A 129,412-nucleotide genomic window follows, 5' to 3' on the forward strand; every position below is an offset into this window, starting at 1 on the left:
GTAAGGATTCAGTGGGCACCGCTACCATTTAATCCACTCCTTTAACAGACCAGATCTACCCTCCCTCACCCCATCGCCTCCCCATTCCTGCCTACCCCTTGGGTATAAGAACATAACAAGAGCCCTGCTGGATCAGGCCAAAAGCACATCTAGTCCAGCTTCCTGTATCTCACAGTGGCCCACCAAATACCCCAGGGAGCATACAAGACAACAGACACAATCTGCGTCCAGGTGCCCTCCCCTGCATCTGGCAATCAGAGGCAGCCTGCCTCTAAAACCAAGAGCTTGCACATACCTACCTCGTACTATGACTTGTAACCCGTAATGAACCTTTCCTCCAGAAATTTGTCCAATCCCCTCTTAAAGGCATCCAGGCAAGATGCCATCACTACTTCCTTTAGCAAAGAGTTCCACAAACTGATTACATGCTGGGTACATAAGAACATAAGAACAGCCCCACTGGAACAGGCCATAGGCCCATCTAGGCCAGCTTCCTCACAGCAGCCCACCAAATGCCCCAGGGAGCACACCAGATAACAAAAGACCTGCATCCTAGTGCCCTCCCTTGCATCTGGCATTCTGATACATAGTCCATTTCTAAAATCAGGAGGTTGCACATAAACATCATGGCTTCTAACCCATAATGGATTTTTCCTCCAGAAACTTGTCCAGTCCCCTTTTAAAGGCATCCAGGCCAGATGCCGTTACCACATTGTGTGGTAAGGAGTTCCACAGACTGACCACACGCTGAGTAAAGAAATATTTTCTTTTGTCTGTCCTAACCCTCCCAACACTCAATTTGAGTGGATGTCCCCTGGTTCGGGTGTTACGTGAGAGCGTAAAGACCATCTCTCTATCCACTTTATCCTTCCCATGTATAATTTTGTATGTCTCAATCATGTCCCCCCTCAGGAACCTCTTTTCTAGGCTGAAGAGGCACAAACGCCATAGCCTTTCCTCATAAGGAAGATGCCCTAACCCAGTAATCATCTTAGTTGCTCTCTTTTGCACCTTTTCCATTTCCACTATGTCCTTTTTGAGATGTGGCGACCAGAACTGGACACAATGCTCCAGGTGTGGCCTTACCATCAATTTGTACAATGGCAATATAATATTAGCTGTTTTGTTCTCAATACCTTTTCTAATGATCCCAAGCATAGAACTGGCCTTCTTTACTGCTGCTGCACATTGGGTCGACACTTTCATCGACCTGTCCACCACCACCCCAAGATCTCTCTCCTGATCTGTCACAGACAGCTCAGAACCCATCAGCCTATATCTAAAGTTTTGATTTTTTTGCCCCAACGTGCATGACTTTACACTTACTTACATTGAAACACATCTGCCATTTTGCTGCCCATTCTGCCAGTTTGGAGAGATCCTTCTGGAGCTCCTCACAATCACTTCTGGTCTTCACCACTCGGAAAAGTTTGGTGTTGTCTGCAAACTTAGCCACCTCACTGCTCAACCCTGTCTCCAGGTCATTTATGAAGAGGTTGAAAAGCACCGGTCCCAGGACAGATCCTTGGGGCACACCACTTTTCACCTCTCTCCATTGTGAAAATTGCCCATTGACACCCACTCTCTGTTTCCTGGTCTTCAACCAGCTCTCAATCCAGGAGAGGACCTGCCCTCTAATTCCCTGAATGTGGAGTTTTTTCAGTAGCCTTTGGTGAGTGTTAAGAAATATTTTCTTCTGTCTGTCCTAACTTTCCCAGCACTCAACTTTCATGGATGTCCCCTGGTTCTGGTGTTATGTGAGAGGGAAAAGAGCATCTCTCTATCCACTCTGTCCATCCCCTGCATGATTTTGTATGTCTCAGTCATGACCCCCCCCCCCCACACACACACACACACTTCTTTTCTAGACTGAAGAGGCCCAAACGCTGTAGCCTTTCCTCGTAGGGAAGGTGCCCCAGCCCAGTAATCATTTTGGTTGCTCTCTTTTCCATCTCACTATATCCTTTTGGAGATGTGGCAACCAGAACTGGATGCAATACTCCAAGTGTGGCCTTACCATCGATTTGTACAACAGCATTACAATATTAGGTGTCTTATTCTCAACGCCTTTCCTAATGATCCCAAGGATGGAATTAGCCCTCTTCACTGCCGCCGCACATTGGGTTGACACTTTCATCAAGCTGTCCGCAAGGACCCCAAGATCTCTCTCCTGAACTGTGTCAGACAGCTCAGAACCCATTAGCCTATATGTAACGTAGCACTGCCACTGGTATTTAGAGATCAGAAGTTGGCCTGGCCAGATAAGCTACCTGTTAGGCATGGACCTTTGGCTGGCCCCTGGCACCACCCTTGTGCAGCAGAATGATGGTAGAGTTGCAATTTGATAGAACAGCTGCTCTATATGATCAGTGATATGATATGATCAGTGCTGGTTCAAGACCTCCCAGTAGCTAATGTGGCATTCCAAGCACCATTCCTTACAAGGTGGTGCATCTATAGATCAATTGATCTAACTATTTAGCAAAAGGTGATATAAAAATATTACTTATGCCCCAATCCTATTCTTTGCCCTTCTGCCCTCTCTCATCGTATCATGGCATCAACACACTCCCAAGATACAGCCCAAGTCTCCTTGGTGCAGTTGCATTGGCAAGGGGGGAGCTGTTAAATAAGTTTTTTTTCCAATAGATAGATAGATAGATAGATAGATAGATAGATAGATAGATAGATAGATAGATAGATGCAATAAGAATGTGGTTGCCATTGTGCTAGAACAATTACTTGCCACTAGAGGGCACTATTGACATATATTAAAACCCAAAGAGCTTGGACAGGAGCACAAACACACAAGGAATTAACTCCACATTTAATGCAATAAAGATGTTAACGCTCAGTCTTGTTTAACTGCAGAGCTTGCAGGCATAGCGAACACTGAAGCTCTCTTCAAATCTAAAAATAGCAATGTCACACTGCATAATTGCTCATGACTAATCTTCTGTTTTGTAACGGTTTCTGTTCTATCCAAGTTAAACGGGCACAGTTTTTCAGCAAGACTGAAAATACAGTGGCTGCATTATGTTGTTAAATGCCTTTGGGTGGGCTATGTGATAGATAATGAGAATCCAGTCATTTTATTTGGTACAGGCCTACAACAGAAAAATAAGCCTTCCTTAGATGATTCTGAGTCCCCAAGAACGATTCATAGCTGGTGGTACAATATAAGAATCACAGGGTCTTGAACAGGAAATGTTGGGCATGTACCTAGAATTCCTGGGCAAGTAAATTCGGTGAGCAGCATTGTCCATGATGTAGGGCACCCATTTTCAACCACTGTGCCGTGGCACACTGGTGTGCCGCGAATAGTCCCCAGGTGTGCTACGCAAATTTAGGAGAGGGTCATTTATCAATATGACCATTGGGGGATGTGAGCCCCCATTGACAGCACAGTGTGCCTTATCAATTGTCAAAAAGCTGATGGTGTGCCTTGACCATTTTGGTGCCTTGCCAGTGTGCCACAAGATGAAAACGGCTGCAAATCACTGATGTAGGGTATGTACGCATAGCCATAGTGAAAATTTCTAATGGAAGATACTCTCCCTTATATCATTGGGGGGAGAGCTCCAGGAATCTCCCTACTCCTTTTCTACCCTTTTCTGCTTGCTTTGAACAGCTTTCATGGTCCAGAGAGGCTACTGCTCAAATAATAGGAATCATCTTTGGGCAACCTGCCTACTCATGGAAGTGAGTGAGAGTTCTAGCAAAGTGGCACAAAATTGGGAAGGATTGCAAATGCTTTAGGATACACTAAACATTTTGAATTATCTCTGACTAGAATGCTGGGAAACGAGCAATAACATTACATTCAGTGGAGCAAAGGGGGGAACCAGATGTACAAATATAAAATAGGCCTAGAAAGGCCATACATTAAGGAACCAGAGATGGCTGATCACAACTCAGAGATTCCCCCTGCACTCCTGACTCAGAAGTTAGGAGAAATGGCTTATCCCACTCATTTCTCCACCACCAGCACAATAATCTTTTCACCATTCCTCTTCTGCATACTCAGCAGCACAAGCCCAGCTCAAGACCTCCTGGTGTCCGAGCCAGCATGACAAATTCTGCTCCTCTCTTTCCTGATGACATGCCAGCCTGTGCTCCTCCCACCCTCCAATGCTCTCGCTCAGCACTCTCCTCTCTTCCACATTTCCTCTTCCTCTCTGCCCCCCCTTCCTTTCCCAATTGAGGGAATGGAAGGAGAAGGAGCAGTAGAAGCAAGTAGGCTGATAGAGATGGGCACCTCACTCCAATCTGCTGCCTGAGGCGACTGCTTCAGTTGGCCTCATGGATGGGCTAGCCCTGCGGTTGCCTACAGGCAAGAGCAGGTAAGCAGGGGAGCTAACAAAAGGGCTTGGGAGGATACAGGAGAAATAACCAAAACCCAACTCATCCAATTCTGTGGCAGCAATAATGGTAAAGATTTAAACTTCTCTCTTGTTGTCTGGCAATCCTCTAGAGCAGTGGTTCTCAAACTTCCCGGGAGATTTACTCCCAGGGTAAGTCTTTTCTGGGGCAGGGGCAGCAAAGCGATCCCCAGGATCACGCCCCTGTGGGGGGCTATTTTTTAACAAACCATATGTGCTCCCAGGGTCCAGGGGAGTGTGGGGAGCCCTGCAGAGTGCTTGCAGGGCTCCCTGCATCTTCCAAACAGTGAAAGTTCCAAGCGTAATTAAACCGAAAGTGGAATTTCCGGTTTTGTCATGCTTGGAACTTTCACTGTTTAGAAGCTGTGGGGAACCCTGCAAGTGTTCTGCAGGGCTCCCCACACACCCTTGAACCTGGGAGCACGTATGGTTTGTTAAAAAATAGCCCCCCCCTCTCCCCGCAGGGGCGCAATCCTAGGGATCGCTTTGCTGCTTTCCCCCTGCCCCCGCCCCTTTAAGGGAACGGAGCATTGTTACACAAGCTGGTGGGTCGCGACCCACCAGTTTGAGAACCACTGCTCTAGAGCAGTGTTTCCCAAACTGGTGGGTCGTGACCCACCAGTGGGTCATGAGCCAATTTTTGGTGGGTTATGAAAAGTTTTTGAAACATTAAGAAGTCATTTGCAAGCACCCTTGTCCAGTCTGCAAAAGAAAATTGCTAGCTGGAATTCTAACCTGTGGTGGTATGACATCTTCTTCATACCTCCAAATTAAAATGTCACATTTTCCAATTTTCTCTAGTAATTGGTGTGCTGTAGATCACATATGAACCCAGTTTCAGGCTTTTGTTTGACCTGGAAGTCTCTAACTGCACATCTTGTTCTCCAGTTCCACCTTATGGGTAACCTGGGCTGACTGTAAAGGTTTGGGGGAACAGTCCTTGAATTCCATTTCTAGGGAGATTCTAGCAAATGTCTACACACACTCTACATGTAAAGTCTCTAGCAGCCTCCAGGGCACAAACCCCAACTATCAGTAATTAATAATTGATTATTAGTAGTATTAACACATAAAATATTTATTTCTAGATTTCTTTTCTTTCTTTATTCTACTGCAGTGTTTCTCAAATTGTAGGTCGGGACCTACTAGGTGGGTCACGAGCCAATTTCAGGTAGGTCCCCATTCATTTCAATGTGTATTTTATTTTTAATATATTAAACTTGATGCTACCATGGTATGTGATTGCGTTTGGGGAAATGTTACAGGTCTGTACTTTTAACAGACTACTATGTACTGTATACCAAGTATACTATGTATACTTGTATACTATGTATACTGTATACCAAGTAATACTACGTACTGTATACTGTACTGTATACTATGAACATACCAAGATCCAGGTCTACAGAGCTTGCGTCCTGAGTACACTTCTGTACTGCAGCGAGTCATGGACTCTTCGCTCACAACAGGAGAGGAAACTGAGCGCTTTCCACATGTGCTGCCTCCGACGCATCCTCGGCATCACCTGGCAGGACAAAGTTCCAAACAACACAGTCCTGGAACGTGCTGGAATCCCTAGCATGTATGCACTACTGAAACAGAGACGCCTGCGTTGGCTTGGTCATGTCGTGAGAATGGATGATGGGCGGATTCCAAAGGATCTCCTCTATGGAGAACTCGTGCAAGGAAAGCACCCTACAGGTAGACCACAGCTGCGATACAAGGACATCTGCAAGAGGGATCTGAAGGCCTTAGGAGTGGACCTCAACAGGTGGGAAACCCTGGCCTCTGAGCGGCCCACTTGGAGGCAGGCTGTGCAGCATGGCCTTTCCCAGTTTGAAGAGACACTTGGCCAACAGTCTGAGGCAAAGAGACAAAGAAGGAAGGCCCATAGCCAGGGAGACAGACCAGGGACAGACTGCACTTGCTCCCGGTGTGGAAGGGATTGTCACTCCCGAATCGGCCTTTTCAGCCACACTAGACGCTGTTCCAGAACCACCATTCAGAGCGTGATACCATAGTCTTTCGAGACTGAAGGTTGCCAACATGTATGTACTGTATATGCTTTTAACAATGACAGTCAATCAGGCTAACTTCCAGCTAAGTGTGGATAGGACTGCAGCCTTGGGATGCTTGGGAATTCTTTTAAACAGATCAGCAACTACTTGGGAGGGTTAGGAGGGCTCTTCTTTATTTTAAATACATTTTTAACATTTATACTTACTGTAAACTTTTAATTTACTCAGTTAATTGATTGATTGATTGATTTGATCTGATTTGGTCATATGGGGGAGTGTTAAAATTTTCTAACTTGATGATGTAACTTCCAGCCATGACATTGATTGATTGATTTGATCTGATTTGGTCATATGGGGGAGTGTTAAAATTTTCTAACTTGATGATGTAACTTCCGGCCATGACATCACTTCTGGTGGGTCCCATCATCATGCTAAAAAGTGGGTCCTAGTGCTCAAAAGTTTGAGAACCACTGCTCTATAGCAATGTGAACAAAAAGCAACATTCCAAGGCTGCTGCACCAAAAGGTGATACACATAAATCACAAAGATGATTTGTGAAATGTGTATTAAACAGAATGCTATTTCCAGAACTGGGGAAGTGAACATGCTGCTGAAGACATGAAGCTGGTTCATACTGAGTCAGGCTATTGGACTATCAATTCTGATTGACAGCAGAGTTTCAAATGGGGGACTTCCACAGCCCTACCTGGAGAGGGCAGAGGTAGAACCTGGACTTTTTGAATGGAATGGAAGGTCCAGTCTCTACTACTGGGCTACAACCATACTCACACTAGGAATAACTTCATTGAGTTGTCATATTGGCACTCCACCTCACCCGTATTGTCCCTCACCAAAGGCTACTGAAAATACTCCACAGTCAGGGAATTAAAGGGCAGGTCCTCTTCTGGATTGAGACCTGGTTGAAGACCAGGAAACAGAGAGTGGGTGTCAATGGGCAATTTTCACAATGGAGAAAGGTGAAAAGCGGTGTGCCCCAAGGATCTGTCCTAGGACTGGTGCTTTTCAACCACTTCATAAATGACCTAGAGCTGGGACACCTTCCTTATGAGGAAAGGCTACGGCGTTTGGGCCTCTTCAGCCTAGAAAAGAGGTGCCTAAGGGGGGACATGTTTGAGACATACAAAATTATGCATGGGAAGGATAAAGTGAAATAGAGAGATACTCTTTACACTCTCACATAACACCAGAACCAGGGGACATCCACTCAAATTGAGTGTTGGGAGGGTTAGGACAGACAAAGGAAATATTTCTTTACTCAGCGTGTGGTTGGTCTGTGGAACTCTTTGCCACAGGATGTGGTAACGGCATCTGGCCTGGATGCCTTTAAAAGGGGACTGGACAAGTTTCTGGAGGAAAAATCCATTATGGGTTACAAGCCATAATGTATATGTGCAACCACCTGATTTTAGAAATGGGTTATGTCAGAATGCCAGATGCAAGGGAGGACACAAGCATGCAGGTCTCTTGTTATCTGGTGTGTTCCCTGGGGCATTTGGTGGGCCGCTGTGAGATATAGGAAGCTGGACTAGATGCGCCTATGGACTGATTCAGTGGGGCTGTTTTTCAGTGCAATCTGCAAAGCTCAAAAATGGCATTGTAGCTTCACAACAATCCAGTACAGGAGGTTAGGCTGTGAGTCAAGAATTTGCCCAGGGTTCCATTGGTTTCACAGCTCAACATTAGTCATTGTCTATAGAACACTTTCCATAACATTCTAGCCATTGTACACCCTGTTTTCTACCAGAACATGTCCTTGTTCATGAGCAGTTTTTGTCTCATATGACATCTTTCTATCACCAAATGTCTTCTTGAGGAGCTTAGCAACTACGAAGAAGGCAATGTCCATGGTAAGGGTCATTCAGGGTTTAGACCTAGGAAAGTGTGCGTAGGCTTTCAGCCTGAGAAAATTCTGCATAATGTTGAAGAGAGAGAGAGAGAGAGAGAGAGAGAGAGAGAGAGGTTTTTTGTGCTTCTCTCACAATAGTAGAATCAGAGTCAGCTAGTAAAACCAATTGGCAATGTAGAATGGATAAAGGAGCAACTTCTTCACACAGTGTATAATTAGTCTGTTGGCTTAATCACTATGAGTTATAGTGATGACTGCTAGCTTGGATGACTTTACAAGGGATTTGTAAAGGGGTTTATGGATAACAGGTCTATCAATAGCTACTAGTCATGATGACAATGTGCTGCCTCCAGGTTCTGTGGCAGGATGCCTGTGAATACCAGCTGCAGGGGAACAATGGTGGGAGAGAAGAATGCCTTTCTCTCTTGCTTGTGGTTTTTGCAAAGGTTGCTGGTGGGCCACTATGGGAAAGAGAGTACTGGACTAGATGGGCCTTTAGCTTGATCCAGTTGGACTTTTCTTATATTCTGAAGAGGCCAAACAAGAGCCAAGCCCCGTAGGCATTTTGGGAACTACTGTGTAATATTTTTTAAAATCTCATATGTTGAGAACAGCATTTCAGGTCCTACAAATTAATGTCCTCTTTGTCTTTATGTAACAGAGTTATGCATTATATTTTTAAGTCTTATGTAAGTATAATCCTGGCAAATAGTAACATTTTGAAAAATCAGAAGCTGGAATTTAAACGCATCCCCAGGCAGAATGGTAAACGCTGGTAATGATTACCTAGTGTTTACTGTTTATTTTTAAGTTGCTTAAGTTAAGTTGCTCTTAAGTTGCTCTTTAAAAAAAAAGTAAACTAGGCAATTGTAGTGATGGCTACTTCACTAAAACCAAAAGTTGGACAGAAAAGACTGGGTCAGGCCATGCTCAGCATTCTGTTTCTAACCACAGCCAAAGAGATGCCTTTGGGTAGATCTTAATGAAGTGTTCCTGCCTTGGATGAAAATTAATCTTGCTATTCCCACTCACCCACTCTCCAATGTGCACCTTGTTGTATGAAGGGAACTGATGTTGTTTCCTTCTTGAGGGATTTCTGCAGATAATCAAATTCATGAGAAGGCCTCAAGGACCTTCCAGGTGTGACCAGAAGTGTCCTATAGTCATGTCCAGGAGGTATTCTGAGGCCTGGTGAGGCCGCACTGCCTTCCCACACCCCAGAAGTCCTCCTGGAGGTGTTCAGAAGGTACATCTGGTTGTATCCTTCATGCCTTCCCCAGACAGAGTCAGCACCCAATGACTCAAATGTTCAAGCAGCTTCCTCATGAGGAAGCCATGGTGTAGGCTTCCTCATGAGGAAGCTGCTTGAACCATTCACTAAAGAGGCTATACTATTTCTCCAAACGATATTCTTGAAATGTTCCCATCTGTTGAATGCATTTGCATCGGCCGGGCCTGGAAGAGATTCCTCAAGTGCTCGTGCAAATTCCTCCACTTTCCTCTGATCCCGGATCTTGCTGGTATCAATGCGAGGTCTTCCTTCCTTTTTCGTGTGATACAGTCGCTTTGCTTGCAGTTTTACTCTGCTGCACACCAGGGAGTGGTCAGTGTCGCAGGCAGCACCGTGATAACTGCGTGTGATCTTGATGCTGGGAAGGCTGGAGCGTCTGGAGAGAATCAGGTCGAGCTGGTGCCAGTGCTTTGATCTTGGTGTCTCCAAGAGACTCTATGTTGGAGCTTTGTGTTGAAGAACGTCTTGCTGACGCAGAGACTGTGATGACAGCAAAACTCTAGCAGGCGTTGGCCATTTTCATTCATCTTCCCAGTGCCGAACCGACCTAAGCAAGTGGGCCACGAACTGTGATCAGCACCAACTCTAGCATTGAAATCGCCGAGGATGAACAATAGCTCTTTTACAGGGATCTTCTTGATAGTGGTGGCCAGGTCATCGTAGAATTTGTCTTTGGCTTCTGCTGGAGACAACAGAGTCGGTGAATAAGCACTGATGAGTGTGACAGGTCCTGCTGATGACTGGAGCTGCAGGAACAAAATTCTTTCACTTCCCACAGTAGGTGGGATGATGGATTCCAGCAGGGTATTTCTGACCGCAAAGCCAAGGCCATGTTCCCTGGTTTCGTTTGGTGGTTTTCCCTGCCAGAAAAATGAGAACACCGCCTTGTCCATATTCGGCAAGAAGACCAACAAGACGGCAGACTGGTTTGAAGCCCACTCTGAGGAGTTGACACCAGTCATTGAGGAAAAGAGGAGAGCTCAAGCAGCATACAAGGCCTGTCCCAGTGAGCGCAACCTACAGGTCCTCCAAGCTGCTCGCAGCAAAGTCCAGCAGGCTGCCAGGAGATGTGCTAACGACTACTGACTCCAGCTCTGTTCCCAGATACAGATAGCAGCTGACACGGGCAACATCAAGGGGATGTATGATGGTATCAAGCAGGCCCTAGGTCCAACACAGAAGAAAATTGCCCCTCTGAAGTCTGCAGCAGGCGAGGTCATCCAGGATCGGGCGCAGCAGATGGAACGCTGGGTGCAGCACTACTCTGAGCTATATTCCAGAGAAAATGTAGTCACCAAAGAAGCGCTGAACAACATTGAGTGCCTGCCTGTGTTGGAGGAGCTTGACAGTGAACCAACCCTAGAAGAACTTCACGTGGCCCTGGACTCCCTTGCCTTTGGCAAGGCACCTGGAAAAGACAGCATCCCTGCTGAAGTCCTAAAGTGCTGCAAAGAGATCATCGTCACTGAGCTGCATGAAATCCTCTGTCTTTGCTGGAGAGAAGGTGGAGTACCTCAAGACATGAGGGATGCAAACATCATCACGCTGTACAAGAACAAAGGCGACAGGGGTGACTGCAACAACTACCGCGGCATCTCTCTCCTTAGCGTTGTAGGAAAGCTGTTTGCCCGAGTTGCACTAAAGAGGCTCCAGGTACTTGCAGAGAGCGTCTATCCAGAATCGCAGTGTGGATTCCAAGCCAACAGGTCCACCACTGATATGGTATTCTCCCTTAGACAACTGCAGGAGAAATGCAGGGAACAACGACAGCCACTCTTTATAGCCTTCATAGATCTCACAAAGGCTTTTGACCTGGTCAGCAGGGATGGCCTCTTCAAGATTCTCCCCAAGATTGGATGTCCACCCAGGCTCCTCAGCATCATCAGATCTTTCCACAAGGACATGAAAGGCACTGTTGTCTTCGATGGCTCCACATCAGACCCCTTTGACATCCGAAGCGGAGTGAAGCAGGGCTGTGTTCTTGCACCAACCTTGTTTGGGATTTTCTTCGCTATCCTGCTGAAGCATGCCTTTGGAACTGCAACAGAAGGCATCTATCTTCGGACCAGATCAGACGAAAAGCTCTTCAACCTCTCCAAACTGAGAGCAAAGTCCAAAGTTCAGCTGAAATGTCTGTGTGACTTCCTCTTTGCCGACGATGCAGCTGTCACTACCCACTCTGCCAAAGATCTCCAGCAGCTCATGGATCATTTTAGCAAGGCCTGCCAAGATTTTGGACTGACGATCAGCCTGAAGAAAACACAGGTCATGGTTCAGGATGTGGACTCACCTCCCTGCATTACAATCTCTGAGCATGAACTGGAGGTTGTCCATGACTTTGTGTACCTTGGCTCAACGATCTCCGACACTCTTTCTCTCGATACTGAGCTAAACAAATGCATCGGTAAAGCAGCTACCATGTTTTCCAGACTCACAAAGAGAGTCTGATCCAACAAGAAGCTGACAGAACATACCAAGATCCAGGTCTACAGAGCTTGCGTCCTGAGTACACTTCTGTACTGCAGCGGGTCATGGACTCTTTGCTCACAACAGGAGAGGAAACTGAACGCATTCCACATGCGCTGCCTCCGACGCATCCTCGGCATCACCTGGCAGGACAAAGTTCCAAACAACACAGTCCTGGAACGAGCTGGAATCCCTAGCATGTATGCACTGCTGAAACAGAGACGCCTGCGTTGGCTTGGCCATGTTGTGAGAATGGATGATGGCCGGATCCCAAAGGATCTCCTCTATGGAGAACTCGTGCAAGGAAAGCGCCCTACAGGTAGACCACAGCTGCGATACAAGGACATCTGCAAGAGGGATCTGAAGGCCTTAGGAGTGGACCTCAACAGGTGGGAAACCCTGGCCTCTGAGTGGCCCGCTTGGAGGCAGGCTGTGCAGCATGGCCTTTCCCAGTTTGAAGAGACACTTGGCCAACAGTCTGAGGCAAAGAGGCAAAGAAGGAAGGCCCACAGCCAGGGAGACAGACCAGGGACACACTACACTTGCTCCCAGTGTGGAAGGGATTGTCACTCCCGAATCGGCCTTTTCAGCCACACTAGACGCTGTGCCAGAACCACTATCCAGAGTGCGATACCATAGTCTTCCGAGACTGAAGGTTGCCAACAACCATATCTCCAAAACTAGACGTGATAGGGCAAAACGATTTTTGGAATCAGCACTCCAAATATACCCAGGAATTGGTGTAACATTTAAGGAAGCAAAATGTGTGTTGGCCTGTGTTACCAGTGCACACAGGAAGAGACATTTAGGAGGAAATGGTCCTTTGGAACCATGCAACTTTCAAAGCTCATAATCAGCACCTTGAATTAAGCCTGGAAACATTGATGAATTGCATTGGCAGAAATGCAGTTTGCAAGGAACAGAGGTAATGACAGCCCAGCAAGCCTTGGTTGCCTGCTTTCACATCAACTGAAATGCCCAAACACTTTTCATGGACTGCCATGCAAAGAGCACATTACAGTATTCCAAGTGATCAGTGCATGGATTACTGTAGTTAGGTCAGACTTCTCCAGGAAAGGTCAGCTCTGGCAAATCAGCCCAAACTGATGACAGGTGCTCCTAAACACCAAGGCCAAAGCAGTGTGCCCCAAGGATCTGTCCTGGGACCGGTGTTTTTCAACCTCTTCATAAATGACCTGGAGACAGGGTTCAGCAGTGAGGTTGCAAAGTTTGCAGATGACACCAAACTTTTCCGAGTGGTGAAGACCAGAAGTGATTGTAAGGAGCTCCAGAAGGATCTCTCCAGACTGGCAGAATGGGCAACAAAATGGCAGATGCACTTCAATGTCAGTAAGTGTAAAGTCATGCACATTGGGGCAAAAAATCAAAACTTTAGATATAGGCTGATGGGTTCTGAGCTGTCTGTGACAGATCAGGAGAGAGATCTTGGGGTGGTGGTGGACAGGTCGATGAAAGTGTTGACCCAATGTGCGGCGGCAGTGAAGAAGGCCAATTCTATGCTTGGGATCATTAGGAAAGGTATTGAGAACAAAACGGCTAATATTATAATGCCGTTGTACAAATTGATGGTAAGGCCACACCTGGAGTATTGTGTCCAGTTCTGGTCACCGCATCTCAAAAAAGACATAGTGGAAATGGAAAAGGTGCAAAAGAGAGCGACTAAGATGATTACGGGGCTGGGGCACCTTCCTTATGAGGAAAGGCTATGGCGTTTGGGCCTCTTCAGCCTAGAAAAGAGACGCTTGAGGGGGGACATGATTGAGACATACAAAATTATGCAGGGGATGGACAGAGTGGATAGGGAGATGCTCTTTACACTCTCACATAACACCAGAACCAGGGGACATCCACTAAAATTGAGTGTTGGGAGAGTTAGAACAGACAAAAGAAAATATTTCATTACTCAGCGTGTGGTTGGTTTGTGGAACTCTTTGCCACAGGATGTGGTGATGGCGACTGGCCTGGACGCCTTTAAAAGGGGATTGGACAAGTTTCTTGAGGAGAAATCCATTACGGGGTACAAGCCACAATGTGTATGCGCAACCTCCTGATTTTTGAAATGGGCTATGTCAGAATGCCAGACGCAAGGGAGGGCACCAGGATGAGGTCTCTTGTTATCTGGTGTGCTCCCTGGGGCACTTGGTGGGCTGCTGTGAGATACAGGAAGCTGGACTAGACGGGCCTAAGAGAATTCAAGGCTGTTAACAATGTGAAAAACATAAAATCCATACAATTCAGTTAATATTAAACACATAAATCTGAAAAACAATTAAAACACATCCAGGATCACTATTAAAATATTAAAAACACCAACCCCTTGTATGTTAAAAGCCTTCCTAAATAAGCCTTCCTAAAGAAGGTTGTGAGGCCCTGCCAAAAGGTCTCCAGAGAGGGAGCCATTCTTAATTACAGGGGAAGGGAATTTCATAAGTGAGGCACCACCACCAAGAAGGCCCTATTTCTAGCTGCTACCCCACCCCCACCATTACCGGTGGTGGCACTGTCAGAAGGGACTCCTCAGATGACCTGAAAGGATGCGTATGATTATATGGATGAAGGTGGTCCCTCAAATACCCTGAGCTACAATGGGCTTTAAAAGTCAAAATTAACACTTTGGATTCAGCCCAGAAATGAACAGGCAGCGAGTGAAGCTGTGAAAGCAGCTCCCCAACTAAGTCGAACTGCAATCAGATTCCTCATATAGCCCAACTTGCCTTCTCCTCTCGCTATACTGATCTTAGCCCACCTCACTGCACCAGGGCAGCTCCACACATCCTCTGGAGCAGTGTGAAAATCTCACTGCAACAGTGGAGCTGAACTGTGAATGAAGCTGTCAGGTACTGAATTTTGCATGGCTACTGTCATAAAGTCATTTTCATGAGCTAGTTACTTAGAGACAGAAACCTCTGTATCCATTACCCAGAGTCCCTTGAGACCTGGTTCATTGATCCAAGGATGACATGCCATCAATAATTTATTCACTGTGAATAGTCTTGTTTTAGTTTTGACATAAATCCGTTTTTTCATGTTATGCAGCTACTTGCATAACCCAACTCCTTTCCACTTAAAGCAAATTTCCCTATAATGCCATTATTTCAGTTAATATTTTTTAAGACTTTAAACCTGCCATACAACAAGGGATGTTTTACTCTGCATTTTGATTTGATTAATTTTTTTAAATCTGGAATGTGTCTTATAAGGATTACTTTAATGTAAACCTCACAACACTCTTGTATGAGACAGCCAGAGACATGGCAGGGAAGGTGCATAAGGTGGTCAAAACCAAATTCACAGGCCTTTCACCAGGTGTCCCTGTCATCAGAGGTGCAGTCATCATTATTCCCAATATAGTGCTCTATATCGCAGCTCAAGCACTGAGGCTGAGAGTTTGCCAGAGGCCATCATATGAATTCACAGCAGATGTGAGCTTCAAATGGGGCAAGCCCTGATTTGCCATTAAAGTTCTTTAGTCACTGTGCTACAACAGCTTTCTACTTGGAAAATGATATCAACTCACACTGCATTTCCTGCTAGTTTCATGAGTGGGACATGGGAATAAAAGTGAGAGTCCATATACTTTGTGGCCCAGGGCAGTGGGGGCCTGTCACTTCAAGTAAGGATGGGTAAAATGTATGCTCTGCACGCAGAAAGTCACAGGTTCAATCCCTAGCATCACCAGTTAAAGGATCTTGGTAGCAGGTGAAGGCCTCTGAGAAGCAGAAGAACTATTGCCAGCATCAAGTAGTGGGCTGCAGGGAGCAGCAAACACTCAGGGTGCCTTTCATGGTAAGTCTATTGCCTCCCTCTAGCTCACCACAGACAGAGCCACTCTGATCTGCTTTCTAACGGTAAATGGGAAGTGGATCAGATGGCAATGATGGCAATGACCCAGCCTGCTACCTCCTCGCATCGTTCCTTCCTCATGCATCTCCTTTGAACAAAGCAGGAAGTGTGGGACACACTGAGAGTGGTCCCACAGTGCACCTGCTTTGTTTAAAGAGACCTCACAAGGAAAGAGTGGGGTAAGATAATTAATAATTAATAAATAATATTATTATTATTAACTGTTAATAATAATAAATAAGAAGTAGAAGCTAAAGAAGTGGATCACAGTTGCTGCCGCCACCACCACCATATGTGCCCCCCCAAAATGCACAGAAGGCAGCAATCCTCTTCCCTAGCCACTCGTGCTTTCCTCATTTGGTCCCTTTAAACAAAACAGGACGTGCAGGACATGCTGAATGTTCTTCACTTCCTGACAGCTGCATAGCTGCAGGAGAGTGGTGCAGTAAGTATTGCAGGCACTACAATACACTACAAAAGTGGCCCCTCTCACTTGCCATTGCTGTCTAGAATGGCTTTGCTGATTAGTGGGAGGGGCTGCTTACACAGCACATTGCAGCACCTGCAATACTTACTGCGCCACTACCCCTATAGTAACACTACAGCCTTCTTATTTGTTTAAAACACTGGTTCCTAAACTATGGTCTATGGATTCTGAGAAGTGGATCACAAGGTCCCAGGAAAAAAAAATCATCTTCAATCACTTCCACTATCTTGCTGGGTAAGCATTCCCTCACTAGAGACTGTCCGCAGCTAGGACTGAAGTGCTGATGGTGGGTGGTCCGATCTCTACCCTCTCTGGTAGTCTGTAGGGCAGTGCTCACTTGGGAGATGCTTCCCCATGGATCAGTAGAGAGGGTGGAGATACTGAAGGCTGCAGCTGTGAGTGGCCTGTTCTCCATCCCCTCTGGTGGCTCGTGAGGAAAATGCTTCCCCACAGACCACCAGAGAAGACGGAAACCAGGCCACCCACAGTTGGCATTGCATGTGGTCCACAATGATTCCAATTTTTGCCTCAGTGGTCTGTGAGCTCCTAAAGGTTGGGAACCACTGGTTTAAAAGGACTGCACAAGGAAAAAGGCATGGGGGGGGGAGGCAGATCTTAATTCAAGGCCCTGGGTGCAAGAAGACCAAGCTATGCTAGTACTTCTCTCCCCATATAGGTAGTGGTGTACCTATGGTATTAGACACCTGGAGTGGGCCGTTTGAAGCCATCAATAGGTCTGGTCTCCACCTCATGATCCCTTGGTGGAGGGCAGGTCGACCCTTTGGTTTGAGCGGCTGCTAGATTTGGCTTCCACCAGGATATCCAGAATGGTCACTCAGAATTGTAGGTAGACCTGGAATCCACCTCAAGATCCTTGGGGGAGGCCAGGCTTACTGACTAGTCAGTCCTGCTTTTGACACTCAGGGCGAAGTGCCCCACCCCACCCCGATATGCTACTGATCCTATCATAACTCTTTAGTGGTCAAACAAATACATAAATGGGTTCTTGTTTTGCCAAAATGTTTTAGGCACTGAACATAAGGAGGTCAAGAACATAAGACATAAGGAGATCAAGTGATTTACTTGCCTGAAGTTATGATTAGGATTTGTTGCATTGTAGTCTTTGTGATGTTGACTCAACCTAAATCTAACCTGTGGGCAAAATACATCACATGGTGCATTCCTGCTTAACTGGAGCAAAACAAAACAAAAAATGGTCACAATCCTATTTGGCAAAACTATAATTAAAAATTATGTAACTAAAAATATGGTTCTGTACACTAAATTATGATCGTTCATAGTACTAACATTTTTCTTTCCACACAGATCCTGTTGTATGGTGCTGGTGGCAACAAAGATCTGGCAGTGATTGGCTAACTAGTGTGACCGTTCAGAATGTTCAGTTCCTCAGGGAATTAAACAGTCTGTAGTTCACCTCCTGTGAGGGAAGGAAAATTGGTTAGCATTATAACTTTCTTTGTAACTGGTTTTTTTTTGGCTTGGCCTTGGGTCTTCACAGGGTCCTGGTTACTTGAAGAACCGCCTTCACCTGAATGTATCTGTCCATGCACTTCATTCTTTTTTGGAGACCTTGCTCCAGGTCCCATTTCTTACACTGCAATCCTACACAGGTGTACTCAGAAGTCCTATTGCGTTCAGTGGGATTTGCCTCCAGGATAGTGTGTATAGGACTGCAGCCATAGGGCCCAAGCCTATCCAACTTTCCAGCACCGGTACAGCCACAATGCAGCCTCAAGGGAACAAATGTTCCCATACCTTGAGGTCTCTGTGACTGCCTTCCTGCCACAGGATGCAGTGTACGCCCCATTGGCACAGCTACAACAGCACTGGGAAATTGGATTGGGGCCATAGTGAGGTACAGTAAGAGGGAATGAGGAGCAGGGCTTTCTCAACAGTGCAACCAGGCTGTGGAACTATCTCCCTAGGAAGACCTGAATGGCAGTTTCTTGAGTTTTTAGATACCTCATCAAGTGCTCCCTGTTTAGACTAGCCTTTTGCAATAAACCCCTTCTTTTGCCATTTAAAAAAAAAGTTTTAGTATTGGTATTTGATATGATTTTTAGTATTTTAATGATGCTTTATAAACTTTTTATTGATTATTGTCATTTTGGTTTTAGTGAATGCTGTGTAAGTCATTCTGGTAGCCAAGGGAGAAGTTTTTTTTTTTTTAATTAAATAAATATAAATTGGCCACACTACTACTACTACTACTACTACTACTACTACTACTACTACTACTATTACTACCATACACTAAAAAACACTAGCTTTGTGAATACAGTCACTGATCCTGACAGGTCTCTTTCTCTACTTATTCTAGCTCAAATTTTTGTGGATTAGAGAGACCTCCCCATTGGGAACATATTTATTTTTCACATTTTTATTCCGTCCTTCCTCCAAGGAGCAGAGCGTGATGTACATAGTTCATTCCCTCCCCATTGGGAGGGAATCCCTCCCCATTGGGAACATATTTATTTTTCACATTTTTATTCCGTCCTTCCTCCAAGGAGCAGAGCGTGATGTACATAGTTCATTCCCTCCTTTTGTCCTCACAACAATCCTGTGAGGTAGGTGAGGCTAAGACATAGTGACTGGCCTAAGGTCACCCAGGAAGCTTCATGGCTGAGTGGGGGGGGGGGGTTATATCACTTATATGTATATCACTGTACAGGCAGACATGACATTCATATGCACATAAATGAGTGCAAAAGAGACAAAAAATAGTGAGGCCAAAAGAACACAAAATGCAAACAGTGGTTGTAAGTCAATGACATTTGTATGCAGCCCCCAAATGAATCTCAAGAAAAAAACCGTGCCAGGATCCACCCATCACAGCAATCACTGCTGCTGCTATAAAGCTATCTTTTTAGCTGTGTGCTATTTTAATCCAACACCCCTAGGGGGTGAAAGCCCACAGTCAGTAGTAAGGCTTACCTGAATAGAATGGAATTTTTGGAAAGTTGACTTCAGCAGTTTCACTATGGATCCTCCCTCCCTGCAAAGTTTTATTTTGGGTTTCCTGAGGCGGAGGAAGGGGTTGCTTTTGAAAATTTAATGGCAGCAGCAATCTTCAGACCCACTGGTGTGCTGGAAGGTTGCTATGCCTTTTACAGTGCAATCTCATGCATATGCAATTGATGTGCTTCTTTCTTTAAAAGGCTTTTATTCAAATAGTTAGCAACATTTTCAGACTTCAATTGTTCATCCTGTTCAAAACTTGCCACTGCTTAGTTTGACCACCATGCAGGCTTAGTAATGGATATATGTTACTGATTACTGAATATGGATATACTGTATTGAAAACATTTTGTAAAACTTTTGTTTTCATTTCTCAAATATAGATCCTTCCACGTGAGAGCCAGGATGGGGTCACAGTTCTGGAGTTGGAATCAGACCTGGGAAATCCAGGTGCAAATCCCCACTCAGCCATGAAGTTTCCCAGGGTGAATTTCGGCCAGTCACTCTCAGCCTCACCTACCTCACAGGGTTGTTGTGAGAACAGAAAGAGGAAAGGAGTTCCACAGACCAGTGACATGCTATGTAAAGAAATATTTTGTCTGTCCTAACTCTCCTGACACTCAGTTTTAGTGGATGTCCCCTGGTTCCTTACTATTGCTTATAAGAGCAGGTTTGATTCAATAAAATCTTGGTCAGGCGCATTAGGCTCTCATGCCACAGCGCTGTGCCCCTTTTAAAGGCATCCAGGCCAGAACACCATCCTCACTTCCTGTGGCAAGGAGTTCCACAGAACAATCACACACTGGGTAAAGAAATATTTTCTTTTGTCTGTCCCAACTCTCCCCACACTCTGTTTTGGTGGATGTTCCCTGGTTCCTTATAACAGGTTTGATTCAATAAAATCTTGGCCAGGCACATTAGGCTCTCACACCACAGCGTTGTGCCCCTTTTCAAGCCATCCAGGCCGGGTGCCATTCCCACATCCTGTGGCAAGGAGTTCCACGGACTAATGGCATGTTGATGAGCCTATCCATGCCTACTCAGAAGCAAGCCCCCATTATAGTCAATGGGGCTTACTCCCACTTAGGCTTAGGCTTGCAGCCTAAGTGTCATGTTGTTCAGTGGTGCCAGGAAAGTATGTGGTATGTATATGATTGTGGTATGTATAGATTCCACTGAGGAGCCATCATGATGTGAGGGAACGGCTGCTCCTACAACTGCGGGATGATCAGCACCAAGGCTGAGCCAGCCAGGCTTTCCACACTGGCTGAGAAGTGCCCTGTCCAAGGCGGGAGGCACCTCCCTTGAGAGGGGCTGAGGGAGTGGGCTGAGGGGCTGCAACGCCTCGCCCCAGGCAGGCTCCTGCCACCTCCCATCAGTCATCACTGAGGGCTTTCCTCCCTGTGAGGCGCTCCCCGCCCCCCACCTGCAGAGGGAGGGGCCCTATGAGGCGCTCCCCGCCCTAGCCTGCGGGGAGGGGCCGTAGAAGGCTGGGGAAGAGCCGGTCCCACGTGACCGCTCCCGACCAATGGAGTAGCGACCTCTGGGCTCCGCCCAGGGGGCGGCTTCGGGAGCGAGGGCCGCCTTCTTCCCTTTCCTCTTCCTCCTGTGTGGAGTCGGGAAGGGGGCGGGGGAAGGAGTGCGAGCGAAGGAGTAGCTGCGCGGGGTCTGAGGGAGGGAACCGACTAGGGGCCGCCTGTGCGGCGGAGGAAGAGGGAGCGGAGAAAGAGGGAGCGGAGAGGCCACGGGGCGCTGCCACTGTCCCGCGGGAGGCTGCGAGTCCCCGGCCTGGCGGGCCCCCAGCCGCCCCAGCAGGCGGCCATGCCGAACAAGAACAAGAAGGAGAAAGTGAGCGGCCAGGTCAGGCGTGAGGGCCGGGAAGGGCGGGCCTGGGGGGGGCTGGAGAGCCACTGGGGGCTGGTTGCCATGGAGTCCTGAGGGGGTGGGGTGCCAAAAAGCCCCCGCTCCTCCACGCCCGCCAGTCAGTGTGTGAGTGGTGTGTCTGTGGAACTCCCTGCCTCAGGATGCGGGAGTGGCACTTGGCCAGGATGCCCTTAAGAGGGGATGGACTGTGGAACTCCTTGCCACAGGATATGGTGATGGGGTCTGATTTCTGGAGGAAAAGCCCCATTGCAGGGTAAGTGGTTCCTTTGCCCAGCGTTTAATTGCTCTGTGGAACTCCTTGCCACAGGATGTGGTGATGGTGCATGGCCTGATTACCTTTAAAAAGGGATTGGACAGATTTCTGGAGGAAAAGTCCATCCCGTTTGCAAGCCATGATGGGTATGTGCAACTTTCTGGTTTTAGAAGTGGGCTACCTCAGAATGCCAGGTGCAAGGTAGGGCACCAGGATCCAGGTCTCTTGTTGTCTTGTGTGCTCCCTGAGGCATCTAGTGGGCTACTGTGAGATACAGGAAGCTGGGCTAAATGGGCCTTTGACCTGATCCAGCCAGGTTCTTCTTGTGTCCTTATGAATGACTCCTTCCCATCTGCTGCTCTTCAGCTAGTGTGAGGTCCCCTCCCTTCTTAGCAGCCCATTATCCCCCCCCCCAAGCATCCCTGGGTGGGTGACTCCAAACCAGGTTCAGAGTCCTATGTGCATGGGAGTAAACCTTCTTTAATTTACTTGCTTCAAATAAACAAATATAGTAATGTTTTTCAACCAGTGGTACGGGTACCACCAGTGGTACTTGAGGTGGTGTCTGTTGGTACTCACAGGGCCCCTGGACACCTGATGCCTGGCTACAAACCGGGAATGTGATGCAACAGACAGTGTTAAGAGGCTCACCTCAGCAGGCAGAGCTCCAAAGTGTAAAAAAAAAAAAAGCCATCCCTTCCACTTTGAGCCTCTTACTGGTGTTTGCTGTGTCATGTCTGGCCTCCCAACCCAGAAGTAACTGGCAATGATGTCATCACCAGTTACTGCCAGTGGTACTTTGAATAGGTGGACCATGTGAAGTGGTCAAGTGGTCATGTGAAGGTTTGGCGCAGGACAAACCTTGAGAAACACTGAGGTATAGGATTGTGTTGGCTGCTTCTTAACACCTCCCAGTAGTTTAGATTTTGGACTCTGAGATTGAAACTATTGACAGTGTTACAGTGGCACCTTAAAAGACCTCCCAGATCTAATGTGACACAAATTCCAAAGCTGCTGCACCAGCAGCAGAAACAGCAGCTCAAGTGGCAGATCTTAAGGATGTGCACTCTGGAAGTTGTTAACTCTAAGTTGTTTTGGGCGGTGTCTCGGTGTTTTGGGGTAAAGAGTGGTGGGTTAGTATTGGGAGGTGGTGTAAGCATGTGGGTGCTGTAAGAGGGAGGGAGGGTGTTTTAAGATTTCATGCCTCAGGCTGAGGTGAAAGGCAACCAGCTGGTATGATTGAGGTGGGTGCCTTTGTGCCTGAAGCAAAGAATTCTCAAACTCACTTTTGTGACTTTCAGGATTTGACTCCATTATGTATATTTATTTTTAAGTATCAGTAAGCATTCAAAATAAAATTTAAAGTTTTATATGTCAACTTCCTATCAGATAGGAGATCACATTTATTTGCCTGCTGGTTTATGAGTTGAGATGGTTGTGTTAAGGTCTGAACTCTTAAGTAAGGCTGTAGTCCTATGTGCTTGGAAGTAAACCCTCTTTAACTTGCTTCAAGTAAACAAGTATAGGATTGGACTGGCTGCTTATTTAGGATCACAGCCTTGGCAGCCTAACAGAGTAAATTCATCAAAGACCTGAGCGCTGCTAAGCTCCAACACAGATGCCAAAAAATGCAAACAGTGGAATGAAAGTCTCCACTTAACAGCTCCCAGTAGTTTTGAATTCCTTGCTGCATCTCCACATCTGTTCAGAATTTTAATATTGCACTGTGTTTTGTTCCTTTTATATATTAAGATATTGTTCTAGCCAGCAACAAAGGTTTATAACAGGCCAAACAAATTCCAAGGCAGACACATCTTGCAAATATCTTATTTTGGAAGGCAAAGTAGTCCAGGTGCAGTTTGATGGCCTCTAGCTTTAGTCCTGGTTTATTTTTTACATTGAGAATGCATTCTGTGTCAGAATGATCATAGCATGATATTGCAAGCCATGAGGTTCACACTTTGGTCCTGCTTGTAAGTTCTGCACAAATCTAGCCATTAGAGTGAGCCTTGATCATGCATCCCCTTTCCACTGCATGTAAAGCCTTCTACAAACCAGTAGGCCTTATGTGTAGAGCTGATGTAAAGTAGGTCTTTATAATACTGGAAGTGATATCATGAATCAACTGTTTGGACCATGCTACCACTTAATTCCCTGGGCTTCACCTGATGTGATCACTCCGCCTTGTACAGTAATTCCTGGACAAATATCCTTCAAACCCCTGTCCACTTCCAGTGTCTCTGTCCAGCTTCCTAAACAATTTTTACAATTAGGCAGCATTTCCTTATTGCCATAATATGCTGTAGCCTTAGTTCATTGCTGCATGTCTCTGTTTCCTTCTATTTGACAACTTCCTTCGATATTTTGAAACTATGGCATGTTTCCATTGACTTAAAACATTTTTTTTCCTGTTGTTCTCCCTAAATATAAGTGCCCAATTAGATTTTCAATTTCCCATGGCTGCTGAGAGCATGCAAAAACCTAGTATCACTCTGTCATAATATGTCTGTATTGCCTTCTGTTTTGACTTAAGAAAGGGGTTCTGTAACAAAAATTGCACTTTATTTTATTTCTGCTTGAATTTCATTTCTTGCTTGCATTTCTTTGTACATTTCAGGAACCTCCAAAAGCAGGCAAAAGTGGGAAAAGTAGCAAGGATGTACAAGATAACCTGGAAGTTGAGGTAAATGTTACAAAATCAGTTTCTGAAGGATAGCAAAATATTTATGCTGATCTATAACATTTGAATTTTTTAACCCCTATACACCTTTGTCAGTTTTAAAGTCTCTGTTGAAATTTGGCAAATTTCAATAGAGAAGTGTCTCAGTGGCCATATCTTGTTAGTGGTAATGTTAAGTATTCAAAGTTGAATAAAATGTTTGTTCCTTAGCAATTTCCACTTCAGTGAAAGTCTTTAGTACAGTGGTTAAAAAATTCAGTGGGGAACTGGGTAATTCTGTTTTTAAAGGCCACTTTGGCCATGAGCATGTTAGATGTTGGATGTGTTGACAGTCAGAATGATGTAGTAGTGGTTTGGAAGTTGGACCCAAGATCTAGAAGATCCAGGTTGAAATACCCTCTCGTCCATTAAGCTGCCTGGGTGACCTGGGCCAGTTACTATTTGTCAGCCTCACCTACTTCACAGGGTTGTTGTGAGGATAAAAGGAGAAGAACTATGACACTAAGAACATAAGAACAAAAGAACAACCCCACTGGATCGAAGACTGATATAAACATGTGAAATAAATAGGAGCTGCTATCTTTCAGCAACCTCTCCTTTCAAATTTGAAATATAGGTGTTGGCTTTATCTCATATTGCGGTATAGTGGGTAGCTTTACCTCATAAGAATGTTGTAAGAATTTTCAGTCACCTGTATGAAATATTTTGAGTGCTTGGGAAAAGTGCTGTATAAAAACAATTGACAAGCTGCCTTTTGCCTTCTTTGGAAACTCTTCATTGCTGAGATTTTGGTTCTTTCAGTTGTTCACATGCTCTAAACTTTGTTTTTGCCTTGCTGCTATCACTTAATCATTGTGTCTTATAAGGGTTTACATTTTTGGAGACCTTTATGACTGAAAAACTGTTTAGGCTGCAATCCTATGCATACTTTCCTGGGAATAAAACCCTTCTGGATACAGTGGGACTTACCTCAAAGGAAACATTCATAATATTGCACTGTTAAAGTTTCATATAAAATTTATCCTACCATTCTGCCAAGCATTTTTAGCTCATTTCTTTAATTAAAAAATTGATTCTCCCCTGAGAATTGTACATCTTCCTTGTCCTAAACAAGAGGATAAGGAACCATGTCTGTCTGTGTGTATGTATATATGTAAATTGTTTTGAGAATTTGTCAAGGAAAGAGACCTGAGAGAAACCAGGCTGAGGGGTGTGTGTCTAGCGGTTAGTGTGCATGCACTATTCTTGCTCCCTGCTTTCCCTTTACAGAACCAGCAGTTGAACGGAGGAGAGCCATGGTAGTTTTTAAATACTGTCACCATTCTAGGCTACAGAGACCAGGCAGAGAGGGCTCATCTGGGGAAAAACCCTCTTAGGAGACCACTAGACACCCAAGGGTTCTTATAAAAATCAGAACTACAGTAATGTCTGCAGGATGAGAGATGTGATCACACACTGAATTAACTTTGAACATGGACTAGGCAGATAGTCAAAATATGTATTGGCAACCTTCAGTCTCGAAAGACTATGGTATCGCGCTCTGAAAGGTGGTTCTGGCACAGCGTCTAGTGTGGCTGAAAAGGCCAATCCGGGAGTGACAATCCCTTCCACACCGGGAGCAAGTGCAGTCTGTCCCTGGTCTGTCTCCCTGGCTATGGGCCTTCCTTCTTTGCCTCTTAGCCTCAGACTGTTGGCAAAGTGTCTCTTCAAACTGGGAAAGGCCATGCTGCACAGCCTGCCTCCAAGCGGGCCGCTCAGAGGCCAGGGTTTCCCACTTGTTGAGGTCCATCCCTAAGGCCTTCAGATCCCTCTTGCAGATGTCCTTGTATCGCAGCTGTGGTCTACCTGTAGGGCGCTTTCCTTGCACGAGTTCTCCATAGAGGAGATCCTTTGGGATCCGGCCATCATCCATTCTCACGACATGACCAAGCCAACGCAGGCGTCTCTGTTTCAGCAGTGAATACATGCTAGGGATTCCAGCACGTTCCAGGACTGTGTTGTTTGGAACTTTGTCCTGCCAGGTGATGCCGAGGATGCGTCGGAGGCAGCGCATGTGGAAAGCGCTCAGTTTCCTCTCCTGTTGTGGGCGAAGAGTCCATGACTCGCTGCAGTACAGAAGTGTACTCAGGACGCAAGCTCTGTAGACCTGGATCTTGGTATGTTCCGTCAGCTTCTTGTTGGACCAGACTCTCTTTGTGAGTCTGGAAAACGTGGTAGCTGCTTTACCGATGCGCCTGTTTAGCTCGGCATCGAGAGAATGAGTCAAAATACAGGTAGTTTATTAAAAGAAGGACCCCAGTATATAGCACATGGCTGGCAAATAATGGAATTTTGAAAAAAGATAAAGGCTATTCTAAACCTACATAGGAGCTCATGTGGAGTTAAGTGTCCCAACATAATGCCCTGTCTTTTCTCTTTATCACAGAACTTTTTTCTTGAAAAGTGATATATAAATAGTATTAAACAGTGACTCAGTTGTTACCTTTACTTTTGTTACTTTGAGGGTTTTAAAGAACAATTTCTGCTGCAGCTGCATTAGCTTTCTTTTCTTGATTTTTTTCCATTCTCGAAAGCATTGAGAATTTTAAATTTCCTTTAGAATAGAGACTGCTTAATAAAATGTTTGTATTTTTATCTACTGTAGTTGTGCTCTAAGTGTTCATGATACTTGTATAGCAAAGACATAGACTCTTCAATATTACCATTACTCAAGGGTTAATAAACAAGCAGATCGGTTTTAAGAAATGGCAAAGGAAGGTGATAGTTCTGCTACTTGTATAGCATTAGTTGGTACTAAGTCAGAGCTGTTCCTCAACTTGTTGAGCAGAGTTTTGTCTTTTTAAAAAAGCATAAACAATCTCTTAAAAAATTTCAAAGCTACATTACCAATGCTAATGCTAGAGGTTAATAGGGAGGGCACCAGGATGAGGTCTCTTGTTATCTGGTGTGCTCCCTGGGGCATTTGGTGGGCCGCTGTGAGATACAGGAAGCTGGACTAGATGGGCCTATGGCCTGATTCAGTGGGGCTGTTCTTATGTTCTTATGTAATAGCTCTGGCAGGGTTTTGATGTAATGGTGTGTGCCAACTGTGTTCTGCTCCTAATTTTTAGTACAATTAGCACCTCAGAAACTGAAATTAATTGTTGGTCCGTTCAGAAGCAACTTGGTGTAACAAGATAGATGATATACTTGTGAATGAGGCTCAGAGTGTATAACTATTTCTGCACAGCCATACTCCCAGGTGAATAGTACATGGCTGGATCAGCTGCTAACTCTGCCTGTTGGACCACATGGTGTTTCTGTTGCAGCTATAGGTGAATTCATGTGAGCATTGGGTTGGCCTTAGGGTTAGACTTGTGCTCTATTTCAGCTATCAATTGAATCTCTGTCAAAACTGCATATAAAGGAGATTTTTAAAGAGATGTTAGCTCAGCAGCAAGATTGTAGTTCAGCCTACAAGATTCTAAGAGTAAAACATGTTCCACTGTTAAACTGTCATGAAAGATGAACATGCCCAGCTTGACAGTGTTTACTTTGCACTTCCTTTGCAGTGTTTACCAGCAAGAAACTTTAAACTTAGAGGGGGGTACATTGCTTCATTTCTCTTTTTATTCTGCACCATCTTTGTTATACTTGCTATTGATTTACAAAGGAAAGGTGCAGTACAGACACAAATTCTCCTCTGTTACTGGGGTAGAGTAGGATGAGAAAGGCAGTGTTGACAGAGATGTGAATGAACATATGCTGTGGTTAGCATCCACAGGAGATAGTGCTCGGTTGCTAAAAATCATATGAACCTGAATACTCAACTGTTCCAGCTCATTATCTGTTGTAAACATTTTTAATCAGGATATCTATTCTGAGTATATTGCGAAGAGGAAAATCATCAGCATGCTGGGCACATGGTCTTTAGTATTAGACTATGATTTGTTGGAAAACATAAAGTGCACTTTCTGAACTGCTGTTGATAATTAAAGATAATGCATAAAGACTTCAGAATTCCTAAAAAGTGAATATTCTGTATGATCAGAGTTCTTTCAGCACAGTTTCTAGTGGCAAAGGAACACTGGAGCTCCTAGAAACCATGCACTTGGAAGCTCCCCAGTCAATAGCATTGGCGCAGTTGACACATGCACTTGTATGATGAAGCATTGATACAAGTGAATGGCCTAAAGGCTCAGCATAGCAACTGCCTTCAATCAGCTTCCCTTAATATCATTTAGTTCTTAGAATTCATTCTAGTCTATTGGAGCATATATCCATTCAATGTTTATTGTAATGTGTGGAACATGGAAAGAAGTGTACTTATTTTAAAAGCAGCAGGTAGCAAAATGGATGGTTCTGTCCCATGCCCAGTTTACCCCAACTTTTCTGGTTCTTACCTAGCTCCCAATAGAACTTGTCTCAAAGTTCTGGCTAAGTTTTGAAAATACTATACAATTTTAGACGTTTGTGTCTGGAAATGTACTAGCATATGTTGTTTTTTTTCCAAGTGCTTGTGAAAAAAATACCAGATTGTAAAGACTAGAGGCTGTCCTCTATTGGGAGAACAGGGAGAACACAAATGGCAACATCCCACAAATACTTTATTTATAGGTGCCTATATGAACTGTACTACTTTATTTGAATTCAGGATGCTAATTACTTTTGTATTATGTCAATTGGCAATATATCACCCATTTTACTAATGCAGCACACCACTTATCTTAGGGACAAAACAGAATTGATTCATAGCAGGAGGAGATTGGTCGCTGCCAAAAATAGTGGTTTCTTGTCATTGCTGGCACTCCCCAGCACCAGTAACACTTAGTAAAACCAAATCAGTTGCATCACCATACTGTCATTTTTGTTATCCCAGAAAGAAGCACCTTATTAAATGGAGTGGGTAAACTTGCAGCCCATAAATATTGATTCATGTATTTTGTGATGCTCTGTTGTAGGGGATAACATGGCACAGGAGAGACATAGAATGGCAGGTCTTGATGGTGCACTATTCAGTCTCATTCTAACCCATAGAATTGTCTCAAAATTATTTCATAGGGCAGTTTTCCAGTGGAAAATTTGTAGGATGTTTTGGGGGCTGTTGGGCATTATACAATTGAACAGCAAAGACAGGAGCAGATAAGCCAGATAAAAACTAGACTAAAACATGCTAAAGAGCATGGTGCATAAAAACACTTCATTTTGTGCTGAAAATATAAATTGGTACCTGGCAAGATACCTGGCAAATGACTTTAAGGAGAATGATTAAACAGTGGAGTGTCATAAGAGAAAAAGACCTATCTTGGGCTACCACTAGCTTGCCTGGGATGGTTATCACAAATGCATTGCCTATCTTGAAATCACAGTTGTGGATATCATTATTGGCTTCCCTACAATTATTTGTTACAGGGTTTTAAGAATACAGTGGGTTTTTTTAACCCCTTCCCATAGGAGCAAGATATAGAATACTTTGTCATTTTGGAGGGTGGTGATGAAGTCTGAGTTGTCAGAGAAATATAGAGAATTAGAAACGCAAGTGTTTAGAAATTCAAAATTTCTCAATATGTTCTGACAGATTGTGTGTGGGAATGCTTAGTAATAGAGGAGAAATGGAAAATTGTATCCTTCTGTATATGTAAAAAATTATCCCTGCACAATGTTTAGGAATTGAATTATAAGCCTTATAAGTCCTGATGGCTCTTTAGGAGTGTTTTTTAACAGCTCTCTGCTGGAGTGTTCTAAACTAATGTCTGTAAAACTTATCAGAAAAGATTATTTCAGCTGTCAAGCTTACAGAGATTTAAACTTTACATGAATGTATAGATGTAAACCTTTAAGGAAGTAGAAGCATGGGAAAAGGAGACAGAATATTTTTAAAAGAGCTGAAACATCTGTGGTAAGGGGTATTGTAAACCTTTAAGGATTCATAGAACTCTTAATGCAAGCTGCTGCAGTATGTTCTTTTGTATACTCATGCCTGGCACTGTATGGAGTAAGGGAAGTGCAAACTAGGCTATAAACAGTTGGAAATGGTTCCTGCCAACATTGCAGCACTTTTCCAGTTGCCATGGTCATGGAAATTGCTTTGACTGTGTCCTTGTGCTGCTTGGCTCACACTTCCGTTTATCTTTATGATATGCAGTATATATATATATATGAGTAATTGAGAAGAGGCCCCAACTGCGTGCTTGGAGAAAAAGCCAACATATCTTTATAGATATTTTATAAGAATGTGGATACAAAAATTGTTTAAACATTTAATACCATGTACAGCATAAATGGCTTTATTGAGAGTAATAATTTCTATATTTGGCTTCATTAATATGACAGTATTGATTTTAATACACTGGTTGCAGCAGTGAATTGCCCAGGTTGCTGTTCTATAGAAAATCAGTTAGACATGTATCGTGCGAGTTTGGTATTTCAGATTGCAGTGCAAGGTGCATGTAAAAAGCACTGAAACTGAAATCTCACAAGCTAGTGTAACTTCATGCTGAAATGAAGATGATCCCACAATAGGAGGGTTGAATTTTGTGAATAATTTTATACTTGTTGCACTCTAATTTCAAAACAAGACCAGGTAGCTTGTCCTCCAGCTGGAAACAGAGTTGTAGGCTTGTTTGCTGGTGAAGATAATTAACCTACAAATTATAAGATTTCCTTTCAGCAGAATATAGATGTTACAATTATACTAAGATATAGATGATATGTTTGACTCTACATTTAATCCATTTTGAAAAATGCAGCCATTCCAATATAATGACAAAAATAGAGGGTAGTTGAGTGTTGTGGGTTTGTTTTTTTATTTTTTGTGGGTTTTTATTTTACTTATTTATAAATTTAAATAAAATTTATAAATTTATTTTTATAAATTTATAAATAAATTTATTTTTTACTTCTGCAAGTCAGCCACAATTTGTACCTTTCTCCAAAGTCTGTATGGCTTGCTGGACCATATGGATGGTAAAGGAATGTATTTGGCAACTTTATGTCTGCTGTCATACATATATTTTATAAATGCTGAAGAGGAAATTAAGCATTGAAAGGAACCTTAAGAAGTTTGTTACTCAGAACTCCATGGTGGTTTCTAATAATTTTGTCAAACAGACATTGACTTTAGAAAGGAAAAAGATGCAAAATAGAAGCTTCATAAAGCAAAACTTGCAGCTTTTCTAGATCAGGATGATCACTGACACAGTATGTTTCTCAAGGATGTTTTCTTCCTTCATCTTGTGGGAGTGTGTGTAGCAGTGACTGCAATTTATAGTAAAACTTACTGAGTCTGTCTCCTGTCTTTATACACTTGTCCCCTTTTAGGTTTTTCAATGTTAAACATACATTGGTGACAAAAATGTACCCTTGACAGTATGCACTGGTGGCCCTGGAAGCAGAAATTACCACTTCCTGTTTATATTCTGTTTAAAGTCTAATTAAGTCTTTTCCTTTTTCTTTAAACAGCTCACAAGCAAAAAATCAAACAATTTACCACCTACAGCACAGTTAACTAAAATCAAAGTACCTCCTTCACAGCCTGTAGTGAAGAAAGAAAAACGACAGAGTTCGTCAAGGTTTAATATTAGCAATAACAGAGAACTCCAAAAGCTGCCAGCTTTGAAAGGTACTGTATTTGTTATCTATCTTTCAGTGATCCTTGTCATAGAAACATGCTGGTAACTGCAAAGAGAACAACTTTTTGCAATGTTAGACTGTGTTTCACGGTCTCGTTAGACAGGCATAGCAGAGCTTCTGACTCTTCTCCCTGAGAGCAAATTTTCACAGTGCAACACAGAACAATTCATGAACTCCATCTGTTTCAAAGGGGGCTTGTCAAGCTGTGCCTAGAACTGTTTGGGTGGGGGAGAAAAGCCAGAGGCCCTCTCACACATACAGCTTTCCAGATGGCTCACTGGATTGTGACCTTAGGGCAAGCAGAACATTACATTCCAAAATATATACGAGTACAATAATATGCTGCTGCTGCAGTGATTGTTGGTGACAGTATTAGTTAACAGTGTTTTGGGGTGTCTCATCTAGAATCCTCTGGGAAAGTGCCTGCTGAGTCAAGACTTTGAACTTTGGTTTAGTGATGAGACTAAAGACCATTTTTGGAAAGTTATGCAAGATGAAATAAGTTTGAGCTTGAGTTCTTCTGCAGCTGAAGGTGGCAAGAGCCCAGCCGTGCTCATGGGGTTGGATCCTGTCCTGAGCAGGTGAAACAATACTTACTCAAGGATCTTTCTCGCCCTTTTCCCCCACAGCAGTCCTCTGAAAAGCCTCTCTTGAAGATCCACGGGGATGGGGGGTAACGATGTAAGCACCTTCTGGATGTATCTTCTTCCTCTGCAACTCCATTTGCCCTATTTCCCTTCTTAAGAATCCCATAATCGTCAGGAGAAATTTTTCTAGGGTTTCAGGGGACCTCTGTGTCGAAGAAGTGGGGAAGATTCTTTTTGCACAAACTTTAGTCTGAGTTTTTTATTTCTAGAGAGTATTTATTTCTAGGTGACTCAGCTATCACCCAGGGCACCTTAGCAGAGGTGTTGTGCTTGCTTCTTATGCATTATGCAAAACTAATTCTTTTCATAAATTCTAAGTAGTTTAATGGTAATATTTTAGGATATGTAAGGTAGTTCTTTAATATGACAGAGTACTTGTTCAGTAATAGATTCATACTTGTAAATGCAGTCCAATGCTTCTTAAAGTTATTCTTGAGAGGTTTAGAACTCATATCCAACAGTTCATGAGCAGGCCTCCAGTATGGCACTACAATTTAGCAGGTCGTGTAAATTCTTTGACCACACTAGTAACAAATCTTATAGATGTTTCTACAGATTTGTGTTGCAAAAGTGTATTGATTTATATTGAATTATTGAATAATTGAATTCAGTTATATTGAATTATTTATTTATGTTTATATTATTTATTATTAAATAAATAAATATTTATTATTTATATTGAATTATTGCAACTTTCTCCAACGTGTTCTAGAACTGTTTGGAAAACTCTCATTTTCACTTGGAGAATACTGCCCCCCCTGCTCATTGAATGCAGCTTCCAGTTTTCCCTGAGAAAAGGGATATATGCTTAAACTGATTTAAGAACTGGTGCATATACAACAACAGGCATTTCCTAGCTGCAGTTAAATATGAAATGGTCCTGTGGGACTATATATCCTAGTTTGGCAAAGGCAGACAGTGCAGATTTTGTCATTATAATTGTAACTGAGTTTTATTAGATAAAACTCATAATTAGATTTGGAATCATTTGTATTAAATAGAATGCTGAATTTCTTTGGGCTTATATTTGGGGGGGTGGTTGATATGTGCTTTTCTTGAGTTATGTTAATTTTTGAATCTCCAAGTTTATATTTAAGGGATGAGGGATGAATGTAGTTGTACTATGGGAAGACTTTGTCATTCGCAATTTCATGCATAGAATATGATTCCTAAGAATCTTTGTATGCTCACTTCACTTAATGGTTGGTGAGGTATGTTTGAAACGTGCAAGTATTGTTTGCAGTGTGTAAAAGCTTAAGTGTTCTGGGCCAGGGGCTTCTTTGCCTTACGTGGCTGCCCTAACCTTATAGTGTTTTTTTGTTTCTCCTAACATACCTTATGTTTGCTACTAATGCTTTTTGTATGTTTTTATCACTTCTTTAAAAGTCTTGCAAAAGTACTGTATTTAGGAAAAATGTATAAAAACATTAGAAATAAAAACTACTTCTTCTGCAGTGTTCATGTCGCTGTGAGAACTGAAGTTGGGACTCATTCCACACTCTGGTTCTGGGGAGGCTTATTTAAATTGATTGGATAGATATGCATGGATAGAGAGAACCCATGAGGACACAAAATGGAATCTTTAAAAGAAACCATGTACGACAACAAACTTCTGTTCTTATAGTGATGTGAACAATAATAGTCAATTGCAAAAATAAGTATTTTTAATAGTTAACATCTTCCTGAGGGAAAAGCATTTAGGTATGCATATTTATGCTACTGTAAAAACCATACCTATTTCTGATTTGTGCTATTGGCTGTATTTGGAGGCTATTTTTTCTTTTCCCATATTTTCTTTTTGTCTAAAAGTCCTGGGGCAGCTAACAGTAAAATATTTAAACACAGAATCACTTTAAAATAGATTAATAGATTAGATGACTCAGGTGATACTCATGCAATACAACCGAGAAAAAGTGGACTTGGAAGCAAATCCTACTCTCAGCCCAATCCTATTAAGCCACTGCTGGAATGTGCAATGTGTGTTACAGTGGTCACAAAGCACAGCTTGCCATTCTGCAGCTGCCTGCCAGCAGTTTTGGGGGAAGCCCCAAAGCTGGTAAGTCAGCACAGGAGGTGGGGAGCGGGAGTGGAGGGAGTGGCGAGGGGGTGCCTAGCCTGGAAAAGGGATGGTATTGACATATGACCTGGGTCCATTTGTACTTGGGCCAGCAAAATCGATGCCATAGGTACAGTTAGCGCCAGGATTGCAGTGAAGACCCTGGGGCAAAGGAACAAATTACCTCAGGAGGCCTTTGTGGCTTGCAAACTATTCCCATGCAAAATAGTGTGCGTGCCACACTGATGTTGCTGCATCAGCACCAAGGGATTACATAGGATTGGGCTGCAAGTTCAATCTGACTTACCCCTGAGTTAGTGTGCATAGGTCTGCAGCATTAAAAGGGATGCAAGTGGGAGTGGCAGGAGCAGGGAATCCAGTTTTTGGTTCTGCTTTTAGAGCCCATTCAAATATGGTAAACCTTTCTTACACAATGCAAGAATTTTGAATGGTGAATTCATTTGTTTGTTGTGTGTAAGTTGCCCCATATAGAAGGAACAGATTATGACTAAATTCAGCTATTGAGAATTTTTTGCTTGGTTCTGATTTTAAAAGCTTATACTGGTGGGATATTGTCTGGAATATACCTTTGTGCTGTGCTGCATTGAAATTTACTAATTGCGCAGTCCCTCTGTCTCTACGTTCTGCAGATCCTGCACATGTCCTTTTTTTGTATAAACGTGAGGTCTGATATACAAATTGTTTTAAGATTTCTAATTTTTTGGTATTAAAAGCATGGTTTATGGTTAATTTCATTTAAGCAGTTCAAAGCAAGCAGTTGGTGACTTATGCAGTCACTTTCATGATGTTGGAACTGTTTTAAAAAAAAAGAAACTTTGCCTCATGTTCTTGATTAAACCACTTCTTGATAACTGTAAATATAAGAAAATTGTTGAGTGCATAGTGCTTGTCACCTAGTGGGTATAGCTTCCACTTCAGGAGTAACTTTAGTTAACTAATCATATTTTGCCAAGAATAGATAGATGCCTTAGGGTTATTGAATGGCTTCCTGTGGAAAAACTAGCTGTAGAGACTAGGTAAACAGCTTTTACTGGGCGGGGGATATTAAAATGATGGCTATACAGAAATAGTGGTGTAGTTACTGTTCATCAATGTCCAAGCTTTTTGGCAGATACAGGACTACCATCTTCAAGTTTATGTGTTCATTCAGAACTGAGAAATAGACTTTCTCCTGCATTGTAACTATGTTCTCTCATTGCGCAAGAAGATATTCATACCATGTCTGCCAAAAACCTTGGATCCTGATGGACAGCAACTACACCATTGTTGTAAAGATCATTTTAATATCCTTCCCCCCACTCACAGTAAAAGCTATTTTCCTGCTCTCCTAAGCTAGTCTTTCCACAGAAAGCCAACAATCTTGCCACAGACCACAGCTACCTATTCTTGGCAAAATATGACCAATCTCCCATCTCTGCATGCTTTCTTAATGTTGTTCAGCTTTGGTTTTAGAAGCAGAGCTGGAATATCTTGAATAAACTTTGGAGGGTCAAGGGGAAATAGTAAAATAAAGCAAAATATATGAGTATATCTAAAACATAAGTACCAAGGTCAGATTGCTGCTCCTATTTGCAAAGTACTTTTAAAGTAATCCTTAGGTTGTTTTGCAAAAAATCTCGGAGTTGGGTCAACAATATTTCCATTTTTCATCTGAGGAATGGATGCAAACTCTGCCAAGGCTGTGCTGTTTCTGGTAGAATTGAATCAAAGTATTAAACCAAATCCAAAATGTCATTTGGCCCGTTAATGTCAAGAAAAAGTACAACCTCTGATTGTGTGTGTTACACTGATATAGTCATCAGATGTTAATGTGTCTGTCATACAAGTTTTAAACTTCATGGGAGTTTTTTCATAAAATTTTATCTTGCCCTTTTGACTTCAGGCTTTGAAAAATGGATTCATCTTTCATAGAAGTTTGTTTCAAGGTATGAGTTGGTTAACAAATTGTCAGTTATGTCTATGGGTTTAACAGCTTCTGTTGACTGTATTAGCCTCTGCAATATGGGTTAACCATGGAGTGTTACTTGGAGTTCTCTGTTGTGTTTGGGCTGGAATAGTATGCATGAGTGATAGTATGTTTAGCACTGTTTTGCTGGAGTGCCTGCAGTGCATGTTGTTCAATTGCGCTTTGAGTTTTGGGGTAGGAATATTTGAGGAGACGTGACAGCAAAACAGATTTGTGATTACAGAATGTGGTATGTTTTTTAAAGCTGTTGCTGTGCATGAAGCAATGAGGAGGTTTGCCAAGATTTCTCGCTACTAACAACAAGTTGAATGCAAACATATGGGGGACCACCTAAAATTCGATCCAGATTCCATGAAACTTGTGATTTTAAAATAAAATTCTTAAAACCATTTGACTTGATCACAGGTGGATTTTATCAGATTTATTTTGAAACCTAGCTAACTGTGCACTGTACTGATTTTCAAGAGTACAGTTACTTTGCCTGTTTAAGAAAGCCAAAAAAATGTTGATGTATGTCTTCCATAAATGCAAGGGGCGAAAAAAGTTAATGGTGGAGGATATAGTGAAACATTAATAATGTAGATTCTTAGAAAGATGATTTTGTCAGTTTCTTCTCTCTGTGGAATAAAGATGAACAAAAGCACACATTAATTACAGTATACCAGTGACTTTCAACCTTATTTGTCTCACGGCACACTGATAAGGTACTAAAATAGTCAAGGCACACCATTAGTTTTTGGACAATTGACAAGGCACACCATGCTGTTGGTGGAGGGCTTATATCCCCCAATGGCCCTAATAATAAATGACCCTCCCCCAAACTCCCACAGTGCACCTGCAGACCATTCATGGCACACCAGTGTGCAATGGCACAGTGGTTGAAAATGGCTGCAGTATACAGTAGTGCAGGGGTGTCAGACTCATTTCATACAGTGGACCAAATAGCATTCATGATGCCTGCTGAGGGCCGGAAGTGATGTCATTAGGCAGGAAGTGATGTCATTAAGCAGGTCAAAACCAGAAATAAGCACCTTGTTCTTGTGTAGAAACTTATTAGTTGCAAATGACAGAAGGGAAAATACATAAATCTTAATCATATTTCAAGATATGGGAGAGCCCAATTAACATGCAGGCCACCCTTTCAGCAGTGACACCTCAGCATTGCTTAGCAACTGAGAGACTGAAGGCCGGATAAAAAGTTTCGAGCCACATCAGGCCCCTGGGCCTTATGTTTGTCACCCTACAGTAATGCCTTTATTTCCAACAAGCCTATGAATAGTTCTATAGAAAGTCTCATGGTCAACAGAACGTAGAAAATGTTAATTTGGGTAAAGTATTCAAAGCCATTGTGTTTATCTTTAGAGGTGAAATCTTTAGGGGTGAAAGGAACAACAAAGTAATTGGCGTATCCTGATTGAAAAGGCTGTGTGTCATAGTCTTGGGAGTACATTTGTGTGAGTCTTTTTGGATGAATTGGAAATGACTTGTTCAGGTCTGCAAGCCCCACCCAATCCTGTGCTGCTTCTCCACAAGTCTGTGCTTAAACCCTCACTGGCTACATTGCAATTTAAAGCTGGGAAAGTGAAGAAAAACAGAGGACCCACCTAGACTCTGTGTACTTGTGCTATAATGAGATGAGGGGATTTCTGTCTGAATTTTATTGAAATATTTCTGCCCATGCCCTATAGTATTTTGTCTGAAATTCTCACCTTGGATTTTATAGAACTACTGTCTGTGTAGGTCACCAGCTGGAGAGGAGTTGTGTTGGTTTTTCTGTAATAAAAAGTGTCCAGAGCATTGGATGGAGCTGAGTGTCTTAGGTTGTGATATGGAAGGTAGTAAACCAATTTCCCATGGCAGTTCAGAACAGTACGTTGAGGCTGATACTAGTGTGGGTTGTTTAAACTGGAGGACACCACATGCACTTTTTTGCCTTGAAAAGTTGAACATTTCTGCTGCTCCTGGCTACATCTGTTAAAGAAGCGATGTCAAACATAAGACCCGCAGGACGGTTAAGCCCACCCCAGCAGATCTTTATCCACCCCCATTGTAATTGGTCTCTCTGATCGCTACCCTTTCAGCAGTGCTGCTTCTGCCAAGGTATTCGTTTACAGAGCACCTCTCGGCTGCTGAGCTGCAAAGTGATGCTGTGGCAGAAGAGATGCTGCTGAGAGAGCAGCCTGTGTGATAATTGGGTCTCCCATTGTGATAATTGGGCTCTCTTGTAACTTGAAAATATTATCAAGATTTGTGCACGTTTTCTTCTGTCATTTGCAGCTAACTAGTTTCTTGTGAGAACAAAGTGCTTATTTCTGGCCATCTGCTTAATGACATCACTTTCAGTTTAATGATGTCATTTCTGGCTCTCAACAGGCACCATGAATACCACTTGGCCCACTATATTAAATGAGTTTGATACCTCTGTGTTAACACCTTATTCTAGCTAAGGTAAGACCTGGGTTTTAAAAGGCATCCCACAAATACTCAACCTAGTGCACTACTTTGATACTTACCAAAGGTGTATACTGTGACAAAATCATCTTTATCAGCTCTGTATTTTTAAAAAAAATGAGGAGAAATTGTATTTTTCTGTAAGAACTACCAGGCTTAGATGGGACGCTGGGTGCAGCACTACTCTGAGCTATATTCCTGAGAAAATGCAGTAACCAAGGAAGCACTGAACAACATCGAGTGCCTGCACGTGTTGGAGGAGCTTGACAGTGAACCAACCCTAGCAGAACTTCACGTGGCCCTGGACTCCCTCGCCTCTGGCAAGGCACCTGGAAAAGACAGCATCCCTGCTGAAGTCCTAAAGTGCTGCAAAGAGGTCATCGCCACTGAGCTGCATGAAATCCACTGCCTCGCAGTGCGGATTCTGAACCAACAGGTCCACCACCGATATGGTATTCTCCCATAGACAGCTGCAGGAGAAATGCAGGGAACAACGACAGCCACTCTTTATAGCCTTCATAGATCTCACAAAGGCTTTCGACCTGGTCAGCAGGGACGGCCTCTTCAAGATTCTCCCCAAGATTGGATGTCCACCCAGGCTCCTCAGCATCATCAGGTCTTTCCATGAGGATATGAAGGGCACTGTAGTCTTTGATGGCTCCACATCAGACCCCTTTGACATCCGAAGCAGAGTGAAGCAGGGCTGTGTTCTTGCGCCAACCTTGTTTGGGATTTTCTTTGCTGTCCTTCTGAAGCAGGCCTTTGGAACTGCAACAGAAGGCATCCATCTCCGGACCAGATCAGACAGAAAGCTCTTCAGCCTCTCCAGACTGAGAGCAAAGTCCAGCTGAAATGTCTTTGTGACTTCCTCTTTGCCGACGATGCAGCTGTCACTACCCACTCTGCCAAAGATCTCCAGCAGCTCATGGATTGTTTTAGCAAGGCCTGCCAAGACTTTGGACTGACAATCAGCCTGAAGAAAGCACAGGTCATGGTTCAGGATGTGGACTCACCTCCCTGCATTACAATCTCTGCGCATGAGCTGGAGGTTGTCCATGACTTTGTGTACCTTGGCTCAACGATCTCCGACACTTTTTCTGGATACCAAGCTAAACAAACACATCGGTAAAGCAGCTACCACATTTTCCAGACTCACAAAGAGAGTCTGGTCCAACAAGAAGCTGACGGAACATACCAAGATCCAGGTCTACAGAGCTTGCGTCTTGAGTATACTTCTGTACTGCAGCGGGTCATGGACTCTTTGCTCACAACAGGAGAGGAAACTGAACGCATTCCACATGCGCTGCCTCCGACGCATCCTCGGCATCACCTGGCAGGACAAAGTTCCAAACAACACAGTCCTGGAACGAGCTGGAATCCCCTTCATGTATGCACTGCTGAAGCAGTTGCCTGCGTTGGCTTGGTCATGTCGTGTGAATTGGCGGTGGTCGGATCCCAAAGGATCTCCTCTATGGAGAACTCGTGCAAGGAAAGTGCCCTACAGGTAGACCACAGCTGCGATACAAGGACATCTGCAAGAGGGATCTGAAGGCCTTAGGAGTGGACCTCAACAGGTGGGAAACCCTGGCCTCTGAGCGGCCCACTTGGAGGCAGGCTGTGCAGCATGGCCTTTCCCAGTTTGAAGAGACACTTTGCCAACAGACTGAGGCAAAGAGCCAAAGAAGGAAGACCCATAGCCAGGGAGATAGACCAGGGACACACTGTGCTTGCTCCCAGTGTGGAAGGGATTGTCACTCCTGAATCGGCCTTTTCAACCATACTAGATGCTGTGCCAGAACCACCATTCAGAGTGCTATACCATAGTCTTTCGAGACTGAAGGTTGCCATCAACAACCAGGCTAGTACATGCTTTTACAGAGCAAGTGTATATAGGAGTGCTTAAATATTTTGTGCCTCTTTTTGAATACTGCCAGATGTGAAAGAGAGCAAAGCAGTTCACAGATCCTATCTAAATTGAGTGATTATTCAGGAGGTTTTGCACTGGATTGCAACTATAGTGAAAATGTGTAGCAGAATTTTTTTTTAACCATTGGTCACAACAAAAATCATGGATGCACAAGCAAGTGTAATTGGACAAAATTATATTATAGCGCAGGGGTACCCAACCCCCGGCTCAGGGGCCACTTGCCACTTGAGGACTACCAATCTGGCCCACAGGTAGCCCCCAGTCTCCAATGGGCTTCTGGCCCTCTGGAGACTTGCTGGAGCCCATGCTGGCCTGATGCAACTGTTCTCAATGTGAGGGCAACTCTTTGACCTCTCACATGAGCTGTGGGGCAAAGGCTTCCTCCACTACTGCTGTTTCATATCTGTTGTGCAGCAGAGGCAGTGAAGGAAAGGCTGCTCTTGCTTTGTATAGGGCCTTTTATAGGCCTTGAGCTATTGCAAGACCTTTATTCATTCATATAAGTTCCATCTCTAATATATTTATTTATGTAAATATATGTAAGTTTATTCAAATTTGAAATGTAAATTCTTTTTTTCCCCAGCCCCTGTCACAGTGTCAGAGATGATGTGACCCTCCTGCTAAAAAGTTTGGACAGCCCTGTTATAGCATAATAAAATGTTTAATGAGGAATTTCCCTCTCTGTCTCTAGTTACCTTCTAATTAGTATCTCAAGTCATAGATTTACAGTGGCAATCATTCAGTTTCAGAAATTGGCTGATCTGTGCAACATTGTCCTACTAAGCCAATAGAAACAATTTCCTAATAAGCCGGGGAAATTCACAGGAACAAGGTCATATGTTTAATATTGCTTGTTTGCCTAATGTATTAATGTAACCTAAGTTTTTATGGTTTCTGATATCCTATTTCATCTGTTACTTAGAAGCATTAATTTGGTTATTAGTTTCTTTTTTTACATCATTAAAAATGTTTCTAACACACTTGATTTCTCTGCACACTTGTGCAAATCTGTCCTGTTACTAGGCTAAAGTTTGTATAGTCTCACCATTTGGGTATTGTTTCATTTGCTGTTCAAATGTTGTTAATTATGCCAATTAATTGTCTGCTGTTGCTCAACTTTTGTTGATAGCAGGCAGAATGATTTTAATTGAACAATTCTTGCCCTAAGAGGGAGGGGAATCTTCCTTGATTGTATTCTTTGATTCTAGGCTTCCTGTGGCAGTTACTCAGAAGTATATTTCCTCCATGTTTTTGTTTTGATTTTTGAAAAGCACCTGTGGCTCATACAATCCAAATCCTGAATCAATAGCTGCTGAATTTTGCAACCTGTGTAAATTATGCAAACTGAAAACATTTGTATTTTTGCATAATTCTGTCTTTGATAGTCACAGGGAGCCGCAAGGAGTTATGTAGGGCACTGAAACCTCCACCCACACACTAGGCTCTTATTCATCTACCCTGACTTGTGAGATCTCGACAGGCCTACATAATTTTAAGCATTTCTTCACAACCACTAGGGTTAGGAACTTGCTGCTTTGCTAAAAAAAAATGTTTCCTGTGCTTGCTGCATACTCTGTGCTGCATATAACTTTGCTGCATAGACAGCTCAGCTTTCAATTTTTGTGTAGGTGGTATGCTCAGAATTGGGGTGCACCCCACTCCTTAGACACAACCACAGTGCAATTTTATTTAGTAAAATGATCCAAATTACTAAGCATTGGCATACCAACTCAGCAGTTCAATATCAGGAGTGGCAAAACAAAATATGAATGATGTTTAGTTTCAAAGGCTGTAGAGCAAGGCTTAGTGTAAGAACAGCTCTGCTGGATCAGACCAAGGGTCCATCTAGTTCAGCTTCCTATATCTCACAATAGCCCACCAGATGCCTCAAGGATCACTCAAGACAAGAAGAGACCTGTATCCTGTTGGCATCCTTTGCATCTGGCATTTGGAGATGGTTTACCTCTAAAACTCAGTGGTTGCATGTAATTGTCATGGCTTGTAACCTGTGATGGAGTTTTCCTCCATAAATCTGTCCAATCCCCTTTTGAAAACATCTAGGTCTTCAGGTGCTGTCACCACAAATGGTGGCAAGATTAATTACACACTGGCTAAAGAAATATTTCCTTATTCCTGACTCTCCTGCCAATCAATTTTAGTGAATGAAGTTCAGGAAAAGAGTTTGCTCTTTCAACTCTATTATCCAGTGCATAATTTTATATGTCTCTGTCATGTCCCCATTCAAGCACCTTCTTTATAGGCTGAAGAGCTGCAAGTGCTGTAGTCTTTCTCTAGTAATAATTTTTGTCACTCTTTTCAGCACCTTGAAAAATTTCAGGCAAGAATTTACTGTAGAAGTAAGTTAGGTGTTTGGACACCTAAACACTTGCTTTTTAAACATTTGCTTAGTAAGTGTTGCCATCTATTCACAATACAACCAAGAAATCTAAAAACCAAGCAGAAACCTGGAGACTGGCTGGCCCTGCCATCACACCATGTTTGACTACCTGTGAGTTTGGGTGCATTTGTGAATGCATATATACTAAGGTGGCATATTTTTTAAAATGCATAATGCAATCAAGCCAAATTTAGTTGCAGTTCTCACCCTTTCCAGATTGTGGCATAGTCTCTGATTCATCAGGCCTTTGGAATTTTATGATTTTCTGGTGTAGATCTATGGGGGATTTTTGCTGCTGTTCATGGATTTTAGGGAGTTTATTATATGTAGTAGTTTTTGCTCTGTTTTAAAAATGTATATTTGTTTGAATTCTTTGTTAATTTGTGGATATTAATAGAAATGTTGCATATTTTAAAGATTTTAAATCATGTAATATGAATTCAAGAGACAGCCCTCAATACAGTGGTGATCAAAGATCCTGTTTTGTGGATTATTCTGTAAATAATATTTATTTGTGAGCAGCCTTAAGTGCCCTTTGCTGGGATAGAAAGGCAGGATATAAATTCTATAAATAAATAAATGAGTAGGATAGTTATGCTTTCTTATAGATAAGGTGTGAGAACCACTGTTCTAAATGATAGTTCTGCCTCCCTGTGCCTGCTTACCAGTGGTTCACAAATGTTTTTGACTAGCAGGTTCCTTGACCTAATGGGCTATTACGGCTACAATCCTATACAATGTATAGGGCATCGTGTTTTTCACGAGGATTCCGCAGCTCCCCTGGCTGGTTTCTGCTGCTCACCGGGGAGCCCCGGCTCACATTTTGAGAACCACTTAATAAAGAGAGAGTGAGTGTATGTGTGTGGGAGACAGAACTCCTCTGACATAAGAACAGCCCCACTGGATCAGGACATAGGCCCATCTAGTCTAGCTTTCTGTATCTCGCAGCGGCCCACCAAATGCCCCAGGGAGCACACCAGATAACAAGAGACCTCATCCTGGTGCCCTCCCTTGCATCTGCCATTCTGACATAACCCATTTCTAAAATCAGGAGGTTGCACATTCGCATCATGGCTTGTAACCTGTAATGGATTTTTCCTCCAGAAACTTGTCCAATCCCCTTTTAAAGACATCCAGGCCAGATGCCATCACCACATCCTGTGGCAAGGAGTTCCACAGACCAACCACATGAAAAGAGATGCACAGTTCCACAGACCTAGAAAAGAGACGCCTGAGGGGGGACATGATTGAGACATACAAAATTATGCAGGGGATGGACAGAGTGGATAGGGAGATGCTCTTTACACTCTCACATAATACCAGAACCAGGGGACATCCAATAAAATTGAGTGTTGGGCGGGTTAGGACTGACAAAAGAAAATATTTCTTTACTCAGCGTGTGGTCGGTCTGTGGAACTCCTTGCCACAGGATGTGGTGCTGGCGTCTAGCCTAGACGCCTTTAAAAGGGGATTGGACAAGTTTCTGGAGGAAAAATCCATTATGGGGTACAAGCCATGATGTGTATGCGCAACCTCCTGATTTTAGAAACGGGTTATGTCAGAATGCCAGATGCAAGGGAGGGCACCAGGGTGAGGTCTCTTGTTATCTGGTGTGCTCCCTGGGGCATTTGGTGGGCCGCTGTGAGATACAGGAAGCTGGACTAGATGGGCCTATGGCATGATCCAGTGGGGCTGTTCTTATGTTCTTACATGCTGAGTTAAGAAATATTTTCTTTTGTCTGTTCTAACTCTCCCAACACTCAATTTTAGTGGATGTCCCCTGGTTCTGGTGTTATGTGAGAGTGTAAAGAGCATCTCTCTATCCACTCTGTCCATCCCCTGCATAATTTTGTATGTCTCAATCATGTCCCACCTCAGGCACCTCTTTTCCAGGCTGAAGAGGCCCAAACGCCGTAGCCTTTCCTCATAAGGAAGGTGCCCCAGCCCAGTAATCATCTTAGTTGCTCTCTTTTGCACCTTTTCCATTTCCACTATGTCCTTTTTGAGATGTGGCGACCAGAACTGGACACAATACTCCAGGTGTGCCTTTACCATCGTTTTGTACAAAGGCATTATAATATTAGTCACTTTGTTCTCAATACCTTTTCTAATGATCCCAAGCATAGAATTGGCCTTCTTCACGGCTGCCGCACATTGGGTCGACACTTTCATCGACCTGTCCACCACCACCCCAAGATCTCTCTCCTGATCTGTCACAGACAGCTCAGAACCCATCAGCCTATATGTAAAGTTTTGATTTTTTTGCCCCAATGTGCATGACCTTACACTTACTGACATTGAAGTGCATCTGCCATTTTGCTGCCCATTATGCCAGTCTGGAGAGGTCCTTCTGGAGCTCCTCACAATCACTTCTGGTCTTCACCACTCGGAAAAGTTTGGTGTTGCCTGCAAACTTTGCAACCTCACTACTCAACCCTGTCTCCAGGTCATTTATGAAGAGGTTGAAAAGCACCGGTCCCAGGACATATCCTTGGGGCACACCGCTTTTCACTTCTCTCCATTGTGAAAATGGCGCATTGACACCCACTCTTTGTTTCCTGGTCTTCAACCAGTTCTCAATCCATGAGAGGACCTGTCCTCTTTTCCCTGACTGTGGAGTTTTTTAGTAGCCTTTGTTGAGTGACCGTGTCCAACACCTTCTGAAAGTCCAGATATATAATGTCCACGGGTTCTCCCACATCCACATGCCTGTTGACCTTTTCAAAGAATTCTTAAAGGTTCATGAGGCAAGACTTACCATTACAGAAGCCATGCTGATTCTCCCTCAGCAAGGCCTGTTCATCTATGTGTTTTGAGATCCTATCTTTGATGAGGCATTCCACCATCTTACCTGGTATAGATGTTAGGCTGACCAGCCTATAGTTTCCTGGGTCCCCCCTCTTTCCCTTTTTAAAGATAGGCGTGACATTTGCTATCCTCCAATCTTCTAGCACCGTGGCAGTTTTGAGGGACAAGTTGCATATTTTAGTCAAGAGATCAGCAACTTCATTCTTCAATGAAGTTGTCTTGCCAGACTTGTCAGCTGTTCTCACTGTATGTTACAATTCCAATTCAGAGAGTTAGTAGTTATGTAGTTTAGATGTGGATATGCTCAAAAGAACAAAGGATAAGTGTTAAAACACTTGTGGCAAAAAAAAAAAAACTTTGATCCCAACAGAATTGTGTTCTGTTCATGGAACTGGACTTTCTTGCCTCCCTTCTGTACCCCTGAAAAAAATCTGCTCTGGGAAGTTGGAGGATGATCTGAAATAAGATGGCATATGGTTGGGGGGGGGGGCAGTTGCAACAGGAAAGGGGACTGAAAAAAATAATACAATTTAGGATCCATGCTGGAGAGTCTTGTGGTACTTTAAAAACCAATAAGTGATTGTGCCATGAATTGTGAAGATTTTGGAAAAGTATCTCAATAATGTCCTCCCTCTTGAACCAGCAGCAGGTGCATGTTTTCTAGTATTCCCAGAACTTAGTGTAGCACATAAGTAATGTGATTGGCTGCCACAAGAAGCGATGGCTGCTGGCCTAGATGGCATTAGAAGGAAGTTAGGCACATGTGTTAAAGATCAGCAGCTGTTGGTCATGGTCTTCCACATCATCAAGGATGTTTATATACCACTTTTCAACAAAAAAAGTTTACAAAGCGGTTTACAGAGAAAGTCAAGTGTTAAGTGGAACCCCTATGTTAGGAACCTGTGTGCCTCAATGCCAGTTGCTGGAGAGCTTTATTAACCTGTTTGTGGACTTCCCTGATAGCTTCTCAGTTATAGTGCACAAGAGATAAACGGAAGAGGTGTGGGGTAATGCTGCATCTCTTCTGTGACCCAAGTACAGTGATGGGGTTCTCTATTATGAATCCTTGGAAAGTAAGGGACCACCTAGTCTGTATTTTAATTAGCACAGCTGGAGAAGCGTATCTGTTATCAAAGATTAAAGTGGTATGTATATGGTGTATATTAGTGGAGTTAGGTACAATCAGACTTCCTTGTAAGGGGTTCGTGCTAGCACATGGAGTCCTTTTCCAGCTCTGCATTGCATCTGTGTTGCAACTTCATCTCTGGGCACTTGGTGAGGTCACCATATCGCCAAACTTCCAGTTGCCAAGCTCCATGTTGTGCAGAGCTTTGCTTTGAGTTGCACAGCCATTCAGTTTAGGGGGAACGTTGCCTACAGTCAGGAAAGAATAGTTACAAGGGCTAGTCTAACAATAGTATCTCTAGGGTAATAACTTCAGAGGGTTACTTGTCAGTAATGAAACTGAGCACCATGTTACGTGATACACTTGATAAAGTTGCCGGACTTAATAAGAAACACAGGCCTACTTCTCATTCTCAGATTTTCTGCAGTATGAAACCAGATTTTAGCAATTATGTCAAGTCTGTCCCTCCCTTCAGGCCTCTGCCAAACACATCTTTTTCTTCTAGTTACTGCTAAGGCCGCCCCAACTTTTCCTTTTCCTTGTTTTGCCCTCTTATCATGCAGAGCCCCAAGGGTACATTGCCCCCCATTTTATACTTCCCTTCCTTTTCTCCTTCTCCCAGCAACCTTGTCTTTACTGGGCCCTCTTTCCCACCCCATTTTAGGTGGCTGCTCTACTACTGCTGCGCAGCTTCTCCTTTCTCCTGTTCCCCACTCCCACTCTTCCACCTTTGTCTGTCATTTGTAAAATAGAGAACAGGATATTGAAAGGGAGAAATGGAGATGTGGTCAGGTAGAACAAGCGTGTGTATGCCTTTTCAGCAGAGGGCAACTGGGACTGGCATGGGCAGTTGGCAGCAGTGGTGGCTTTTTTGCCACTGGGTAAGTGTTGGGGACAGGTAAGGTAGAAGACAACAACATTTTTGCAACAGACTTGTGTCCATTGTCAGCTCCTGTCACTGGAGGTGGTCATAATCGAGGCAAGAGCTTTTTATAACCTCACATAATTACCTTAAAGGTAATCACCCACTGTAAACTGCCACTGTGCTTATCTTGTATACTTTTAAGCTGCTTACAGCTACAACCTTATTTCTTTACCTCACATTTACTCTGCTGTTTCAGTGGTTTTTATTCCCGTATACATTCACTCATTCTGTCAACTGCAGCTTTTTTAATGCATCTGAGAAAGTGGATGCTGTGAAAACCTGTGCTGATATTAAATGTGTTAAATCTTTTATGACATCTCAAGACTCTTTTATTAGATTGATCAGTCACTAATGTGTGGTTTTGATATATATGCAACCAACTATTGTCCTTGATAATAGTTTAGAACTGTGGTAACTGGAATGTATCAGGGGTTGGAGTTGGGAGAACTAAGGGCTGAGTCCTGAAACTGGCAGCACCCAGGGCTCCACTGGTGCCAAAATGGTGACTGCAGGATTCTTTGGGCACCACAGGTACCAACAGGGTCTCCTCAAGGGGAGGGAGCATTTGCTCCCTTTCCAGGCAGACAGCAGCTGGCGGCAATGGGTATCCTCAGCTCTGCACCCATGTTTTAACGGGCACAGAGTCGAGGAGGCCTGTGTTGGGCTTCCCGTTTTGCATGGCAGTTCAGGATGCTGCTGCTGTCTCCACCCCCTCAAGGTCCCAATCCTTCCCTTCCCCACCCAGTTCTGCCGCCCTCCCCACCTCTAAAAGCCACTCTGCTGTCCATCAATCCTGCTTATCTCTGCCAGTGGCATGGCATCCTCTTCATGGTGCTGAGGTTCAGCACCAGCACTCCTTGCAAGGTGGTGTGAACTTGCTTTACAGCATGTTTGCAATGCCCAGAGCCCGTGTGGAGACTCCGCACCAGCTTCAGGTTTGGCCTGTAAGCAATTTGAGCCTCTGAATAGAGAAATCGGAAGAACTGCCTGTACTGAACAAACTAAAGGTATATTTAGGTATATATTCTGTAAATAAACAAATGTTTGCATTTGAGTGTCTTTACATTGTGCTACAACGAAGAGACAGAATTGGGATGCTTCTAGTGTTCCTTCCATCTTGTTGCCCATCAGTCTTCCTCCTTGAGCTGACCAAAGTGATCAGCAATGGCATTGGAGGTTCTGTTAATGCTGTGGAACGTCCATGCCAGGGCCTCCGAGACATAAGAACATAAGAACAGCCCCACTGGATCAGGCCATAGGCCCATCTAGTCCAGCTTCCTGTATCTCACAGCGGCCCACCAAATGCCCCAGGGAGCACACCAGATAACAAGAGACCTCATACTGGTGCCCTCCCTTGCATCTGGCTTTCTGACATAACCCATTTCTAAAATCAGGAGGTTGCGCATACACATCATGGCTTGTACCCCATAATGGATTTTTCCTCCAGAAACTTGTCCAATCCCCTTTTAAAGGCGTCTAGGCTAGACGAAAGCCCCACATCCTGTGGCAAGGAGTTCCACAGATCGACCACACGCTGAGTTAAGAAATATTTTCTTTTGTCTGTCCTAACCCGCCCAACACTCAATTTTATTGGATGTCCCCTGGTTCTGGTATTATGTGAGAGTGTAAAGAGCATCTCCCTATCCACTCTGTCCATCCCCTGCATAATTTTGTATGTCTCAATCATGTCCCCCCTCAGGCATCTCTCTTCTAGGCTGAAGAGGCCCAAATGCCGTAGCCTTTCCTCATAAGGAAGGTGCCCCAGCCCCGTAATCATCTTAGTCGCTCTCTTTTGCACCTTTTCCATTTCCACTATGTCTTTTTTGAGATGCGGCGACCAGAACTGGACACAATACTCCAGGTGTGGCCTTACCATAGATTTGTACAACGGCATTATAATACTAGCCGTTTTGTTCTCAATACCCTTCCTAATGATCCCAAGCATAGAATTGGCCTTCTTCACTGCCGCCGCACATTGGGTCGACACTTTCATCGACCTGTCCACCACCACCCCAAGATCTCTCTCCTGATCTGTCACAGACAGCTCAGAACCCATTAGCCTATATGTGTGAAGTTTTGATTTTTTGCCCCAATGTGCATGACTTCACACTTACTTACATTGAAACGCATCTGCCATTTTGCTGCCCATTCTGCCAGTCTGGAGAGATCCTTCTGGAGCTCCTCACAATCACTTTTGGTCTTTACCACTTGGAAAAGTTTGGTGTCTTCTGCAGACTTAGCCACCTCACTACTCAACCCTGTCTCCAGGTCATTTATGAAGAGGTTGAAAAGCACCGGTCCCAGGACAGATCCTTGGAGCACACCGCTTTTCGCCTCTCTCCATTGTGAGCTACATGTTAGCTATTTAAATTCAATTCTGGAACTTAAAATTGCTGTCCAGGAGCATCCATGCTTTCATTGTGATCTGTCACAGAAGTTGTGTTTGATCCTTCAAGTAATGGCCAGTATGGTGATATGAATGTTTGTAGCTTTAAAATGTGTGGTCTCAAATTTTCAAGGAAATTTTGCTGCTTGGGTATCAGAAGTACATGGAGGAGTGTTAAATGTTTATTTTCTACTCTGTATGCTAAGAGGAAGTACAAGGAAGGGTGGGGTTGACATATAGCAATAACACGAAAAGCATGCTTATGACTTACACTAGGTGTGCATTATAAACACTTAATATTTCAATCAAACATTACTGAAATAGAAAATGATAGTGCATCTAGTTATAGATCTTTGCTACAGAACACACTTGTATTCATTTTCCTTAAAATCATTATATTTTTTTCAAAGGGTATATAAGTCAAAGTTTTCTGATCTCTTTGCCACGTTAGACTTTACTCTGAAGATTACTGCTTGTTCTTTTAAATGCAGTGGTCTAAGCATTCATTTACTAATGATGAATGGAGGTACCAGGGACCTGAGAAATGTGTATGCTTAATGCACAGTGACAGTCACACAGAACGCTCTTTTCATTTGCAGTTTTTAAGAGTCATTTTAAGTTGTTGGAGCTAGCCAATCAGCATTCTCCTTTCCGCTGACATCACTAACTAGCCAGTTCCCTCCAGCTGCAGAGAGCTTCAGTTTCTTTTTTTTTTAAACTAAAATGGAGGCTGGTTTCTTGCCTTAAGGAGTACACTGCTTTCCCTGCTGAAGCCTAGATGTTGACATGTAATAAAACTGGCAGCAGGATGGTGGTGGAGGCAGCTAATTCGAATGGGCCATTCCAGCCTGTGGCCCTTCTACATATTCGAGGTGAGTTGTTTTGTGTTTGAATGAATTGTAACCCTCTACAGCTAGCTAATAAAAGGCTATTGTGATTCTCCGGTAAAGAAAGCAGGAAGTCCTTTGTAGCAGAATCCATTTTTGTTCTGATGCAGATTTATTAAAGTTGAGAGATGTAGACAGTAGAGTTGCATTAAATCTTAAAAGATTTAAGGATCAAAAGGGCTGCTTGCATTGTTAAACAGGTTTTGCTGCTTTCTTCCCTAATTTTCCCATCCCCCCTCTCAAGCTGTGCTGATGTCAAAGGATGTGAACACCCCAGAAAGGTGTTTCAAGGGGGGAAAAAGAGAGGCAGGGCACTTAAGTTGCATTGCTGTTTTTTTTAAGAACTGCAGCTTCTTATAGAATTTGTACAGTGAAGTATTTTTCTATAGTTCAATGCGGGTGGCTTTGTAGTTACTGTTTATATTGTAGTCACACAGGGAAGTGACTATAGGGATACCTTTCATTGTGTTATCAAAAATTCTTTATTTAGAAAGCGTTCAGGGAAATTATGGAAAATTCGGAGCTGACATACTTACATTGCTGTCTGTTAACAGTGATTTTAGGGTGCATAAATATTATACAGTACAGATATTCGAGAGTTTTAGAGATCTGTAGAGTATTATCAATTTCTTAATTTTCTTAAGCCACTTGCTTGATTTCAAACTGTTATGAGATTCTTTGGTGATGGCTTTTGATTATTCAGATGTGATCAGAAGCGGATTCTTTGTCACTCTATCATCCTAATATACTTTGTTGGAGAGTGGATCCCCATTCTGTTTTTACCAGCAGGGTGCAATAAACATAAGTGGGTATTCTCATTTAACTACCTACCACCTGCATTTTTGATGCAATATGAATTACTTGGTAGAGGATGATTTGTTGAAACAACTGAATCGAAGTCATGATGGTAGCAATTTCTACATAAATCTTATAAGGTGAAATCTTGCTTCTTTTTTAAACTGCAGTGCAATTCTATGCAAATTTACTTGAAATTAAACCCCACTGAAGTCCATGGAGCTTACTCTCAGTTGCATGTGCATTGAATTTTGAACCTCCAGTACAAAATCCTATATTATCAAAATAAATAATGCTAAAGAAAAACAGATTTGTCCTGCATTTGGTGGTCAGGTTTTAACTTGCATGCTTTTATTGATATAGGAGGGATTTATATAAGTGGTGTTCTTCTAACTAGAGTGCATTATCTTATGGTAGCAACAAGAAGAAATTCTTTTTTGAAGAAATACCTTGTTCACAACCTCCAATTTAAATAGAAAAATCCTGGGTGCCTCTAAAAAAACCTTTTATTCTTTGAACATGATCAGAAACTGATTGTGTTACTCAGTTATCCCAATGTATTTTGTTGTAGGTGTTATCCCATTTCTTTTCTATTTTTACTAGAATAGTAAATAATAATTTTTATCCTTTTATACCATTTTACTAGAAATTAGCAACACAAAATGTACTGTTCATTTTTAAAAATGCTATATCCAAGCATTATGGTTGGGCATACTTACACCGCTTCTACTGTGTTCAGTGAAAACTGAAATCTAGGAGTTTCTAAAGTTAAACTTACCAAGTTTTGAGAGGCTGGCTAACTGTTGGTCATCCACTTAAATTTTTGTGGGCTTGGTCTAAGGGAACAGCTGGCATTTACAAGTTTTAGTATCAGAGCATGTGCAGCCAACTAGAACGCTGGCTTATTTAAACAAAAATAGATGTAGGTATTGGAAATATATTTACATTCCTGATTAACACAAAAAAAGTTACTTTATCATACTTTATTTTTGAGTATAATATGAAATATGTATTATATGCCCAGCTCTATATAATTAAAAAATTCCTGGCATAGGTTTACAGTCTGTCTCTGTACATTCTCCATGTGTGGAATACTGTGTGAGTTCTGTACTTCCATAGAACTTTGCGGGATAACTGACAACTACAACTGTGCAGTCTTGGTCTTAGCAGGAATGAGGCCTCATGTGAACAAAGTAGCTCTTGTCCTGCCACATTTAGGTTAATCAGTGTTGCATTAACTAGCAAAATGGCCATTAATGAATGGGTTGTGTGGAATAAGGGCTTGTATATTGCAGTGGCAGGGATGCTTGGGCATGTAATCCAGACATATATTAAACTCCCATATGGAATCCCTGATAGTAGGATCCAAGCCATTCAGGGTGGAGAATGGAAGGAAGACAGATTTTGGTTTTTTCAAAATATTGTCCCCAAAGCAAACACTCTTTTCTCATGGGAGTGAATAACTACCAGTTATATACACTTCAAAGGTAAAGAAGTATGTTTTGGTTGCTGCTCTGTGTTTCCTGGTAGCAAACATACAGCATAAAGCATCCATGTGAACTGAAAAGTGATAGTATACAGAAAAAGTAGACTTTGGCAAGATACAAATTCCACTTGAATCCAGCTATGTTGCTTTGACATCCATTCATTGTAATGGTAATTCTGTATCTTCATTGGAAATACGTCATACTGTAGGAACCCTGGATTATAAAATTGGGCGTCCTGGATTATAAAATTGGGCATCCTCTGCTTTAGGTCTGAGGGCACTAATTATGCATGGTGATATCTATGTGTTAGTGTTATGCACACAGTCTGAAGTAGCCGTAGCATGTCCTTCTAAAAAGGTGCCTTATGAAATGGGAAACCAACCAAATTCAACCAATTTAATGTTTTGTATGCATCTCTTCCTCCAACCTCAATAGTATTTTAGCCTCACACCAACCTCATGAGGGTTCATCTGACAACTGTGTTCTATTCCATGCACTGTATGTTTTGACTACAAGTGCTTTCTTGACTTGAGAGGAGCAGTATAGATAGTTTTGGCCTCCTACCAGCCCTACAGACATTTCACAAATTCACTCCATTGTCTTTCCATCAAAAAGAGTACACCTATACAAAAGTCACAAAATAAGGCAGGATGGACCATAATGTGATGGAGTTGAAAATAATTATCATATTGTGATCAGTCTATAGGCTACTTGGTTTTTGCAAATGAAGCTGCCTGGCTTTGATCTTGATCTTTTGAATGCACAGTCTGTTTTTATAAGTATTGTTGTGGCCAGTTGTCACCTGAGATTCTTTTATTTTAATATCATGGGAAGAGGTCATGTCTTATTCCTATCCAAGTGCCTTCATTACAACCGAATCTGCTAAGCTCTTGGCGTAATGACACCCATCCCCAGCATTGCTAAGCCCAAGTGTTCAAAAATAATAATTAAAAGAAAGGAAAGTTTTCTAAAAGTGAGACTAGTTTGGTTCTTTTCACTTCTGTTTCTGAGTCATGTGAACCTTCACCAGATAAAAAAGAAATAGTAACCTAATAATACTTCATGCACATTTTTTGTTAGTTGCATATAGCCATACTTGCTGCATTTAGAACTCTGGTAACTTCCATGTTACTCCTATTTATTTGAACTTGTGCTGTGTTTGATTTGGCTCCTGCTACTGTGTGTAGATTGCTCTCAAGGAATCTGTTCCTAAAGATTATGCTTAGGACTTTGCTGAGTGCAGTATTACCTGCACAGATTATCTTAGAAAAAATAAGAGGCAGAGCTAGAAATTGCTTCAAAACTCTTTATTGTGCCTGGGCCCATCACAGTATACTTTATCAAATTCTTAAGTGACAAATATCTTTGTGTATGATCTCTTGTGAAAAGTGATATATAAATTGAAGTATAATTAAGGAGAAATTGTTCTCTGCTTTTTGCATCCTTTGCAAACCAACCAATTACAGGGCCAACCTTGTTATACACTGATTTTTTTATACATGGATTTGACTCAACACGAATGGCCACTGCAAATGAGAACGAATGTGCTGATCTCTGGAGAAGGGGAAAAATGCATCCCTTTAAAATTACAGTTTAGAAACTGCTTTTCTTACTGTTGTAGAGAGACAGGTTGCAGTCCTAACCACACTTTCCTGAGAGTAACCCATTGAACAAAATAGGACTTACTTCTGAGTAGACCTGGTTAGGATTGTGCCCTCAGTCATGCAAGTGATCATTTCATTCTTCAGCTGAGCCAGGCAAAGGCAGGAGGTCTTTTGCATTTCTAATTGCTGACTACCTCTCTGCAACAGTAAGAAAAGCTGTTTTTAAACCACAATTGTAAAGGCACACACTTTTTTATTTTTTAAACTCCTTTTATCTAACACATTTTATGGTATCAGCAGGGAGTCCCAGAAGCAAACCCCTGCGGATATCAAGGTAAGACATTATTCCAATAGGAGCAATGGAGGGGCCAGAAACCTGAAGTGGGTCTTTAAATCTTTTTTCACTGATTTTTTTTTTATCCATGGATTATTTTAATCCACTGGGGTTCTGGTGGAGTGGAACTCCAGTGGATAACGAGGGACAACCTGTACTTCCTTTCACCACTGTTCAGGTAACCAGCTACATATGTATCTCTTGTGGTTACCACATAGCTAGATTTTTATGTACCTCTGTTAATAGGCATAATTTCAGATTTATTAGATCTGCAATTATTAAACATTTAAATTGCAAACCACCATACTGGTTTGCTTGTTTGTTGACCCCTGTGATCACTTACATTTACAGCCATTGTAAAGGATTTTGCTGGCTGGCTTTTCTAATGTAGTGGGTAGCATCCAGTGTGTCAGAGGAAGAGTCCTTTTTGCTGAAGCAAGGAAATTCTGGTTGCTATCCAATGACCCCAATGCCAATCGATTATAGTGTTTAGAATTTTGGACTTGAACCAGCAAGATCTGGGTTCAAATACCCATTCAGCCATGATGTTTACTGGAGCCAGTCTTGTATGATATAATAACCTTAAAGAGACGTATACACTGCTCTTTGCTTTTTGGTAGATGCACAGTATATAAATGTGAATATTTAATTAAATAACTTCTTGCCCATGGGGACTGCCATTTCTGTATCCTGTGAGCACTCTATGTAGTGGTTGAGAGATTAGACCATCTCTCGCATTGTGCAGTGGCATCACTAGGGTTCCAGTGTGTATTGGAATCACAGAAGATCTGTCAAGGAGGTAGGGTGTGGTGTCAGCAGTGGCCCCTTTAAGGGTAGTGCCTGGGATTTCAGCAGAGGATGTACTGCACAGCTGCAGCCACTTGAAGGCAATAGCGCCCTCAGGCATAAAAGCACCTGATGAAGGGAGAGTTTGGTGTGGGCAGTAGAAGGAGGAAAGCTTTAGGAAGGAGACTGGATTAAAGGATTAATGGCTAGTGGGCTACTGGAACTGATGACAGATTGGTGAATGGACTGTGAAGACTGCTGGAGACACTGAGTTTAGCTGCCACACTCAAGACCTGTGGAGGACCAGCACGCTGCTGTAGTGGCGGGAGGAGCTGCTGTCAGGAGAGGGGAGGAAGGAGAACCTCTGCAGGTGGAACAGGCTAGCTACCCTGGTTGTGGGGTCCAGTAGTGCTGCAGGGCAAAACTACAGTCATTCTTGGGGAAAGGAGAGCTAATTAGCTCAAAGTGGGCATAATTCTCCAGGTGGAGCTTGAACTGGGAATCTGGCAAAACAGCTTCACCCGGTGCGGGATGCGAGCGTGTCACCCCCCCATACAGTGGGCGGAGAAACACCCCAGGTGGTGGGCATGGTGATGTACCATCACTCCCCCCCACTGGTGTTTTGGCGGTACCTTTTGATAGAACAAAGATGGAACACAGTCTGCATGAAATTACGCATTGATTGGTATATAACATGATGGTATTATTCCTCCAAACTGTGATTTTAGTGATTTTGATCACTAGGGGTGTTACACCCCCCCCCAGGGTGTCAACTTACTAACACCTTATTGCAGCAGTTCTCAAACCTTTAGCACTGGGACCCACTTTTTAGAATGGCAATCTGTCCAAGACCCACCAGAAGTGATTTCATGATGAAAGTGACATCAACAGGCAAATTAAAATTAATAAGTATAAATAATTAAAGTAAAAAAAATAATTAAATAAGCAGAAGCCAGGCCTGGTCCACCAAGTGAATTTCCTCTGTAGCCTGCCTGCAATAACACCCCCCTCCAAAATCAGTAAGGTTTTCAGCCCTACCCAGTGCCCAGTTCAGTTTAAGAACTTCTGTTTAAACCAGATCACTGTCAGGATCCACCTGGCTTTGAAGTCTCAAGAAAGTTCACCTTATCAGCTGAAGCCTGTCTTGATCCTTTTTAGTGTGGGGGGGGGGGGGGAGGCTGCCTTCTGGAGCATTTGTTGAGTTCCAGTTCCATCAGATCAGGACCATTCTAGTGGCTTCACATTCCCCTTTGCCTGGCCTGACCACCAGTCAAGGCACATTTGCTTACTTACCGTGAGGCTTAGTTTCGCTTTACATAGGGCTCAATACATTCGTCTGCTTAGAGGGAGGGACATTTTTGCGGGCTGCTTTCATTGTATCAGAACGATTCTGGTTTATTGGATTCTTCTCAGCCTGCCCTTTCCGACGGGTTAAGGCAAGTTCGCTTACTCACGAGTAAACGCACGATACGGGTCAGTTTCACTTTCCTTAGGGCCCCATGCATTTTTGGTTCTCTGGTTTTTTGGCCTATTCTTTTGATAGAAAGGAGATATTTCATTCTGGTTTTATGCGTTTCATTCTGCTGGAAATTCCACATTCAGCAGTATATAACACGATGGTATTACTCCTAACCATCGCGATTTTAGCTTGTCACCCCCCAAGTACGCATCACGCCTCCTGCGCACGTCGCCCAGTGCGACCGGCACCACCCACACCCTCTAGCAACGCCACTGGCATTGTAGCTGCTGGTTGGAACAGCTGCCATGCAGAAGTCTTTAAAACAGCTTCCCACATGATGGCCATGTTCTGAGAATCTGCCGAGACCAACAAGTCTCAAAAGTACAAGCAACAATTTCTGCCTGCTAATTAGGAATGTTTTTGCCACATACATTTGTGATAGACTTTGAGAAAGCCACATTAAAAGCACAATAAAGAATAGAATCTTTTCTTGCTATAGAAATAGTAAAATGAGAGAGCACCACAAAGCTCTGAAGAATTAGAAGAAAACAGACAGGCTACGCATTTTTTATGCAACAAAATATCAGTTTGGTTATAATTGGAACCAGTTCTGTTTATCAGTTTGGAGTGAGTAAATTAAAATCTGTACTTGTTGGATTCACCAGGCCCTGATACTGTGTATTGCAATGCTAATTCTATGAAATTACATTTTGTTCTGTTTTGTTTAATTGCACCTCCATTTACTAGTAAAATAGCATTTACCATTGTCTTCTGCAAGATTTTTGATGGGAATTGCCTGTCTGGGTGATTGAGCTGTTTATTCAGAATGCTCATCCTCTGCCCTCTGTGACTGTTGTGCCAATTATTATACAGACAGAATGAATTATTTGCCGCTAAATCTGGGACGTGCAAGTTTGATATTTAGTATGCCCTGCATTGGTTTCTGTACCTTCAGTGGATATTGCCCAGTGATACACAAGTGTGCCTATAGGTAGGGAAGTGACTGCATGGGTTGGATCTGTGTCTATCTTAATTTGTTGAAAATCAGTAAGAAGAAATAATCATGTTTGTTTGCTCTGGTAATCAATTTGTGGTTTTATTAGGTCTTCTGAAAAAGATGACCTTTTCAGGTCCTCAGCAGGTTAGCACTAAAATTGTAACTTTTCATTTCTGGAGAAGGTGTCTGAGGATGTATCTCAGATGTTACACTCAAATTAACCTTGGTTTAACCCTGAGGTATTCAATCTGTGCGTTGGGGCTCCCTAGGGAGGTGTGGCTAGCCCCCTGGGGTGTTGTGAGGCATCTTGGGGAGAGAGCTGGCCACAGCTGCAATGCTCTGCTCAGTTTAGCTGCATGTGCTGCCTCCCTACTTACTGCTTTTCTGTGTTTGTGAACAAGGTGGGTGGGGAGGGTGTGTTGAACATGGTGGGGGGAGGTGGGAGAGAAGGTTGTCTGGGCAGTGGCAGAGATACTGTATCATCAGCACAGGGTGAGCTCCTGGCAGGCTTCAAACTGACAAGAAAGCCTGACCTAGGGAGAGCTCAACCAGTCCTCGCTTGGGAAGGAGGGAGCCCAGCCTGCTCTTAGTGGGGTTGTGTGTGTCCAAATGCCACAGCCTGCATTCTGCCATCTTGCCTGGGGGGAATAGGGGTGGCATCTGCATGTTGGGGTGTGATCATGCCCCCATCTATTTTGGGGGTGAGTTGTAAACTTGCTCAGTGTGGCTGCAGTCCTATCCACACTTTCCTGGGAGTAAGCCCCATTGACTCAAATGGGACTTACTACTGAGTAGACCTGCATAGGCTTGGGGTCTGTGTCAGCTTAACCAAGGATCTTCACCTTTCTCTTTTTCCTCCCCCTTCAAAAAAGAACAAAAAAGCTACTCTTGATCAGTCAAGCTGTCTACAAAAATTGATTAAAAAATAAAAATACCCATTCCTTTTCAGCCATCCCCCTTTTCCTTCCTGCCTCCTTTTGGGGGGGGGGGGTTACTTCCCATGTTGGCTGCTATTATAAGATGAAAGGCACAGTCCTTTGATTTGTACTGAGTATTGATTTATGCTGGAGATATTTTTCCTGTCTATCTTCTTGTTACTGATAACCCCTTCTATAACCCCTGATACCATACTATGAAAAAAAAACTGCAAGACTTGACAGGCATTTGCAAGAAAGCTGACTTGTTGAGTACACCAGGAAGCTAGATCATCATTCTCCCTGAGAACTTCAGTTTGACAACTGCCCTGTGTGATGGTCATTTCATGTGTTACTGATTTTATGTAGTCAAAGTAAAGGTACTCAGTGTAGTCCAAAACATGTTTTGCAGAATATAAGAAATTAATTTTCTATAATCTGCAATTTTTGGATTGTGAGCCCTTTTGGGAAAGGGAGCCATTAGTTAACATAAGAACAGCCCCACTGGATCAGGCCATAGGCCCATCTAGTCCAGCTTCCTGTATCTCACAGCGGCCCACCAAATGCCCCAGGGAGCACACCAGATAACAAGAGACCTCATACTGGTGCCCTCCCCTGCATCTGGCATTCTGACATAACCCATTTCTAAAATCAGGAGGTTGCGCATACACATCATGGCTTGTAACCCATAATGGATTTTTCCTCCAGAAACTTGTCCAGTCCCCTTTTAAAGGCGTCTAGGCTAGACGCCAGCAACACATCCTGTGGCAAGGAGTTCCACAGATCGACCACACGCTGAGTAAAGAAATATTTTCTTTTGTCTGTCCTAACCCGCCCAACACTCAATTTTAGTGGATGTCCCCTGGTTCTGGTATTATGTAAGAGTGTAAAGACCATCTCCCTATCCACTCTGTCCATTCTCTGCATAATTTTGTATGTCTCAATCATGTCCCCCTTCAAGCGTCTTTTTTCTAGGCTGAAGAGGCCCAAACGCCGTAGCCTTTCCTCATAAGGAAGGTGCCCCAGCCCCGTAATCATCTTAGTCGCTCTCTTTTGCACCTTTTCCATTTCCACTATGTCTTTTTTGAGATGCGGCGACCAGAACTGGACACAATACTCCAGGTGTGGCCTTACCATAGATTTGTACAACGGCATTATAATACTAGCCGTTTTGTTCTCAATACCCTTCCTAATGATCCCAAGCATAGAATTGGCCACCTTCACTGCCGCCGCACATTGGGTCGACACTTTCATCGACCTGTCCACCACCACCCCAAGATCTCTCTCCTGATCTGTCACAGACAGCTCAGAACCCATCAGCCTATATCTAAAGTTTTGATTTTTTGCCCCAATGTGCATGACTTTACACTTACTGACATTGAAGCGCATCTGCCATTTTGCTGCCCATTCTGCCAGTCTGGAGAGATCCTTCTGGAGCTCCTCACAATCACTTCTGGTCTTTACCACTCGGAAAAGTTTGGTGTCGTCTGCAAACTTAGCCACTTCACTGCTCAACCCTGTCTCCAGGTCATTTATGAAGAGGTTGAAAAGCACCGGTCCCAGGACAGATCCTTGGAGCACACCACTTTTCACCTCTCTCCATTGTGAAAATTGCCCATTGACACCCACTCTCTGCTTCCTGGCCTCCAACCAGTTCTCAATCCACGAGAGGACCTGTCCTCTAATTCCCTGACTGTGGAGTTTTTTCAGTAGCCTTTGGTGAGGGACCGTGTCAAACGCCTTCTGAAAGTCCAGATATATAATGTCCACGGGTTCTCCTTCATCCACATGCCTGTTGACCTTTTCAAAGAATTCTATAAGGTTCGTGAGGCAAGACTTACCCTTACAGAAGCCATGCTGACTCTCCCTCAGCAAGGCCTGTTCATCTATGTGTTTTGAGATCCTATTTTTGATGAGGCATTCCACCATCTTACCTGGTATGGATGTTAGGCTGACCGGCCTATAGTTTCCCGGGTCCCCCCTCTTTCCCTTTTTAAAAATAGGTGTGAATTTTGCTATCCTCCAATCTTCTGGCACCATGGCCGTTTTGAGGGACAAGTTGCATACCTTAGTCAAGAGATCTGCAACTTCATTCTTCAATTCCTTAATAACCCTTGGGTGGATGCCATCAGAGCCCGGTGACTTATTGATCTTTAATTTATCAATGAGGTCTGAAACATCTTCTCTTTTAACCTCTATCTGACTTAACTCCTCGGTCAGGAGGGGCCGTTCGGGTAGCGGTATCTGCCCGAGGTCTTCTGCCATGAAGGCAGATGCAAAGAACTCATTTAATTTCTCTGCCATCTCTAAGTCTCCTTTTATCTCCCCTTTCCCTCCCTCACCATCCAGAGGGCCAACCGCTTCTCTGGCGGGTTTCCTGCTTCTAACATATTTGAAGAAGCTTTTTATTCCCCTTAATGTTGCTGGCCATGCGTTCCTCATAGTATCTCTTGGCCTCCCATATCACCTTCTTACATTTCTTTTGCCACAGTTTATGTTCCTTTTTATTCTCCTCATTAGGGCAAGACTTCCATTTACGGAAGGAAGCTTCCTTGCCCTTCACAGCCTCTCTAACTTGGCTGGTTAGCCATGAGGGCACCCTCCTGGATTTAGTGGAACCCTTCTTTCTTTGCGGTATACACCTCTGCTGGGTCTCTTACTGTTGTTTTAAGCAGCCACCATGCACTCTGGAGAGATTGGACTCTTTTTACCCTCCCTTTCAACCTCCTTCTAACCAGCCTCCTCATTTGAGGGAAGTCTGCCCGTCGGAAGTCAAGGGTTTTTGTTAGAGATGTGCCTGGTATTCTTCCCCCAACGTGCATGTCAAAACGGATCGCAGCATGATCACTGTTCCCCAATGGCTCAGTAACGTTTACATCTCTAACCAGGTCCTGTGTACTGCACAATATTAAATCCAGAGTCACCTGTCCTCTGGTGGGCTCCGTGACTAGCTGATCTAAGCCACAGTCACTTAGCACGTCAAGAAATCCGGTTTCCTTATCATGACCAAAACACAAATTGACCCAGTCAATATGAGGATAATTGAAGTCCCCCATGATTACAACCCTGTCCCTCCTTGTCACCTCCCTGATCTGTTTCCTCATTTCAAGGTCCCCATCCGATTTCTGGTCTGGAGGACGATAGCACGCCCCCAGTATTACATCGCTGCACAAGCCTGGTAATTTAACCCACAGAGATTCTACGGTGGAGTCGGACCCACCTTCAATCTCTACTTTGCTGGATTCTATCCCTTCCTTAACATAAACGGCCACCCCACCTCCAACATGCCCCTGCCTGTCCCTCCTGTAGAGTTTATAGCCTGGGATTGCAGTATCCCACTGATTCTCCGCATTCCACCAGGTTTCCGTTATGCCCACTATGTCAATGTTTTCCCTAGTCACCAGACATTCCAGTTCTCCCACCTTTGCTCGTAGACTTCGGGCATTCGCATAAAAGCATTTATACACGGAATGCCCCAGGATGCGCTGCTTATTGGCTCCTTTGTCCCTGCATCCTCTCATTGTGCCAAACCGTCTATCACATCCCATCACCCTACCTTTCCCAATTTCTTCTCCTACTCTGCCTTTGTCTTGTTGTTCTCTAACCTCCCCATCCTCATCCCATAGGGATGAGGCGTCCCGAACAGGATGCCCCTCGGCTCCTGTCGGCCTTCCCCCAGGGATCAGTTTAAAAGCTGCTCTGCCACCTTTTTAATGTTATGCGCCAGCAGTCTGGTTCCATTCTGGTTCAAGTGGAGCCCGTCCCTCTTGTACAGGCCCCGCTTGTCCCAAAAAGTTCCCCAGTGCCTAACGAATCTAAACCCCTCCTCCCTACACCACCATTTTCTCATCCACGCATTGAGACCCCTGATCTCCGCCTGCCTAGCTGGCCCTGTGCATGGAACAGGTAGCACTTCAGAGAACGTTACCTTTGAGGTCCTGGCTTTCAGCTTCCTGCCTAAAAGCCTAAATTTGGCCTCCAGGACCTCCCAGCTACACTTGCCCACGTCGTTGGTGCCGACATGCACCACAGCCGCTACCACTCCCCCAGCACTGTCTACTAGCCTGTCTAGATGAGAAGTGATGTCCGCAACCTTCGCACCAGGCAGGCAAGTCACCATGCGGTCCTCACATCCATCGCAAACCCCCCTCTCTATGTTTCTAATAAACGAATCCCCCACTACAAGAAGCCCCAGACCCCCCTCCCACCGAGGAGTATCCCGAGTGCGCTCGGATACGGGCCCATCCCCTGGAGAAGGGGTCCCCCCTAGGGGATTGTTTCCCTCCTCTCCAGGATGACGTCCTCCAGTCCCGAGACTTCCCACCCGGGCAGCCGAGGAGCTGCACGCCTGAAGTTGGGACGAAGCCTGATCGTCCCTGGAAGTCTCCCCACGGTCCTCCTCTGCCTGCCTGCGCTTCTCCAGGTCAGCCACCAAGGCTTCAAGGGAGCGGACGCGTTCCCTGAGAGCCTGGAGCTCCTTGCACCGAGGACACACCCATGACTTATGCCCCAGAGGCATATAATCATACATGTGGCACTCGATGCAGAACAATGGATAGCCTCCACCCTGCTGCTGGCTGTCTGACTGCATAGCTTTTTTGTTGTTGTTGTTGTTTTATTTAGGGGTCCTTTTAAAAACCGTACACTGGATAGCAGCCCTTTTCTCAAGGGAAGAGGAAGGGCAGTGTATGGGGCCTTGGCCTCCTCGCCCTGCTGCTGAACTCGCCCAGATGCTAAACTCTCGTGCCTTACCTGGCACTTAGTTCCCGAGGCACTTGGTTCCCAGAGGCCACACGCGTCTGCAGAGTTGTTTGATTTTTCTCTGTAAATTTGATTTTTCAAAGTTGTTTGATTTTTCTCTGTAAACCACATTGTGAACTTTTTGTTGAAAAGTGGTATATAAATACAGTGGTGCCTCACATAACAAAATTAATTCGTTCCGCGAGTCCTTTCGTTATGCGAGTTTTTTGTTTTGCGAAGCGCGTTTTCCCATAGGAATGCATTCAAATTTAATTAATGCGTTCCTATGGGCAAAAAAAGTCAGAACAAAGTCAAATTTGGTTTACAAAGTGTTTATTAAGTGCTCTTTAAAGACATACTGTATTTTTCGCTCCATGTAAAGTCAACAGCAGTCAACAGTGGCATTAAGAACCATTATCACTGTCATTAACAAATGGAGAGACTTAAAGGTTTGAGTACTCTAGTTTTCTGGAAACCCCAAGAACTCATCATCGCTAGAGTCAGAATTTATGAAGCTCATTTGCTCACAGTCACTGACATCACTTTCTTCGCTGTCTTCCTCCCCCTTCCTTAGGGTGAATGTGAGCATAAACTGGCATGAAGATCCCCCGCTCCCTAGGGTGAATGTGAGCATAAACTGGCATGAAGATCCCCCGCTCCCTAGGGTGGACGGGATCATAAACTGACATGAAGATCCCCCGCTCCCTAGGGTGGACGGGATCATAAACTGACATGAAGATCCTCCCCTTACTACGGTGGATGGGATCATAAACTGACATGAAGATCCCCCGCTCCCTAGGGTGGACAGGATCATAAACTGACATGAAGATCCCCCGCTCCCTAGGGTGGACGGGATCATAAACTGACATGAAGATCCCCCGCTCCCTAGGGTGGACGGGATCATAAACTGACATGAAGATCCCCCGCTCCCTAGGGTGGACGGGATCATAAACTGGCATGAAGATCCCCCGCTCCCTAGGGTGGACGGGATCATAAACTGGCATGAAGATCCCCCGCTCCCTAGGGTGGACGGGATCATAAACTGGCATGAAGATTCCCCGCTCCCTAGGGTGGACGGGATCATAAACTGGCATGAAGATCCCCCGCTCCCTAGGGTGGACGGGATCATAAACTGGCATGAAGATCCCCCGCTCCCTAGGGTGGACGGGATCATAAACTGGCATGAAGATCCCCCGCTCCCTAGGGTGGACGGGATCATAAACTGGCATGAAGATCCTCCCCCTTCCTTAGGGTGAATGTGAGCATAAACTGGCATGAAGATCCCCCCCTTAAAACAAACCAAAAAAAAAAAATTGTCTTGCGAAGCACGGGTCATAAAAATTCGTTGTGCGAGTCACCAAAAATCGCAAAACGCTTTCGTTCTGCGAGTTTTTCGGTGCGCGAGGCATTTGTTATGCAAGGCACCACTGTACTGTTAAAAACAATAATTTGTAAGTAAATATTAACCCAATTTTTAAATGTTCAAAAGACAGTAAAGGAAACCATTTTGGAGGAAAAGTATTTATGGGCAATCTTTATTTTTTATAGACATATGCCATCAACTCAGTCATCAGCATAGTGTCCAGTTGTGGTGTTATACATTCTCCAATACTGTGCCCCATGTCTTATTTCTAGAATTATTAAATGGAATGGCAATGTATTTATCATATGAAGAATTTAATAGACATAACTTTTTCAAGTGGATCAGTCCCAGTGATCTTTTATCAGAGAACTAGATTTCTAGCATCCCATAGCCCTAACCATATGAAAGAGAAATGGCCTTTTGAATTTTGTACATTTTATGGTTTCCAGGGTGACATGATGCCATAGACACATCTTGAAGCAATATTGTTGCAATTTAGCATAACTATAAAAATCTTGGTTTTCCATAAGTAATCCCATGTTACATTCTTAATAGTTGCTCTTCCATTTTCCTCAATTCTTATTATACAGTTATCTGGTAGTAGCAAAACATGATAAAGCAAAATGGCCTAATTTTACACATTGTACTCCATACATTCTCGTATGAGTTTTTCAAAATCATGTTTTCGTCATCTCCAAGTTTCAAATTACTTGGGCTACTTTTTAATTAATTTGAAGATAATATGGAGAAGGTACCTTTTGTCTTCCAGATAGAGCATTACGCCATTTCTCTTAAATATTATTTAGACAATGGCATTAATATGTTTAATGTCTAATGTTGCATTTCAACCAGTGGAATGCTTTTATGTTGGTGTACATTAATATAGAACTACTCCAGTTCCAGTTGTGTACCACTAAAAAGCAAGCTTCAGCCCCTTCCACATGTGAAGAGCAGTGCCAAGAGGCTCTACATAGATTGTATTGTGTAACCCTCCTTCCCCATGCAACTCTTGCTGCTATGTCATATATTTTGCAGTGCATTTAGCCATTACAAATTAGAAGCCCTCCTGCGTTTCACTTATGCTCATATATCAGCTGATCATCAAGGCTCCCCTGTGCTATAGCGCTTATTCTAGAGAGTACATGTCCATTGTATGCATAAAATTGAGATGGAAAAATTGTGTTAGCTTTATTAGGAATGCCTGGATGTGCTGCATTACCCTTGTCACCAAAGAGGTGACATAAGAACAGCCCCACTGGATCAGGCCATAGGCCCATCTAGTCCAGCTTCCTGTATCTCACAGCAGCCCACCAAATGCCCCAGGGAGCACACCAGATAACAAGAGACCTGCATCCTGGTGTCCTCCCTTGCATCTGGCATTCTGACATAGCCCATTTCTAAAATCAGGAGGTTGCTTGTAACCCATAATGGAGTTTTCCTCCAGAAACTTGTCCAATCCCCTTTTAATGGCATCCAGGCCAGATGCCGTCACCACATCCTGTGGCAAGGAGTTCCACAGACCAACCACTCGCTGAGTAAAGAAATATTACCTTCCCTTTCAACCCCCTTCTAACCAGCCCCCTCATTTGAGGGAAGTCCGCCTGTTGGAAGTCAAGGGTTTTTGTGAGAGATTTGCCCGGTATTCTTCCCCCGACGTGCATGTCAAAACATCACAGCATGATCACTGTTACCCAGTGGCTCCGTAACATTATGGCTCTGTTATGCGCCAGCAGTCTGGTTCCATTCTGGTTCAGGTGAAGCCCATCCCTCTGGTACAGGCCCCGCTTGTCCCAAAACATTCCCCAGTGCCTAACAAATCTGAACCCCTCCTCCCTACAACATTTTCTCATCCATGCATTGAGACCCCTGATCTCCACCTGCCTAGCTGGCCCTGCACATGGAACAGGAACACTTCAGAGAACGCTACCTTTTGAGGTCCTGGCTTTCAGCTTCCTTCCCAATAGCCTAAATTTGGCCTCCAGGACCTCCCGGCTACACTTGCCCACGTTGTTGGTGCCGACATGCACCACAACCACGACCTCCTCCCCAGCACTGTCTACCAGCCTGTCTAGACAAGAAGTGATGTCCACAACCTTTGCACCAGGCAGGCAAGTTGCCATGCGGTCCTCACATCTGTCACAAAACCCCCTCTCTATGTTTCTAATAATTGAATCCCCCACTACAAGAAGCCCCCAACCCCCCCTCCCGCCGAGGAGTATCCTGAGTGCGTTTGGATACAGTCCCGGCACCTGGAGAAGGGGTCCCCCCTAGGGGATTGTTTCCCTCCTCTCCAGGATGATGTCCTCCAGCCCCGGGACTTCCCACCCAGGCAGCTGAGGAGCTGCATGCCTGAAGTTGGGACGAAGCCTGATCATCCCTGGAAGTCCCCCCATGGTCCTTCTAAACCTGCCTCTGCTTCTCCAGGTCAACCACCAAGGCTTCAAGGGATCGGACGCATTCCCTGAGTCCCTGGAGCTCCTTCCACCGAGGACACACCCATGACTTATGCCCCAGAGGCATATAGTCATACATGTTGCACTCGATGCAAAACACTGGATAGCCCCCACCCTGCTGCTGGCTGTCTGACTGCATAGCCTCTTTATTTTGTTTGTTTTTGTTTAGGGGTACTTAAAAACCCTACACTGGTTAGCAGCCCTCTTCTCAAGGGAAGAGAAAGGGTGGTATGTGGGCCCTGGCTTTCTTGCCCTGCTGCTGAACTCGCACAGAGGCTAAACCCACGGTGCCTTACCTGGCACTTTGTTCCCTAGGCACTTGGTTTCCCGCTTCCTTCTCCACTTATTCAGCTGAGACCAACCGCCATTTGTCTTCTGCCCTTCCAGAATCATCTCCTACAAGTATAATTCTGCAATATGAAATTTTGTTACTTGAGTTAATAAAATAATTGCACCTCGCAGTCAGTCTCTAATATTTGGTGATACCAGTACCAAGTCAGATTATTTGTAAGGATTCTTGGGCTAGCTGCTTGAATTGACCTAAATCTGTCCTTATATGGCTGTGTCTTGGAGCTGCTTCTGTAATGCTGCAGTACTAAGGCTTTCAACTAAAAATTCCTTAGCTATTGCTCCAAATGATTTGGAGATGGAACTACTTGTCAGTACAATTCTTGCCCTTTACCATATCCCACAGCTGAGTAGGATGTAAGAGCCATTGGAAATACTGTTATAAGAGGGAACCTCATTAAAAGAACTTAGAGAGATGCAATTAGTAAATAATTTTTAAATAATTGCCTGATGTCTTTTTATTGCATGAAGTTAAGAGATGGCTTCATGCAACACCTGTGAGGCTCTTCCACTCAGATGGATAGGATGAGTGCAAGCAATGGTATGTGCTCTGTGTTTCTCTCAATCATCATTCTCCTGTTGCTGCCACTGCCTTCTTTGCTAGCTCTTGGGGAGGGGGTGTGTGCAGCAGGCTGTGGCTTGATTGTTATATATATACCAATCAAAGCAAAGGGCTGTGTGCCTAACTTGGCTGGTGGAAAGAAAAGGAAGGAAGGAGACTCCATGCAGGCAGTAATCTCTCCCTGGCAAGGTGGAGGTGAGAAAGCCAAGCAGGCAGGAGAGGAAGGAATGCAGGTGGGAAATAATAATAATAATAATAATAATAATAAACTTTATTTCTATCCCGCCCTTTTCCCTAAAGGGACCCAGGGCGGCTGCATCTTGGTTTTCCTTGTTACTTTCTCAGTCATCAGTAGTTACTCCCAGGCTCACTTCAACCCTCCCCCTACATCAGTGGTTGCCAGTGTGAGTCCCACACAGAAAAGTGGAGGCATGTTACGAGTTTATTGAATGCATTATTTCAAAAATTGCCTATAGATAGAGCCAAATGAACCTTTTGTGGGTTTTTTTAGCAAGGGAGCTCTGGAGTTTGTGCAGCTGTAGAGAAAGCATTCTCAACCAAACAAATGTCAGATATTAGGAGAAAACACAGAAGTGCCACCTGTACTGATCTTCTCAGAAGGTGAGGCAGGCTGATATGGAAGAAGGTAGCCTGCCAAGTATTCTTGTCTCAAGCCATCTCAGGATTTAAAGGTCGAAACGAGCACCTTGTACCTGAAATACCTCTGGTAACACCTGAAGATGACGCTGCAGCAGTGAAGACTTTTCAAAGACAGCCCCATGTAGAGCGCATTGCATTAATCCAGACATGATGTCACCAAGGTATATGTCGCCATAGCCTGATCTCACTTAACTGAAGATGGGTGAAAACATTTTTTACTAATGAAAGCTTAACATCCCAGTTCAAAGACCAGTCCAAAAACATCCCACAACCATGAGCCTCAGCCTGATCTTTCAAAGGGCATTTGAGCATTTTAGTGAATTGTACATAAGCCCCCACTGGATCAGGCCAAAGGCCCATCTAGTCCAGCTTCCTGTGTCTCACAGTGGCCCACCAAATGCTCCAGGGAACACCCTAGACCAGAGGTCTTTAAACTTTTCAGCCGAAGGGCCGCATCAAATATCTGGCATGGTATCGAGAGTGGGGAAAAAATTAAATATAAAATTTAAATAAATTAGAGATGGAACTTAGATGAATGACTGAAATGAATGAATGGGTTCAGATGTCCAGGATTTCTCCAGGCACGAACACAGCCCAAGAACTGAAGCACACACAGTGGTTAAATGGACCCCCATTCCCCCACCCCACAAGCACAACTCTGGTTGTGTTTGGTCAACTGGGGCTCTTGGGATCAGAGGCTGGCTACAGGCTGCATAGAGGCACTTTGTAGGCTGCATCTGGCCCCCGGGCCAGGGTTTGGAGACCTCTGCCCTAGGTAACAGACACAACCTGCATCCTGGTGCCCTCCCCTGTGTCTGGCAATCAGAGGCAGCCTACCTATACCTTGCACATACCTACCATGACTTGTAACCTGTGATGAACCTTTCCTCCAGAAATTTGTCCAATCCCCTCTTAAAGGCATCTAGGTAAGATGCCGTCACTACTTCCTGTGGCAAGGAGTTCACAGACTAATTACATGCTGGATAAAGAAATATTTTCTTTTGTGTCTCCTAACTCTCCCAACACTCAACTTTAGTGGATGTCGCCTGGTTCTGGTTTTATGTGAAAGGGAAAAATGAAGCCCTATTCTAGGCTTTCCCAAATTAGGTGTTGCAACAAGTCCCCAGGGGCATTGCAGGAGGCCGAGCCACTTGGCAGCACGATCATGGAACAGAGACTCTGCTCCGCATGCTGTGCGTCATTTCGTTGGGTTTTTTGAACCGTCCCGCCCACCCTTACTGCATTTATGCCAATTTTAGGATCCTCTGCAGTTGCCAAACAGCCTGCCATTTTGAGTTGACTGTGCACTGCATTCACATAACGTATATTGCCGCCTCATGTGATAAAACTAAACACATCTAGTGACCAGCCAGTCAGACCCACAACTTTATGCAGTGCCAGATTTAAAATAAAAAATAGGAGGTATTACTTTTGTGCCAGCCCTCGTATTAGCACTCAAAATGTGAAATGAACCTTACCTCATTATAGAATGCAGTGCTTCAGCACAGAGCATGCCAAGCCACAATTGGGGTCGGAATGTCTGCTTGTCAGTGTTTCAGTCCCCTTTACGCACTTGAATGAGACATGGAATGCAGAGGTGTAGTACTTGTATCTGTGCCTTGAGAGTGCAAACTTCAGTTATGTGTGCTGGACTTGCTTAGAGGGTTATAAAAATAGTTAAGCTAATCCCACATCCCTATATACTTGGAGCATGGCGCACACTAGTCCAAGATCACTTAAATATTTGAAACAAAGTGCTGGCTGGCTTCTTTTTTTGTAATATTTACAAATCACATGTAGACTCAGTTGATGTGTGAAATAATAGTAGTAATTATACTCTCTACAATGTGATCATCTTGTGGTTCAATTTATTTTTTGTTTAGATTTGTCAGAAAAATTCATATTGTAGACACTGGCAAATTTTGGCATAAATAGGTACAAGCTTTTAGCTTCTGCCTGAAAAATGTTCAAGACCAAGTATTTTAATGGTCTTGTAAAGGGGAACTAAAAGGCCATGTGCAGCACATGGTACAATTCTCTGAAAGCTGCTACAGTTAGATTCATGAAGTGGTTTCCACTTCTATGAGGAGCCATATATGATCACCACTGCAATGTACTGATGTCTTTATATATATATTGTTAGAACTGCTGCTTGTGCAGACAAATTTGTTCTCCTGCTCAGTCTAAATAGGTATGATAGCATTATCTATCACCCAAATATTCCTACAGCTCAAGTGAGAATGTGGGAAGGTTGTGAGAATTCACTTATTGAACAATATTAGTCATAGGTTAAGTCTGGCTTGTGTCAGTTAGTCCTTTTATTATTATTATTATTATTATTATTATTATTATTATTATTATTATTATTATTATTTATATACCGCTTTTCAACAGAAAGTTCACAAAGCGGTTTACAGAGAAAATCAAACATACAACTAATGGCTCTCTGTCCCAAAAGGGCTCACAATCTAAAAAGATGCGAAAGAACACCAGCAGACAGCCACTAGAAAAGACACTGCTGGGGTGAGGAGGGCCAGTTACTCTCCCCCTGCTAAAAAGAGGAGCACCCACTTGAGAAAGTGCCTCTCACCCAGTTAGCAGGGGTAATTCCTATATGTATTTTTTGAAAAAAACAAAACAAAAAAAATAGCCTTGTGCAGTTTTTGTGCAATACCTGGAGGCAGAAAATGAAGTGTGTCTGTGTATACAACCACTCTGGCTTCAGTTAAGTGTGTCTTATGCTGTCTGGAAGGAGACTACCCATATACCTAAGGTGAATTGCCCTAAGTCCCATTACTAGCAGCATCCTATTAATGAACCTGAGTAAAGCTTTCAAGGGTAGAGGTAGGAAATAAAATATTTTTTCATTTGCAACGTTTTTCAGTGCTTTATTAGGCTTGTGTGGAAAGAGGTCAATTTCTGTTTCTTTTTGAAGTTGGTTATTTTTGCTAGAGTCTAGACCAGGGGTGCCCAAACCCCGGCCCTGGGGCCACTTGCGGCCCTTGAGGCCTCTCAATGCGGCCCTCAGAGAGCCCCCAGTCTCCAATGAGCCTCTGGCCCTCCGGAGATTTGTTGGAGCCCACACTGGCCCAACACAACTGCTCTCAGCGTGAGGGCAACTGTTTGACTTCTCGCATGAGCTGTGGGATGAGGGCTCCCTCCACTGCTTGTTGTTTCACGTCTGTGATGCAGTAGCAGCAGCAAAGGAAAGGCTAGTCTTGCTTTGTGCAAGGCTTTTTATAGGTCTTGAGCTATTGCAAGACCTTCATTCATATAAGTTAATCTTTAATATATTCATTTATGTAAATTTATTCAAATTTTAAATGTAAATTAATTATTTCCCCCATCCCAGGCCCCTGACACAGTATCAGAGAGACGATGTGGCCCTCCTACCAAAAACTTTGGACACCCCTGGTCTAGACATATATTGGTTTCATTATTTTTCTTTAAGCTATGCCTGGAGAAAGAAGGGTGCTCTATTTCAGGAATAGACAGACGCTGAGCTTCCAAGAGCTACTATGCCTGAGTCTTGGGATCCACCAACACAAACCGTTTAGACTTGGGGAGGTGGAGCCTATTGCAAAAATGGCAAATTTGTGCTATAACCTTCACTTCTTATTGCTTTACTTCATGTAAACGTATATATGTGAGTGCACAATCAGTAGTGCACTCAGCTCAGTATTTCATCTATTACAAATGAGACTGGGCTGTGATTAGACTGGATTCTTGGGAACCGGGGAAGATACAAGAAAAAAAGGAAAACTCAGGAACTCTTGTCAGTGCTATCAGTTGCTTTGGAATGATCTGCTCATGCTCTGTTGTATGTTTTGTCTAGTTAGCAGCACATAGATATGCTTGCTAGGGTTGATCAGACTAAAAGTCTTATAATCTTAAGATGCTCTTTTAAAGGCAGAGACCTTGAGTTTCATTTTTTCTAAATGGAAAAGACAGTTATGAAGCTGTTCTTCAGGGAACAACATACTTCTAATACAGTATGGCTTTGGGAGACTGGCTGGTGTTCATTAGTGATTATCTTCCTACCTGACACTTTTCAGGTATTGAATAAAATGTCAGATTTTTCTATTACTTTTTAAACATGCTTTAGAGTTAAGGGCTTAAATCTGGGTTTTGTACACTTTATTTCTTCCCCTAATTAAATCAACTTTTCCACCTATTGTATTTCTGATTATCTGAACTGTCACTTTTAAAATGTTATACAGGTCCAGCCTATTTATACACGGATTTGACTCAACACAAATGGCCCCTGCAAATGAGAAGGAATGTGCTGATCCCTGGAGAAGGGGAAAATGCATCCCTTTAAAATCAGTTTAAAAAACTGAACAGTCCTTTCACAATAGCCTTGTTAATGAGAGAGAGTGAGGGCAGCTGGCTGACAATCGATCAATCCTTCTCTCTCCAGTGAACCCTTCCTTTCTCCCTGAGCAGTGAAAGAAAGGTGATCATTTTGCATTGGTGAAGGGAGCGGCTGAGTGAAGCGCCTTTGTAAGCTCTTGGAGGAAGACTGATTGATGATTGTCTGCTTAATGACTCGTAACTTACATCGCAAAAGTCAGCAAGGCTGTTTTTAAATCACTGGAGCAAAGAAACTTTGTTTTTAAAATTGATTTGTTATAGTGCATTTTTGGAACCCAAGCAAATAATTAATCTCAACAGGTACAAGATTTGTCCTTTACATTATATTCATTTCTAGTATTTTCACATGGAGTGTTTGGTGACAGTGTGTCTCTGTAGAGCAGCTTTCAAATATTTGGAAGCTCTCCTTCATAAAAAGTTTGTTTCTCAAAATAACCATTTTTATTGCCTCAAAGTCATCTTGTTTCTTAATGAATATGGTGAGAAGCTGCCTAATGTCAGGTCTTCAAATAGGAGCAACAACTGCTGCCCCCCCCCCAATTGTGTGGAATTTATATTTATTTTATTGTATTGGCAACCTTCAGTCTCGAAAGACTATGGTATCGCGCTCTGAAAGGTGGTTCTGGCACAGCGTCTAGTGTGGCTGAAAAGGCCAATCCGGGAGTGACAATCCCTTCCACACCGGGAGCAAGTGCAGTCTGTCCCTGGTCTGTCTCCCTGGCTATGGGCCTTCCTTCTTAGTTGTCGATCCGCTTGTCGGTTTTCACCCTAAACCCCACGCACCCCATGAGGTTAACGGACCGTGGCGAGGCAACACCTTACTGGCTGGGGACTGCCCAGCTTAAGGCGGGCGGTAGCTGCCCAATGAGATGCAATTATCTCTCCCACCGTCGGAAGCAGCCCCTGGCGTCATGCTCTACGCCAGTGGAGCAAAGACTTATAACCGGTAAACTGCTGCTTCCCGTGTTGTGCCGACGCCGTATGGCGAAGTTGAAGTGTCCTCTCCAGTGCGCGAAGCCTGGGTAAAGAAGGTATGGAGGATAGGCTGTTACCCATGCAGCAAATCCCCCCTCTCCACGTCGCTGGAATAAGGTAGAGGCTAAATATATGATGAATAAAATATAGTGCTAATCCAATTTTCACCTGGGGCATATTTTTATGAAAACTTGCAAAGAACCATAAAAGTTAGTCAGTGTCCATATTGCTTCTTGTATGGTCCTAGGAAATGGTTAACTTACTTTAGAATAAATTGCATCTCAAACTATGTATGCTCAAGGTCACTTAACAAGAATTAGGGCACAATCCTAACCAGGTTTACTCAGAATAAGTCCAATTTTGTTCAGTGGGGCTTTCTCTCAGAAAAGTGTAGTTAGGATTACAGCCTGAGTCTCTTTGCACAGTTAAGCCAGCCTTGTGTTCACACTATCACTGTGGTAAAGATAAGGTGACATATAGAATGGCGATTGTAATTCATGTTAGTGACTGAATATAAAATCAGTGTGGTGATTATTTGAAGAAATGATATTAGACCCTGTGGGATTTTCTGGCTGACTTAGGATCAACAATGACTTATATTATTATTATTATTAACAGTATTTATATACCGCTTTTCAACTAAAAGTTCACAAAGCGGTTTACAGAGAAAAATCAAATAACTAAATGGCTCCCTGTCCTGAAAGGGCTCACAATCTAAAAAGATGCAAATGAATACCAGCAGACAGCCACTAGAACAGACAGTGCTGGGGTGAGGTGGGCCAGTTACTCTCCCCCTGCTAAAAAAAAGGAGCACCCACTTGAAAAAGTGCCTCTTAACCAATTAGCAGGGGTTGGCATTAAATATTTCCTAATTAATGACAAAACCTTTTTGTAGTAGAGTTTAACCTACAGTGAACTAAAATCTGAACCAGGTCTAGTTGGTAACGTTTCATTTATTGCGTTCCATGTGCTCTTATTTGGTTATTTGTCATCTCAACCTTTCTGTGGACTTTCAGACCAAATTCTGTATATGATGTGTGAAAGCTGATTTTTAATTGGAATTGACAAAAGATGGGAAAAGAATATTTCCACAAAAAGAAAATTTATAAGAAGCAAAGTCATTTCTTCCACTAATGCGGGAGAACCCGTGGACATTATATATCTGGACTTTCAGAAGGCGTTTGACACGGTCCCTCACCAAAGGCTACTGAAAAAACTCCACAATCAGGGAATTAGAGGACAGGTCCTCTCGTGGATTGAGAACTGGTTGGAGACCAGGAAGCAGAGAGTGGGTGTCAATGGGCAATTTTCACAATGGAGAGAGGTGAAAAGCGGTGTGCTCCAAGGATCTGTCCTGGGACCGGTGCTTTTCAACCTCTTCATAAATGACCTGGAGACAGGGTTGAGCAGTGAAGTGGCTAAGTTTGCAGACGACACCAAACTTTTCCGAGTGGTAAAGACCAGAAGTGATTGTGAGGAGCTCCAGAAGGATCTCTCCAGACTGGCAGAATGGGCAGCAAAATGGCAGATGCGCTTCAATGTCAGTAAGTGTAAAGTCATGCACATTGGGGCAAAAAATCAAAACTTTAGATATAGGCTGATGGGTTCTGAGCTGTCTGTGACAGATCAGGAGAGAGATCTTGGGGTGGTGGTGGACAGGTCGATGAAAGTGTCGACCCAATGTGCGGCGGCAGTGAAGGCGGCCAATTCTATGCTTGGGATCATTAGGAAGGGTATTGAGAACAACACGGCTAGTATTATAATGCCGTTGTACAAATCTATGGTAAGGCCACACCTGGAGTATTGTGTCCAGTTCTGGTCGCCGCATCTCAAAAAAGACATAGTGGAAATGGAAAAGGTGCAAAAGAGAGCGACTAAGATGATTACGGGGCTGGGGCACCTTCCTTATGAGGAAAGGCTACGGCATTTGGGCCTCTTCAGCCTAGAAAAGAGACGTCTGAGGGGGGACATGATTGAGACATACAAAATTATGCAGGGGATGGACAGAGTGGATAGGGAGATGCTCTTTACACTCTCACATAATACCAGAACCAGGGGACATCCACTAAAATTGAGTGTTGGGCGGGTTAGGACAGACAAAAGAAAATATTTCTTTACTCAGCGTGTGGTCGATCTGTGGAACTCCTTGCCACAGGATGTGGTGCTGGCGTCTAGCCTAGACGCCTTTAAAAGGGGACTGGACAAGTTTCTGGAGGAAAAATCCATTACGGGGTACAAGCCATGATGTGTATGCGCAACCTCCCGATTTTAGAAATGGGTTATGTCAGAATGCCAGATGCAAGGGAGGGCACCAGGAAGAGGTCTCTTGTTATCTGGTGTGCTCCCTGGGGCATTTGGTGGGCCGCTGTGAGATACAGGAAGCTGGACTAGATGGGCCTATGGCCTGATCCACTGGGGCTGTTCTTATGTTCTTATGTTCTAGTTTAAGATTACGATTCCTTTAAAAGTTGCATACATTTCTTTAAAATATTTTGATGCTGTGAGTTAGGTACTTGTCTTTATATTTGGATTGTTGGGGTCTCAAAATTGGGTTAAGGCAAATCTTGCATCCTGCCACTTGTCATAAGAATAGTGTTCTGTTCATAAACAGCTGTCATTTAGCACCTTCCTTGTGGTTTCCAGGCTCTTTGCTATCAGTGGTCTCCTAGTAACAATGACGAAAGCTGTAATTGAATTTCACATTGTACTGAGTGCTTACTTGGCTGTGCTCCTGTGATAAATTGATTCTTTCATTTTCACGATGGACTTAGAATTGCTAAATATGAAAATCCTTATTAAAGCTATAGTTGCTTGTTTTATTCGAAGCAAACACATTGGCTTGGAAATTTTGGTTGCTCAATTTTGCAAATTAATTAACTCATTCCCTAACATGCTGTGTGCCAAGCAAGGCTCTGCAAGTGACTTAGATATTCAAATGACATAGTTTTCATGTAAGGAAGCACATGTGATCTACCAGCACAAGACGTTTAAGTTCCAGCAATCTAGAAAAATGCTAAAATCTCATAAATTTACTTTGTAATTTTGCATAACTCAACTCTTTAGCAGAAATGAAAGCTAGAAGGTGCATCAATATTTTTTGTGTTTCTTTTCTGCCTGTTCTCATGTGTGAAACCACCTCTTCCTCTACAGGCTTACAGGAGCCTGAATCAAAGAATACATTGCTTTCAAAAAATCTTTGACCAGAATGGTAAACACAGGTAGCTTGGGTTAAGGACTACCTTCTCTCATATCAGCCTGCCTCAGAAGCTCTCCTCTACATGTTCCCTCTGTCAAGGTAGGGAGGTGGTACACCTCTCACAGAGAACCTTGCTTGGTGCCTGTGTTTCTGTCTTCTTGGTGCTAGACATTTTTTTATTTATCCTGCCTACAGTAGGAGTGTCAAACGTAAGGCCTGTGGGCTGGATATGGTCTGTGGAAGCTCTTTATCCAGCCCCCATGATAATTGGGCTCTCCCAGTGCTGTCCTTTCAGCAGAACTGCTTCTCCCAAGGTTCTGGGAGGGAGAGATGGAAGGAGACATCAGAAGGCAAGGAATGCAATAGGGAAATAGTTCCCAAGTTTTTTAAAGTTGCATACCCCTTGGGAGCCCATTTTCATAAATTGTACTCCTCTGTTATCCCCTCATATTAGCAAAATGTTTGTAATTAATATAATTGCTGTTATTTCAAATGTATACATTTTCAACTCTGATCCATATCTGATAACTCACAATTTGATGACCAAAAACTAGCAGTTGGTGGCGCTTCTGCAACCAGTGAGCTGACTTCCTTTCTGCCTTGTCAGCCCCACAAAGCATTCTAATACAGACCTGCCTTTTTCCGCCATTATTCAGTTCTTTTCTGAGTACCTCTAAAGGTCCTGACAGGTATCCCTGGGGTTACATGTATCCCCAGTATATGATAGGGAAAAAGAGCAGACCAAAAGGGATGTAAAAGGGATAACCAAGAAGGATGAGAGGGAGACACTGCTGAGTGTTGGAAGAGCGCAATTACCCTACAGGGGCTGCCCTTTCATCAGCTTCTGCCAAGGCATTGCTTCACAGACTACCTCTCAGCTGCTGAGCTGTGAAGTAACATCTCAGCAGAAGCAGTGCTGCTGAAATGGTGGCCCACATGATAATTGAACTGTCCTATATTTTGAAAATATGATCAAGGTTTTCTCTTTTGGCACTTGCAGCTGTTGAACTTCTACATGAGAAGTGCCTATTTCTGACCATCGTCTGTTTAATGACATAATTTCCTGCTCAACGATGCCACATCCGGCTTTTGGCAGGCACCATAAATGCTGTTTGGCCCACTGTTTGAAACAAGTTTGACGCCCCTGGCCTAGACCACCTGCAGTTTCGGATTTTTGCTACTTGTTCTTATTGATTTGATATTTTATTTGTAAACCATCTTTGGAAAACTTCATTTAAAGTAATCTAATAAATAAATAAGCAAATCAAGTGGTGTCAGTTTAAAAAAAAATCTTCAAATAATGTACTTTGAGTACAATGTTGGAGCATCTGGAATAAAAGGAGGATGCAAATCCACCAATATCCAGATGCAAAAAGTTTCAAAGCCTTCTTCAACTTTGTGGACAATGTGTTGATCATTCTTGGTATTTTTTCTCCTTCAAATGAAACTCTACTCATAAATTTTTTTAATTAAGAGGATCTCTTTAAAAATGGCAATTTTTGTTGGTACGTAGCACTGACATTGCAAGATTTCATTGTGAGCCTTTTCAGAAATTCATGTTGGGGAGAAGAGAAGAGTTTTTGTTGAGAGCTCCTAATGTGTGTGTCTGTGTCTGTGTACGGACTATGGTGATAGCTGAAAAAGCTATGTTTCATAACATCTGTGAACTGTTGGTAATTTTAGTAGGCTGTTGTTGATCGCTGATCTGTCTGAGATCTTCTAATCAACCATACTTCTCAGCAAGTTAAATCTGGAAGGACGCAGTGGAAGTAATATGACCCTGCTAGAACTGTAGATGTGCGAGACTCCTAATCTGCAACTACCATCTCTCCACTCCAAACCATTCCCTCCCATCCCCCTTGCTTTTGCCAGTTCTTCAGACACAGTACCTAGGGCTGACCTTAAGACAGATCTAAGGTCAGTGATGCTATAGAGTTGTATAAAGCCTGTTAGTATATTCTAGTTTATTGTACTTAATAGTTTATTCTTCTCTTCAAACAGTGGGTGCTGGTAATGCCAGCTATCCTAGTAGGCCTTTATCACAGGTAGACATCCCAGGATTCAGCTGCAATCGAGCCAGTCCTTCACTACCTGGAGCACCTGAATGGGTGGAGGAACAACCTCGGACTTGGCCACACCTGGACCTGCCATAATGGCAGAAATGACTGAGCAGCTGTTTGTTACTACACATACAAGCATAGAGGCACTAACTTTTGTATGTATTCTGTATGGAGTAGAGATGCTTGGTCATTCTTGTCCATCAGGTTTCCAAAACAATGAAGCCAGAATCTTGAAGTTGAACTGCCTGCTTGCCTTCCAGTCAAACCATGCAATTTTGTCTATTGTAATTGTTCCACTGTAATAAATTGATCTTACTCTCGAAGAACCGTGCATAGGGTTGCAGCCAGGGCTGTCCTTGCCCGAGGATCGGGAACACATAAAAATTTCCCATTGAAATTAATGGGATTTTTAATTTATGAGAATTTGCCTAATGAGGAGTTTTTGGGGAATGGAATACCCTCAAAGGTTGGGGGAAGGTTGTAGTTGGAGTGTTTGAGGAGTTGAGCTGTACAAAATTTCAATTTTGTCTATGGAAGTAGATTTGATACCAATATGAGATTTAATATTTATTCATCATCCTATATCCAATATGCAAAACAATGCATTTTTAGTTTATTTCAGTCTTTGTCACATTATGACAGTCTTTTACAAACATTAAGACATAAATACATGAACATGTTGGTAGAACAATAACAAAATATTTTCACTCCTTTCAGATGTTGCCCCTGCAGAGCAAGAAAAGCTTTTTATTCAGAAGTTGCGACAATGTTGTGTCCTTTTCGACTTTGTTTCTGATCCACTAAGTGACCTAAAGTGGAAGGAAGTAAAACGAGCAGCTTTAAGTGAAATGGTAGAGTACATCACACACAATCGCAATGTGATCACAGAACCTATTTACCCAGAAGTAGTACATATGGTAAGTGATTTTAAATGAAAATATTATTTAAAACAGTTGAATGGTTTCCTTTCAGTGAACTTTTCTTAATGGAAGCTGTCTAGATTTTATCTATAAGGTTTCCTTTTCATTTCTGTCTCCTGTGTGTGTTGCAGAACACTTGTGTTTGTTTTTTTTCATTAATATGCAAGAGTAATGGGCCGTTTTGGAGCATTTTAAACTTTCAGGCTTGTGTGCCATAACAAATACAAGACCCTAATCTTGCATCCTTACATCATTCTTATCATGAAAATCAGGGATGGGCTGAAGTCAATCTTGCAAGGCCTGCTTCTAATTTCACTAGAATCTCAGTTCTCCCTCATTAGCGTTGCATCTGTAAAGTGCATTGCTTAGTAGTTAAAGCATGACTAATATGTATAAAGTGATCCCAAGTGTGCACTTCTTAAAATACCTTACTGTATGAGACTAATGTCCAGCTGCACTCATGAGCAGCACTCATTGCAGGAATCTCAACAACCAGTAGGTGCTGGTTAGACCTCCAGTGGACTTAACCATTCATGTAACTTTAAGAGATTTCTGTCTTTACATTTGTTATCTGTTTTTAATGTAGTAGGAAAGAAATGGTGGTGCCCTTCTACCTAGATGAGCATTTCCCAAACTGTGGGCTGAGACCCACCAGTGGGTCGCAACCTGATTATTGGAGAGTCATGAAAGTGAAACTGACAAGCTGATAACTGACAAGGAAAATGTATTGAACCCTATGAAATGTGCACCAAGCCAAGTGTGTAGGTTTATTTGTGTGCCTCAGTCCACTTCCAAGGGCAGGCCGAGAGGAATGCAGTGCCATCAGAATAGTCCCAATCGGGTGACTACAACCCCAAACACGCTTGAGAAGGAAGTCCCGCCCTTTCCTAGCTGACAGGAAAAATGTATTGAACCTGATAGAAAATGAAACTGAGCAGCAGATGTATGTTTACTCATGAGTATGCAAATGTGCGTTGTCTCTTATCAAAGGCCAGGTGAAAGGGAACCCAAGGCCACCAGAATGGTCCTGATCTGATGTATGTGGAACTCAATAAATGCTCCAGTGAGCGGTTCCCCCATAGTAAAAAAAATAAAAACATAGGTTTGAACAGCTGATCAAGTGAAACTTTTTTTAGTCTAGGTGAATCCTGATAGAGTGTTTTAAAAGTTGGTCCCAGTGCTAAAACATTTGGGAACCACTGTCCTAGATGACTCATTTCAGCATCTTATGCATGTAGAGGACACGAGCATCTTCCCACACAATTGCTTCCTGCGCAACTACAGAGTGAGGCGTGAGCAAGTTTTTCTCAGTGAAGTTGCTGAGGGTAATAGTTACCTTATTTGTTTCTGAGCATTTTTAGGAAGTGTGTTTTTTACTTGGAGTTGGCATAAATTGCTTTGAGATTTGGGGTTAGACCATTATTCCTCTCCCTAAATGGATTTGAGCCCTTGATGAAAAGGGCCTTGTTTGGAAAACGTCATAGCAGGAAAATTGATTATGCAGTCAGCATTGCTTGCTTGCTCTTGGACATTTAGAGATATCTTGCAGTGAGAAATGCAGGGGCTAAAGAGAAGCACTGTGCTCGCAATTTTCTGCTTTAGATTTCAGACTTGGTGTTTAACCTTATGCATCGCATGTGAAGTGACCACAAGAGATCTTTCATTCCCCATAGTGCTTTTCCTGAGGGTCACAGGACCCTCAGAAATAGGGTGGAATGAGATGCCACACCCTGTAGAAGAAAAAGAGGAAATCACCCCAGATCAGTCTGAGAATACCTTTCATGATCAAGAACTTCAGCTCTCCCCAGATTAATTACTGAGATCTGTGGTTTATCTTAGACACTGGTTCAGGACTTCCACTCCCTCCCTGGAATTTTATGGAAAAGACTCTTTTGCATGTTGGTGTATGCCAAGGTTGACAGAGACTAACTTCCCTAATGGTACCCAACAAGTTCCTGTCTGAGTTGAGGCTCAAATTAGAGATCTTCCTAGTCAGTCTTACCATTAGACTACATCAGCTCAATGAGACTATGTGCTCTTTTGCATATAGTGCAGTGGTTCCCAAACTAGTGGGTCATGACCCACCAACCAGTAAACCGTTTGTCTCTGCCCCTTTAAGGGGTGGAAAGGGGGGAAGGCAGCAACGCGGTCCCCTGGATTGCGCTGCTGCTGGGAATGGGAGGGGTTTTTTACCTACCTGCAGCCAACTCTGCAGTCCTGGGGGGCCTGGGGGATCCAGAGAGCCCTCCGCAGGGCTCCCCACACCTGCAAACATCTCAAAAGAAGAAAGAAAAAAGCCACTTCCATTTTTCACAACGAAACTGTTAAGTGCCTTTTTCTTAGATATTTACAAGCTTGGGGAGCCCTGAGGGGGTCATCTTGGTCCCCCAGGACTGCAGCACTTGCTGCAGGTAGGTTAAAAAAAACCCTCCCATCCTGGGCAGCAGCATGATCCTGGAGTTTGCATTACTGCCTTACCTCCTCTCCTGCAACAACTTACAGTGCTCCCAACTCCATTGTTGGAGTTTGAGATGCATGGGTGTAGTAGCTAAATCTGATCAGGACAAAAATACTTCTCATAGTCTTGATTCTAAACAAAGTGCCAGCTTACAAGATAATTAGAAAGTAACACTACAAGACTTTTTAAAATAAAGTCTTACTTAAACTTTATTCAATGATGAATTGCTCTTTTTGTCTGGTTTACTCTAATGTGCCCTCATGAGCACAAAGCTGAAATTAACGCACTTTAAAAAATATGTGTTGTAAAGAAAATGTTGGCATATATCTTAAGTAGCACCTTCAGATTGCAATGGCTATCTTCCCCATCCTTTCTACCTTAAGGCAACTTCTGAGCCCCTGCAAAATCCTGCTAAGAATCATGGGATCATCAGGAATGTGTGAAGTAGCAGAGGGGGAGTCCTTGAAAAACGCACAAAGGCCATTTCTGTGAATGAAGCACCAACTGTTACTAGCATGCAACCCATTATTAGGGGTGGGTGGAGGAGAAACAAGAAGCTGAAGTTTGCAGAAAGATAGTCTTAATAGCAAGTCTTGTTTGGGTGTACAGTATTTTAAGAGCAACAACTTTTCTACTGTCATTTGCATTTGCTTCCCTGCTTCTATGAAATTGTTACGCAAACAGGCATTTTTATTTTTTATTTTTGTATCTATGCTTACACATATGTGATTTTAGTTTGCAGTTAACATGTTTCGCACACTACCACCATCATCCAATCCAACGGGAGCAGAATTTGACCCAGAAGAAGATGAACCAACCTTAGAAGCTGCTTGGCCTCATTTACAGGTACTATGGAAAGTTAATTCACTCCTGACTAAATTAAAGCAAAAGATTAACACAGAAGATATGACCCATTCCTTAAAGTCTGCAGTCCACAACTTTAAGTTTACATTTTAATTTTCCTGTTAGGCTTAGCTTGATTCTCAGTGCAATTCTGTGCATGTCAGCTCAGAAGTAAATCTTGTTGAATTCAGTGGGGCTTAATCCAGGATTTGAGCCTTTATATGTTAATAACAGCACAATAATACATAATAAATAATACATTTATATTCATTTTTCACCTTTGATCTAATCAGGCTCACAGTTTTAAGACAAAACCCATTTCTTAAATGTGGGCAATGTAATATTGCCCAACATTATGCAAACAGAAAACATAAATGTAGTTCACGCATTTAATAACTAAAGTGGCATAGAATGGACCACCAAGTCAGAAATAGATGACATAATCAACTCAGTCTTATGACCTGCTAGGGCAAGCCACCCCTAGAATGAATGGCCAGTGTAAAATTTGCCATATGTCAGGTAGTAGATCTTTCTTCTCCTCTTACTTCTTTATATGGTTGAGCTTACTCAAAATTTCTTTGAGTAGACAAGAGCTGATATGGATTGAGATGAGGCGGATGCAGACATAAGTGATGCAACATAACATCTCTTAACCATGTTTAAGAATTAAGGAGTAGAATCACTTACATGTGTGGGCCCCCCCCCCCCAGCACCACCAGAAATAAATTTTCCCATCTTCTCCAGCTTAACTGCAAAGGCACCAACCTTAACTGTGGTAAACATAAACTAAAAATCCTTTTTAACCAGGATTTGCATAATGGTTACATGAATAATTTGGCTAACGTTAAATGCAGTTACGGCATTGACACATGCCTGTTAACTGTTGTTAAGACAGGAGGGGGAAATTTGCTGCCAGGAGAGGGAGTATGCCTTCTCCCATCTAGCTCCTAATCTTTAACCATAGTTAAGAGTTTGGAATCACTGTGTCTGCCCTGGTCCAGAATCAGGAACATATTGAAACAGCAAGGGAAACCTGTTGCATTTGGAAATGTAGTACAATATGCTGTGACCTTTTCCTACTCAAACTCCAATGAAATAAATTTATGGCTTGAGCAGGAATGGTTCTGGGTGGTTTTCACCCCTAGAATATAACAGTTAAGAGGAACATAATATTGCTAGGAGGCCAAAGCAATTTAATACTGTAAACGCTATTGCCTAATCGGAATACTATTTTTAACTGCTTTTCAAATTTCAAATTGCATTTGTTTGTTAAAACTAATCTTATCTCTTATGGATCTTTTTCAGCTTGTTTATGAATTTTTCTTAAGGTTTTTAGAATCTCCAGATTTCCAACCTAATATAGCTAAGAAATATATTGATCAGAAGTTTGTATTGCAGGTGAGGTAAAAAAATGAATACATCTTCAAATATTAAATCCAGATTAATCTGAAATTGATTAAACAAGTAACTGTGCATCTCTTGCAGCTTTTAGAGCTTTTTGACAGTGAAGATCCTCGTGAAAGAGACTTTCTTAAGACTACTCTGCACAGAATATATGGGAAATTCTTAGGCCTAAGAGCTTACATCAGGAAGCAAATTAACAATATATTTTATAGGTATGTCTTTATTCTGTGCTGGTGCATGTGAACTGGGTATGGTATTTTAGAATTCCTATAGCTTACAATACAAAATAAAATGTTGACAGTTTGTTTACATTTAATTATTTATTTAGCATATGGCATATAATACATGGGCTTACGTTACATTTAAACTAGATCAAATATCAATGTCCAATTCGTCCAGTCATTCAAGGACAGAGTTACCTTTGGTAAAAAAGTCAGACCATGGGCCAGTATACACCCTCAATTTGCAGCCAGTCACAATGTGGTATATGGTTTGGCTGGTAAACCTCCAATCACACTGCAGGGAAGATACTAGCCCCCATTTAAACATTGAATCCAGACAAACACCATGTAGGTTATGAATCCTGTTCAAAGTTTTCCAATGCTGGCGGGGTAAGTTGAAACCTGACACCTTAAGTATAGAATCATCTTTATATCTCCCTGTTTCTGGATGTTCGACTGCCCATTTAACTTTCCATTGGGCATTGATGTTGAAATTATTGTGCAGAAGTTGTGTGAGTGCCATAGAAGTTTTCCTGGATTTAAGCCTATCAATTGATAGGTGAGGAAGATCAGCATGCACTGGTAAAAGTGGATTGATGGTGATTTTTCTATATCCGTTTACTAAAGCCTCCTGTCTATGTAGGGCTGGTGGTGCTGTGTGGCTCAAAACGGGGAGCCAACAAATCCTCAAGTAAATGTTACAGTTTCATTGGTGGGTAGTGGTAATTTATCTCATTTTGCTCTTGTAAGACCAAACCAAAGGGGAAAAATAGCCTTTTAAAAGTTCTGAGCACACATCTAGGGTTCATTGAGATTCTGCTTGTGCACAGCTTTTGTTGAACAATTTTTATAAGCTTTAAATTTCCAAAGACCTTAAGGTTGCAGATCCATTGCATTTAGCTATAGCAGTTTATCCGAATCCTATAACCACATTCTGGCATGTGTGCTAATATAATTGTTTTATGTGTTTGCTTTGGGGGGGGGGGCTTATAGTGCATTTGTACAAACAACATGTAACAGAATGGTTTGGAAATAAGAGTGTTCACATTTCATCTTGATGTTGTTCCCTTTCCCAGTATTCCCATAGCAGAGCACTCTTCTTTCACTCTGTGGTGTTAAGGTTTTAAAACCTGTGCTTGCTTCCCCCCTCCAACCAGCTGTATAAAGAAATGGCAATCCTGCCTGCGTTTAGCTCACTTTTCTATATCTACCCTTGTGTACAGTTCCAAAGGGAACCATTGTTACTGCACCTTCAAAAGTATAAACTGTGCTGCAACTTTTTGCCAGTTCATCCATAAAAGACAAATAGCCTTAGCTATAGTGGGAGCTTATCTTCTATACACTTGTTGAGCTACATGTACATTGGATCAGGACCAATCTGGTGGCTTTGTGTTCTCCCTTTTCCTGGCCATTGATATCAGGCAAGGCACATTTGCTTACTCAAGAATAAATGCGCACAAGAAGATCAATTTGCTTTCCGTAGGGCTTAATACAGTACATTTTTCCCTGTCAGCTTGAAAAGGGCAGACTTCCTTCTTGAGTGCTTTTGGGGTCTAAGTTCAATGAATTGAGACCATCCGGGTGGCATTGCATTCCTCTAGGCCTGCACTTCAAAGTGGACTGAGGCATGGTTGGCCACTTGTGAGTAAACACACCCGTGCAGCTCAGTTTCGCTTTCCAGAGGGCACAATACATTTTCCTTGTCAGCTGTCAGCTTATCAGTTTCAGTTCTCACAACCCAACAACCATCAGGTCGCGACCCACAGTTTGGGAAACACTGGTATAAATATAATACAAGTTGTCATTTGGCAGTAACTTTGTGAGTACTGGATTCTAAAATCTGTTTCTGTTGATGTGCTCAATTCTCTAGTACACTTTTAACATAATTCATTGGACAGCATCTGGACTTTTGATGCAACAGTATAGCACTGGCTGAAGCTCCTTCCATGAACAGAAGAATTTTGTTCACCTGTATTCTGCTGATGGCATGGTGCTACAGCAAAGGCCAGATGCTGCCTTTTCTGTTTAAAGATTGAGTGTGTGTTAAGCTGATCTGCCAGATAGCTGAAGGGAGGTTTTCTTTCTGCAATTTAAAATTAGAATTCCTTTTAATTTCCTGCCACCTTTCCTAAGCATTGTCTCAGAGGAAAGTTGCAATGTAAGTTTAGTGTTATCTGAACTTTAATTCAAACCAGGTGGTAATCACTGAGCAGCATCATGAGCAACATTCTTTCTTTATAATTTCCAGGTAATTGAACCTAAGCTTCTCTTATTAGCCCTTTATTTTCTAAATGTATATCCCACCTTTCAGACTTAAAAGTCTCATAAGGCAGCCTATTGACTTATCTGCACTATGCATCTTTAGTTTTCCAGTTGTGTCACCTTTAGCAAATTACATTATGTAGCTTTTCTTATTAGTCAGCCTAAAATCTGGATAGACGTACCAGTTAAGTAAGTGTATTGAATGCAAATATGCTATGAGGTTTAATAAATGACAGCTGTGCTTCAGGTGCTTATCCAACTTATGAGATTATATACATTATCATACAAGTAACTGCCTGCCCTCATTGCTGATAATATATTTGCCTTGCCAGGTTTATTTATGAAACAGAACATCACAATGGCATAGCAGAATTACTGGAAATATTGGGAAGGTAAGATGATGAATAGTGATGCATTGTATTACTATTGAGCTTTAAATCAGAGTGCATTTCAAAGAGACTAAGCATGGGTTGGATTGGAAAAAATGAACATTTTAATAATCATTAGTATTTAAGAGGTGAAAACAAGAGGTAGTACTTAGGGATTAGAAAAGTCCAGAAACGTTTTGCTACATATACTTAAACATTTTTGCTTTACTTCTGTTTTAAATAAGTATTCATACTTATCGGCATCAAACATTCAATCTGGAACTTGCATAAAAAAATATTTGAGTAATGTAGTTCTTAAAGTTGCAAGTTGAGACTGACAGTGCGTTAAATCTTAGTCTATTCTAAATTCCTAATTTTTTGCTTCACAGTATAATTAATGGATTTGCCTTACCATTAAAAGAAGAGCACAAAATTTTCCTTCTGAAGGTATTATTACCTTTGCACAAAGTAAAATCACTCAGTGTCTATCATCCTCAGGTAAGTGATTGTATGTAAATTTGTTTTTAAAGTGTGATAAAAATTACAAAACCATGATTTTTGTAAAAGTGAAATTGGTAAAAGGTGACATTAAGTACTGTTGATTTTACTGAAGTGAAATGTAGAACTGGTTTTGAGCAATATCACTGTTTTGGTGAAATTTTAGAACAACCCAGACTGTCAAAATTGATCTGCATATTATGTTCAAGTTTTGTTGCTATGCAACTGCCATTAATTTCATTGGTACTTGTGTGGGAGCCATGTACAATTTTAACTAAAATGACAATTTCTACCTTATTTCTGGGTTCTGGTTCTGCTACATAACTCCCTCTTTGTGGGATGTTAGGACACCTCGTTTCCAGATACTTTCAGATAGTTTACCAATCTCTGTGTCTACCATCTCTACTAAAACTTTGGGAGTACAGGGGGCCCCTGTATCCACAGATCAGTTCCGCACCCCCCTCTGGAGGGTCTTCTGAGCCCAGCAGAGGCCACATGTGTCCACCTGCAGCCTCTGCCAGGCTCAGACTGACTCTTTGAAAAACTGGAAGCGACTTTCTTTGACTCGAAGAGTCAGTCTGAGCTTGGCATAGGCTGTGGATGGATGTGGGCGGTCTCTGCTGGGCTCAGAAGAGCCTCCAGAGTGCTCCCCTTGCCTCTGGGGCGGGCGTTCCCTGGACTTCCTGGGGTTCCAATGGAACCCCAGCAAATACCAGAGCACTCCAGTATAAAGATATGCCAAGTCTGGTTTGCACTTTTAACTGGTTTTTAGAACGCTCCTGTAAGTTTTATGTGCAAATTGAAGCTTGTGTGTATTTCATGCTTTAAATACTTTAAAATTTTAAACTACACATGCAGTTTGGGGATGTGTATATTTAAAATACTGTTTTGTAGGTTTGTGCGCCATTTCCTTGGGTGCCTTTGCCTCCTTCAATCTGCAGTAAACAGGCATAGTATTTTTCCATCTAGCAGGAAGCAAGGTGGTATGTGTTCTCTCTGATGTGACACAAAGAGCCATCTGGAGAGGCTCAGCTCCTATTTGAGCAACAATGTAGGTAATTATTTTTGTGGGGAATACACAGCTGCCTTTGTGGATAGCCAAGTTCAAATAAACTGTGCAACAGGCTACAGCTTTTTTAATTTTAGCATGTATTTTTTACCACCTGCCTTTATGATCCCTTTAGTTCATTTATCCTTTTCAATAAACACTCCTAGGAAGGGTGGAGAGAGTTTTCATTCCAACAGCTAGGATAGAACTCCAGCTTGAGGAGATTCTTGAATTTTGTGCTCTGTTTTCTGTAAGCATGCAGTAGAATTTTCCACCTAGTTCAATACTTCTGATAAAATTTGTATCTCTTGATGCTTCTCACTTCAGCTTGTTGATCATGCAAAATATCCACACCACTCTTTGTCATTGATTGTTGAGCACTTCTGCACATATTTGTGATGGCTTATACAAAGTTATGAATGAATGGAAACCTCGTCATTTCTTATAGACTAGCTTCATGTTTTCTGAGTGCGTAGTTGTCCCTTTTCTGCTGGAATGTGGAAACCAATACAGGTCCAGCCTTGTTATACACGGGTTTTTTATACACGAATTTGACTCAACACAAATGGCCCCTGCAAATGAGAAGGAATGTGCCGATCCCTGGAGAAGGGGAAAAATGCACCCCTCTAAAATCACAGTTTAAAAAACTGCTTTTTACTGTTGCAGAGAAGGTCATAGAAGTGATTACAGGTGTAACCTAAGTATCTACAGATTTTTCTATCTCAGAGCTGATGAGAAGGGCCCTTTAAATTAAAGGAAAACAGTTGTTTAGTAATGCCAGAGAGGGCAGTCGGCTGACAATCCATCAATCATTCTCTCTGCAGGCTTCACTCCTCCCTTCCCCCTGAGCATGTGAAAGAAGGCTAAATGGCAGCGATTATCACCTTCTCCATTCTTTCCCCCTTGCTGGGGCTCCTGGTGAAGGGGGGGATTGCTGCCTCCTAGTGAAGCCTAAGCTCCTGGAAAGAGACTGATGGCCTCTGTGTACATTACAAAGGTCAGCAAGGCTGTTTTTAAATCACCAGAGCAAAAAGACTTTGTTGTTTAAATTGATTTGCTATAGTTCAATTTTTGCCATAATTCTTGGAGTTCTTGGAACAGAACCCTCACGAATAATGAGACTCAACCTGTATCTTATCAATAATGAGACTCAACCTGTATCTTATCGAATCTAACAGTAGCTGATACTTGGTAACCTCTGTGTTGAATCTAGCCTGTGGACAACTGCAGTTTTGATCTACACTGATCTGTAGACTGGCAGCTACTGCCAGCTGTCTCATAGTTGACTGGTACTAAAAACCCAAGTTGGCCACAAAGCTTGTGAGAAAATACATACATTTTGCCACATACAAATCTTTGACCACTAAACCAGCAGTGTTTTCTTTCGTGAAAGTGATACCTGCATAGAGAAAAATGTGTGAAAGTAGACCTTGGAAAACAGCTACTTTTAAATAGTCTATTTTGAGGCAAGGGACTGGAGCCAATTAAATGTGATTATACTCCTGTAGAAGCTGCCAAAAGCATTGACCCCAGTCAACACTTCATACAGAGTTGTAACTTTATTCTTGACCAATACACCATTCCCATGGTTCTGCAGTGTCTCCATGCCAGCACAAATATCACCTGAACTTCATGCGCAAGAGTTGGTGAATGTACAAACGATCCTTTTCCTTATCTTGACAGTTCCATGGAGAACAGATATAGTTAAGTGCTTTTCTGCAGTTTCTGCATGGAGTCCTCCCATTTAAGGGCCCAATCCTATCCAATTTTTTACTACTGGTGCAGCTGCAGTGCAGCCCCAAGGTAAGGGAACAAATGTTCCCATACCTTAAGGAAGCCTCTGTGACTGCTGCCCCACCACAAGATGCAGTGCATGCCCCATTGGCATGGCTGCACTGGCACTAAAAAATTGGATAGGATTGGGCCCTAAATTGATTCAGTTCGCTGCTAAAAATAATAGCTAATGCACTGTTTCTCAAACTGTGGGTCAGGACCCGCTAGATGGGTTGCAAGCCAATTTCAGTTGGGTCCCCATTCATTTCAATATTTTATTTTTAATATTAGACTTAATGCATCCATGGTGTGTGACTGCATTTGGGGAATGTTACAGACCTGTACTTTTAACACGCTACTGTGTATATTCTTTTGACAATGATAGTTAATGGGACTTACTCCTGGGTAAGTGTGGATAGGATTGCAGCCCAGAATTGTTAAAAATGTTCCTGCTTGATGATGTCACTTCTAATCATGACATCACTTCCGTGACATCACTTCTGTCAGGTGCATCCTGACAGATTCTCATTCTAAAAAGTGGGTCCCAGTGCTAAATGTGTGAGAACCACTGAGCTAATCCACAAATAAACATTAACTTGTTACAGGATGGGATAGAGGAGATTTTTGACTAAGAATTAAAACAGGTAACTGTTATCCATTGGCAGTTAATTAAAAATGAGCACTGCATGTTTGTTTGCATGACTAAACTGTTCACTTTCTCATAAGCGGAGATGGTATTCTTTGAGTTTGTGAACATGCCACAGTTCATTCCTTGATTAACATGTAGTTGCATTCATATTAGGTAGATGCCTGCATAGTTGAAAGCAGTGATTAAAGTGAATGTGAGAGTCTTCCTAGAGTTAGCTATTATTTGCCTTAAGAGCTGTGAAAAATAGTTGCTTTATACGTGTTTGATTTTAGTGTTTTTGGAGAGGGAAATTCTTTGATAGACTTGTCAGTTCAGGGATGTTAGGAAGCAAAATCTGTTAAATATCCCAATAAACGACATGTTTCAGAGTGGTGTGATTTGAACTAGATTACCTGTTGTGTTCCTCTCTTCCCATCTCAATATTCTTTTATTTAGAAATCAATTTATAATGTTTAAGTGTATTTAGTACTTTTCAGTAATGAAAGAGTATGTATTTCTTTTGTGCAAAGTGAAAAATATGAAATAGTTGACTTCATCAGTGGTATTAAAATACATTCTGTAAAAGTTTTTTTAAAGTATGAGTTGCAGGTTTAACTAATGAATATGGTAACTGAATATGAGAACTGAAGTTCTGCATTTCCTGGTTAGGTTGCAGACTGGGCCATGGGATTCAGTGTGCCTTGGCCAAGTGTGGTCACAGTAAACACCTCTCCTGCTCTAGGGCAGGGAAAGAAAGCGTGGAACTTGACTGTGCTCAGCAGAGTAGTCCTTCATTGAGTGCACCCAAAACTCACCACCCTCACTAGAAGGTTCCAGCCCACTTAGCTTGGCAAGGATGGCAACCAGAATTATGGATACCTGATCAAGAATTAGGGTTTTGTAATAGTATTTTGGAAATTCAACTCTTTCATATACCCAAGATGTTGAGTATCAATAAGTATTGATTCTTATGGGTTTGATTTTTGGTCAGCCTAACAATGTTACTTTTTCCCTCCCAATTTAGCTGGCATATTGTGTAGTTCAATTTTTAGAAAAGGACAGCACGCTTACTGAGCCAGTAAGTTCTATTTCTTTCTTCATTTTTATCCTGTAAAGTATATTACCAAAGTCATGTTTGTAAACACTTTTGTTTGCAGACTAACTGATCATTTAGAATAACTAATGGCTATATACAGTACATTATTATAATACATGTTTTGCTCAAATTAATGTGACTCTCTCAGCTGAAGTCTAACCCACTCATTAATGTGCCTAAACTATCTGTGGTTTTTTTCAAACACCCTTTCAGGATCAGGCTTCAAATCTTCAGTTCAAAGGAACAGTTGGTGTGTAGGAATCTCTCCCAGTATTTGTCTTAATGGGAGAGGTTTATCAGAAAACCAAGTGTAGCCGCCCTGGGGCTGCCTTCGTTCTCCCACCCTTCAGTTCATCTTTCAAAATTTTCCTAAATGGATTATTCCTAGTCAATTTGATTTGCACATCCTGAGGAACATCCTGCTTTCTCAAGCATAATCAAAGTCTTGTAAACATGGAAAAGGACAGAGAACTTTAACACTGGATATGGGATCAGGCAGGTGATGGTTAATACACTTGTCTATTTTCTGTCACTTCTGTGGGTACCAGCTGTGAGGATATCTAGAGTCAGGTGTGATAGATAACCACATGGGTGCCATCTTTGGAACTAGAAAGTTGAGAGCAGGACATAAATGTACTTAAGTAAATAAATGACAGCCCAATCCTGAGCTCAGTGGTACCGAGGAGGGCTGCCGCTGAATCCAGCACCTCCTACGCTACTGCGGGAGGCGCCTCGGGAGAAGGGAACTTTCGTCCCCTTCCCCCGGGTAAGGTAAGCAACTCCGCAAGGGGACTACTCACTTTAGTCGGCGGTAAGGTAAAGGCACTCATGTAGTCCCATCCCTCCCCCAGGCACACCTCCAGCCTGCCCCCTCCCCATCACACCTCTCCATCACGCCTCCTCCCCGCCCTCTCTCTGCCCCATCAGCCTCCCCCCTCCCCAGAATTCCTCCTTCCCATCCCCCCCGCATACTGTTCCACAGCTCGGCGGTCCGGCAGACTGCTTTGCCACGGAAGCTGGGCAACCGTCCCGTGCTATCCCGGCACCAGCCGGTGCTGGGCTAGCACTGGCAGGAGCCTGGTGGTGAGGCCAGCAAACGTGCCTTACGGCATAGGATTGGGCCCTGAGACATTTTCTTGCTGAAAGAGCCAGAATTGTCCAATTACTGTCAAAGTGTCCTGTAATGTATTTTAAAAGCTTAATTTTGAGAATAAAATAGTACTGTTTAGAGGGCTGCGCAGCTTGCTCCATTCTGCAATGATGGAAGTATCTAGTCGGCTATTTCTCACTAGACATGTTGGAGAAGCTGATGTTTTGTAATAAATGTTCTATTGCATATTTTAAAGAAAATTCTATCTATTTTATAACGTGAAAATAAATGTTAAGTGTGTGGCTTTTCATGTTTTATGACATGTAGCAGTCAGAGCTGTAAATAGCTAGTCTGTGTGGAAATGGAACACTCTTAGCACAGAAACTCTGATTTCTCCAATCATGACGATGCATTCATGTTAAGCAAGATGACTGTATTTTATGCACATGCTGAGAAAAAATGTATGCTCCAGAAATTTCTAACTTGAAAAAACAATGTAGGGAAGATGGCTATTGCAGTTCATTCTGAGATCACTCATAAGAAATTCAAAAGCCCGTACCTTGTCATTCATCCAGGTGTTTATTTCTTTCCTCTACTTTCAAAGAGGACCCCAAGGCATTTTTCAAGTACAATAACAAAACTCCCAGGCCAGGGCTTGTCTCTGTGGGAGTTGATATTATGATGTCCTGCTGGTGTGGGCACCTTTTCTTCCATTCCCTCAGGGCATACAGATTTTAAGTAGTCCTTGGAAAGAGGTGGGAGGGCCAGTCCTAACAGCCAGTGCTGATGGGAGCTGGTATTATGAGCTCCCTTTGGCCTTGGCATCCCTTCCATCATGTTTGATGAATGGTGCATTTGATACAAAATCATATTCAGCCTTGAATGTTTTTTTTTAATTGGAAAGTCAGTCTTTAAAATTTGTGCCTGATTGCCACTACAGTGAGTCAAGAATCTTGTCTTGACTGTTCGTGTTAAATTTATTGTGTAATGATAGTTTGAGCAACTGGAAGATGTATAATTGTCTCTTTTTTACCACAGGTCGTGATGGCACTACTCAAATACTGGCCAAAGACTCACAGTCCAAAAGAAGTTATGTTTTTAAATGAATTAGAAGAAATTTTAGATGTAATTGAACCATCTGAGTTTGTAAAGGTTATGGAACCTCTCTTCAGGCAGCTAGCCAAGTGTGTCTCTAGTCCACATTTCCAGGTTGGTAATTCTAGAAAATGCAGTAATTAAGTCTGGCCTTTTGACATTACACTACATTAATCGCTGCTTGTTGGATGTGTAATATACTTTTTAAGTAGATCACATTTCAGTTCATTAGGTACAATATTTAAGGTAGGTAGTGTAGCAAAAGAATAAATGGTTGCCAGCCGTGAGATGGCAATGCAAGATGGAAATGTAAGGTGTTTAACATCAACAGGAATGAAAATTAGGCAGATATTTTACTGTTACCTCTGTGAGTATCAGTTAAAGATGTCTAGTAGTAGCAGTTCTGGCAGAAAACTTAGAGATGCCAGCTTTATAGCTATGGAAGCCACATGTGGGGAGGTATAACCTTAGGGCTCTTTGCAGCTAAGAGAGATTTAATATTGGAAGCTTACCGTTTTTGTGATTTTTAAGACTGCATAAAAATTCCTTCTTTTTTTTTAGGTGGCAGAACGGGCACTATACTACTGGAATAATGAATATATTATGAGCTTAATCAGCGACAACGCAGCCAAGATTTTGCCTATCATGTTTCCATCCTTGTACCGAAATTCAAAGACACACTGGAACAAGTAAGGAACCATTGAAGTACATTAATGTCTAGAACTTTTCCTATCACTGAGCTTTTTTCCCACAAAAATTAGGGTAAAGTTTATGTGGTACACTGGGATTTCTTGTAGGTGTACACGATTGTACATGGTATGGTGTATTTTCTCTCATATAGATTAGGTGAAGGTAGATGTCATAGCACAATAAGGGATGTAAAAAATTGACTGGTATATTCTTTCATGTGTAGCGGGGTGTCTTGTGCAGTTATTTAAAAGAATGGTCTACAAACCAATCTAGTGGATAGATGCCAGGGGTAGTGATATCAGATTCACCTAAAGCCCTCCTATCCAAAACCTGTCCTATGCTTACACATTCTGCCCTGGAATATCCACCACTCTCTTTGCAGAGGACGTATCATGTGGGTGAAGTTGCATAGCATATTCTTTATACAGGTGGGGGCTTCAGTCCATACTTTCTCCCTCTGACACATCTCTTCCACCACACACATTGTTGCCTGTCATTCATTCACATGACAATCTAATATCATTGGAAGACTAACTTCAATAAATCTGAATGTGAACCATGATCTCCTAGACAAATTGTAGTGTTAGTGATACTAAGATCATCTTGTTCTCCTTTTCCCCCTCTTTCTTCTTTCTGCATTTCTGTCCTAGTTTCTCTTCAGGTCCATCTGTCTTTTCTGTCAGTTTCCAACCACACAGTAGCTTAGAATTCTAGCATGAGCATGAACCTAACCACATTGATTCTACATTGATAAATTTAAAAAATTTATTTGAGCTACCATGTCGATGCTGTTTCCATAGCCTGGTGCTGGTTGTGGATTGAGGACTACTGATAGGGTGGCCAAGTATGTAGAATAAATTCACCCTCATCAGAAAGAGAGTATAAAAGAACACTTAGGAAACCATTTTACTGAGTTATGCAAACTGGATGCAGACAATCCATTCAGATACTAATTTTAAGCAATGTGGGTTACCTGTTTAAAGAGACCTTTTCTAAACAGTAAACTATGGGTATAATTCTATACCCTTTCCTGGGAGTAAGCCTCATTGAACACTGTGGGTCTTGCTTCTGAGTCAACATGCATAGGATTTTTCTGTAAGAATTGTATTCATTTCTTGTGGCCACCCAATCATCTTGTCCCAAGCATGGGTAGTATCACTAAGCATGCACAATACGGCACACTTTTTCACTTGTTCAACTTGCATGATGCAAGTAGTCATAGAATGGTTTTGTCTTTTGGATCCAGTGGCATAACTTGTGATAGATTGCTTTTACAGAATAACTTAACTTCCCTGGCAGTGAATGCTGTTTGATTCAGGTGAAGAGCTTTCTCTTTCTTCCTTTTTTTATGTGTTTGAGACTAATCTGCTAAATTGGAATGCAATCTGAGGTGATGGGGTAACCTAAACAAAATTTTCAGTTGCAATGCAATCCTCCAGGAATGTCTCTAGTGCAGTTTGTACAGCAGGGTTGAGGAGGCATTTGCAGTCCATATGACTGCAAAATGTAATACCATTGGTTAATTTTCATAAGTTGGTTTAAATAAGTTAAACCGCATCTGGAGCAGTGATTTTTCAACCATTGTGCCACATCAACCACATTGGTGTGCCATGTGTGATCCTCAGGTGTGCTGCAGGAGTTTGGGGGGTGGTCATTTATTAGTAGGGCCATTGGGGTTGTGAGCCCCCCCAGCAGAAGGTGTGCCTTGTCGTTAAAAAAAAAAAAACTGATGGTGTGCCTTGATAATTTTAGCACCTTTGTCAGCGTGTTGTGAGATGAAAAGGTCTGAAAATCTCTGATCTGAAGTATTGATGATGTTTATCTCTGTTGCAAAGGCTTCTGTTACTGGGTGGGATTTGGTAATGTTGACTACAGTGAACCCTTAATTTAACTGACTTTGGAAACTTTGCATGTTTTCTGCTTCATATAATTAGTTTTTAATGTTTTGCACATGCACATCTCCATTATCTTCAGTGCATTTGGATTTAATGGAGTTTTGGCACTAACTCCCCTTTCCCCTTCCCCTCATTAGTCCATTAAATCGAGGGTTTGCTGTACTATCCTGCTTTCTTAAAACTGTCTGTATGTTATAGAGAGAGCTAGCATTGCAACATCTAAAAGCTGGTTGTTTTTAGGGATGAAGTATATTAACTGCAGAATGCATACATCATTACATAGTTTGGCTTTAGCTAATGGAAATATCTATTTACTTTCTGGAATTTTATTTTATTTTTTCCTGAAATATCAAAATTTCCAGAGAGATAGCCAAACTGCCGGATATGGTAGATTTTCTAACCATTCCAGATTTTACTTATAGGACAATACATGGTTTGATTTACAACGCTCTGAAACTCTTCATGGAGATGAACCAAAAACTATTTGATGACTGCACTCAGCAATTTAAAGCAGAAAAACTTAAGTAAGTTTCCTTCTTGACATGTTCCCTTTCCTCTCATTTATGCTTCCAACTGTTTACTCAGGACAGCTAGAGTCACACAAAAAAAGCTGTACACCCCTCTGAAAAGAAATCCAGCTGCTGCTAGTATCAATTCTATATGTAGTCTCATGATGTTATTTTGTTGTGGGCAAAACCTATCAATATTAATTCCAAATGGGCTGGGTATTTCTGAGCCTGTTTGAAGAATTATGCAAATTCTTCAAACGGGGGGGAGGCGGTCTGAGGTGTGTGTGGAGGGGAAATGCTCAGTTTGGGGGAACATCTCCACCATCATTAGGCCTTTAACTGCCATCTTCCCTCCCCATCCTCCTCCCTGTTTCATGCGTTTTTCAGCTCCTAGGCTGTGAAGGGCAGGGGGCAGAAGTGGCAGTCGAGAGGGCTTGTAGAAGACAAGGGTGTTCCCTTAATTATTCAGGTCTCTGTAATGAAGACTTCAGAAGCATGCTCAAACACCCCAGTATCTACTCGAAATCCAGAAACTTTAGGTAGTTTTTATTCCTCCTTGCAAATGAGTTGGGAGGAAGAAAGAATTATACTTCCCAGAGTCAGCAGTGTAGTCTCCAAGCATTCCCCAAAGTCTTCAGTGTGCAGTGAGGAACTACTAAAATAACCTTTGGCTTTACTGTGAAAACTGTAGTTTTTTGTTCATCCTGCTGGTGAGTAAAGTGGAATAAAAATTACACTTCCTAGCATTCATTTCTGTAAGAACAGCGTACGCACCTTCGGTTCTAACTTTGACTCGTATGTCTTCCCCTCTTCTTTTCATCTTCATTATTTGGTTAAGTTTGTGAAATTGTGGAAAGGGGAGAGGGAAAGAGAAACTGCCAATGAAAGAGCTGCTGCTGAGCATTATAAACCTGGGCAATTTTGAAGGGAATTTGTTTTAAATGATGTGGTTTTCCAGAAAACAAACTTCCCAGAATTTTTTCATCCATAATGTTTGTGTCTTCACATTACGGGTGTGAGGAAGTTGCTTTATTCCCATTGTACAAATTGGTGTACATGGTCTTAAAACTACCCAGTCTGTTCACTGCTCTCATAGTAAGGATTGTGTGTCTCTCACGTCCAGACTGGCCATTGCGCTCAGTGCCAAACTGCTGCTTATCAGAATAAGTGTGTGTGGCACCTAAACATCTGATTATTAATACAAAGACATTAGTATGTGTTATCAAAGTATTACTTTGCTAATATCCACTACAATGAACAAAGTTTCAGAAGAAATCAGCTCAGGTTGAGCTGCTTTTAAGCCATGTAATAGAGCTACCTTGTTCAGTTTTCTGTCTTGTTGCTTGTTAACTAAGCAAAGGAAGCCAGGAGCAGAGCACACATTGCCATGTGCCTTTCTGCATAATTACATTAGTTGTGCTGCACTTTCACCACTGTGCAGTAACTCCCACAAGTGAATTTCCTTGGCAAGTACTTGACTATACTGAATAATAAGCATGCAGACTTCATGCTGGAAAGCTTCCAAATGAATAGTCAAATGAAAATTGTATGTATTTCGTATTTTTTAGAAAATAAGAGGAAAAAGTTCCAATTTTCTTTTCGTACCAAAAAAAGTGTATTGCTGATTTATTTATTTGACAGGATTCTCCATTTCATAAAAGCTCTTTTATTGCTGGAAAATTTGTTTTGAAAGAATGAAAGCAGTTTTGTTTTGTTCTCAAACTGTACTCTGAGGAATGTGTGCACAATGGCACTGGTACAATCCTGTTCCCCTCCTCTGTGTGGCAGCTCCCTAAGAGTCCCAAAAAGCCACTCTTGGGGCTTGGAGGACCCTCTAGAATGGTATACAATGTGGGGCCCAGGGCTGCTGTGGAAGGAAAATTGCTGAAAACTGCACAAAGGACTGCAAAACTTACACCATATCTCACACCATACACAAGGGTCCCCAGCCTTCAGAAGTGTGTTTTGGGATAGCTCAGGGAGGGGCAGGGAAGATATTTATTAGAATTCATTCATAACTTGAATGTTTCTAGAAACATTCAAGGCAGCTTACAACAAAGTTCCTAAGCTATTTAACTTTTAAGAATCATTGTTGATTAGTTCAGTGTTTCTCAAACTGGGACGGGACCCACTAGGTGGGTCGTGAGCTAATTTCAGTTGGGTCCCCATTCATTTAATTTCAATGTGCATTTTATTTTTAATATGCATTTTAACCAGATCAGCAACTGCTTGGAAGGGTTAGGAGGGCGGTTCTTTATTTTAAATAGATTTTTAAACTTATACTTATTGTAAACTTTTGATTTACTTAGATTCAATTTTGTTGCATGGTATGTGTTAAAGAATTTTCCTGCTTGATGATGTCACTTCTGGCTACGACATCGCTACCAGGCTAATGACTTCACTTCTGGAGGGTCCTGACAGATTATCATTCTAAAAAGTGGGTCCCGGTGCTAAAACGTTTGAGAACCACTGGATTACTTTCATTTTAAAAACTTCATTGAGCTTTACTTGTGGGGACGGGGTGTGTTTTTTCCCCTCAGAGAGAAGCTAAAAATGAAGGAACGGGAAGAAGCATGGGTTAAAATAGAAAATCTAGCCAAATCAAATCCCCAGGTATGTAGAAAATATTCAGAGGCTGCATATTTCAATTTTATATTAGATACTATTGGAAGAGTAAGAGCCTTCCACAGATGTATGATTTCCTATACAAGAAAGCTGATTGAATATGACTGAAGATGGTGAGTTCCAGTGACCACATTGTTCATGTATCAGTGGCACATATCATGCAGTGTCCTGATTATTAAACGTCTTAAGAATATAAGAACAGTCTTGCTGGATTAGACCAAGGCCTATCTAGTCCCTGCCAGATATCTCTGGGAATCCCAGAAGCAAGGACATATGGGCAAAAACCCTCTCTTGCTGTCACTTCCCAACAAGTGGGGTTTGTATACTGTCATTAAAATTCCTGCTTGCGGAGTTCCTGATAAGCTGCCCAACTCAAAGCTGAGCTGCGTGCAGCACAGATCTCAACAACCCAGAAGTTTGGCAGTGATGCATAACATCACCAAGCATCCAGAGACAGCGTTCTTATGCCATGCAGAAAGAGGAGTCCATGCACTGAAGCATATCCAGAGAGAATATAGCATATTTGTGTCCTCCCTTGTGTTTGGTTTTTTTGCTTATTTGCAAACCTGCTTAGGACCTTTCTCTTTACCTCAAAGGTTTTATAAAACCTCAGCATTAAAACATAAGAACATAAGAACAGCCCCACTGGATCAGGCCATAGGCCCATCTAGTCCAGCTTCCTGTATCTCACAGCGGCCCACCAAATGCCCCAGGGAGCACACCAGATAACAAGAGACCTCATCCTGGTGCTCTCCCCTACATCTGGCATTCTGACTTAACCCATTCCTAAAATCAGGAGGTTGCGCATGCACATCATGGCTTGTACCCCATAATGGATTTTTCCTCCAGAAACTCATCCAATCCCCTTTTAAAGGCGTCTAGGCTAGACGCCAGCACCACATCCTGTGGCAAGGAATTCCACAGACCGACCACGCGCTGAGTAAAGAAATATTTTCTTTTGTCTGTCCTAACCCGCCCAACACTCAATTTTAGTGGATGTCCCCTGGTTCTGGTATTATGTGAGAGTGTAAAGAGCATCTCCCTATCCACTCTGTCCATCCCCTGCATAATTTTGTATGTCTCAATAATGTCCCCCCTCAAGCATCTCTTTTCTAGGCTGAAGAGGCCCAAACGCCGTAGCCTTTCCTCATAAGGAAGGTGCCCCAGCCCCGTAATCATCTTAGTCGCTCTCTTTTGCACCTTTTCCATTTCCACTATGTCTTTTTTGAGATGCGGCGACCAGAACTGGACACAATACTCCAGGTGTGGCCTTACCATAGATTTGTACAACGGCATTATAATACTAACCGTTTTGTTCTCAATACCTTTCCTAATGATCCCAAGCATAGAATTGGCCTTCTTCACTGCCACCGCACATTGGGTCGACACTTTCATCGACCTGTCCACCACCACCCCAAGATCTCTCTCCTGATCTGTCACAGACAGTTCAGAACCCATCAGCCTATATCTAAAGTTTTGATTTTTTGCCCCAATGTGCATGACTTTACACTTACTGACATTGAAGCGCATCTGCCATTTTGCTGCCCATTCTGCCAGTCTGGAGAGATCCTTTTGGAGCTCCTCACAATCACTTCTGGTCTTTACCACTCGGAAAAGTTTGGTGTCATCTGCAAACTTAGCCACTTCACTGTTCAACCCTGTCTCCAGGTCATTTATGAAGAGGTTGAAAAGCACCGGTCCCAGGACAGATCCTTGGGGCACACCGCTTTTCACCTCTCTCCATTGTGAAAATTGCCCATTGACACCCACTCTCTGCTTCCTGGCCTCCAACCAGTTCTCAATCCAGGAGAGGACCTGTCCTCTAATTCCCTGACTGTGGAGTTTTTTCAGTAGCCTTTGGTGAGGGACCGTGTCAAACGCCTTCTGAAAGTCCAGATATATAATGTCCACGGGTTCTCCCGCATCCACATGCCTGTTGACCTTTTCAAAGAATTCTATAAGGTTTGTGAGGCAAGACTTACCCTTACAGAAGCCATGCTGACTCTCCCTCAGCAAGGCCTGTTCGTCTATGTGTTTTGAGATCCTATCTTTGATGAGGCATTCCACCATCTTACCCGGTATGGATGTTAGGCTGACCGGCCTATAGTTTCCCGGGTCCCCCCTCTTTCCCTTTTTAAAAATAGGCGTGACATTTGCTATCCTCCAATCTTCTGGCACCGTGGCCGTTTTGAGGGACAAGTTGCATACCTTAGTCAAGAGATCTGCAACTTCATTCTTCAATTCCTTAATAACCCTTGGGTGTATGCCATCAGGGCCCGGTGACTTATTGATCTTTAATTTATCAATGAGGTCTGAAACATCTTCTCTTTTAACCTCTATCTGACTTAACTCCTCGGTCAGGAGGGGCCGTTCGGGCAGCGGTATCTGCCCGAGGTCTTCTGCCGTGAAGACAGATGCAAAGAACTCATTTAATTTCTCTGCCATCTCTAAGTCTCCTTTTATCTCCCCTTTCCCTCCCTCACCATCCAGAGGGCCAACCGCTTCTCTGGCGGGTTTCCTGCTTCTAACATATTTGAAGAAGCTTTTATTATTCCCCTTAATGTTGCTGGCCATGCGTTCCTCATAGTCTCGCTTGGCCTCCCCTATCACCTTCTTACATTTCTTTTGCCACAGTTTATGTTCCTTTTTATTCTCTTCATTAGGGCAAGACTTCCATTTACGGAAGGAAGCTTCCTTGCCCTTCACAGCCTCTCTAACTTGGCTGGTTAGCCATGCGGGCACTCTCCTGGATTTAGTGGAACCCTTCTTTCTTTGCGGTATACACCTCTGCTGGGCCTCTATTACTGTTGTTTTAAGCAGCCTCCATGCACTCTGGAGAGACTGGACTCTTTTTACCCTCCCTTTCAACCTCCTTCTAACCAGCCTCCTCATTTGAGGGAAGTCCGCCCGTCGGAAGTCAAGGGTTTTTGTTAGAGATTTGCCTGGTATTCTTCCCCCAACGTGCACGTCAAAACTGATCGCAGCATGATCACTGTTCCCCAATGGCTCAGTAACATTTACATCTGTAACCAGGTCCTGCGTACCGCACAAAATTAAATCCAGAGTCACCTGTCCTCTAGTGGGCTCCGTGACTAGCTGATCTAAGCCACAGTCATTTAGCACGTCAAGAAATCCGGTTTCCTTATCGTGACCAGAACACAAATTGACCCAGTCAATATGAGGATAATTGAAGTCCCCCATGATTACAACCCTGTCCTTCCTTGTCACCTCCCTGATCTGTTTCCTCATTTCAAGGTCCCCATCAGATTTCTGGTCTGGAGGACGATAGCACACCCCCAGTATTACATCGCTGCACAAGCCTGGTAATTTAACCCACAGAGATTCTACGGTGGAGTCGGACCCACCTTCAATCTCTACTTTGCTGGATTCTATCCCTTCCTTAACATAAAGGGCCACCCCACCTCCAACACGCCCCTGCCTGTCCCTCCTGTAGAGTTTATAGCCCGGGATTGCGGTATCCCACTGATTCTCCGCATTCCACCAGGTTTCCGTTATGCCCACTATGTCAATATTTTCCCTTGTCACCAGACATTCCAGTTCTCCCACCTTTGCTCGTAGACTTCGGGCATTCGCATAAAAGCATTTATACACGGAATGCCCCAGGATGGGCTGCTTATTCGCTCCTTTGTCCCCGCATCCTCTCATTGTGCCAAACCGTCTATCACATCCCATCTCCCTACCTTTCCCAATTTCTTCTCCTACCCTGCCTTTGTCTTGTTCTCTAACCTCCCCATCCTCATCCCATAGGGATGAGGAGTCCCGAACCGGATGCCCCTCGGCTCCTGTCGGCCTTCCCCCAGGGATCAGTTTAAAAGCTGCTCTGCCACCTTTTTAATGTTATGCGCCAGCAGTCTGGTTCCATTCTGGTTCAAATGGAGCCCGTCCCTCTTATACAGGCCCCGCTTGTCCCAAAACGTTCCCCAGTGCCTAACGAATCTAAACCCCTCCTCCCTACACCACCGTCTCATCCACGCATTGAGACCCCTGATCTCCGCCTGCCTAGCTGGCCCTGCGCGTGGAACATTGTGAAGGGACTGCTGGGTGCCTCAGATACAGTAGCCATACTTACCCTCCTGTTTGAGCAGCATCTCCAAATGATTGATAAACAAAGGATCTGACTTTGATTTGAGTCACCTGATTCCAGAAGTAAAAGATGCAAGTGGCTTAGGGCGCAATCCAAACCTGCGCTGGAGCAGGCAAGCCAGGAGGCTTGCGCTGCATCCAGTGCGGGTTTGTGGGCAACAGCGGCTCAGCCAGCGGCAAGGGGAAACTCTTCCCCTTACCCCTGGGTAAGGGCTGCTGGCCCCAATGGGTCTCCTCAGACCTGCGCCACCTCTGGAGGTAGCACAAGTCCGAGGAGAGTGGAGCAGCTTGAAGCTGCTCTGTTCTCCGCCTGGACGGGGGTTGGGATCTGGCATAAATGCCGGCTCCTAGCCCCGCCTCTGGCTCCCCGCACGCCAGCCCCCAGGGCTGCCCATCACCTGCCCCCCTACCCAGAAATGCCTTCTTCCCTCCTCCTCCCTGCCCCCCCACACCTGCTTTTGCTGCTTGTACTGGCGCAAGCGTGCCGACACAAGTGGCTACGGGAAAGCCACGGCAGAGGCTTATGCCAGCCTCTGCAGGCCAGTGCTTCTCGGAGCGCCGGCCTGGCTTCCCCATGAGGAGGTGTACATGTGCTCTACGGCACGTTTGTGACCCTCTTATGCCGGCCCAAGGGACTTGGGCCAGCATAAAGCGCCTTTGGATTGCGCCCTTAGACACACAAGTGTCCAATCCCACAGAAAAAGTAGAGTTAAACCTGACAGGTTATGAAAGCGGGGTCATGCACTTTTATTGTCACATTTTTATACCACCCTTTGTCTAAGGAGTTCAGGATGGTATACATGATTCCTGTCCCTCCTTTTGTCCTTATAACAGTCCTGTGAGGTAGGCAAAGCTGAGAGATAGTGACTAGCGCAAGGTCATCCAGAAAGCTTCATAGCAGAGCGGCGAACTTGAACCTGGATCTTCCAGATCTTAGTCCAGCTCCCAAACCACTACTACACCTGGCTCTCTTTCTTTGTGAATTTGCCCGGGTTCAACAATGGAAGCATCTGGTGCTTCACAGGCATATCCAGCCCACGTGCTAAGTATGAATGCAAAGTCCTGGAACTGCATAAATAAGTAGAGCAGGGAACGTACTAGAAGAGTTGTCAGATTTTATTTAACTCTTGCATTTTACCATTCTTGTAAAGCCTTGCTGCCTGCCTCCCAGCCCCTTTTTGCTTGGATTATCAGTGCCTAGTTTTCTATCCTTCATCTTTCTCTTAAGTCCATTGATTCCTTGCAGAATATTAATAAACTTTTTCATATTTGAACTGCTTTACCTACTCGGTCTCCATTTGCTTGGGATGAAGTAGCCAACTGCCTGTGCAATTTTAACTGGAATCAAAATTTCAGAATTTGCATGTACCCAGGGTTGTTGTTTGTTTTTCTTTTTTTACTTTGAGCAGCAAACTCATCAATATGTCATAATCTGCTTTTGAAACCCTCCTAAAATTTCAAAAGTCATGCAAGGTTGAGGCGGGATGCTAGAGGATATCTAAAGCCACACTGGACAAGCATACAGTTCCAGTTTTCAGTTATAGGAAGGACAGAACATGTAAACTAACTGCAAAATGGTATTGGCCCTAACAAAATGATTCTCTGTCTTAACACTTCGCAAAATTACAATTTAAAAAACTTATTTTTTTGATAAAACACATTTTATAACCTTACTTAAACTTCAATAAGTTATTTTGTGAGTAGCTGTCATAGCTTGAGTTTCTTGAAAATGAGAGATTTGTTTAATTTCTATTGCAATTTAAAATAGTTGACTCATCAAAATGTCTGAGATTTATATTTCTGGCAGTGAAATGCCTGCCTTGCTATAGTTTCTAATCTTGAGTTTCACTATTAAAAAATTCTGACCTACAACATTTTGCATTTGGATAGTACTCAGTATATAGTGACACCTGTCTGGTAAGCAGTCCTGTTGCAATGGAAACAGACGGGCCTTTAATTGAAGACTTGCAGGTGCTGAAAAAGACAGTGAAAGAAGAAACTTGTCCGGTAAGCATATAGGTAGAAAAATTAACCTACTCGTTCCAAACTTGATTCAAATGTATTTATCTATTTTAGCTATCAATTCCACTTTTCCTCTGTTTTTCGATGACAACAAATTTGAAACGAGCAGAATAATTTTAGCAATTCCCAAGCTAAAGTTTCTTGTGGCTGTCAGTAAAACTGTTTTAGTGTGACTATACTTAGCTGTTAGCTTAATCCATTACGTATGTGAGCATCCAGTTTTGTCTGCCTTCTTGTATTTATATTAAATGACTTCACAGTCATTAAAATGATTTGAATCAGCAAAGTGATGTTTTGGAGCCTAAGCAGATCCTACTTGAACTGTGTAACAAAAGTAGTTCATTGACATTCACATCTTAAGCTCTCTTCATCCCACTTTTAAGTGTTTGACTGACCAACCACAAGGCAAGTTAGAGGGACAATACCAATGGTTTCTGGTGGAGCAGAATCCTCTGTCAGAACAGATACAATAACTACTCATTTCTGGACATATTTGCAATATTAAATATACTAATACCACACTTGCATAGGTATAGAACTTGAAGTGAGATTGAGTTCAGTTAGCTGTCAAGTGATAACTATATTAGTTTCATTAGAAGTGGCTCCAAAATTTCAAGCAGCACACTTCAGAGTGGATAGAAAAGAGCCATTAGCTCTCCTTTTCTCTCCATCCAATTCTGGATTTATAATCCTAGTCTAATGCAGATTTTTCCCATAGTATGTATAGTAAAGCATGATCAGTGTCTGGAACTTAAAATAAATAGACCATATAAGAGTCAGATAATCAGAGGGGGCAGTTGTACATCCCCCATTCCATCTTGCCTATGCCGTGTCCCCCCCCCCCCATGTCTGCCATGCTGTGGTGTCAAGAGCAGTGCATGTGTATGTAGATACAACTTGCCACATGGCTGCTCACCAGGGGGAACTGCTATTCACCTACGCAACTTGCAGGTTGTCTACCTCATAATGATACAGTGTGCATTAATGGTTACGTTTTGGACGTGCTGGCTTTCTAGAGAACCAGGAAGATCCAAACATAAATTAAGAGATGCATTGTATGAATAGCATGGCATCGTTCCCATGTCATTCCAGCAGTAGCTAGGAGGTTTTGCCAAGCTGCTGGAATAAATTATCTAATAATGCTTTTTCACTTTCGTCGTCTTCCTTTAACCAATGCCTCTTTACAGCACATGCAGACATACGGTAAACAAATGATCGCATTTTTCTTTAAAGTTGCGTTTTTATTTTAGACGCAGAAGGATCAGAAAAAGGAGCGTCTTATGGTGCGCCGCAAGTCAGAACTGCCTCAGGATATCTATACCATGAAAGCCTTGGAGACCCATTGCCGAGCTGAGGACCTAATATCACATGATGGGCATTAGACTATTCATTCAAGTGAAATCTTATTTGGACGAAACCCACTTTTTTTTTTTTCTGGACTCTGTTCCACAGTAGAGAACTTTTTTTGTGCCATACTGATCAGTTACACACAAGTCAAAGCTTTTTTCGACCCAGTTCTTTTAGGCAATAACTTTGATACAGTATGTGCAGCTCAAGACTAGTAGTTCAAACAATGGTAAATTACCTGATTCTGTATGCAGAACCTGGGATTGATTAGTATTAAACAAAGGCAGTATCTTGGTGCTGTTGGCATAGTACAAAAAAATTGGAAACATGGATTGTTTTCATGCAGCTACTGAAAGAAGAGCAGTCTTTCAGTACAAAGAAGCAGTGCTGCTGTGCAATCTCTCAAACATTTAATGGGCTCCTTTGCTTGTCATACCTTTTACATGGAAACCAGTTGTGTGTAGGAAAACCCATGAAATGATAATGTTGATCATCCTGTTTGTGCTGCATGCGAACACACTAGAGTGCTACAGTCTGCTGCAGCTTCTGGTTTACAACGCGCGTGCACGTGCATATGTTGTAACATGCGGCAATTTACAGAGATGCATGTTCTTTCCTATATGAAACACCTTTCTGGGTAGGCATAGTTTCTGAAGTGGCCATGCATGGGTTTTCCTCTAAACCCTGCTGAAATTAGTGGAAGTTGTGTAGCAACACTGCCTGGTAGACTGAGCCTATTTTTTCTTTCTCTCTCCCCTCCCTTCCCCAGCTTGGTACTGTGGCAGTGAGCAAGATTCTAAATTCATATATAACCATTAGACATTTTTCTAAGACTTACAAAAAAATTCTGCCTTGCCACATTCCAGCAGCTTGAAAACATAGTTGATTTGTTCTCTCAGTGCAGCTTACAGAATGGTAATTTCATGACAATCTGCAATCAAGGCTAATTTCTAGGAGCTCTGGAAACTTTTATCAAGAAAGGCACCCTTTCAAAGTATTTTATAGGGATTGAAGCCATACTTTCCAGCCCTTGACATGTAATACAAAACTTTGGAAAGGAGCTGATAGAAGAATCGTTGTTTCGGAAATGGACATTCTGCCTGCCTTGCCTAGAAATAAATTGCATTTTAGAAGTCATTGCATAGTTTGTTTTTCAAACACTTATTCTCTGATTTGCTAAAATGAATTAGCTGAGCTTTTATTGTGAGGCGTACACTGGACTCTAAGAGTTCTTGTTGCCAACATCATGAGGCCAACTAAGTTGGGCATGTTCTTTCTAGATGATGTAGTTAAATGAACAGGCAGTACCAGTGCCACTTTTTAGATATATTTTTAATAAAGGCAAACCTGCCTCTCTAATGGCATTCTGCATCTGTTGGATGCCTCCGTCAAGACCTGAAAAATAAGTTAACAATAGTTTTGCTCTCTGTATATTTTTTCCCCTGTGGTGAAGAGCACGTGTAATACATACACCCCTCACAAGCAAGAGAAAAACACATCTGAGTTGCTTTTGATCTTCAAATGCTGCTATATTCCACAAGATTACTTGCATGTTATGAACTCATTTTTTTATTGTTGTAGATTGGAAAGCACGAAGGATTGTTTTTCAAAGAAAAATGTATAGTGGTTTTGTTTTCAATATTTGATTTCTCTCAGGGTGGCCAGTATTTTAGACTTTCTTATCCTGCTTTAGAGCTATTTTCAGATGAGTTTTATTTAAAACGAGTGACTTGTTTTTATTGTCTCTGACAGTAACACATATTATAACTTAATGTTTGATGTCTTGATGCAGAAAAGGTTTAAACACGTGGCTTGCAAAACTGGCATTTAATAACCTTGCGCAGATTTAGTGCCTGCTGTCTGGTCTCACTTCAAATAAAACGTCCAATATTTATTGCAAAAGCAATGGAGAGAAAATCAGACTAGGTGGGATTGGAATTACTAGGAAGACCAAAAGTAAATTTAATGACCACTCAAATGAAATACCTACTCTGTGTGAAAATTATTCCTGTTAAACTTGAAAATAAATGTTTTACCATAATGAAAAATTATTATTGAAGCAGTTTAAAGTTGCCTTTCCCTTTTCTGAGGAGGGAAGGGGGTGCTTTTATAATTGCATAAAGCAATGTCTATATGTATTTTGATATACCATTGTTTGAACTTCCATCTTTAGCTGATGCTTATTTTTTTTTAATAAATTGGCTATTTTGGTAGCCTCATGAAAGAGATATCTGGGAAGAAGCATTCTGACTAATTTTATCCTGCCGGGGAAGGGGGCGGGAGAGTGGGAAAATATTGTATATCAATGTTTGGTTGACTGTGTAACGCTCAAAGTACAAGATCTTTCACTGTCTAGATTTTATTTTTGCTCTTTACTGAAGATAAACATTCACCAAAAAGCAAGTGTTCTGGGTTAGCTGGGGCAATTATGCCATGACAATTTGCTTGTGAAATTTTAGGCCGGTTGACAAACATGTCTAAATATATTAAAATTTAGCAGCACCAGTTGTTTGGCTTGTTACGATCACCATCTTAATGCTCTGTATAAGTTCTGTATTAAATTATTCTTAAAAACAAATACATCCAAAATAAAAGTACAAATAAAGTACAATTTTGGTGACTGTTGTTCTTCATAAAGTTCACTGTTAGACACTTTCCCATGTTCTCCAGAATTTTACACCTGTATGTCAGGAATGTCAAAAAAATATTACAAGTGTCTTTTTTTTGTGTGGCTTTAGTATGGCTTCATTTTAATATTGTACATACATTGTACTTTGTTTTATTGTAATGAGTAATAAAAATGTAGACTTCATATTTTGTACAGAATGGTCCTATGTACAGATTTAAAAGTTCCTAGAAACAGCAAAAAAAAATAGGTAAGTGGCACAATTTTCTTTTTACTATATCTGTATCGTTATGCTTTAGTGGAATGCTTTGTTCAAATGTACCAACATATTTTTTAATATTTTGTAATTCAGATTTTTTGTTCAGACATTGTTTATGAAGAAAAACTTCATACACCTGCCATTTAATATGCTCTTTTATCTAGTTTTTGAAATTCTGAAAATGGTGTATTATATGGATTAAATAAAAGAGAAATGGAATTTTATCTGCTCATCATAAAACTACGTTTAGCTCTAGCACAGGACTTCTTGGTTGAGAGTACAGATAATCCATAGGTATCTAAGAAAAGAATACAGAGAAACTGCGATATTTGATCTGTTACATCAGTAAAGGGTTACATCAGCTACCAACCAATCAAAGCTCCACTTGACCTTAGAGTGATGGAGCAACCTGTATTGGTGGTGGCCAAGAAGAATGGGTGTTTCCTATCTGAATCCTTCTGACAGCACCCCCATGATATATTCCTGTGACAAATCAGACTTGTATGATCATTGTGCCCATAATCGTGTAACTGGCATAAAATGTTGCCTCAGAAGATTACTTGTAAGAGTTAGTTTTTCTTTGTGCAGAACTTGAAGGTTTCAGCACTTTCTGTTCTCTTGTTCTTCTGTGTAATGGCAGCTCTTCTGAAATGTGCCTGCACAGTTAATGTGCTACTTTAATAAATACCATCATTAACTAAGATTGAGAAAGACACTTACTAAAAGACTAATTTTCAACAAAAGCAGGAAAATTGCTTTAGTAGACATTTGGGCACATTGAGTTAAAGTTTGATGGCAAATAGATATGCCAAACTCTTTCTTCATAAGTATTATCCAGTATATCCTCTCCTCTTGCATTTTTCAAGTTTATTATCCCAGTGATAAATGTTGGTAGCCCCATCTGGGGAGTTCAGTCATATAGCAGTCTCACTGAGCCTCTGAAGGAACACAAAGTGGAAGACCCTTAAGTTCACTAAGGGCGAGCTGTTGTTATAGTGAATTGCACTGTGTCAAATAACCCGTTTATATCCTAGATGGTGTACATGCAACCATTCAATATGTGAATTTTGACACATCCATACCCCTTCTAGAATGTAACCTGGAGTGGAGTTGGAGTGGAATTTCCTTCCTTTCCTAAATTTCCAAAGTCAAAGCTTCTTCCTGAAGTGCTAGAAAATCTTATTTGGCAAGACTTTTGAGTTGTTCATTTGAGTCCTCCCCCTATAATTAATGGAGACAACTGCCTCCTTTATGACTGCTTTTTTCATGTCTGTCTTTTAGTACTTTGTGTCCCTCAGTTTAATGCAAATGCATAACTGTATGACAGTGATTCATCATGACACAAATGTCATTGTGGATAGAAGTATAAACCATAATGAAGTAGCATTCTGCATTTTTGTAGTAGTCTGGAATGCTAAAGGTCTCTAAAATAAATTCTGAGATACAAGCACTAAATATTTATTTAATTTATATCCAGCCTAAACCCAAGGATGATAGTAATTCTACATGAAATGGATGGACCAGTGTCCCACAAAGGATGCTAAAACTAAAACTGACAAATGGGCTCTCATGAACCAAAGCACATAGGCCAATTAAAGTGAGGTGGGTCTGTTCTAACTGAATCTGTAATTGCAAAGACTTGCCTTCCTCTCCTATTAATTAATAGTTAATTATTTCATGATTTGGTTGCTGGCCTTTTTCTGGAGGCAATTTCCAGACAGCAGCCATTCCTACGGATAGGATACAGCTTGTATGCCTACTAATGGTATACGGCTTCAGTTTTGTTTTTTTTAAAGTAAAACATTCTACTAGACTTGGGATATACATTAGTCAAACTCATCCATTTTCAACCAGTATGCCATGGTACATTGGTGTTCTGTGAGTGGTCCACAGGTGTGCCACAGACGTTTGTGGGAGGGTCATTTATTAGTAGGGCCAATGGGGGACATAAGCTACCCACTGGCAACATGGTGTGCCTTGTCAATGATTAAAAATCCGATGGTGTGCCTTGTCAGTGTGCCATGGAAGAAAAAGATTGAAAATCACTGGACAACTATATATATAGAATTCACAGTCTTTTAGGATTTTCCGAATAAGAAACTGCCTCTATTTTTCAAACTTTTCCCTGTACAAGAAAAGTCCGGATTCTGAATACATCCATCAGTTTTTGGGCCACAGTCAGTGCTTGAGTGCCAACTTTTGCAATAAATGTGCTGTTTACATGTACTGAACTGTGGCCACAAAATCCCTATGCAGGCTTTTAAATGGCTTCAGTGCCAAGTCCACACAATTGCATGAACATAAGAACAGCCCCACTGGATCAGGCCATAGGCCCATCTAGTCCAGCTTCCTGTATCTCACAGCGGCCCACCAAATGCCCCAGGGAGCACACCAGATAACAAGAGACCTCATCCTGGTACCCGCGCATACACATCATGGCTTGTACCCCGTAATGGATTTTTCCTCCAGAAACTTGTCCAATCCCCTTTTAAAGGCATCTAGGCTAGACGCCAGCACCACATCCTGTGGCAAGGAGTTCCACAGACCAACCACACGCTGAGTAAAGAAATATTTTCTTTTGTCTGTCCTAACCCGCCCAACACTCAATTTTAGTGGATGTCCCCTGGTTCTGGTATTATGTAAGAGTGTAAAGACCATCTCCCTATCCACTCTGTCCATCCCCTGCATAATTTTGTATGTCTCAATCATGTCCCCCCTCAGGCATCTCTTTTCTAGGCTGAAGAGGCCCAAACGTTGTAGCCTTTCCTCATAAGGAAGGTGCTCCAGCCCCGTAATCATCTTAGTTGCTCTCTTTTGCACCTTTTCCATTTCCACTATGTCTTTTTTGAGATGTGGCGACCAGAACTGGACACGATACTCCAGGTGTGGCCTTACCATAGATTTGTACAACGGCATTATAATATTAGCCATTCTGTTCTCAATACCCTGCCTAATGATCCCAAGCATAGAATTGGCCTTCTTCACTGCCACCGCACATTGGGTCGACACTTTCATGGACCTGTCCACCCCCCCCCCAAAATCCCTCTCCTGATCTGTCACAGACAGCTCAGAACCCATCAGCCTATATCTAATGTTTTGATTTTTTGCCCCAATGTGCATGACTTTACACTTACTGACATTGAAGCGCATCTGCCATTTTGCTACCCATTCTGCCAGTCTGGAGAGATCTTTCTGGAGCTCCTCACAATCACTTCTGGTCTTCACCACTCAGAAAAGTTTGGTGTTGTCTGCAAACTTAGCCACCTCACTGCTCAACCCTGTCTCCAGGTCATTTATGAAGAGGTTGAAAAGCACCGGTCCCAGGACAGATCCTTGGGGCACACCGCTTTTCACCTCTCTCCATTGTGAAAATTGCCCATTGACACCCACTCTCTGCTTCCTGGCCTCCAACCAGTTCTCAATCCATGAGAGGACCTGCCCTCTAATTCCCTGACTGTGGAGTTTTTTCAGTAGCCTTTGGTGAGGGACCGTGTCAAACGCCTTCTGAAAGTCCAGATATATAATGTCCACGGGTTCTCCCGCATCCATATGCCTGTTGACCTTTTCAAAGAATTCTATAAGGTTCATGAGGCAAGACTTACCCTTACTGAAGCCATGCTGACTCTCCCTCAGCAGGGCCTGTTTGTCTATGTGTTTTGAGATCCTATCTTTGATGAGGCATTCCACCATCTTACCCGGTATGGATGTTAGGCTGACCGGCCTGTAGTTTTCCGGGTCCCCCCTCTTTCCCTTTTTAAAAATAGGCGTGACATTTGCTATCCTCCAATCTTCTGGCACCGTGGCCGTTTTGAGGGACAAGTTGCATATCTTAGTCAAGAGATCTGCAACTTCATTCTTCAATTCCTTAATAACTCTTGGGTGGATGCCATCAGGGCCCGGTGACTTATTGATCTTTAATTTATCAGTGAGGTCTGAAACATCTTCTCTTTTAACCTCTATCTGACTTAACTTCTCGGTTAGGAGGGGCCGTTCGGACAGCGGTATCTGTCCAAGGTCTTCTGCCGTGAAGACAGATGCAAAGAACTCATTTAATTTCTCTGCCATCTCTAAGTCTCCTTTTATCTCTCCTTTCCCTCCCTCACCATCCAGAGGGCCAACCGCTTCTCTGGTGGGTTTCCTGCTTCTAACATATTTGAAGAAGCTTTTATTATTCCCCTTAATGTTGCTGGCCATGCGTTCCTCATAGTCTCGCTTGGCCTCCCCTATCACCTTCTTACATTTCTTTTGCCACAGTTTATGTTCCTTTTTATTCTCCTCATTAGGGCAAGACTTCCATTTACGGAAGGAAGCTTCCTTGCCCTTCACAGCCTCTCTAACTTGGCTGGTTAGCCATGCGGGCACCCTCCTGGATTTAGTGGAACCCTTCTTTCTTTGCGGTATACACCTCTGCTGGGCCTCTATTACTGTTGTTTTAAGCAGCCTCCATGCACTCTGGTGAGATTGGACTCTTTTTACCCTCCCTTTTAACCTCCTTCTAACCAGCCTCCTCATTTGAGGGAAGTCCGCCCGTCGGAAGTCAAGGGTTTTTGTGAGAGATTTGCCTGGTATTCTTCCTCCAACGTGCATGTCAAAACGGATCGCAGCATGATCACTGTTCCCCAATGGCTCAGTAACATTTACATCTCTAACCAGGTCCTGTGTACCACACAATATTAGATCCAGAGTCACCTGCCCTCTGGTGGGCTCCGTGACTAGCTGCTCTAAGCCACAGTCATTTAGCACATCAAGAAATCCGGTTTCCTTATCGTGACCAGAACACAAATTGACCCAGTCAATATGAGGATAATTGAAGTCCCCCATGATTACAACCCTGTCCCTCCTTGTCACCTCCCTGATCTGTTTCCTCATTTCAAGGTCCCCATCCGATTTCTGTTCTGGAGGACAATAGCACGCCCCCAGTATTACATCGCTGCACAAGCCTGGTAATTTAACCCACAGAGATTCTACTGTGGAGTCGGACCCACCTTCAATCTCTACTTTGCTGGATTCTATCCCTTTCCTAACATAAACGGCCACCCCACCTCCAACACGCCCCTGCCTGTCCCTCCTGTAGAGTTTATAGCCCGGAATTGCGGTATCCCACTGATTCTCCGCATTCCACCAAGTTTCCGTTATGACCACTATGTCAATGTTTTCCCTAGTCACCAGACATTCCAGTTCTCCCACCTTTGCTCATAGACTTTGGGCATTCGCATAAAAGCATTTGTACACGGAATGCCCCAGGATGGGCTGCTTATTCGCTCCTTTGTCCCTGCATCCTCTCATTGTGCCAAACCGTCTATCACATCCCATCACAATACCTTTCCCAATTTCTTCTCCTACTCTGCTTTTGTCTTGTTGTTCTCTAACCTCCTCATCCCATAGGGATGAGGAGTCCCGAACAGGATGCCCCTCGGCTCCTGTCGGCCTTCCCCCAGGGATCAGTTTAAAAGCTGCTCTGCCACCTTTTTAATGTTATGCGCCAGCAGTCTGGTTCCATTCTGGTTCAAGTGGAGCCCGTCCCTCTTGTACAGGCCCCGCTTGTCCCAAAAAGTTCCCCAGTGCCTAACGAATCTAAAGCCCTCCTCCCTACACCACCGTCTCATCCACGCATTGAGACCCCTGATCTCCGCCTGCCTAGCTGGCCCTGTGCGTGGAACAGGTAGCACTTCAGAGAACATGCTTAGGAATTTTGTGGCCACTGTGTTCTTGGGAATAGAGGAACAAAAAGGGGGCTTTTTTGGCATGCATGTTTTTGGAAGAAAAAGAAACAAAGAGGATGGTGAGTTATCTGGTGCCAAAAAAGAAGGCAGAAATGCTGTGTCCACCTTCTTCCAAAAGGGGAATTGTGCCAATGTGCTGGCTCATTAACCAAGGTGGGGGAGGAAATGGCCTTACAAGAGTAGTGTAATCTACAGATTAGGATTGACAGAGAACTGGTTAAAAATCACTTAACTAGTCTGAATGGATTCAGGTAAAATATGGGACAGATGATAAAACTGTTAGACTTGTGATTGGTTGAACAACCGTACGTAAATGTGATCAATCATCACTGGCTCGATGTTGACCTGGAGGACAGTTTCAAGTAGAGTGCCCTGGGCTGTGTTTTGGGTCTGGTTCTGCTCATCTTTATAAGTGACTTGGATGAAGGGATAAAAGGAATCCTTATTAAATATGCAGATCGCAAAGCTGAAAGGGAAGTTAATACTGCAGAAGACAGTAGAAGCATCCAGGAGGACCTCGATAGACTGAAATACTGGTCTGAAAACTAACAAAATGAAGTTCAACAGAGATCAATGCAAGGTTCTGAATTTAGGGAAAGAAAAAACCAAAGGTACAGGTATGGAGGGGGGGGGCACAACCTGGCTTGGTGATGCAATGTGTGAAAGGGATCTTGATGCTGTCGAGAGTCACAAGCTAGACATGAGTGCGATGTAGCTGCAAAGAAGGCTAATGCAATTTTAAGTGGTATTAGTGGAAACAGAACTTCCATATCATAAGGTATAGTGGTTGTGCTTTGCTCTGCACTGGTCAGACCTCACCTAGCATTCTGTGACCAATCCTGGGCACCACAATTAAAGAAGCAGGCAAAGTTGAGCAGATTCAGAGAATGCAATGAAGATGCTCAGGAGCCTGGAAAACAAGGTTGGTGAAACTTGGTATGTTTAGCCTGTAGGAGAGAATGCTGAGACATGGTGGTGCTCTTTAAATACCTGAGCATCTGTTACATGACAGAGGGCAAAGATTTGTTTTCTGCTGCCACAGAGAATAGAATTAGATCTAAAGGGCTTAAACAGCAGGAGGGAGAATTTTGGTTGGGTATTGGGAAGGCATTCTTAATGGTAAGAGCATTTCAATCAATTACCAAGGGTAATGGTGGGTTCTCCCTTGCTAGACATTTTCAAGCAGAGGCTTGATGTTCAGAATTGCTCTAGAGAGAATTTTTCTGCTTCTAGTATGAGATTAGACTAGATTCCATGGAAGGCTGCCTCATCATCTAATTCTATGATTTCAGGTACAAAGCATCACTGAGTGACCAAATATACAATAGGTTGGGGGGGGGCACAGGGGAAGTGTGCTGCAAAGGGTAGGTCAGATCATGAGCAGGAAAAGATGTCAATCATTAAAAATTAATGGAGCTTTGGGAGGGGGAGGCCTTGAATAATGCATTTCTCTGTAAATTTGTGATGATGCCTGACCTCATGCAGCTGTTCATAAAAAATTGAGGATTAAAATATTGCTTGTATAGCTGGTTTCCTTTTTGTTGGTGATCAACCTCAGGGCAGTAACTTACACTGCCTGACTCTCAGTCTAGGGGAGAGGGAAGTTTGTTGCTAGTAGAATAAAGATTGGAATGCAGTGAATGGTTTTCTGTTGTGGCACAAACGGGAAAGAAACACTCAAAACTTACACATATAGGCTAATGAACATAAGAAGAGTCCCGCTGGATCAGGCCAAAGGCCCATCTTGTCCAGCTTCCTGTATCTCACAGTGGCCCACCAAATTCCCCAGGGAGCACAAAGACAACAGACACAACCTGCGTCCCAGTACCCTCCCCTGCATCTGGCAATCAGAGGCAGCTTGCCTCTAAAACCAAGAGCTTGCACATACCTACTATGACTTGTAACCCATAATGAACTTTTCCTCCAGAAATTTGTCCAATCCCCTCTTAAAGGCATCCAGACAAGATGCCAGAACTACTGCTTATGGCAAAGAGTTCCACAAACTGATTACATGCTGGGTAAATAAATATTTTTTTCTGTCCTGTCCCAACACTCAGCTTTCGTGGATGTCCCCTGGTTCTGGTGTTATGCAAGAGGGAAAAGAGCATCTCTCTATCCACTCTGTCCATCCCCTGCATGATTTTGTATATCTCAGTCATGTCCCCCCTCAGGCACCTCTTTTCTAGACTGAAGAGGCCCAAACGCTGTAGCTTTTCCTCATATGGAAGATGCCCCAGCCCAGTAATCATTTTTGTTGCTCTCTCTTGCACCTTTTCCATCTCCACTCTATCCTTGTTGAGATGTGGCAACCCCTAACCATCGATTTGTACAATGGCATTACAATATTAGCTGTCTTATTCTCAATGCCTTTCCTAATGATCCCAAGCATACAATTGGCCTTCTTCACTGCTGCTGCACATTGGGTCGACACTTTCATCAAGCTGTGCACAAGGACCCCCAGATCTCTCTCCTGATCTGTCACAGACAGCTGAGAACCCATTAGCCTATATGTGAAGTTTTGATTTTTTTGCCCCAATGTGCATGACTTTACACTTACTTACATTGAAACGCATCTGCTGTTTTGCTGCCCAATCTCAGTCAATGGGTTCTGAGCTGTCTGTGACAGATCAGGAGAGGGAGCGTGGGGTACTGGTGGACAGCTCGATGAAAGTGTAGACCCAGCGTGTGGCAGCCGTGAAGAAGGCTAGTTCTATGCTTGGGAGCATTAGAATAGGTATAGAGAATAAAACAGCTAATATAATGCCATTGTACAAATCGATGGTAAGGCCACATCTGGAACATTGCATTCAGTTTTCCACATCTCCAGATTGCCACATCTTAAAAAGGATATTGTGAAAATGAAAAAGGTGCAAAAAAGAGCAACTAAAATGATTACTGGGCTGGGGCACCTCCCTTATGAGGAATGACTATAGCATTTGGGGCTCTTCAGTCTAGAAAAAAGGTGCCTGAGGGGTGGATATGATTGAGACACAAAATTATGCAAGGGGTGGATAGAGAAATGCTCTTTTCCCTCTCACACAACACTAGAACCAGGGGAAATCTGCTAAAATTGAGTGTTGGGGGAGTTAGGACAGACAAAAGAAAATATTTCTTTACCTGGCGTGTATGTAGTTTGTGGAACTCCTTGCCACAGGATGTTGTGATGGCATCTGGCCTAGATGCCTTTAAAAGGTGATTGGACAGATTTCTGGGGGGAAAGTTCATCACAGGTTACAAGCCATGTGTTTGTGCAACCTCCTGATTTTTGAAGTGAGCTACATCAGGATGCCAGGGAGGGCACCAGGATGGAAGTCTGTTGTGTGCTTCCTGAAGCATTAGGTGGGCCGCTGTGCTGGACTAGTTGGGCCTATGGCCTGATCCAGTGGGGCTCTTCTTTTGTTCTTATTTCATTACTCAGAAGTCAGTCCTATTTATCCAGTAGTGCTTACTCGCAGGAAAGGTCGTAGGATTGCAGCTTCAGGTGCAAAATTGGAACATTGCAAGCAACTGCAAAGCTAACATGATCAATTGTTTGCTCCAAGCCAATCTGCCACGCACACACCTCGACTCAGATTGAACTATGTCATCCACAATGCGATGTGTTATAAATCAGGAACAGTACAGATCCTTATCTAATGCAAACAAGTACAGGTAAGGCCTCAGTATCTGCAGGGGATCCATTCCTGGGTAATGAAATCCACAGGTTGGCCCTCCTGGATGTGACCAAAACAGACTTCCAGTCACTTCCAGGAGGACCTTTGAGGCCCAGGGAGGGCTGCACAAGGGCTCCCCAAGCCTCAGAACACCTGCCAGGGGCCTCCAAAAGGTATTTCCTGTTTCAGCCAAAACCAGAAGTGCCTTCTGGAAGCCCTCTGAGGTACAGGAAGGTCTTGCAGAGCCTCCCTGAGGCTCAGAAGGCTCCCACCTGGACACACTGCCAGACTGCCACCCACCTGCCAGACTCTTCCACTGTGTACTTGGGAATAGAGGAGGGATGCCTGCCTGACCTGCGCTGGGTCAAATCTGCAGGTCCCGACCTGCAGATAAGGACCAACCTGTATCCCTGATTTGTCTTGTCCTTCTTATCAGCTGATTATTAACTTTATGCTAAAAGTTTTGCTCTACTTTACCCTTCTCAGTGCCCACACTAACTTCCCTTTATGCCACCTTTGTTTCAGTTTTGACCACTTTGGTCCAGTCATTTTTAGGGCTCTTTAGTCAAACATATTAAAAACATGATCAAGATTTCACACTAGAATTCTGGTCTGGGTTTTTGTTTTTGTGGGTGTGGGTGTGTGTGTCTTGCTCTAATGAGCGCATGTGTGTCATCCTGAGTTTCTCAAAGATAGGATGCAGATGAAATCAAATGCAGAGCACTTGCAAGACTTGCAGATGTACAGTAGAACCCATAGGTTTAGTTTTTGGACCCACATATGTAAAATGGCAGCAATATTGATAAAGTAAAAGCCAGGGGTCATCTGGGGTGCTGTAGCCAGCACCACCGAAGTACAACTGGTGGTAGCTGAGAGCTAACCAAATCTCTGCATCCGGCCTTGTGTATTAATGAGGCCTGAATTAGATCATCTGAGCTATATCCAAGATCTCATGCACAACTCTGTCCACTTCCCTTAGTATAAATTGTGCAAAATAGGATCTGGAGATGCAGCAATAAACAAGAGGTGAAGATGATGATGATATGCCTGCACGCAATTAAAGGACTGGAGCATAGTAAATGCTTCTGCTGGGTGATTCAGCAGATGATTTTCCTTACAGCCACTCTCTTCTGTTACTACGTACTATTAAGCATTTGTATAATATTTGCTGAGTATGCAAAATACTTCACATGTATGATCTTGATGTCATCTTTACTACAACTTTTTAAGATTAGTATCCTCTGTGACGAATCCCCTGTTCTTTCCCCCCTTGTAGTCTGCCTCTTTGCCTATGTTTTGGGATATTTAACTCCCAGAAGCTCCTGGGCCAGTTCAGCAGCCTAAAAGGTTGCTGGGGTATACTGTATAAGCAACCTTTATTTGAAACTGCATTATCTAGCACCACATGCATTTGTAGATTGAGAAAATTCCTCCTTTTTTGGAGTACTGAGATTGGCAAGCACTTAGCGACTGGCTAGCCAAACCTGTCCATCAAGGTCAGTGGTTCCCAAACTTATCAGACCCATGATGCTCTGCTCCTGCCCGTGACACTGCTCCATCGTCAGAGCAAACTTATACATTTTCCAGTCCATGGGGAAATGTTTGTGGTTCTCTGCCAGTCACCTGAATGACCCATTCACTGGGAGCTCAGAAAGGAGCAATGTAAATAGCTTAACCTATTTTTGCCAGGCGCATAAGTGTAACACATTCGGTCCTGTTGCATATATGCAACATTGTGCAGAAATGGTTTAAACTAGGGACTGTACCTTGTCTAGCTAGGGACTAGAGATTGTGATCAGGGACTTTTTTGTTTCGTCTGCTTAAGTTACTCCAGCCAGTGACCAGCTCCATCTGCTTTCCAGTCAAGCTCAGGCATTTTCCAGCAAATGTACTACTTGTACTTTTACTACCTTTCTCTCATAATGTTTGTTTCCTTTTTCGTTTAGACTTAATAAACTAGTTACCATTCAACCCTTTGCCTTCCTGGTCTGTGTTCATGGTTCATGGGTAATTCAGTGGATTGTCACTTCTATTCAGCCTGCAGATGCTACTGTAGGTTTGATTTTTAATACAAACCCCTGGGGTTCAGTGGATGGTTTTTTTTTTTCCCCAGACAGAGCTCCTCTGATTGCTGTAGCCTGGGATGCTGGTGGCAGATACAAACTACCAAGGATTTTTTTTTTTCCCTATTCACGTGCTGGTCCAGTAATGGAAGAGCAGGAAGGAGTATCTGTGTGCTAACCACTAGGTCCTACTGCCCTTGGTGAGTCTGCCTTTACACTTTTCCGAGTGGTAAAGACCAGAAGTGATTGTGAGGAGCTCCAGAAGGATCTCTCCAGACTGGCAGAATGGGCAGCAAAATGGCAGATGCGCTTCAATGTCAGTAAGTGTAAAGTCATGCACATTGGGGCAAAAAATCAAAACTTTAGATATAGGCTGATGGGTTCTGAGCTGTCTGTGACAGATCAGGAGAGAGATCTTGGGGTGGTGGTGGACAGATCGATGAAAGTGTCGACCCAATGTGCGGCAGCAGTGAAGAAGGCCAATTCTATGCTTGGGATCATTAGGAAGGGTACTGAGAACAAAACGGTTAGTATTATAATGCCGTTGTACAAATCGATGGTAAGGCCACACCTGGAGTATTGTGTCCAGTTCTGGTCGCCGCATCTCAAAAAAGACATAGTGGAAATGGAAAAGGTGCAAAAGAGAGCGACTAAGATGATTATGGGGCTGGGGCACCTTCCTTACGAGGAAAGGCTACGGCGTTTGGGCCTCTTCAGCCTAGAAAAGAGACGCTTGAGGGGGGACATGATTGAGACATACAAAATTATGCAGGGGATGGACAGAGTGGATAGGGAGATGCTCTTTACACTCTCACATAATACCAGAACCAGGGGACATCCACTAAAATTGAGTGTTGGGCGGGTTAGGACAGACAAAAGAAAATATTTCTTTACTCAGCGCGTGGTCGGTCTGTGGAACTCCTTGCCACAGGATGTGGTGCTGGCATCTAGCCTAGACGCCTTTAAAAGGGGATTGGACGAGTTTCTGGAGGAAAAATCCATTATGGGGTACAAGCCATGATGTGTATGCGCAACCTCCTGATTTTAGGAATGGGTTAAGTCAGAATGCCAGATGTAGGGGAGAGCACCAGGATGAGGTCTCTTGTTATCTGGTGTGCTCCCTGGGGCATTTGGTGGGCCGCTGTGAGATACAGGAAGCTGGACTAGATGGGCCTATGGCCTGATCCAGTGGGGCTGTTCTTATGTTCTTATGTTCTTATGCCTTCTCTAAAGAAGCCCCTGTTCCTGTCATCCCCATACTGTGGCTAAGGGAGTTGAAGCTGAAAGGAAATAGCTGCCTAAAACTACATAGTGAATTCAAAGTAGGAATAAAACTTGTACTGGGGTAGTCCTGATTCACAGCTCACTGTTAGGCATTCCATTAGCCATCAAATGTCTGATCCTCTTCTGTGTTGTCTCACTCATTACAAAATTGTGGCACCACCTTCCACAGCCTCCCTGCCCATTACACCCTCTTCCTCACTCGCACTACACCTTTCTCCCCTACCTCCTCCTGCCTCTCCCACTGACTTATGTACTCCAGCAGGAGAGCTGATGATGTGCACAGGAAAGCTCTAGCCTTCCCTCTGGTATCCTGGCAGAATGCTACCCAGCACACTGTCAGAAAAGAGCTTTATGGTGCTTTTTCAGTAGTCGCTGCCAGCAGAACCCACATTCCACTGGCAACTAAAGCCCATACGACTGGGCTGTTAGTTAACAAATTAGACCAAGTGCTTGCAGTGTTTACCATTAGTGTCTACACGGCTGACAACTCTGACTAAGGGATCAGCAGTCATCCACTAACGTGTGCAGGGATGATTCAGCATATCTCTTCAATTTCTCCTCTTAGATGTTAGAGCATTGCAGGTTTTCTACAGAGATGTATAATTAGAGATCATTTAAATGTGTGTACATTTAAGACACCCTTTATGCACTGTACTATTCACACATTCGTATGTTGATGCAACCTATGTGTACTTTGATGTGTTTCAACAATAAAGCATTTAAAATTTTGCCACAATTTTCTTCTAATTGTAAGACACTGATTTCTTTCGAAGTGCTCAGTTCACAAAGCGAGTGGCCTTTGTGGAAGTTTTCCTGGTCTACATTTCATTTTAGAACATAAGAACAGCCCCACTGGATCAGGCCATAGGCCCATCTAGTCCAGCTTCCTGTATCTCACAGCAGCCCACCAAATGCCCCAGGGAGCACACCAGATAACAAGAGACCTCATCCTGGTGCCCTCCCTTGCATCTGGCATTCTGACATAGCCCATTTCTAAAATCAGGAGGCTGCACATACACATCATGGCTTGTAACCCATAATGGATTTTTCCTCCAGAAACTTGTCCAATCCCCTTTAAAAGGCATCCAGGCCAGATGCCATCACCACATCCTGTGGCAAGGAGTTCCACAGACCAACCACACGCTGAGTAAAGAAATATTTTCTTTTGTCAGTTCTAACTCTCCCAACACTCAATTTTAGTGGATGTCCCCTGGTTCTGGTGTTATGTGAGAGTGTAAAGAGCATCTCTCTATCCACTCTGTCCATCCCCTGCATAATTTTGTATGTCTCAATCATGTCCCCCCTCAGGCGCCTCTTTTCTAGGCTGAAGAGGCCCAAACGCCGTATCCTTTCCTCATAAGGAAGGTGCCCCAGCCCAGTAATCATCTTAGTCACTCTCTTTTGCACCTTTTCCATTTCCACTATATCTTTTTGAGATGCAGTGACCAGAGCCGGACACAATACTCCAGGTGTGGCCTTACCTTCGATTTGTACAACGGCATTATAATATTAGCCGTGTTGTTATCAATACCTTTTCTAATGATCCCAAGCATAGAATTGGTCTTCTTTACTGCCGCCGCACATTGGGTCGACACGTTCATCAAGCTGTCCACCACCACCCCAAGATCTCTCTCCTGATCTGTGACAGAAAGCTCAGAACCCATCAGCCTATATCTAAAGTTTTGATTTTTTGCCCCAATGTGCATGACTTTACACTTACTGACATTGAAACACATCTGCCATTTTGCTGCCAATTCTGCCAGTTTGGAGAGATCCTTCTGGAGCTCCTCACAATCACTTCTGGTCTTCACCACTCAAAAAAGTTTGGTGTTGTCTGCAAACTTAGCCACTTCACTGCTCAACCCTGTCTCCAGGTCATTTATGAAGAGGTTGAAAAGCACCGGTCGCAGGACAGATCCTTGGGGCACACCGCTTTTCACCTCTCTCAATTGTGAAAATTGCCCATTGACACCCACTCTCTGTTTCCTGGTCTTCAACCAGCTCTCAATCCAGGAGAGGACCTGACCTCTAATTCCCTGACTGTTGAGTTTTTTTAGTAGCCTTTGGTGAGGGACCGTGTCGAACGCCTTCTGAAAGTCCAGATATATAATGTCTACAGGTTCTCCCGCATCCACATGCCTGTTGACCTTTTCAAAGACTTCAATAAGGTTCATGAGGCAAGACTTACCCTTACAGAAGCCATGCTCCCTCAGCAAGGCCTGTTCTTCTATGTGTTTTGAGATTCTATCTTTGATGAGGGATTCCACCATCTTAACCGATATAGATGTTAGGCTGACTGGCCTATAGTTTTCCAGGTCCCCCATCTTTACCTTTTTAAAGATTGGTATGACATTTGCTAACCTCTAACCCTATGGCACCGTGGCCGTTTTGAGGGACAAGTTGCATATTTTAGTCAAGAGATCAGCAACTTCATTCTTCAATTCCTTAATAACACTAGGGTGGATGCCATCAGGGCCCGGTGACTTGTTAATCTTTAATTTATTAATGAGGTCTGAAACATTTTCTCTTTTAACCCTTATCTGACTTAATTCCTTCGTCAGGAGGGGCCATTTGGGCAGCGGTATCTGCCCAAGATCTTCTGCCATGAAGACAGATGCAAAGAACTCATTTCTCTGCCATCTCTAAGTCTCCTTTTATCTCCCCTTTCCCTCCCTCACCATCCAGAGGGCCAACCGCTTCTCTGGTGGGTTTCCTGCTTCTAACATATTTGAAGAAGCTTTTATTATTCCCCTTAATATGTGTTAAGACTTTGTGTTCCTCATATTCTTGCTTGGCCTCCCATATCACCTTCTTACATTTCTTTTGCCACAGTTTATGTTCCTTTTTATTCTCCTCATTTGGAGAAGACTTCCATTTACCGAAGGAAGCTTCCTTGCCCTTTACAGCCTCTCTAACTTGGCTCGTTAGCCATGTGGGCACCCTCCTGGATTTAGTGGAGCCCTTCTTTCTTTGTGGTATACACCTCTGCTGCATCTCTTACTGTTGTTTTAAGCAGCCTCCATGCACTCTGGAGAGATTGGACTCTTTTTACCTTCCCTTTCAACCTCCTTCTAACCAGCCTCCTCATTTGAGGGAAGTCCACCTGTCAGAAGTCAAGGGTTTTTGTGAGAGATTTGCCCAGTATTCTTCCTCCGACGTGCATGTCGAAACGGATCGCAGCATGATCACTGTTCCCCAATGGCTCCGTAACATTGATATCTCTAACCAGGTCCTGAGTACCGCACAATATTAAATCCAGAGTCACTTGCCCTCTGGTGGGCTCCGTGACTAGCTGCTCTAAGGCACAGATTTAGCACGTCAAGGAATCCGGTTTCCTTATCGTGACCAGAACACAAATTGACCCAGTCAATATGAGGATAATTGAAGTCCCCCCATGATTACAACCCTTTCCCTCGTTGTCACCTCCCTGATCTGTTTCCTCATTTCAAGGTCCCCTTCCGATTTCTGGTCTGGAGGACGATAGCACGCCCCCAGTATTACATCACTCCTCAGGCCTGGTAATTTAACCCACAGAGATTCTACTGTGGAGTCAGACCCGCTTTCAATCTCTACTTTGCTGGATTCTATCCCTTCCTTAACATAAACGGCCACCCCACCTCCAACACGCCCCTGCCTGTCCCTCCTGTAGAGTTTATAGCCCGGGATTGCAGTATCCCACTGATTCTCCACATTCCACCAGGTTTCTGTTATGCCCACTATGTCAATGTTTTCCCTTGCCACCAGACATTCCAGTTTTTGATTTTGATCAAATCTTATGAAATTCTTTTTCCAGCTTCTGTCTTACAGAGCTCAACTCTCAGTTTTAATCATCAACATCAGCAACAGCATAAGTACATGCAACCACAGTTACTCATATCCATTCCTGGTACCCTTCCCATCTTACTCTTCTCCTTCTCCTCTCCTCACCACCATGTAACATTAGATTATAATCTGCACAGAGCCTTGTCTTCTTGCTTATACTATAATGTGCCAGGGGCACTAATTTAAGTACATTACATACAATTCTATCTTATTATTGCTGACTTGAAAAAACTAAGGCAGGGCTTCGCAGTTAAGAGCAGAAGTATTTCAGTAGCATTCACTGAGTTGTATAAGACAAATGGGCTTCATTTGAGTATGCAGGAGCAAAATCTTGCAGTAAAAATTGGGATGCTTGTAGCAGGTGACTGGTATACAATGTGATTCTTTGCCTTTTTCTTGGAAGTAAGAATGTTTTTGTGTAGGACTGCAAGCTCAGTTAATTAACAGTTTGATCTAGTCATTCTTATACCAAAAGAAGCCTCCCTTCCCAGGGCGAATAGCAATGGCTTCAGTGAAGTCTGTTTGTGTTGGGTCTATGGCAGAAGCTAAAAGTTCAACATCCTATAAGGCCAAGCATGTAGTTTGGCCTTCAAGAATCA

The 129,412-nt window shown here is 42.9% G+C and overlaps 1 protein-coding gene across 5 annotated transcripts; it reads left to right on the forward strand.

Annotated features, from left to right (window-relative positions):
- Positions 1 to 20,975: 20,975 nt before the first annotated feature.
- PPP2R5C (protein phosphatase 2 regulatory subunit B'gamma) lies at positions 20,976 to 113,553 on the forward strand. 5 transcript variants are annotated; one of them, XM_066629128.1, is made up of 16 exons: positions 20,976 to 21,214; positions 24,109 to 24,174; positions 31,612 to 31,771; positions 81,205 to 81,404; positions 84,601 to 84,711; positions 86,014 to 86,106; positions 86,194 to 86,324; positions 88,928 to 88,987; positions 89,353 to 89,461; positions 93,935 to 93,988; positions 96,135 to 96,305; positions 96,753 to 96,880; positions 99,199 to 99,300; positions 101,826 to 101,898; positions 107,905 to 108,021; positions 109,287 to 113,553. In XM_066629128.1, the coding sequence occupies exons 1-16, from the start codon at positions 21,176 to 21,178 to the stop codon at positions 109,416 to 109,418; spliced, it is 1,746 nt and encodes a 581-aa protein (XP_066485225.1). In that variant the 5' UTR covers positions 20,976 to 21,175; the 3' UTR covers positions 109,419 to 113,553. The 5 variants fall into 5 exon arrangements, with proteins under 5 accessions (XP_066485225.1, XP_066485232.1, XP_066485240.1 ...); XM_066629135.1 differs by having other exon boundaries at positions 20,976 to 21,202; XM_066629143.1 differs by lacking the exon at positions 107,905 to 108,021.
- Positions 113,554 to 129,412: the final 15,859 nt, after the last annotated feature.

This window comes from Tiliqua scincoides, chromosome 1, assembly GCF_035046505.1.
Source record: "Tiliqua scincoides isolate rTilSci1 chromosome 1, rTilSci1.hap2, whole genome shotgun sequence".
Classification (NCBI taxonomy): Eukaryota; Metazoa; Chordata; class Lepidosauria; order Squamata; family Scincidae; genus Tiliqua; species Tiliqua scincoides.

What these genes read in the sequence shown, in the direction of transcription:
- PPP2R5C (XM_066629128.1), top strand. Translation starts at nt 21,176, where the DNA reads ATGCCGAACAAGAACAAGAAGGAGAAAGTGAGCGGCCAG. An exon ending in ACCCAGAAGTAGTACATATG is followed by an intron (nt 81,405 to 84,600) that starts GTAAGTGATTTT and finishes ATGTGATTTTAG; the next exon opens with TTTGCAGTTAACATGTTTCG. An exon ending in ACAGCACGCTTACTGAGCCA is followed by an intron (nt 93,989 to 96,134) that starts GTAAGTTCTATT and finishes TTTTTACCACAG; the next exon opens with GTCGTGATGGCACTACTCAA.